Source organism: Cynocephalus volans, chromosome 4 (genome assembly GCF_027409185.1).
Source record: "Cynocephalus volans isolate mCynVol1 chromosome 4, mCynVol1.pri, whole genome shotgun sequence".
Classification (NCBI taxonomy): Eukaryota; Metazoa; Chordata; class Mammalia; order Dermoptera; family Cynocephalidae; genus Cynocephalus; species Cynocephalus volans.
This window is the reverse complement of record NC_084463.1, coordinates 117,224,210-117,345,606: the sequence shown is the minus strand read 5'-3', so window position 1 is coordinate 117,345,606 and position 121,397 is coordinate 117,224,210. Positions and strand designations below refer to the sequence as shown.

The 121,397-nt window shown below is 48.0% G+C and overlaps 2 protein-coding genes across 4 annotated transcripts; both read left to right on the top strand.

The window, feature by feature from the left end:
• The first annotated feature begins 8,449 nt into the window (after positions 1-8,449).
• On the top strand, positions 8,450-82,088 carry ABCC8 (ATP binding cassette subfamily C member 8). The gene is made up of 39 exons (XM_063093500.1): positions 8,450-8,671; positions 9,953-10,094; positions 13,992-14,113; positions 19,202-19,368; positions 21,004-21,246; positions 22,134-22,322; positions 29,856-30,020; positions 34,751-34,906; positions 37,310-37,444; positions 37,741-37,903; positions 47,000-47,040; positions 48,252-48,397; positions 49,757-49,862; positions 50,018-50,134; positions 50,507-50,582; positions 51,301-51,406; positions 59,933-59,968; positions 61,398-61,433; positions 62,085-62,183; positions 63,234-63,318; positions 63,987-64,067; positions 65,729-65,866; positions 67,337-67,462; positions 68,371-68,470; positions 68,693-68,934; positions 69,036-69,202; positions 70,285-70,354; positions 70,802-70,959; positions 72,676-72,768; positions 76,548-76,650; positions 77,240-77,353; positions 77,699-77,819; positions 77,958-78,088; positions 79,108-79,186; positions 79,391-79,499; positions 79,791-79,894; positions 80,626-80,759; positions 81,226-81,288; positions 81,848-82,088. The coding sequence occupies exons 1-39, from the start codon at positions 8,524-8,526 to the stop codon at positions 81,983-81,985; spliced, it is 4,749 nt and encodes a 1,582-aa protein (XP_062949570.1). The 5' UTR covers positions 8,450-8,523; the 3' UTR covers positions 81,986-82,088.
• A 3,312-nt stretch (positions 82,089-85,400) lies between these two features.
• Positions 85,401-88,666, top strand: KCNJ11 (potassium inwardly rectifying channel subfamily J member 11). Of its 3 annotated transcripts, none has more exons than XM_063092631.1 (2): positions 85,401-85,851; positions 86,777-88,666. In XM_063092631.1, exon 2 carries the CDS (start codon positions 86,793-86,795, stop codon positions 87,702-87,704), a length of 912 nt encoding a protein of 303 aa, XP_062948701.1. In that variant the 5' UTR covers positions 85,401-85,851; positions 86,777-86,792; the 3' UTR covers positions 87,705-88,666. The 3 variants fall into 3 exon arrangements, with proteins under 3 accessions (XP_062948701.1, XP_062948700.1, XP_062948699.1); XM_063092630.1 differs by lacking the exon at positions 85,401-85,851 and adding an exon at positions 85,899-86,101; XM_063092629.1 differs by lacking the exon at positions 85,401-85,851 and having other exon boundaries at positions 86,141-88,666.
• The last annotated feature ends 32,731 nt before the right edge of the window (positions 88,667-121,397 follow it).

Here is a 121,397-nt window from a genome sequence, read left to right as displayed (position 1 = left end):
AGCCACCCACCCAGCAGCCACCTCAGGCCCGCAATTCTTAACTCAGAGTCACGGATGGATTCAGGGATGGTTTATAAATCCCAGCATTTGGAGAAGTCCAAAGCTTTTTATCAGATTTTCAAAAGTGTCTCTAACCCAAAAGAAGGTTAAATCCACTCTGATAAAAGGGTGATGATTAAAACTAGCAAAAACCTTAATAGCAAGGTGTTAGGAACTCCCAAAAATCTAACAGTGAGCTCCTTAGTTGCAGGTCCTGCTTTCACTGCTGTCTCTAACAATTTGTAGCGTGCCTAACACAGAGTAGTTGCTCAAATAAATATATGTCAATAAATGAATAAAGAATGGTCTGTCAAAAACAGACAAAGAAAATGTATCTGTAACGATGTAAGTCAATGAAAAAGTAGAATCCAATTTATAGACATCAATTTTTCACTTAGCTAAGCACACAGCTGTTATGTCCATGGGTAAACACTGTTACTGACTGAGTCATTCATTCATTCTTCCACTCATTCATTCATCCATTTAACAAATGTTTGTTGAGATTATTTAACTCTGTGCCAGAGCCAAAGCTACAGAAAACTCAGTCTCAGTCCTCAGTCCGCTCCTGGCCCAGTGCAGCAGACAGACCCGTAAATGAGTCAATATAATTCTGAGTGGTAAAGGCAGTGACAGGGACTGGACACAGTGCTGGGGCACCCAGGGGAGGGACCTCGAAATCTGCCACTTTGGGAGAGGGTCAGGGAAGGCTTCACTAAGAAGTGACATTGAGCCCAGTGTTGAAAGCTGAGAAGCAGGATATCATCTGGCAGGGGGCATGGGGGGGCTGTTCCTGCAGAGGGAACAGCACAGCCTCTGGGAAGCCCTGTTTTTAGCTTCCATTGCTGGGTGCTGGGCACACATACCAGGTGCTTCCTAAACATGAATTGTCAAATGAATGGTGGCCGCCTGCAGGGGCGGAATCTATGTGGGGAACTCCTTAGCTGGCAATTGCAGAGCACTAGCAATCCAGCCCTCCCCTCCACACCTTATTTCCCATGACTCCCCTCAGTGTACCTCATCCCAGCAGGACTCATTAGTTCACTCACTGCATCTGGAAAATCCTATCCCAGCCTTCCTTACATGCTGGCATTCCCTTCCCCTTCTTCACCTGCACAGACTGGGCCAACCCTCAAGGCCACATTTTCTCCTAAAGCTCCCAGCGGCTACCTCTGCAAACCCAGTCAAACTTTTGTGGTTGTTGTTGATGTATGTTTATCTTGTTTTCCCAGCCAGAATGTAAGCCCCTGAGGGCAGGGAACAGCTTTTATTCTTTATCAGGAGACAACGTGGTACCTAGCCGTGGTTCTCAAATTTTAGCATATATCAGAACCACCTGGAGGACCTATAAAACAGATATGTGGACTCCACCTCCTTGAGTTTCAGATTTAATAGGTCTGGGGCTGGCCTAAGAATTTGCATTTCTAACGAATTCCCAGGTGATGCTGCTAGTCTGGAGGACCACACTTTGAGAACCACTGGTACCAAAAAGCACACAGGTTCCCAATCCATCTGAACTTGGATTCCAATCTAGCCTCTGCATCTTACTGGGCTGCTGGAGCTAGGGCAAGTCCCTTAGCCTCTCTGGGCCTCAGTTTCGTAAGAACACAATAATACTCACTTTGCAGTCACAGAGACACCCAGCTGACACACAGCAGGTGCTTAATAAATGCCTGTTAGTGATTACCTCAGTTACAGATCGAAGCACCCACTGGATCCCCCAAAGAGGGGACCAAATAACACCTCAACACCCTCTTTTCCCACCCTGTTCCACAAAGGGGCTGGTCTCTGGAACAGCAGAGGAATTTGGTATGATTTCTCCAGCTCCAGTGGAAAAGGTGATTATTCTCTTCAAACCACTGGCCTTGCTCTTCTTAACAAAGCTTCTCTGGGCTCTGTCCTCTGCCTAAGCTCCAGGGCACCCACGTCATTAAATAATAATCTACTCAAGGACACATGGCTACCAAATAAAACTTAAAATTGATTATATTCACCAATTTGAAAAAAAATTTTTTTTTGGCAGCTGGCCAGTACGAGGACCCAAACCCTTGACCTTCATATTATAACACCACACTCTAACCGGCTAAGCTAACCGGCCAGCCCCTTGAATTTTTAATGTACACATTTTAGCTAAAAATAGATTTTGGCTCTACATGGATCATGAGGAGGGCACTTCAGCAATGTTTCCTCAGAGCAGGTAAACATTAGGTAGCGTCTGTAAGTCTGTCTCAGTGTCTCTCTCCCACCTTTTCTCCCTCCCTCTCAGGTGTCTGCTTGCCTGAGTGGAGAGGCCTTCCTTTGACCAAGCACCAGAAAGAAGGGTCTGCCTTGCTCGTCCCCCATGGGATCACAGTCACAGGTGTGCCCACACTTACCACCCTGTATACACCATGTTTTCACCAGTGGACAGTGTCTTAGTCCATTCCAGCTGCTCTAACAAAAATGCCATAAACTGGGTGGTGTATAAACAACAGAAATTTATTTTTCACAGTTCTGGAGGCTTAGAGGTCTAAGATTGAGGCGCTGGCAAATTTCGTGTCTGGTGAGGGCCTGCTTCCCCATGGATGGCCATCATCTCACTGTAACCACACATGAAGGAAGGGGTGAGGGATCTCTCTGGGGCCTCTTTTCTAAGAATACTTAGAAAATACTTTGTTAGGTGAGGGTATTGGTTAGGATTTTGGGGATACATAAATGTTCAGTCCATTGCAACAAGGAAGTCAGCTATATACATTATGTATAGGCATAGAGTCAACCAGCCAAGTCTAAATAAGAACAGGGGGCTTGTTCTGCAGACAAGTACCCCCCACCCACCACATCACACCCCCTTCCAAATGGATAGCTCCCACTCCCCTTTTTGCTTCCTCATTTACCCTACCCCTACCCCAGCCCGTGCCTGGGGTCAAAAGGATGCCCCGAGTAGAAACCTAGATTCTGCCACTTACTTTGCCAGGTGACCTTGGGCAACTGAGTTTTCCTGCCTTATTCTCACCTGTGTAATGAAAATCATACCACCTGCCTTAAAGAGGGATGGTGATCAAGCCAGATAATGCAATAAAGGACTTGGCACTAGATAGAAACTCAATCAATTATAAAAAAAAAATCAGTGAGTGTCTTGGGATTTCAGGCAGGAAGTCCTCAGCTGATCTGAAAGTGGAAACTCTTGACCTCTAACTACCATGTGCCAGGCTTTCTCATAAGCATGATCCATGAAGGGGGAATTATTCCTATTTTACAGCTGAAGCTCAGAGAGATTGACTTGCTCAAGGTCACACTGCTAGTTAGGGGTGGAGCCAGGACCTGAACTTCCTGAGCACAGAGTTTGGGTCCAGGCAGGCTCTGCTCAGCGGACATGAGCTGAGGTCCCTCTGAGGGAAGGGCAGGAAGGTGCAGGGAAAGCAGGTGATCGAGCTGTGCAGCACCTCACCTGGCCTCATCCCCAGCTCTGGCAGGGCCCTACAGGCCCGGACAGCTGAGGCCATGCGATGCCTGCCAGAGGCACCCATCAGGGCCAGGCTGTGCCAGAGAGATTCTGCTGCAGTGTGGGTTTGGGCAGGGAGGGTGTCTAGCCAGTGCACTTTATGGGATCACCCAGAGCTGAGCCAGATCATGAGCTTTCCCTGTGTAGCTGATGTGCATCATTCCCTCTGTCACTAATGGCAGCTGCCTCCAAAACAAATCACTGTGGGGTCATTTGTGGCCTCCTTCACCCACAGGGTGAGGCCTCAGTCAGCAGGGCCCCCTCACAGTCAAATGCTCCCATTTGGCCTCCTGACTGATGCCAGTGACAGGACTAGGCCTTTCCTTGGATTCTAACACAGAGAAAAGGCAAAAGGCACAGGTGTGCAGGTTTCCCCAAAGCTCTGTTCTTTGGGGACTGCACTCCCTCCTGAGGAGCCAAAGTCTCAGAGGCAGAAAAATCCTCAGTACCTCCAGGACCCTTTGGGGAAGCAGATAACAGCACAGGCTTTGAAGCAGACCTAGGTGGATTTGGATCCTTTCTCTACCAATCGCCAGGTGTGCAACCTGGAGAAAGGGGCTTAACCTCTCTGAGCCCCAATTCTCCTCATAGTTGTAACTACCAGGCAGGGTCACTGTGAGATTCAAAACACATAGAGTGGTTGGCATACACTAAGCTCTCAACAAATGTTGGTGAAACAAAAGAGAGAAAACCTTTTCCCCCCATCCCCTCGATAATCCATCCAGGAAGAGAGCAGGGTTGGGGATGGTCAGCAGCTTGGGAAGAGCGAGGTGTGTTTGAGAAACTCTAAGTGGGCACATGAGCTGAAGGCAAATGCTGACCTGCTCTGGGGAATGACAGGCATGTTTTTAAAAAGAGGCTGTGTGGAAGAAAGGAAGTGGAGATATGAGATAACTCACAAGGGAGAAGACCATTGGGGGTAGAGGAGAGATGGGAGATTTCACTACGTTTCTGCTATGAGATGTGTAAATTACATCTTTCCATCTCCCTGTAAAGATTTCAATAAAGCCTTCATTTTTTAATCAGTGGACTGAGAGCTGGATCTTTTAGAGGATGCAATGAAAGAGGCTGAGTTTAACCTTAAGGGGCCTCCAGGGTGGACAGCCACCAGGCCATGCATGGGAATCGCTCTTCTGGGTTATGTTATTACAGTGAGGATGATCTTGGACAAAACCCTAAGTGGGCAAGAACTTTATCCGATTTCTGTATTAAGCCCCCATCCCACCAGACTGGCAGAAAACGTTAATTTGGGGCCTTCTTGGAGGTCCTTCCGCACCTCCCAGTTATGTGGTACCCAGAGAGTGGGGAGGGTCCATCCCGTTCCTGCATCACCCTCCCGTGCAAGTACGGCTGAGGGTCCCCTGCCTCTGTCCGTCTGGTGGCAAGGGAACTTTTCTTTAAAACAGTCCTTGTATAAATTTTCTGACATAATCTAAACACAGCCTTGCCCTTCCTGGGTGGCTGTCCCCCTGCCACCCCTACCACAGGCTGGCACGGAGGATGGGTGCAGGCTCCCTCTCTCCAGAACTTCTCTCTTCTTCCCTCCTCCCGACGCAGGGCAGGATGGAAGTGAAATCGCAAGGGAAATCACTTCTCCCTTCCAGGTTCCAGCCAGACTTTTTGTTTATACCTCAATCCTCTCTTACTTATTCTGCAGTCTTCTAAGTTTGCCTGTGGACGTAGGTTTTGAAACACCAGTGACCTGCTTTCCACCAGGACACAGCTTCGTAGCCATCTGCCTGAAAGTGGGGGGGGGGGAGAAGACATCTTTCCAAGTCAGTGCATACAGCTCTGCTTTTTTCTCTGAACTTGTTGTGCAGTATTCCATAGCATGGATAATACTGCAATTTTTGTTTATTTGTTTTTAACCAACCCACTATTGATTAATAACCCCCAATGGGCTTATTGAGAGGGTTCATTTCTTGAAATATCACCCCACTCCACTATGTCACCATTATCATCATGATGACCCCCTCTACCATGGTCACTGGCACACTCAGCCAGATAGAGACAGGGCACTAAGGCCTGAACAACATCAGAGCTGGAAGGGACTACCTTGAAGCTCCCAACCCTGCCTGAGTCACACCCACACCGTAGGCCTGTGAGAGGGAGAATCCAGTACCTGAAATCCAGCCTCGGTTTTCCGTTTTACTGGGAGGATCACTGAGAATTCAAAAAAGGGGTTACCCTTGCTCAGAGTAAGCGTTTAGTCCAGAGCAACTGTCTAGCCCCCTATAAGAGAAGCAGAAGGTCATCTCTGGAGGTGGGGAAGCCCCAGAAACCCAGCACCTCCCTTAGAGGCCTGTGTAGCTCTGTTACAGACATGAATGATTCCATGGAACACACGCTGCTCCATATCTGCTTTCCATGTCAGTATGCATAACCCTACTTGCCCCACAGTATCCCACATTATGGACAATACCATGTTCTTTTGTTCGTTTGTTTTAACCAGCTCCCTACTCATGAGCATTTGGGTTGATTCCCAGATTAAATCCCATGCTACAGAGGAAGTCCTTTCATGCCTCCTTATGCACCTGACTCCTCACTTGTCAAAGTAACTGTTGCGCCCACATGGTGGACAGTGTGGTGCATATCCCGACTGTAGAGCTAGGTGCAGGAAAGGGTGGAATTTGCCCACAGTCACACTGTAAGTTTGCGCTAGAGATGGCAAGCACAGGTTCCCAGGACTCCAGACCTAACACTCTCCTTGTCCCAGGTGATGCTACCTTAATAGTCCTTTATGCTGGTTCCAGCTTGGGTGGGACTGGACTTTTTGTTTATTTTAAATGGCCCAGAAAAGGCAAGTGTGTGGGTTGTGCCAGGCACTGTGTGGCACAGGAGAGATCGTTGACCAAAGGGCTGCCATGTGTGGTCATCCAGGGGATGAAGTAGCTTGGACCATCTCCTCAGCTTACAAAGCACATTCAGTTCATACCCATGATCTCATTTTAGTTTTCTGGTGTCCATATTACTACCTTTTCTCTTTAGAAATGAGGAAACAAGTGCAGAATGGTGACTTATCCAAAATCACACAACTGGTAGTGGTAGAGCTAGGAATGGGAAACCCGTTCTTTAAAAGTAAATATATTATTACTACTAAAAAGAAAGATAGCATTGCTGAAAGTGTGAAAAACTGAAATTATAACTACAAAAGCAAAATAACATTGCAGAAAGTATTGTTAAAAACTTGGAACAACAACAAAAAAAAACTAAAAGAAAAAATATTGCTGGGTGACTATGGGCATGTCCTCTCGTCTCTCTGAACCTCAGATACCTCATTTATAAAGAAAAGGAGTGATAAGAACAACCATGGCAACAGTGGCTAATAAATACCGAGCACCTCCCTAACCCATTTCCAAGTCTGAGCTTCTCCTACAGGCTTTCATTCAAACATACATATTTAAAATGACTATAATCATAGAAAACACACAATTTCACTTCCTGCTTTTCATCTGACATTATTTCATTAGCTTTGTCCATGTGGCTACATGGACTCAGCTATCACCATTCCAGTGGCGGCATTTTTCCAGGTTAATTAACTTCTGTCCCTGTTGCTGGACATTTACTGCCACCAAGTTTTTACTATTTTCACTGATGCTGCAGAAAACATCTTTCGACTTCAGAGAGATTTTCTGTTAGTCTGAGACAGTCTGAGGTGTTCGGGCCCTGAGCCCCAGCCCTCCCCAGGCCACCTGCTCTCTGCCCCAGAGCCTGCCCCACCCCACCCCCTCTCCCAGGGCCTGGGCAGAGTGGAGCTTTGCCTGACAAAATGCTGAAAAGGCTCAGGGGCCTCACAGCAGTCTCAGCACAGGCTCAGAGAAGCTTGTGGGGAAAAGGGATGGAGGGGTCTTCCCTGGGTATTCCCCTGACCCTCCCTTAGGACATGTGCGTTTATACTCCATACACCTAAGTCAGGAAGTTCTTCCGAAATCTAACCTAAAAAATCCCATTTTCTCTTCTTTCTATATATGATATAAGCTTTTGGGGGGCCATAGTCCCCTGAGAATCTCTCCAGAAAGTATAGGAAGATATAACATTGTCTTTACAATTTCACCATGTCCTTACCCATTAAGTATATCCCAGGTCAGGTTAAGAATTTCAGTCCCTCCTCACTGTTTTTCTCATCCCTCTGGCAGACACACTCCTAACGTGCCTCTTTTTCAGCCTGGGACTGGCCCCGACTCTCCCCACTGGCCTGCCACTGGCTGTAATGTATTAGAGGCATGTAAAGAAGTTGAGGGTGGGATGGGGGATCTGAGGAGCTGGGTTCAAGCTACACTTCCCCACTTGCTGGCAGTGAGACCTTGGGTCAGTCACATAACCTCCCGAAACATCGGTTTCTTCACCAAAAAACTGTTAGAGATTGTAACCTGTAATTAGCCGCAGTGTTGGGAGACCCCGGTGTGTGAAAGCGATGGAGAAGATGTACAGTACCTATTAGCTCCCCGCGCCTGGGACCACTTTGGAAAACTTCCAAACGCCCCCCAAGTTAACGTTCTCCACCGCTTTTGTCATTCACATGAGGTGGCCTTGCGCCCCTCTGCCCACACTGGGACCCTCCACTCACACTACATCCATCTGCGCCATGCCCAGCTGAGTTCACACTGGCGACCCCGAAGCCGCCCACGCTGGGCCTCCTCCCCTCCTCCGCGACGAAGGCCAGCCTGAGACCCAGACTCGGGCCCACCCACTCGTCCTGCTGTCCCCTCTCCCCCGGCGCACGCGCGCAGCCGGGCACTCACGAAGCGACCCCCGCACACACCTGGGCGCGCGGGCTGCCACCTCTGGAGCGCCGGCCCGGGCGCGGCCCGGCTGGTCGGGCTCCGGGCAGCGCCCCGGGCCCCGCAGGTAGTGGAGCAGGGCGGGTGCGGGAGACGGAGCGCTGGCGGGGCGGGGCCCGCCGGCCGGGGGGGCGGGGGCCTGACGGCCGGGCCGGGCGGCCGAGCCGCGAGGGACAGAGGCGCGGGAGGCGAGCGGAGCCAGCCGGAGCCGGAGCCCGCGCCGCCATGCCCCTGGCCTTCTGCGGCAGCGAGAACCACTCGGCCGCCTATCGGGTGGACCAGGGCGTCCTCAACAACGGCTGCTTCGTGGACGCGCTCAACGTGGTGCCGCATGTCTTCCTGCTCTTCATCACCTTCCCCATCCTCTTCATCGGTGAGCGCGCGCCCGAGCCGCGGGGGACGGGAGATGAGGCGGGGAAGGAGGAGCAGGAGGAGCAGGAGGCGCTGCGCCGCCGCACCGCTCGGCGTCCCCTTCCGGCCGCGCCACCGCCGCTCACCTCTCTCCCCAGGGCCCCTGCTCTGTGTTCCACCCGCCGGCCCCCGCACTCACGCTCGTCCCTTCGCTCCCGGGGTGCCCCCGAGCCCGCACCAAACACAGCGGACATTCCTGGCCCAAGGATCCCCGAGTTTTGCCTCTGCACGCGCTGAGAAGGTCCGGGGGTTCTGGCAGCACCCTCAGTGGCGCAGCGAAGGGATCGAGTCACCCCTCCCCCAAGGCACCCTTCCTGTCAACTGCAGCTGGGCCAGGCAGGAGGGCAGCTCGTGTTTCGGGGGTCGGGAGGGAGGCCCCGCGAACCCCTGCGCTTCCCCAGGGCTGAGCCGGGCAGCGGTCAGTAGCTTCTGACCGTCCTGCGCCGCGCGCGTTCTGGGCAAGGAGAGGCGAGAGCTAGAGACTTGGATTCCCTTCCCCCGCGACCTCACCGGGGCGGGAATCCGCGGAGCGCAACTTCCCCGGTTCTGTGCGGAGCACTTTCGACTCGCGGATGGAGCGAACCCGGCAGACCCCAGCTCCCCCACTTGAAAGTGGTCTGCAAAGTTGGGCGCCCCTGTCCCAACACTCGTGCGCCCCTTTTCACTCGGGCCTCCTCATCACCTACCAAGACCTTGAGTCTCCCAAGCAAGTCAGATCTGTCAACTCATAGTGTCCTCTGCCTCCCCAAAACGTGTTCATTCACCTTAATTTTTTAAAAAGCAAATCTTAAAATTTATATACAGCTTTGGGGAAGAAAGGAAAGATTGTCGTGAGACAATTAAAAAGAGGAGAGTGCTGCAGAGGCGGTGTTGCTAGTTACTAACCAAGACAATTAGAAATGGGAAGGGAGCATACGCAATACATGCTCATATGCGTATCAAAAATTTAAAGAACGGGATTTGCACTTCTGTTCTCAACCAAATGGTCTATGTATCTGATGACTCGTCACACAGGAGCTCAGCATATAAAATGGGTGCTCACGTAGGACCACGTGAGTCCAGGCTTCGTGCTTGGACGTTTAGTTCGTAGGTACCAGCCTTGGCGCCTCCCATGCACAGGTATAAAAATATGTGCTCTCCTCACCTACACTGTAGACCCAGTGCCCAAGCCCATGCACCTGGGGCCCACGCATCCTTCTGTAGGTGGACCAGGCTTCCCACCTCTTACTGTCTCTCCCTGCAGGATGGGGCAGTCAAAGCTCCAAGGTGCACATCCACCACAGCACATGGCTCCATTTCCCTGGGCACAACCTGCGCTGGATCTTGACCTTCATGCTGCTCTTTGTCCTGGTGTGTGAGATCGCAGAGGGCATTCTGTCTGATGGGTGAGTGACAGTCAGAGATTCAGGAGAGTGGATCTGCTCCAGGGTGCTTCCTGAAAGGCCCAGGGAGACTCCAGCTCACCTGCATTCCCTGAGCCACTATAAATAAACCCAGCACCTCTTTACTCTGTTCTGGGACAGGAGGAAGCACTAAGGCAACAGGAAGGAGGGCAGGTAGGGGTGGGGAATGATGGAGGCTGAGGCTTGGAGACCGGATTGGGGACATCTCAGGGAGGGCCTCAAACCCCAGACTGCATGTTTGGTTTGGATTTGGTCAGTAGTTTGGAACAGAAGAGAGCTGTCAGTGTAGCACTTTTAGGTGAGAACTTGAGGGTGTGTCCAGAACAGATTGCAGGCAGGGAGAGGTTGGAGGTAGAAACAGCATTTAGGAGGTGACTGCAGTAGATGAGAGATAACTGAAGCTGAAAATGGTGTGTCAGCAGTAGGGGACAGGAGAGGAGGTAGAGCGGCCATCTCACTAAGGAAGACTCAGCAAGGCTCAGTGACTGCCTGGGGGGGATGGGGGTGGAAGCAAGGGACATTTGGCTTAAGTATCTAAGGTCTAGCCCCTCTGAGCTGGAATCAGACTATTCCCAGACTCCCCTCCTGCCAGCCCTGCCTGGCTTCTGCAGCTGGATAGCAGGGTGATGGGATCCCTCATCCTCCCCCTATCCCCCCACAACCATTCTTACATCTGGCTTCAGCAGTGATCTCTGTGATAACTGCTTGCCTTGGGCAGCAGCTCCTCCTGATTATCAATGTCCCCAGACCAGCAAGAAGACCAGAGGGCATACTGCTACTTAACTAGCAGGTGACAAGTCTGCCTCCCAACCCCATCCCCAACACCCATTCCAAAGTAACACAAATGCTACAGAGGAGAGGGATACCTTGTGAGCCCTCAAACCAGAAATACTCACCAAGTTATAATTAGCAGGGGTGTCAGAGGAAAACACCCTGCCCGAGGAGAAGGTAGACCTGGGTCTTCAGCTAGCATTTCTGTTACATAGCAGCTATGGGAATTTGGGTAAGTCATCCAGCCTTTCTGGGCCTTGCTTTCTCTACCTGTGAAATGAGCATCATAGTCCCTGGCTGGTCTGCATCACGGACCATGGAGTATGACATTAGAGCACAGAGAGGGTGCAGAGCCCAGAGTGGCAGAGCCCTGGGCAGATGGTGTATTCCAAAAACATGGGAAACTGGAATGAATCAGTCCAGGGACTCCTTCCTGTTGGCTCTCAGCAGCCCCTCCTGTGTGTGGCTGCACCTGTGCCACAGCCTCTCCAGCTCAGTGCAAACAGCCATATCCTCCCCAGGGCGCAGGTCAACTCCTTAGCTGGGCACTTGTCATCCGGTTTTTGTGGGCCCACGCCCCTGGGCAGACAAGCATGGGGGGGGGGGACATTGGAAGAAGGCAGACAGGAGGAAAAGTCACAGAGCCTGCCCTGTGGCACCCACAGTCCACCCCAGCCTGGGTTTTCAGACCTGTCTGGAAGTTTAGGGGGCAAGTGGGAATGGGGCTGGTTAAGACAGTGGTCTTCAAACTCAAGTTTGGTTTAGGGTAGGACTCATATATTGACTAATTAGGGCATCTTACGCCCGTAAGTCTTCCTTTCTTCCTTGGAGTATTTCTCTGTGTGATGCTCTGAATTCAGAACAAACAAAGCAGAATAGGTTAGTGAGGAAGATTTTTCAAAATATGTATATAACCAGGATGTTTTCCCAGGCCACCATACACTGAATAAAACCTGTATGTAAAATTTTACCTAATTAAGTATATTATTCAGCAAAGCAGCTAAAACCTATTATAAGTCATGCCATCAATATTTATTCCAATTATGATTAACCCTCATCTTATTTCATCTTATAAATGTTAACATTTTACCTCCTATTGCCAAAAAATTAATTTATTCAAACATATGCTAAAACATTTTAGGTGTCCACTTAAAATGCATGAGAGGGTATAGAGTGAAAATTATTTCAAGGAATACAGAGGCAAGAGTTTTGAAGCCCCCTGGACAGGATGTCGGCTGTTTCCAGTGTTCCTGCTGGTGACTGGTTGCTCTCTGGCCTTGTCTCTCTTTCCTGTATTAGTTTGAAGTCCATTTTCTGAGAATATCCACTAACCAAGGCTTTAAAAAGTATCAACATTACAGTCTCATTGAACAAGAAATGTGGAGGTTGCCCTTTCTGGTTGGTTTGGTGGCTCCCTAATGTCTTCAGGAACCCAGCCTCTTCTATTTTTCTACACTGTCCTCTGTGTGTCAGCCATATCCTCCCCATGGTCACAGGGTGGCTGCCCAGCTCCGGGTATCACTTAGCAAGGGCAAAGAGGGCGCACTCCCAACATGCCTCTCCCTTATAAGGGAGATCATCCTCTGCAGACTTTCCTTTGCATCTCATTGGCCAGAATTGGGTCACATGGTCACCCTTAGACCAGCCACCGGCAGAAGAGTATGGAATTGCACCATCCATTCCTTGGGGCTGGACACATTGCTGCTGGAGCAAACCTGTGGTTCTTTTAGCAAAGAGTGAGAGGACGATGCTATTCGGTGCACAGCCCACACTGCCTCTTCATCTGGACCCCAGTCCCACCAGACCTCTTAAGGTCACAACATGGCTCTCCTCATGTCCCTCCTTCTCTGTTGGACTCTTACTCATCCTTCAAAGTCCAGCCTGGTGCCACCTCCTCTGTGAAGCTTTCCCTGGTTGCCCACCCTGTCCTTTTTGCTCCCTCAACCTTTGTCCACCTGCAGTATCACTTCTTAGATTGCCTAGTCAGACAGTTAGCTCTGGGCATGGTGGCCTACTTCCTGTGGTCAGCTTCTCGAAGGCAGGGACCTTTGGCACTCTGGATGGAAAGAGCAGCTCAGCAAGGGCAGCAGTGAGGTAAGAGCTATCGCAGGCCATCCAGGAATGCAGCGGGTCCCAACAGGGCTGGAGTAGAAAGAGCAGGCTGGGAAGTGCTAGGAAAAGAGCCTGGAGGCCACATTGCCTGAGCCTTTGGTGCTGGGCTGAGCAGTGTGGGTTTTGCTGTCTGCAGGAGGGAACAGAGGAAGCTCATGATCAGGACCAAGTAAGGTGACCCTCCTTACCAATCGTGGGGAAGACTGAGGTCTGGAAGAAAGTTCTGGCTCCCTGTGGGTCTCATCACCAGCCCAGAGCCCTCCCACCACAGAGGCCTTTGTGAGTTAAGTTGAGAAGGGTATGAGCTGGCATTGACTGGCCCTGCCCTCCATCCCCAGGGAGGAGACAAAAGCAGTGACCTCGGGCATGCCTCTCTTTGCCTCAGTTTCCCCAACCATAAAATGGGGAGACTAAGAGTACCCACTTCATGGGTCTTTATGAAGATTAAATGAGTTAATATACATCAAGTGCTTAAAAGAGTGCCTGGCACAAGGTAAATGCTCAATAAATACTGACTCTCATCTGCGTTGTTATGACAACACCTGGGGAGGAATGCCAACACTGACTTATTCTGTTTGTGTTAAATGGGGCTATCACTAAGTGTGTTGTAGTATACAGGCACCTGTACTGCTCAAGGGACCCCAACGACAAGGACCCAGCTGTGTTCACTACCAGAGACGTTCCAGGTTTTGCAGCTTCCTCAGCCAAAGCCAACTTTCTCATGCCAGGTTCTGCAAGCATAAACCCAGGGAAAGAAGGCCATGAATGCTAAAACCTGAACACAGGGTACTCACAGCATCACTGTCTGGACTCCTGGGCCCCTTAGTTAATGCGCATGTTTGGGGTATGGACTGGGCAGAGCTGTCAGTATATGGAGTGGCTCTGTGGATATGATCTGGAGGCCCTACTGTGTGTTGAATGCTAAGCACAAGGCCCAGGCTGCTCTATTGTGGTCCTTGGCACATCCGCATTCTCTCTCTCTCCCCCCCACCTCAGGGTGACTGAATCCCGCCATCTCCACCTATATATGCCAGCCGGGATGGCGTTCATGGCTGCCGTCACCTCCGTGGTCTACTATCACAACATCGAGACCTCCAACTTCCCCAAGCTGCTGATCGGTAGGGAAGGGGGCAGGGAAGGGAGGGGGCGGGGGAGGTACCTTCATTCATTCCCCCAGATAGTGTTTGTTGAGGACTTACTATGTGCCAGGCACTGTTCTAGGTGCTAGAGGTTCAGAAGTGAAGAAGAAAATAATCCCTGCCTTCATGGAGCTTTCAGTCTGGTGGAGGAGACAGATGGGCAAAGAGAGTAAATAAATAAACAGACACATGGGTGGCGGTGGTGATGCTGTGAAGGAAATCAAGCTGGGCAGGAGGTGGAAAGTGATGGCAATGTTGCTGTCTGCATGGGTGGTCAGGGGAGGTCTCTAACAAGAGTGGCATACAGATCTTTGGGGAAGGCATGTACCATGCACGGGAACAGCAAGTGCAAAGGCCTTCTGGGAACAAGATTTGGGCAAAGCCAAACGAGCAAGTGGAAGAGTGGTAGGAGAGAAGGGCAGGGGCCTGGAGAGGAGCAAGGAAGAGCCCCAGGCTTTGGGCCTGAGTGCCTGCATGAATGGTGGTATTGATAACTGATATGGCAAAGGAGCAGGAGTCGGGGTGGGGATCAAGTTTTCTATTTGAGCATGTTGAGTTTGAGAGGTTGCCAAGGCAGTGTCAAGTGGGTAGTTAGATGAACTGGCTTTCGTTGGGGGGGGGTCGGGGAAGGGGATATGCACTTTCAGCAGTTGTGGGCTTATAGATGGCAGCTAAAGCTTAATCCTAGATAGGTCACCTGGAGGGAGAAGAGAAAGGTTCCAGGACCAGAGCCTGAGATTGGCCAGCACTTAGAGAGACTCAGGAAGGAGTGCCTGCTTAGAGCTTCTGACACTGCATGGCTGGGTCCCAGGCAGAAACAACAGGGATGACTGCTGGTGTTTACTGAGCGTGTATCGTGGGCAAGGTTCGGCGCTTGGCTCCTCATGTGCATCATCTCACGCAATTCCCGCAACCTCCCTGTTGACACTGTTAGTATCCCCGTTTTACACATGTGGACGCTGAAACTCAGAGAGGTTAGAAATAATAACAGCAAGCCCTTATTTAGCACTTACTATATGCCAGACTCTGTTCTAAATGGTTTATTCCTTACAACAGCCCTATGAGGTAGGTACCATTATTATTTCCTCTTTACAGATCAGAAAACTGAGGCTCAGAAGTTAAGTGATTTGCACTTGTCGGGGCAGAGGCAGGAGTCTGGCATCCAAGCAGGCTCCTAACCATCTCTGAGACGACGTGTTTAAAAGTGCTCAGACTGTGCCCTTGGGGCCAAGATATAAGTCTGCAGGTCCACCTCTGTTTTTGCTCAGTCTTCGTGTCTAAGGCCAGGGCTATACATCTGGCAGTTAGGCTGTGTTCAGATTGTGTCATTAAATCAGACTGTAATTTCTAGGAGTCACGTTCCAGACATCCAGAGTCTGGAACACTGTGTGCTAAGCCAGTGACACTGCAGCGTTGTAAGAGGGGGGAGAGGGTGTTTCCTGAGCTGATCACATATCCACCTTCCTATATAAGGTGGGATTTGAGCTCCCTCAGGATCATCCAGATAATCCCCCCACCCCAGGGGTCCGCAAGTGAGTGTGGATGGGGTCAGAGGGCAGCAGGTTGAAGCCTTCAGAGAGCCTTCCTTTCTGAAGCAGCTCCTCCTCTGCAGAGAAGCCCTCATTAACCACCAGGGCCTGGCTGACCATTAACCCCTGGAAACACCCTGTCTGGACATCTGGTGAATTGATTTTCCCATTTTCTGGCAAGGATGTAATGTTCTCTCTATAAAGCACAAATTACCACCCATGGATGGATTAGTCCTTTTCCAAGGAACAAGCACTAACTCCTTCCATTCCCCTTGTTGGAGTTTTGGTCCTCCTGAGAGGAGTCCCCACAGATCCAGAAATTCTAGAACAGGGAAAAGTTGGGGGGATGCCCCTATGAGCTACAGGGATAGAGGGCAGTGGGCATTGGGAGAATATAGCCAGCTCTCTGAGGAGGCTGGTGTCTGATTGTAGGTCGGGAGTCCCACGGAAAGGTGTACCACAATAAGGTTCACATTGTCCCATAAAAGAACCGTGATCCTGGGGCCCAGATGAGGTCAAGGAAATGTCCTATGAAAGAGTCATGTTTGAGCTGAGAATTGAAGGAACTAACTAGGAGAAGGGAGAGAAGAGTGCTTCAGGCAGAAGAAATAGCATGTGCAAAGGCCCCATGTCAGGAGAAGCAAAACACATCAGGAATCTGGAAGGAAGGGTGGCTGCAGAGCAGAGAGTGGAAGGGAACTGGACCTGGAAGGCTGCAGCGGCAGGTGGGTCCTCCCCAGGCGGGGCCTTACAGGCCACACCACAAGCATTGGTCTTTATCCCAGAAACAAAGGGAAGTCAGGTGTTTGTTGTGGTAATGCATGCATAACATAACATTTACCATCTTAGCCATTTTTGAGCGTACAGTTCTGTGGCAGTAAGCGCGTTCACATTGCTGTGCAACCATCACCAACACCCATCTGCAGTACTTTCTCATCTTCCCAGACTGAAGCTGTGTACCTATTAAACAACAATTCCCTGTCCCTTCCTCCCCGCAGAACCCTGGCAGCCTCTGTTCTACTTCTGTCTCTGTGAATCTGACTACTCTAAGTACCTCATCTAAGTGGAATCCTACACTATTTGTCCTTTTGTGACTGGCTTATTTCACTTAGTATAAGTCCTTGTTTCATCCATGTTGTAGCACATGTTGGAATTTCCTTCCTTTTTAAGGCTGAGTAATATTCCATTGTATGGATATACCACATTTTGTTTATCCATTCATCCGTCAATGGACATTTGGGTTGCTTCCATCTATTGACTGTTGTGAGTAGTGCTGCTAGGAACATGCGTGCAGTGGGGGCTTTTAAACATAATCATATTTATGGCTTTATGGGGCCAAGTTGGAGGAGGGTGAGGGGAAGTGGGGGAACCAATGAGAAGGTTCTTAAGGTGGTCCTGGGAAGGCATGGTAATGGCCTGGACTGGGGATACAGAGAAGTGGATGGACTTGTAAGTGGTAAAATAGACAAAAGTTGGCTATGGGAGGGGTGTGGGGCTGTGGGAGAAGAAGTGAGGGAGGAGGAGGAAGATGGGAATTCAGAGCTTAGAACTCACCAGCAACCCGGTATCATACCTCTTTCTTGCCCCATTTTCCCTCTTCTCTCCACCAAGCATTAAACCTTTGCTGGATGCTGCTGTGTCCGGCAGCAGGCTGAGGGCTCAGCACTGCAGAATAGGGCTGTGGAAATAACCCCCAGGCTTAGTTCTGGGCCCACCACTAACTCCCTTTGTGAACTCGCTCAAGACACTCAGACTCTCTGAACCTCAGTTTCCCCATCTGGGCAGGAATAGTAAGTCCCTGCCTAAGACACAGGGTTATTATGAAGATTAAATCAAACCAAATCTGTTAAGTGTTAGGGGCAAGACCAGTGTGAAGCATATTTTCAAGTCCCCAGTAGGCAGCCCTCACTAAGGGCTAAAGAGGTTCTAATATCTGAGATAGCATCTATCTGGGAGGCTATAGTCATGGAGGCAGGGGGATAGCCTTCAGCTGCAGGATTCCTTATGACCTGGAGACCAAATGGAGTTGGGTCCCAGTCCTGAGGGCTGGGACTGGAAAGCAGACACTTCTGCCCCACTACCCTAATGCCCTCACCCAGGAGGGATATGGCATTACTCCCCCTGGTCAAGCTCAGCCCATGACATAGGGGGGTGCCCAACATCTCAACCTGCCACCCAGCCCAGAGCCAAGCTGTGCAGACCCCAGCTTTTGTCCCCAAGAGATTCTCTGGCAGCCGTGTCCAGGCCCACCTAGGGATGGAGGGCAGGGTGAATAAGAAGACATTCCCTCATGTGGGTCCTCTAGAGAGGAGTTCTGGGGAATGAGGCCGATCTCATCTGTCTGTGGCTCTAGCCATGAGGAGGGAAGGAGCTGCCAGTGCTCAATCGCCCCCAAAGGGGGACTGAACTAGTTGCTGCTGGTTTCTGTGGCTGCAGGCTGACGGTGGTTTATTGGCAGATTGCAGGGAGGGGTGGGAATTTAAGATAGAATCCTCTGATAGCTTCTGAGGCTTACCTGCTGCAGGTTTGAAATCCAGAGATAATAAAAATATTAACAGCTGATGTCCAAAGAGCACCCACTGCATGCCAGGCTCACCACGCTTAATGCTTTCCATACATTGCTCACAACAACCTTTGAGACTGTACTATTATTAGACCCATTTAATGGATGAGGAAACTGAGGTCTAGATGAGTTAAATGACTTATCCAAGGTCACAAAGCTATTATGTCACAGGATCATAGCCCAGGTGGGCCCTACCTCTAACCACTATACTACTCTGCCTCACAAGACTGTGTCCCCCAGGCTCCCTGAGGAGTATCATCATGCCGTGGTGGGCTCTGAACTGTAAGGACAGAGACCTAGGCCCTCCTTTCTTTCTGTCACTCTCTGGCAGGTGCCTTGAGCAGGTCACCTGGGCCTCTTCTCTGGGGCTTCTGTTCCTTGTCTGTAAAATGAAAGGGTTGGATTGAATGACCTTTCAGATCTCCCCAGCTTGGGAATGCCACGAGGAAGTCGTTATAGCATGAAGCTTACATGCGTGGGCTCTGTTGTTAGGCTAGCCCAGCTCGGCCACTTAATGGCTGTGTGACCTTGGATCAGTTACCTAACCTTTCTGAGCCTCAATTGCTTTGTCCGACAGATTGGGGGTGAAGGCAGCACTTCTCACAAGGTTATTGTAAGGAGTAAATGAGCTGATGTGTCTAAAGTGCTTACTTGGCACAGTGCCCGTAACTCAGTTAAATTCAAGAAATAATTTTCCTATTGTGATTATTACTTATCGTTAAGGGATGTTTATCTGACCAGTTTGATTTATGAGATTATGGGTGTTTTTGAACATGCCTATCACGAATGTTATCACGTATGTGCACATCAGTATATTCACACACGCACATCTCCTTACTCAGAAATGTGCGCACACCTTCTGCCTCCCTGACACACTCGTTCTCTTCTCCTCTCCACATACTTGCACACACGTGACTGCACACACACGTCAACGTGCACACACATCCCCCCTGCTCTCCCATTTCTCCTTGGCAGCCCTTCTAGCCTACTGGACCCTGGCCTTCATCACCAAGACCATCAAGTTTGTCAAGTTCTACGACCACGCCATCGGCTTCTCACAGCTGCGCTTCTGCCTCACGGGGCTGCTGGTCATCCTCTATGGGATGCTGCTCCTCGTGGAGCTCAACGTCATCAGGGTGAGGGTAAGCGGACCACCCACGACACACCTGGGCCACGGCGGGCAGGGCGTGGGGGTCCTTGCCACTGTCCTGCCCCTGGCTGTGGGTCCCCCCACCCCCCCGCTTCTCAGCCAAGTCCGACAAGGAGCCAGCTTCTTTAACCTGCCCCCAGAAAGGTGAGTGGAGGCCAGTGGGAGAAGTTTCAGGAGAGACATTCCATCCAGCCCTGCTGCCTCCCACTGCAGGCTCCCAGAGAGGGAGGAGGCGGTAGGATGTGTTAGTTAAGGTTTGCTCCCACAGAGAGGAAGAGAAAGCTTCAGGTACTGGCTTCTCCCCATTTCTTTTTGGGGAAAGGGGGACTTGTTTGTGCTTTAATGCATTCGTACAGTCAGACATGTACATGAATGACACTCGTGTCTTTTGTTTTGTTTTGTTATCCTGTTCATTTGCCCCCTTCCCTCTCTCTTCCCTGCCCCTTTCCCCCCACCTTCCCTGGTAACCAGATCAACAACCTAGTTTGTCCTTCCATATTGTGTTTTCATTAGTATAGTATCATACACATTTATCTAAACAAATATCTATTCAGGTTTTTTTTCCTCAACCCATGTAAATATATAGGGTATTTTCCCTCTCAATATTTGTTTTATAAAAATGGGGTCATCTTGTACATTATTTTCTGCATTGTGCTTTTCTCACTCAATGAGTATCTCTTAGGATATGGTATGGCTAATTCAGTTGTCTTAATGGCTACGTAATATTCCATCATATGGATGAGCCATAATTTATTTAGCTATTACCCTATCGATGGGCATTAACTTTGCTGCCAAGTTCTTGCCTTCACAAATAACTATGTATCGAACATACTTATATCTTTTTGTATTGCTGCTTTTATTTCCATGGGAGAGAGTCCAAGGGGTGGAGTTGCTGGGTCAAAGGTATTTAAAATCTGTGTGTTTTGAATCTTAATTGATGTTGCAGATCGCCTTCTAGAAAGGCTGTAATCTACCAGCAATGAATGAGAAAACCGTTCCCCCAGCTTCCAGCCAGTGATGGGGTTAAAGCTCTTTCTAATTTGGGCCAGTCTGAAGAGTGTGAAGTGCTACTTTATCCTGCATTTCTCTGACTCCTCTGCTTTTAGTTGGTGATCTGCAGGCTACAAAGCCCCTTACATTCCCCCCCTCAACTGACCCTTACAGCAACCCTGTCATGCAAGTACCACCTCTTTAATAAATGACGAAACATTTTATATGAGGCTTGTCCAAAAACACCTTGCTAGTGATTGGAGAAGACAGGATTCAAACCCAGGTCAGCATGACTTCAAGTTCAATGAACTGTACATGAAACATGGTGGTACCCTTAGATCTGTGGAGAAGAGGGTATATGGGGGACTCCTTCTCCTCCCCAAGCTAACTTAAACCCAACCCAACCCAGCCAGGGGGATTCAGAGTCAACCTCAATGAATAGTTACAAAGTCAGGAGGCCCAGGCATTGGTGACCAAGAGGTGTTGGGGATCCTTTTCCTGGGAATAATTATAGGCAGGAGATGGCCCCATCTGTTAGAGGTCAACAGATGTCACAACCCCATATCCCTGCTGGGGCAAAAGGGGGAGTGGGGAGAAGTTGCACCTACCCGTTCCCCACAACCCATGTGCCCCACAGAGATACATCTTCTTCAAGACACCAAGGGAGGTGAAACCCCCTGAGGACCTACAGGACCTGGGAGTGCGCTTCCTGCAGCCTTTCGTGAACCTGCTGTCCAAGGGCACCTACTGGTGGATGAACGCCTTCATCAAGACTGCACACAAGAAGCCAATCGACCTGCGAGCCATCGGGAAGCTGCCCATCGCCATGAGGGCCCTCACCAACTACCGGCGGCTCCGCGAGGCCTGCGATGCCCAGGCGGTCAGTGGGGGCATGGCCACACCATCCATTCCCTGCCCTCCGGTTTACAGTCACAGACCAGGACCTCAAAACCCTGGTGGGACAGGCAGGGAAACTGAGTGAAGGGAAGAGGTTTGTCCTAAGTCACACAGTGAACCAAGGACAAGTCCAGGTCTGCAGATTCATAGGACAGTCATAGTTGAAATGGCCCTTACAGTTTAGGTCATCTGGTCCAACATCCTCATAGTCCAGATGGAGAAAATGAGGCCCTGAAAAGGGAGGTGACTCCACTGGACTTCCCCCTGCTCCGTGTTCTTTTTTCTGAAGTTCGATGACTATAAAAGTGGGAATTTTCACCTGTTTTTGAAGGCAGGAGTGTTAGTGGCCTGATCCTTACAATAACTGTGAGTTGGACCAGGCAGGGATCTCCCCATAGTACTGAGGAGGAAACTGAGGCCCTGAGAAAGGCTGTGACCTGTCCAGAGCTGGGCCAGAGCTGGTAGGTGACAGAGCCAGTCTCCTGACTCCCAGTCCAGTGCTCTTTCACTGTCTCTGCTCTAGCACCTGGGTAGACACCAAGGCAGACATGGTGGCAGGTGGAAATGAGTAAGTGTGTCACACAGTGCCTCCTTGTTACGGTGCTGTGCTCATCACATAGTCCCGACCAGCTGTGTGACCTTGATAACCCCTCTGCCTCAGTTCCCCTTCTAGACCATGTTTGTGTTGATAGGACTCACCCAACCACGCACTTGGTGATTCCATGATTTCTTCCTGGAGTTCACTGTTGGCAGAGGACATGGCCACTGGGTTTCCCCAGGCAGCAGGAGCCAGGGGCATCCTGGGAGGCTGGGCCCTGCTATGAGTGAACCCTCGGCCCCTCTGACCTGGCCATGGGTCTCTCTGGGCAGCGGAAGGACATGCAGAGCACTCAGGGTGCCCGGGCCATCTGGCGGGCACTTGGCCATGCCTTTGGAAGACGCCTAGTCCTCAGCAGCACTTTCCGCATCTTGGCCGACCTGCTGGGCTTTGCTGGGCCACTGTGCATCTTCGGGATTGTGGACCACCTTGGGAAGGACAACCACGTCTTCCAGCCCAAGGTAGGCTGCCCTAGGGGTAAGGCAGGACACCCTCTGAAGGTTTTCAGTTGTGCATGAGAGTGCAATGTGCATGAGCTGAGGCCACACTGGTGTGGCTCTTTACACATGCACAGAGCCCTTGGCAATATCCCCCTCCAGAGGAGGCTCTGCATCTTATCAACAGAGATGTCAGAGAGCTTATGCCCCAGGAGTTTTGTGATGCCCCACTCTCCTCACCACACCATCACCACCGTAATGCCTCTTCCAGTTGTAACATCATTCAGAAAGTTGCAGGAAGTGCATTTGTTTTTCCCAGTGTCTAGAGCATCTACAATTTGCTAGATCTGTTGGCTCTGAGTTCATGTCATCTTAGTAGACTCTAAAGAGGTTTTCCGGGATCTGTCTTCTTCCTAGCACTCGAGGTTCTGCAGGGGCATCTTGGGGGCTGCTGTTAGGGGAGTGGGAAGCCTCAAGATGGTAAGGCTTTGTCTCTCTACACCCCAGATTTCATTCAAAGCTGCCCTAGCTTTATTCATATATTGGACTTTCCCATTAAAATTTTTTAAATTTTTAAAAAATTTTTATTGGTTATAAATATTCATGAAATACAAAGCTGATTGTCACTCCTCATGCCCAAGATGTGAAAGCCAGATCCATACTGGCAGCATGCTCATTACCACAAATGCGATTGTACCCCATGTCCCCCACCCAATTATCCCCAACCTCCCTCCCCCTCCCCCCTTCCCCCACTCCACTTTGTATCCCTAGGTATGTTCTCTGCCTCTGCAAGTCCAACACACCACTGTGGTCTTTCTTTCCTTCCTTCTTTCTCTCTTAGCTCCCACTTATGAGTGAGCACATGCGGTATTTATCCCTCTGTGCTTTGCTTATTTCACTCAACATAAGTTTCTCCAGGCTCATCTATGTTGTTGCAAATGGGAGAATTTCATTCTTTTTTATGGCAGAGTAGTATTCCATGGTGTATATTTACCACAGTTTCCTTATCCAATCATCCATCGATGGACATTTAGGTTGGTTCCATGTCTTGGCTATTGTAAACAGAGCTGCGATGAACATGGGAGTGCAGGTATCCCTTCAACATGATGATTTCCATTCCTCTGGGTGGGATCCCAGAGGTGGGATTGCTGGATTGTGTGGAAGATCTATCTGTAGTTGTCTGAGAAACCTCTATACTGTTTTCCATAGTGGTTGTACTAATTTACAGTCCCACCATCAGTGCGGGAGCATTCCCTTTTCTCCACACCCTCGCCAGCATTTGTTATTCTCCATCTTTTTTATTATAGCCAGTCTAACTGGGGCCCATTAAAATTTTTAAAAAAGGATTCCCTCTTACCAGCCAGCCAACAACAATAACAACAAAAGGGTTCCATGGCTTAAAAATACTTGAAGCTCATTGGACTAGAAGATATTCAGTTCTAAAGATGCTACAAACTGAAATTTGTTGAACAAAAGAGACAGAAAACCTTTTCTGGGAGGGTTATTTTCCCTGCTTGGGGTAGTAGCATCCACTTCAGGGATTGAGGGATACTTCATTCTTTTGTCTGTTTCTTTGTAGCCGCTTAGGTTTAGATGGCCACAAGATGGAAAACTTGTCGCCCCTAATAAGTCTCAAAGTTTTATTTTCTCAGTCATCATAACATTTTAACAGATAGTCCAAAAACAATGCAGAGAATAAGTAATTGGGGATCTTAATCATTTATGACACCCTTTGTGTAATGTTAATTCCTCTCATGACCTCTAAAATCACAGTTAGCAGTTAATCCTCAGAGGGTTTATATTAATTTTTCTGGAGATATAATTAGTCAGCTGAGCACTTTTGGTCAGGAATATGAGATACACCAGGTCTGTTTATCTGATTTATTCAGCAAACGTTTACTGAATCCTACTGTGTGCCAGACCTGGGTTGGGCTGTGGAAATGTGGGGGCACTGGTTATGACAAGATCTATTAACAATAATAATAGCCACTTATTGATCACTTAATATGTACAGGCTATGTGCAGGAGTTATTCATGTTTTATGTCATTTAATCCTGAGAAAAACCCTTTGGGGTGAGTATTTTTTTTGTAATAGCTTTATTGTGATGTAATTCACATACCATACAATTCATGAGATAGGTATTCTTCTTCCCATTTTACAGATGAGAAACTTGAGGCTCAGAGAGGTTAAGTAACTTTCCCCAGGGTTTCTCAGTTACTTAATAACAGAGTCAGGATTTGAGTCCAAGTCTCTTTCACTCCATAGTCTGGGCACTTACAACTGTGATGCTAAATTGACTGTTATCATCAGGCCTTCACCTCTGGCTCTGAGGATTGTGAAATCCAATGGGGAAGAGAAAAATCTGAATAAGACATTTTTATACAGTGTTTTACATATGACTGTTAGGAGGTATATACAGGGAACCATGGGAAGAGGGAGTGACTGACTCAGCTCATGGACATGAGCTGTCGTGGACAGCTTCATAGAGGAGGGGGTATTTGAATGGGGCCTTGACGAATGCATGGGAGTTGGCCAGGCTGAGATGGGCAGATTTCTTGTTCTAGCAAGAATGTGAGGAGTCTTTTTGCTTATTTATACTTCGATGGTTTGGGAGGCCTTCTCTGGCTTTTGAGTCTTTTGGCTTTTTTTGACCCAGAAAAAGAGAGGGAAAGTGACTGCTTCTCTTACCCACAGGAGTGTCACTTCCAGCTTTAGTCTATCCATAGGCAACCCCAGAGTACTCTACATTGACAACCCTGCAGCAACATGGAGGCAGGTGTTAATATTAGGGGGAAATGACACAGGCGAGAGCCCCTGGAGGAGAGAGCTCTGAGGCAGGCTGCGCCAGGGAGATGGCGAGAACAACACATAGCATTTTAGTTCATCCGAATGTTAACGTTGCCATCTTTCTTCTCTTTTCTATACACAAACCTGGGATTTATTGCTCTCATTGGAATGCTCTTGTCCCAGTTACTTATCAGCACACAAATCCCTGAGACAGATGGCCCTGCCTCAGTGGCAGCAGGCCTTATCAGATCTAGTATTTGTTCCCGGCAGCCCAAATACAATTAGCGAATTTCCAACATAGAAACGAGAGTTGAAAGTAAATATAATCTCCAGTGTCTGCAACAAAGAATTCTCAATTATGTGGTTGCCTGGGATATGCCTTAATTTTTATTAGGGCTTCTGAGCCCAGAAAATGGGGGAAAGGGGTCATTTACTGAGGTCATTTGGCTCATCTCCCTGCCTCCCAGCAGTCCTAATCTAGAGAGCCGTGTACTGTTCTGGTCTTTATGAAACGACAGAGAAGGAAGCTCCCTAGCTACATGTTGCAGTGATAACAACCTTCTGGGTGAGGAAGCTCTTCCTTCTGTCCTGCCGCGGTCTGCACAGCCGGACACCCCCTGTTCACTCATTATCAGCGGCTGCCCTGTCCCCTCTTCCCTTCCAGGACACACACAGTTGGCAAGAAACATGTTGCCCTGAAACATGTGGCTGTTGGCATCCGCGAGGATGAACATTTCTGATTTCTTCTTTTGTTACTGGAAGTGTCTATGACCTGCTAGATCTTTGATGCTCTTGTCCCCCCGCCACTTCCCAGGGAAAGCTGGGACCAGGCTGGGCTCTGCCCATGCTCTGTCTATTTCCAGCTTCCTCTCCTGCCCAACCCCCACTCCCAATCTGTCTCCTGCCTGCCGGGGATGCCACTGATCCAGCTGGAGGTTGAGGGAATTGGATTCATAAAGAACTACTGTTGTCTGAAACCTGCCAGCACTGCTCTGGGCTATCAGCTGAGCCAGAGAAAGAAAGATCAGTCTGGGTTTGATCTAAGGGCCAAAGCTTCCAACACCTCTAAACCTCAGTGGGAAAACGTGTAGGTTTGTGAGTTGTATGTGTTTGTTGCTGACTGAGTTCTCCTGGGAATTCCTATGATTCTATGTGTCCTTGTGTTTGTCCCTGTGTCCTGGTATGTCATTTTCTATGCATGTGTGTTCCCATTTGTGTGGCCATATTTGTGACCATCACTATGGGTGACTTAGTGAACTTAAATGCATTGGTGTTTCTGTGACTTTGTGGTATCAGTGTGTGGGTTGGCCTCTTCATGACAAGGTTCATGCAGCTGCTCTGACCTGGAGTGCCTGCCTTCCCTTCACTAACTCCTTCTCGGCGACCAAGACTCTGTTCAAATGTCACCTCCTCCAGGAAGCCTTCCCCTGGTTGAATGAGATGCCTCTCCACTGTACTCCCATAACATCCAAGAAAGCACCCCTTGTCTCTTTCCCTGACTTGACCGTGAGTCCCCCAAGACAGAAACTGTATTGTCTGACCTCTAGGTGCCTTGCACCCAGCTCCCTGCCTGACACCCAGGAGGTACAAGGAAAATGATTCTGCTATGAATAATGTTGATAGAAGTTACTGTATATTGAGTGCTCATGCTTACTAAATATCTTTACATGTTTTGTTACATTGAATCCTCACAACAACCCTCTAAGTAGAAACCCTTAATAGCTTCATTTTACAGGTGAGGAAACTGGGCTCAGAGAGGTTGAGGAACTTTCCTAAGGACACAATGGCTAACATATGATGTGTCAGGATTTGAATCAGATATGGCTAACCTCTAAGTCTAGGCTCTTAACCACCAAAATGGGAAGAAAGAACCCAAGTGATCTCCTCTCCTTTAAGCTCCAGAGAACAAAAGAAGGGGACCTTCCCAGTCACAACTCTATCCATGCAGGTACAATAGGGGTCAGAACTATACAGTCAGGAGTCCTGGGCTCCAGCCCTACTTTGCAACTAACTCTCTGCAACTTTGCTCCTCAGCAGTCACTTACATTCTGCAGCCCTCAACTGCAAACCATAGAAAGTACATGGGGCATGAAGGTTATATATGCTGATTAATTTTAAAACATATTTATTGAGCACTACTGGGGAAATCCCTGAAAACAACCACAATTTCTTCCCTGAGAACTTGTGGAAATGTACGACTAGGGTATATGATCTTCCAAAGCATTTATCTTCCACCAAATGTCAAGTTGTAGGTCCTTGGCCTTTCTCTCCTGCCGTGGTGCCTTCAGGGTACTGGCCAGTGCCCTTACACGCATTCCCAGTTTCCTAGGGCCCTCTTCTCACTAGACTTCACCAGGCCCTGCCTTCCTTGGGCAGCACCCCAGGCCTCTTGACTAGTCTGGTACCCACTTCTTAGTCAAAACTTAACTATCCAGATTCCATCCCTTTTAAACTATCTCTTTGAAGAGAGATCTAATAATGACCTTATGACATTTACCTGCAGAGAGATTTTCATTTTAGCAGGTCACAAAATACTCGATCCAAAGAAATATAGTTTTCTGACCTTAGGGTATGTGTGTTGGGGAGGAAGCAAGGGGTCAACGTTTTGACTTTAGAGCTAAAAAAGATAATTTGTTGCTTTGTTTAAAATGTACAAATATTGATGAGTGCATTTAACAAGTACCACCCATAGTCTAGCCAACGAATGTGATTAGTTGATTTTTGAAGCCCTTTTCTGCAGCCTGTGTGTTTTCTGATCACTATAGCACAACATGTGGCATTCCATGCTACTTGAGCACTTTCATGGTGACTGGTGGTCTCAGGTGCATAGTGTTCCCATAAGTATCATAATGTACCTAATCATTCCCTGAGATTGGACATTTCCATGAGTTTTTGCACTCTCCCCCTGTTCTAACTCAGAAATAAACATCTTAGCACATACAGCCATTTCCTTGTGTTAAATTATTTCCTTTGGGACAAATTCCCATGATGTGTTTTGCTGCTTTAAAATAATGGATTCCATTCTTCAGAGCTGGGTCTCTGCAGAGGTGGATCAGGAGAATCCCAGGCATGTTAAACAGAACCAAATTTTCCTAAGCCCACATGCCTATATTTTTGACCTAGAGCCAGCCACATGGGCATGTTTCCATCCCCCACAAGTCCCAAGCCTGTAACTGACTAAAGTACACCCAAAGTCAAACGGCTAGATGAGGCCTAGGCAGTGGGTCTCGGCTAATGTTTTGGAATCACCCAGGTTCATGTCCATGTGTTATTCCCTTGCCAGCATGTGGCCTTGGGCCAGCCACTTAAACATACTGAAATTCTATTTCCTCCCGTGTGAAAGAGGGCCAGTGACAGTACCCTTCTCGTTAGATATTGTTCGGTTGGCGTGCTCCTCCTGATAAATACTGTCTCCTATATCTTCCTCCCCTGTAAGGTCAGGTCTGTCCCCTGAAGCCTAATCTCAAGGTCCCTTGTGCTGTGTGCAGCTCTCAAGCAGCAAATGCCACACGTGTTTTGTGTTAGCCACCTTCTATCTCCTCCTCCTGCTCCCCTCTGCTACAAAGGTAAACGGGACAGGGAATCAGGGGCTCCAGCCCTCAGTGGGCCTTCCTCTCAGAGTCCTTCATGTATCCCTCAGTGGCTGCCCTGTGTCTTTTTCCTGCTGTCCCCAACAGAGGAGAAATTGCTGTCCCACAAGCAAGGGAGAGACTGTTGTAAGAGGACTAGACAGTTCCAGGGAGCAGCGAGGGCTGGTTCAGAGTCTCTGTTAAACCGCAAAGTGAAGTCTTTTCTACCATCCCAGATCCAGGAATTTCTGATTCTAGGAGGAAGTCCCACTGAGAGCCTTGCCCCGTCAGCCTGATCCTGGTTGTGGACATGCCCTTGGGCTCCTCTCGTCACTTTGTTCCCATCACTGTCTATCCTGCAGCAGCTCCCACACCCGTCCAAGTAGCGTGCAGAGTTCAGGGCAGAGCCTCAGGAAGGGGAGAGCTCTGTCTTCATAGAAATATTGATGTGGCTCTGCTGGGGAGCGATGGACTCATCAAGATCAAAGATTTCCTGGGAGGTATTGATGCTGAATTTGGAAACATATGCCGCTGTTACATGGTATCTTTAGCAACAAAGTCAAAATGTTTGTTTTTCTTCACTGGTTATCAACTGAGATCTTACTGGAAGCGCAACAAGAGAACATTAAATATAAAAAGAGGTCCTGCAAGGCCACTAGGCTGGGGACTTGGGTTTAAGATCTTTTTAGTCTATTGTAAGTGATGAGTTCCCATCTCTCCCCTGGGAGTGCCACAATGCCGTATTTTCCACTGGTCTTTTTTGCTCAGAAATCACTGCAGAGCAGGCTGTTGGCGGGTATAGGACAAGGCCTCTACTCATTCTGTTTCTGTAACAGAGAACACACATTGCGAGATTTACTGTAGCAGTTCTGGTTTTGGCTGCTCCATGATTTGCTCTATTTTTTCTTGTTCCAGAGTGAGCTCCCCTGGGCCTGCTGGCCACAGTACTGAGAGTCACATTTATGAGCCCCATTCTGTTCCACTAAGTGGGAAGATGAAGAGAGGGTATAGGCAACCCTCCCTGTAGTTAGAAGAAGTTGACTTGGATTTATTAGTCTAGTTTTTCACTCATAGGCAATTGTATAAGGCTTCACGAGCATGGAGGGTGCTGGAATGATCACGGCCATTGTGGCACAGTGGTATATACTAACAGTGGCCATGTGCTGGCAGTGACACCCTCTGAACTTCTCTTTCCAACAGACACAATTTCTCGGGGTTTACTTTGTCTCATCCCAAGAATTCCTTGCTAATGCCTACGTCCTAGCCGTGCTTCTGTTCCTTGCCCTTCTACTGCAAAGGACATTTCTGCAGGCATCCTACTATGTTGCCATCGAAACTGGAATTAACTTGAGAGGAGCAATACAGGTACTTGGATGATTTTTTTTTTTCACTTTACAATAAGAACCGCATTATTCATCCTCATGGACACTCAAAAATAACTCTGCTCGAATTTATTTTTTGTTTTAACAGTGCTTTGAAAATATAACTATGGCCAAGGCAGTGTGGGATAGTGGCAAGTGCCTTGGGTGGACTTGAGAAATGTAGTGGTTCTAGCTCAGGTTCTGCCTTGGACTGGATCTGAGATGTCCAGCGCTCAGCCCTTGGGCCTCGTCAGCCTTGAAAGTGGCAGGCATCACCAGCAGATCACAGCACTCTTCCTTGCCGAGTGCATATGCAACCTCAGAATCCTTCTCTATATACTGCTCCAGAGTTCTGCTACCAGACAGTCTACTTTGGGTGCAAAAAAGAAAAGAAAAAGAAATGTGTTTGACATACCACTTCTATATAGCCTTTAAGATCCGTTTGAGTTCTTCAATCTTGGGTCATTAATGAGATAGACTTTTCTGGTCTGATGGGTCACTTGGGTCTCGGCTCTTGGTCCTGCCTTCTGTGGCATCCTTCTTAGAGTCGGTTGGAAGGATGATCAAAGTCAGGGAGGACTCAGGGCCCCTTTGGAGAAGGTGGTGATGAGAGTTGTCCAAGCCCCAGTGTTTTCATTAGAATTTCAATTCAGCTATTGGAATAGGGAGATCCTGTATGAGAATAGTTCAAATAGGATAGAAATTTGTTGATTTTTCAGAATCAAGGCTGGTGTAGCAGCTACATGATCATCAGAGACCTGGGGTCCTTCTATAATGTTCCTGTGCCAGTCTTCTTAAGTGACTTTTGTCTCATGTCCAAGATGGCTATTGAAACTGCCACTGTCATGTCTACATTTAAACCAGCAAGAAGAAAGAAGGGACAAGAGGGGGGAATGCCACTTCCTTTTAAAATCATAATGCAGAAGTTGCACTACGTAACTTCAGGAGGCACCATTCAGATGGACTATACCCAGACAGCCAGAGTTCAGACCTTGACACTGTTCCCAGCCAAGGCTATATGGTACTTCTCCTCTCAGTCTCTTTTCTGCAAAGCCTCTGATCCTGGCTCTCATCCCACTGGTGAGAAATCGGCCAGATGACCATCCTAGAGAGGCTAGAAAGTATGATCTTTATTTTTTTTTTTTAGAAAAAAGAAAAGTTTTATTGACATTTTTGAAGATAATACAATTTCAATACTACTATTGAGGTTGTTCATAGTAAAGCAGGGAGCTTTATGTTACCATCTTGAATTATCCCCCACAATTCAATTTTTTTAATTTAATTTCATTTTATCAATATACAGTGTAGTTGATTTTCATGTCCCTTTACCAAATCCTCCCTCCCCCTCCCTCTCCCCGCTCCATCGACATCATATCTGTTTGCTTGTCTTAATAAGTTCAAGGAATTGTGATTTTTGTTTCTTCTTCCACACACCCTCCCCATTTGTTTTTGTATTTATTTATTTTTAGCTCCCACAAATAAGAACATGTGGTATTTCTCTTTCTGTGCCTGACTTACTTCACTTAATATAATTTTTTCTAAGTCCATCCACATTGCTGCGAATGGTACTATTTCATTCTTTTTTATAGCAGAGTAGTATTCCATTGTGTAGATATACCACATTTTCCATATCCACTCATCTGATTATGAACCTTTGGTCTGGTTCCAACTCTTCGCTATTGTAAATAGTGCTGCAATAAACATTGGCATACAGGTATCCCTTTGACATGATGATTTCCATTCCTCTGGGTATATTCCCAGCAGTGGAATAGCTTGGTCATATGGTAGATCTATCTGTAATTGTTTGAGGAATCTCCAAACCATTTTCCGTAAAGGCTGCACCATTTTGCAGTCCCACCAACAATGTAGGAGGGTTCCTTTTTCTCCACAACCTCGTCAGCATTTATCATTCACAGTCTTTTGGATATTAGCCATCCTAACTGGAGTGAGATGGTATCTCAGTGTGGTTTTGATTTGCACTTCCCGAATGCTGAGTGATGTTGAGCATTTTTTCATGTGTCTGTTGGCCATTCGTATATCTTCCTTTGAGAAATGCCTATTCAGCTCCTTTGCTCATTTTTTAATTGGGTTACTTGTTTTTTTGCTGTAAAGTTGCTTGATTTCCTTGTATATTCTGGATATTAATCCTTTGTCAGATGTATATTTTGCAAATATTCTCTCCCACTCTGTTGGTTGTCTTTTAACTCTGTTAATTGTTTCTTTTGCTGTGCAGAAGCTCTTTAGTTTGATATAATCCCATTTGTTTATTTTTCCTTTAGTTGCCCGTGCTTTTGGGGTCGTATTCATGAAGTCTGTGTCCAGTCCTATTTCCTGAAGTGTCTCTCCTATGTTTTCTTTAAGAAGTATATTTAATTCTTTAATCCATTTTGAGTTGACTTTAGTGTATGGTGAAAGGTGTGGGTCTAGTTTCATTCTCCTACATATTGATATCCAGTTCTCCCAGCACCATTTGCTAAAGAGGCAGTCTCTTCCCCAGTGTATAGGCTTGGTGCCTTTGTCAAAGATCAGATGGCAGTAAGTGTGTGGGTTGATTTCTGGATTATCTATTCTATTCCATTGATCACTGTGTCTGTTTTTATGCCAGTACCATACTGTTTTGGTTATTATAGCTTTGTAGTATAGCTTAAAGTCAGGTAGTGTTATGCCTCCAGTTTTTTTTTTTTTTTTTTTTTTGCTCATGACAGACATATATAGAAATTCTCCTTGGGCAAAGAGGAGAGTGGACATTGGGAGATAACTAGTAGATTCTTCCACACCCAGTAATTTCCATGAAATTGTGGCAAAAGCCCAAACTACCTTATTCTTCAAAATGTTCCTCAGAATCATTAATATTGACTGGCCCTGTGGGAGCCAGGGTCAGAGGCTTTGCAGAAAAGAGACTGAAAGGAGAATGGTATAGCTCAGGCTGGAAACAGTGTCAGGGTCCAAACTCTACCTGTCTTGGTTTAGTCCTATGTGAATTGTGCCCCCTGAAGGTGTGTAGTGCACAACTTGTGCAGCTGTACATGACAACGCTGCCCATCCCTAGTGGTTTTTCACTGGGACAGCAGAGTATTTCCTCAGGGATGTCATCATGTGAATATGGTGGAAAAAGCCCAGGAAAATACAAGACCCTCTAAGATTCATGGGGGCTCAGAGCTAGGAGGAACCAAACCGTTGCTCAGGTCAGAAAACCTCTTTGAAAATCCCAGTCTCTGCTCAGACCCCTCCAGTGACAGGCCAGTGTTGTGGTTAAACAGTTTTGTAATTAAATCTGCTTTTTATTTGTATGTCATAAATCACACCCCAGCTCAGTATTTTCCAATTACTCTAAAAGAGCCAAAAATGGCTTTTTAATGTATTAGCATGTAATTATTTTTCTCAAACTGTTTGAATCTTTTGCATTAATAAGATTAATTCATATGCCCCAGAAAGGAAATACTGGCATTAATTATGGAAACAAATTAGGGAGAAAAAAACCTCCCTTTCTGAGGTTTACAGAAAATTATTTACAGAAAATTTACCCTTATAGATAAGGTTCTGTGTCTTCATGAGCTTGAGAATAAACATGTTTTTTTGCATGAAAAGTTGTTAAGCAGAATTTCTGCAATTATATGTAGTTTTTTCAAAAAATATACTAGCTATCAGCTGATTGTGCATTACTACACATCTTCTTCTTTACTTAATAATGCTTCATTTCATAGATTACTCTGTGTCCCTACTTTGCTCAAACTAGGTGGTTATCTTTTGACACCTAATTTCACATAACCTAGGATGTGTGTAGATTTGTCAAAAATATTATTGCCATTATTTTAAACCTTACGCATGGTGTATATAAGCTCACAGAAAGACAGTATAGGTTTATGCTTTTAAAAAACCTGGCCTACAAAAAAGCCTGAGTTTACATAAAAGATGAATTAAGGGCCGGGAATCCTCCTTACAGCAGAATACACAATAGAATTTTATTCAAGAGCAGGCATCCGTAGGACATTTAAGACAGGAGTGCATTTTTCCTTGTTCAAGAGCACGTAGCCTAAACACTGCAATCTTTCTGGAAGGCACGATCACTGCATATAGAGCTTGTATGTTCAGAGCTCAGGGGGAGCCATTACCATGGCTGCCCTCCATCTGCCCTGTGGAGGTCCTTGGGGTAGCTGGACTCTAGGGATAGTGCTGGGGCTGCCCGACACTTGTGGTATCGGGCACAAGGTACTCAGACTTTCTGAGACTGAACCCTTGTTTCGTTCCAAGTCTCAGTTCTGACAGGACTTGGCCCCAGAACCCCCAGTTAGAGACGGCCACATTAAACCAGACTGATACTGCCACTTCATCATTTTCATGACTCTGAAGTGTATTCTCCACTGGCCTCTGGTAAATCAAGAATACAAATGGACATGAAAATCTGCTTTTAAGATTTAAGAGCTAATTGAGTCCTGTCCCCAAAGGAGAGGCCTTGCTTGCTGGGGAAGCAGCTTGCCATGCTGGTGTGGATTCCTCGCATGAATTCTGCCTCCCTGACTCACCTAATCTGTAGCAAAGCCCTTTACCTCCCTGAGCCTTCGTTCCCTCACTTGTAAAATTGGAACGATGGTACAGTGCCCCCTTACTGAGCTGCTCTGGGGCTCCCTGGGGGATGTCTGAGAAGCCCCTGGCACATTGTAGCCAGGTGACATCGGGGGTGGTGATTAGAATGATGATGATGAAAAATGTGATGAACTCTGTTCTCATTTCTAGACCAAGATTTACAATAAAATCATGCACCTGTCCACCTCCAACCTGTCCATGGGGGAAATGACTGCTGGGCAGATCTGTAACCTGGTTGCCATCGACACCAACCAGCTCATGTGGTTTTTCTTCTTGTGCCCAAACCTCTGGGCTATGCCAGTACAGGTATGGGACGTGTGTTGGGGGTGTGAGGGTGGCAGGACACAAAACCAGAATCTGCTGGTATGTGTCCAGTGACTGGGAGTTCACCGTCTTCCATTCCATGTTAGCATCTTCCACCCTTTCAGGGTCTCCTACCCCTGTCCTTATACTGTCCTATGCTCTGTAAGCACTCTAGCCATCTCTCTTGATGATCAGAGAAGGCAGTGTCATTAAGACTTTAAAAATGCAGCCAACCTTAAATAAACTATAATATAATCATATGTGGAACACTTTTGCAGACATTAAGAGTTATGTTGTAGCAAAGCACTTAATTACACTAAAAAGGGTTTATGATACATTTTTATACATTTTTAAACAACAAGACTAAGTTACAAAATGGTATATAAGTATGCTTCTTACTAAATTGGAACACCCTAGGGCTCTCCCTGGTTTGTAATCTTTTTTGGTCACATAACACTTTTTTTTTTAATAACAGCTTTATTGAGATATAATTCACCCATTTAAAGTGTACAATTTCAGGGGCTTCATATCCCCCCTGAAGTTTATCAAGGACACCAGGTTACGGAACTCAGCTATAGTGGAGACCTCTGTGTTTCCTAATCATCAGAGAGGCCCAGAGAGGGCAGAGACCTTACCCTGGGCCACACAGCAAACCAGTAGTAGCACAATACCAGGTATCTCCTTTCTGTAGTTCGCTCATGACAGTGTTCCCATGAGGCTTTTTTGTTTGTTGGTTGTTTTTAACAAGGAGCGTTAGCCACTTTGTACTGATCTCCAGCCAGGCACTATTCTAGGTACGTATCATAAGAGGTTCATTTAATCTTCACAACAGTCCTGCAAAGTGGGTGTGATAATTACCATTTTAAAGATGAAGAAGCTGAGACTCAGGGAGGTTAAGTAACTTGTCCAAGATCGCACAGCTGATAAGTGCTGGGGCTGCATTCAAACTCAGGGCTGCAGACTCCAGGAACTGTGATCTCCCCACTACATTAAATTGCTTTCTTAATCTGTGAATAAGAGACAAAATAACCCTTTTATTCCTCATATTTGCTTTGCACACTCAGAATCTCTGATTTTTGGTCTTCTCCCCTATGAGGGCCATTCAGACCCCTGTAGAAGACAGGAATGGGCCAAGGAGACTGGGGAGCATGGGGGAGGAGGGATAAGGGAAAAACACAAGGAGGAGCTGAGAGCAGTAGCAGCTGTGTCCCCAGCTCCTACCTTGGAGGTGGTGTGGATGCAGGGGCTGACCCCCAGCAGGTGCCCTGTTGGTGACACTCGGGTGCCCCGGGAGCTTTCTGGCACAACCCAAGCTGGCTGAAGAACCCTGCCTCACGCCCCCCACCCACCCACCCAATTGCCGCCATATGAGCGCAGCTAATGAAAGGACCAGGTGCCAGGAATAACTTTCCAGGAGGGTGATGGGAGCAGGCTGGCAGGAGCAGGAAGGTTCCTCATCTCCTAGCATGCTCCTCTGCCTATCCATGCCAGCATTTGAAGTCAGTTAAACACTGGGAGGCAGGTGGGGAACCAGTCACCTCCCAGCCTCTAAGATGCCTGCAGGAGGTAAAATGCAGGAGGCTTTCTGTGATTAATGGAAATTACAGCACCTTCCACCTACTCCTCTTTCCTTGACGTGGTGCATGGAGCTTAATGCCAATCTGGTGTAGGGCCAACCCAGGGGGCCTTTTATTCCCCCCCGCTTTTCTCAACTAAGGGAGCCAGCACATCTGTTCTTCTAGAATAAGCCCTGTATTTAGAGGTGTCTGCCCTTGAAGGCAACCTGAGAAACTGTCATCTTGGTGCTTTGGGGACTGGCAAGAGTGATTTACACTTCTCATACATATTCACAAGTAGACAATATTTACATAAAGCTAGAAACAGAATTGAATTCTCTTTTCAGAGAATATCTGCCAGAATCACTAAAAAATTAAAGACACCAGGCACATAAGAATGGAATGCAAACTCTCAGACCCTGGGCTGGTTCTGTCTGGCACAGATGCAGCAATTTTGCCCCTTTTTTCTTTTATCACTTTTTTCCAATAAGAATGAAACATCAGCCTTGACAGCCAGCAAACAGAACAACGGTGCTGTCACACTCATTGTGCAATCTCAGCTCTGTGACTTCCATCTGGAAGGTAGACATGGAGAAAGCTAATACTTCTGCCAGGCTAGCAGATAAATGCAGTTAGTGACCAGCCCAGAAAATCTCTGCTTCCATGAGAGCCCATCGTGCTAATCCCTTCCTCTGAAATTGCTTTGTCACACCTTCTCACCAAGATGATTTGGGAACCTGGGCATGAGGCATGCCCAACTCCAGGAGACTGGGGAGGGGGGGATTTTGCCAACACCCCCAGCAGGGCAGCCACCAAGTCAAAGGGAAATCACCCACTGACCCTTCCCCAGATCATCGTGGGTGTGATTCTCCTCTACTACATCCTCGGAGTCAGTGCCTTAATTGGAGCTGCTGTCATCATTCTGCTGGCTCCTGTCCAGTACTTTGTGGCCACCAAGCTCTCCCAGGCCCAGCGGAGCACACTGGTGAGTGTCCAAAGGTGTGCGTGTGTCCCTTTTCCCCACTCTTCCCCATGTCGCCTGCTCCCTTCCCCTCACATCAGTGGCTCTCCTCCCACACACCCACACTGTCGTTGACCTTGAGTAGGTCACGTCACCTATCCAGGCCTCAACTTCTTTGTGAAATGGAGTCCCTGGAGAGGGCGGAGAGCATCTCTGTGGGGACAGGAGCTGGGCGGGGTGGTGGGGCATCGACTCGGTGCCTTCCCTGTAGGTGGGATGAGGGCGGTGGAATGTCCTCTCTGACTCAGTGACCCCTGCAGGAGTATTCCAACGAGAGGCTGAAGCAGACCAACGAGATGCTCCGCGGGGTCAAGCTGCTCAAGCTGTACGCCTGGGAGAACATCTTCTGCACGCGGGTGGAGGTGACCCGCAGGAAGGAGATGACCAGCCTCAGGGCCTTTGCCATCTACACTTCCATCTCCAGTGAGTCCACCCCAACCAGCCAGCCCTGGTGCTGCTGCCCACGTGCAAGGATAGAGTGTCAGAGACTGGATGGGGAGGGTGTCAGTGACAGAAGCAAGGAGGTTTTGAGATTGGCTTCAATAGCTGAGCCCCAGAAATCACAGTGTTCTTCATTCATTTATCCAGCAAACATGTATTGAGAGCCTGCTGTGTGCTGGGCACTGTGCAGGCCCTCAAAATACAGAGGTGAGAAAGATAGACAAGGTCTCATTCCTCATGGAGCTGATATGGCATTGACAGGCAGCAGTAAGCAAATAAACAATAGCAGTTTCGTATTCTAAGTCTGAGGGGTTTTCAGTACGTCAGACTGAGCTGCTGCCAGCCTGGAGAAAGCTACAAGGAAGCTTTCATCTAGCTGGGCCATGCAGAAGAAAAACATTAGTTATCCTTAAAGATCAGAAGCCCAGGCTTCAGGTACTCACAGGTGGAGAGACTGAATTTATATTAACCAAGTGGTTTAGGACTCCCAAGCCAAGAAAAAAAAAGTCAGAACTGGTAAAACTCCTAACATTCCAACAGATACACATATTAAAACCATTTTACAGAGACAATGGGAATCCTATGGCAAACACTCCTGTTGAACAATGAGCTAATAATAAAGAAATAAAAATCCACAAGAGAAAAATGCACCACCAGAGAGTCAACAGATGCAAAAAAATAAAATTAGTCCCTCAATACTTGGAGATGATAGAATAATCTAAAAGAGATAATTAAACAATTTTCTTTAAAATAATTAAAGAGCTAAAAGAAGGTAAAACCCACAAGGCAACACAGGAAAGTGTCAGGGGTAAAGAATCCAAAGAACTTACTGAAATTAATTCAGTGAACAATGGTCTGTGGCCAGAGTGAGGGCTTCTGGAGTTCAGGTGATCAATAAATTCCGGCCCGAGTTTATCTCACAGTTGGTCTCCTGGCTCCATGAACCCACCCCATGGTGGTTACTTCCTAGTGCATAATTGGGATGTAGATATTTAGCAGCTGGCAGAGCTCACACTGGTTCCCAGACCTGTCCAGTTTAAGCCGTTATGATAAGAAAAGTAAAGTGGAAGCACCCAATGAGAAAAAACAAAAAAGAAACAAAAACCGACTTAGTGTACAGTTTAAATGAATTATCATAACGGAAGAGAGAATTTGAGAATTAAAAAACAGATCTCCGGGAAGTACACAGAATGTGGCAAGGAGAATACATGGAAACCGTTTTCTGCAAGTTGGGAAAACTGTTTTAGAGATGGGAAACTGAGGCCCAGAGGGCAGTCTGTTCCTGAGGTTAGTAGCATGGCTCAGACGAGAACGCTAAGTCCCTTAATTCCCAGCCTCTTGCTATTTTTCCGTGAAGAGTGGAGTGAAGAAGCCTTGGGACACCTTGGGGCACCACTGTGAGGCTATTTGCTCTTAAAAGGAAACACCTTAGCATGGGTTCTGACAGGAGCGGGAAGCAAGGAAGGAAATTAGTAGAGGTTTCTGATTGTTCCCCTGGCTGAAATTGATTCTTCCAGGTTGGGGGGGAAAGTAATGGAGGGTGTGCTGGAAATGTCTCCTGGATAGGCTCGTACAGTGAGCCTCATGGAGAATGCAAGGGTCGCTCAGGTCATCTGTGTGCTCCTGGCAATCGTGCTGCCTAGAGAGAGGGTCTGATGGGGCCAGGGGGCCACCATCCAACGTAAGTGTTCTCACAGGACACCCCAGCTAGACCATGGTGTCCTATGCCTCGGGCAGGGACCCCAGCCATCCACTATGCATGGCATAAGCAGAAAGTCCTGCTGAAATCTGATTTTCTCAGAATGGAGCTGTGAGCATGGCAGGCAGCTCACCAAGATACACCAAGTTCCTGGTGTCTCCCTTAATCCTCATCCCTGACCCTGTGGCACCCAGAGCCTCTGCGGACCATCAGGCTGAGCACTCCATAAGACAGAAGAAATTGGGAAGGAACATCTGGAGGGCTCAGAAAAGCCAGTGTCCCCAACGCCAGGCCCACTTCTGTCTCCTCTCTGTCTGCTCTGCCTGCCTGCCCTGTGGGGCTGGTGATGTGAACAGTATCCTTACACTTGTGCACAGCCCCTGAGTTGCAGGTTCCTGGCTCACCACAGTCCCCAGCAGCGAGAACAGCCGCTGAGGTAGGGGAGGGCTTCTCTGGTTAGCTAGAGGACTTCCTCTCCCAGCAACAACATGGCAGGGTGGGGTAGGGCAGGCTCACCGTTGCCGAGATAGAGAAAAGGGAAGCAGCAAGGAAAGTGGGGGCACTGGGTCCCCAAGATTCCTGGCACAGGGGGCAGCTGAGTGGGGGCAGCCTCAGGTCATGTAGTTGAGGGCAGGTGGCAGCTGCTTTGACTGCTCCTGGGAGATGTATGCTCATTTTCTGCATTCCGAACTGCAACCTGGGACATGTTTTCCTATGCAAACATCATAAGATGCCTAGGTTCTCAGGCTAGCCCACTGAAGCCTTTCTAGTAGGTGCTCTTTGTCCCATGGGGCCCTCAGAATACAAGCCATGGATTTGTGACAGGCCTAGGGCCAGGAGGACCTATGGAAAAGACACTTCAAGTTGTCAAGAGCTAAGATGACTCTGGAAGGAGTAAGGGGCTCTGGAGCCAAACAGGAGCCTGCCCAGGGCGCTCATGTCCAAGTGACCTAGAGGAATAAACAGAGCAGCCCTGGAAGAGGGGCGTGGGGAAGGGAAAGGGAAAGCTCAGGCAGAGCTTTGAAAGCCAAGAGCTGTTTGCTTAGTGTGTTTGTCCTTCCCGGCTGTGTTTCCTTTCGCTGGTCAGCAGTGAGAGCATCAGCAATGAGAGCGGGAGAGACGTGGTGGTAAGGTAGGGGCACCTCCCAGCTGCAGGCATATGCTGAGAGTGTTTTCATCCACCGCCTCCCGGACTTCCTGCCTTCTGTTACCAGGGATCAAGACACAGGTCATTAGGCTTGAGGTAATGGGGCATCTCTCGTTCTTGCCCCTGGTGCCAGTCATGAGATCTCCGGCGCCACAGAAGAGCCCAGAGTCTCATATCCTGATGGGGCCCCTGCAGTGATGCCTGCTGGGCGTTCAGTCTGTTGTCCCTACACCATGCCATGCACTCAGGCTGTCAGGCAGACAAGATTGCCTCTGGTACTCTATCTGATGGCCTTGCCATGTGTGTCACTGAGAGCTCCTGGGTGTGGAGCCCTGAGCTGGCATGGGGCAGTGCAGGGGGCTGAAAAGGGAACAGGTACAGTTTCCCTGACATAAAAATCCGGAATTGATATTTCCTCTAGAAGGAAAACAGATGTAAGTTACTCAGCAGGTGTCGAGGGAGCCCTGCTGTGCACTAAGAACCAGAAAGGATGCAAAGGATAAGATGTGCTTCCCGGTCTCGGTCTCGAGGAGTTTACGCTGTGCTGGGAAGTCAGAGCTAACATGCGTAGAACAGTGTGGCGTTGAGCGCAGGAGTGTGTGGCTGGCTCTGCACTGGCTGCCTAGCAAGCCTGATGCTCTTAATCCTCATAACTTTGTGAGTATGTTGCTCTGTTGTCCCACTTTACAGCAGGGAGGACTGAGGCTCAGTGAGGTGAAATGACTCACTGAGGTCCTCAGCCAGTAAATGGCAGAGCCGGAGAAGGAAGCCCATGTGGGCTGGGAGTTCACACAGTGCTTCATAGAGGGGAGATTTGGGCTGCATCTTGTACGATGAGTAGGACTTCAGAGAGTAGAAGAGAAGGCGGGAGAGAGCTGGAGGCAAGTGCTGTGGTCACTCCCTGCAGAAGTCAGTGCAATCTTTATTTCCTTGCAGATGCAGCATAACTTTAGGTGTTTCCTGTGTATTTGAGGACAAGCTTTGCAGAGGTGGCAAAGGGGTCCTAGGTTCTACCAGTCAACCAACTGATATGCTGCCAGTTTGTCCTGTCCTTTGTGCAGCTCCCATTCCAGAGCCTTCTCTCTGTGCCAGGCTTTCTTGAGGCCCTGGGCATTAAGGAGGAGGCAGACATGGTCCCGGCCCTCGCTGTCTTGTGGGAGATTGACCATGCCCATGAACAGTGGCTGTGCAGGTGGTCAGAGCCATGGGGTCTGTTCCAAATGCCCTGCTTTCTCTTTTGCATAACTCATCTGGCCCTGAGTCTTTTGCTTCTTTCATTCACTGATTTAACAAATATTAATGGAGTACCTACTGTGTGCCAGGCCCTGTGTTAGGCATTGGAGATGCAGTGGTAAGAGGACAGATGGGTCCCAGCCTGCAGGTTACTTACAGTGTACCAGGGAGGTGAGAAACACAGCAGTGTCATGAATGACAGGAACAGAAAGAGTCATAACAGTGATGAGTTTTACCTGACCTAGTCTCTGGGGCAGTGGGTGCCAGAGAAGGCTTGTCAGAGGTGAAGCCCATTGCTGATTCCCAAGGGATGATGACATGTTAGCCACATGAGGGGAGCAGTGCCCCAGGCACAGAGGACTAGGAGTCAGAAAGTTGATGGTGTAGTCAAGAGTCGAACATAATTGGGTGAGGAGAGGGGAACAAGACCAGCTCATGCAGGACCTGTGTGCTATGTTCAGGCCCCTGGGTTTTCTCCTGAGGCAGGGGGAGCCATGGAAGGAGTATGAGTAGAAGGAAATGTGTTTGTCATCTCTTTCAATGTCCTGTGCTCAGGGGTCTTACCTCTTCCCATTCGAGTCTGAACCAGTCAGGCGGGTCCTCCTTGGGTGAATGTGGCTGGCCTCATACCATGTCCTAAAATACAAAAAACAAAAAAACAAAAAACCCAACGCTGCCATGGCGGGGGAGGCAGGCAGGCTGGTGCTGGAGAACCCCCTCACCAGGCACGCAGCACAAGCCCCTCCCCACAACGCAGGGCCTGCCTATTCTTTGCAAGGCTTGCCCTCCCTCTGTCCTCCGTGGGACCTTGTGGCACAACAGCCAGCATAGGGAGACAAGGTGACCTTGAGACGAGGCCCACTTTCTTCTCCAGCTTCTCTGAAGTTCTTCAGTCTTTGCCCTTCCTTCCTCCAGTTGGCGCAGCCACAGTGCAGTTGCTTATGCACACCCCGGCCTGGTTTGCAGGGAGGAGGAGGCTGGTGGAGGGGGAGCCAGGGAGCTCATCAGTTAGGAAGCAGAAACCAGTCTGACTGCAGGGCCTCCTGCCATGCTTCCTCAGTGCCAGCAACAGACACATGGTTAACCTGCTTTCCTTCTCCCTCTGTTGACGTCCTGAGTGTCGGACTGAATGGGAAATAGCCCTGTGCACTTGAACACACATTTCCCCTCCTGCAGGTGCAACTTGCAATTAGGCTCAAGCTGTGAACCAGCAGCCTCCTCCACCAGCCCCTCCACGTGGAACAAAGCTGAAGTTGACCAGAGCCACCAATGGCTGGCTGTGCCTCCTTGACACATGGCTCTGAAATATTTATCGATGCTTTGGAAATGAAAAGCTTCTGGTATTGCAATGTCAGGCTGGCGCCCACAAAGCCAGACAACATTCTTTGGGCAAAGCCAGGGGGAGCAGATGATCTGTTTGGTTTCCACTGATTTGTTGTTTTGTTTTGTTGAAGGCAGGGTGTGAAAAGCTGACACAATTGTTCACTACTCTACCCCCAGAACCCAGCACAATCCCTGGGACAGGAAGACCCTCAAAAAATAATTTTTGAATGAATATCTTTTAAAGGATATTTTTGGAGGGGATTCAAAAATATCCGTATTTGTACACTATTACAGAAGGGCTTTCATTTTTGATGGTGGCCTTTCAGGCCTGCCTACATGCAGCTAAACTTTTCCATAACAGCATCACACTTACACATTGCTTTGTAATCTCCTGTTTCACTTGACCAGTATTTCTTGCTTCCTAACGTTCAAGATTTGAGCATAGTCATGTTCTTCATTTTTTATTTTTTGCTTTTGTTTTTTCTAAGTCAAATCAAGGTGAGTCAGCCCATCCCATGCCAAAGTTGGAGAGAAATCTATTCTTGGTCATATTTCCCACCCATTCAACACCTTAGAATTTATAGAGCTTTATGTGGTTCAGAAAAATGGGAGCAAGGCCTCAGGTCTTCAGCCCACGACAGCTGGATGCCCAGCTCCCTGCCCTCCCTGCTCACCCCCAGCTAGAGCACCAGGCTGTCTGCTGTGCTCAGAGAGGTGCCAGAGACTGTAGCACCCCCAGAACTCCCAGTCTCCCCCCACTGATGTCCCCAGGTCCAGCCAGGGAATCACCCCACCCCAAGGCCCCATGGGACGATCTTCAGAGAGGCCTTCCAAACACGAGCAGCTGGCAATTCCACTCCTCCAACCCCCACCCCAAAGGACACCCAAAACTCCCTACACAGATGCCCAGATGCCATCCTTCCAGGAGAGGGTGAGAGAAATGGAAAATCACATTTTCATTCTTTTGTGTCTCCATACAACAGCCAGCACAGGGCAGAAACTAATTCTATCATAAGTTTGCCCCATGTTGCTGCATCAGCTTTGGAATGTTCAGTTTTCAATTTATTTATAGCTTGTCTCATTCCTCAAAGGAGTTCAAGCAGCTGCAAGAATAAAGACAATAAAATAAAAAAATACAAAAAAAAAAATTATGACCAGGAAAAACACACAGTAGAATAAAAGGTCAATTATCAGACATCTTTTGAATGCAGAATCTACCCAAGCATTGATGCACCATTTACTAAAACAACCTCTCCTGTTGGATGTTTCCGTTCAATTTCCTTTGGGATGGTTTGTTGCTGTGGTTGTGGTTTTGTTTTGCCGTGACAGATAGTACTGCAGCTAACACCATCTTGCTGATGGCTTTGTGCTTCTCTTGAATGATTATTCAGGATGAATTCCCAGGAGACGGATTATAGGATCAGAAGGTCTGAACTTCTGTGTGACTCTATCTACAAAGCACCAGATTGATTTCTAAGCCAACTGTACCAATTTACAATCCTACTCCCAGCCGATTCTTTAGCTGGGAGTTGAGCCACAGAATGTGAGGGAGGGGTCTTGGCCTGGGGCAGAGGTCCCAGGGGTAGTCCACAGGTGCCTTCTGTAGCTTGAGCTCCTCCTCATTGGTAATTTATGGAGATGGGCAGGGGAGGAGCAGAAGAGAGACCCCCACTGGAAGAGAGCTCCTTGGAATAATTGGCCCTAGAGGGGAGGGGCAGGACCACCTCGTGTTAGAGGTATACAGTTGGTGATGGTCAAAGGCCCGGGCCTGATGGGCGTGCTCCGGGCAGGACCACCTCGTGTTAGAGGTATACAGTTGGTGATGGTCAAAGGCCCGGGCCTGATGGGCGTGCTCCTCTCTCTCCTTCTCCCCAGCCCATGATGGCTGTGCTATGTCCTATGTCCCAAATCTGGGTCCCTCATGCTGTGGGAAAAATCAATATTGCTTATACTGCCCCCTGTTGGGAACTATGAGGAAGTACTGTGGCATTGTGGTGGGCACCTGGAGACCATCGAGCTTTCAGCAGGAAGGACAGCTAAAGCACAGTCATTTATGATACTGATACTGAAAAAGACTTATGGCCAGAGAGGTTAGCAGTGCCCCAAGGCCTCCAGCCTTACATCTTCCATGAGTAGGAGCTCTCCAATGGCAGGGGCCTTATCTCCCGCATCAGATTAGGAAATCCCCAAAGACGTCTTTCCTATGTGCTTGGGAATTCCTATAGACATGTTCTCTGTCTATCCATCATATCAGGGGTTCCCTGGGTGCATAGTATCTGTCTCCTTCTGCAGACTGGGATCCCCCTAAGGGCAGGGGCCATGTGCTTCCACCCAGTTGGGGTTCCCTGAAGTTGGGGCCACATCTCCATTGTACACTTCATACGTACTAGCTGGTGCAGAGTTCTTGGAGTAAGTTGCCAGTCAGCTCTTTGGAATGGTGTTGACCATCTGGACTTCTTCAAAGTGTCAAAGACTTCATCATTTGTTAGACAGGGGCCATGTGCACTGGCTGAGCCCTTGACCTCTGGCACCTGGCTTCTGGTTCCCGGTCTTCGTGCTTTAATGTGGTGAATTACAGAACCAGACTCCTTTCTGGGCTGGCCTGGAAGAGGATCCTGGAAGGAAGGAGGATGCAATGGGAAGGTGGCAGCTGGAAGGGTTCCCTCTTACTCCAGGGAGGATGCTGTCTCTGGAATTTCAGGCCTGGGGTCAGGGCTGTCACGGGCATCCCACACCCCTGGCCAGAGGAGAGGTGACCTGTAGAAGAGGGCTAAGCTAGTAGCCCCTGAGGTGTGATATTCAGGCAGCACGTAAGGCTCACAGAGCCTGTCCCCTACATCATCTCCTCTGATCTTGAAAAGAGTGGGGTTGTATGAACAAGTGAGTACAAATTTACAAAAATCAGGTGAGGACACTGAGGCACAGTGAAGGTAAATGACAAGCCCAAGGTTGCACAGCTTATAAGCAACAGGGACCCTACCCTTCTTGGACTGTACTTCCAGCTCTCTTTGCCTTCTGGAGTTCCCATGAAGGATCCAAGGGTCACACTTTTAACAGAATAAGGAGGGGACCTCTGTTGCAGTAAACCAGTTGCCCCACCTGGGCTTGCACTGTAATCCTTAGACCTAAGGGAGACCCTGTTTTAAGCTGTCCTTAGTCACTAATACCTCAGTGTGAATGAGATTGAAATCCTGCCCAAGAGCCATGGGAGATGAGGAAATCTCTAAACCTCATATAGTTTGGCTTGGAGGGTGCAGGGGCCAAAGGCAGAGGAAGAAGTAGCAACTCGGTGCCTCCAGAAACACATGCTGCTGACCTCACAGGTGGGTGTGGGCAGCCAACACTCCATTCCTTCTCCCACCACTTTCCCCCGGAGCATCCTTCACCCTGTCTACATGGAGCAGAATAAGAGCATTTATACCTTTATTTAAAGCTTACATCTCAGAGACAGGAGCCAGGGTACAAAGGACAAGTACCCTGAGTACCAAGAGTCCTTGGGGAACAAGGTAAGGAGCAGAGGTGCCACAGGGCTAGGGTTCTACCCCGCCCCACCCCAGCTCCGCCCCGCAGGCTGAAGAGGTCTCGCTGGGCTGTGCTGCCTCCCAGCCATCCTGGGCATCTTCCTCTGTGGCTGTCCCAGTCCTCCCATTAACTCACCCTTGTGCTTCCTCTGCAGTTTTCATGAACACGGCCATCCCCATTGCAGCAGTCCTCATCGTAAGTGGATCCCTTTTGCATCTCCTGGGGGTGGGAGAGGGAAGGGCGTCTGTCGTGAGAGGCCGCCCAGGTTTGGCCTTTCTGCACAGGGATGTCAGAAGGTGGGCTCAGCAGCAGGACTGAAAATAGTGATGGATCGAAAGTCTATATACAATGCGGGTCCCTCCCCTACTCCAGACAGACAGGGGCCTCTGCTTCCAGGCCTGGAAGACCAGAGGCTTAGTATTAGAGAAATCTAACTTTCTTTTTTAAAAAAATAGCTATTAAATTTTTAAACTATAAAAGTGAACCATGTTTATTGTAAAAATGATGGGAAATTCAGAAAGGAAAGCACAAAGAGAATTAAAATCACCCGAAATCCCACTGGTAACATCTTTAATGTGTTTCTTTCCAGTCTTTTTTTAAAGCCTATGATATGTCTTTTCCACAAAAATAGGATTGTGCTACACATGCAGTTTTGTAACCTGCTTTTTTAAATTTAAGAATAAGCCACGCACAGTTCTCCCTGTCACTAAGTATCACGACAGTGGTTTTCTCCCATAATTCTGGCAGAAGCTGCGCTGAGCTAGGCGGCGGGGGCAGGCGGTGTGCTCCTACAGAAAGGCCCGAGCCCCGACGAGCCGGCAGCCCCTTACCAGCCTCCGTCCCCGGCTTCTGTGACAGCTGCAGTTCTTTAAAAAGATGTATTTATTTCCCCTGGGGCTGCCGTCCCGAGCTGTGCTGAGTTCACAGCCTGTCAGGCACGCTTGGGAATTCACTTTTGCAGTGATTTATTGGGCTGCTTCCTGGCCTGACTTTTTTGGGAACTGTGGGTAACATAGGCCATAGAGCCAGCCAGGTAGCTGGGGCAGGAGGAGGTGGTTCTGTAATTACTGTGCCCACATTTTCCCCAACTGAGGACTGGGAAGTGAGCCCTCGGGCTGCTGTCTGAGGAGGGGCAGTGCTGACCCAACTCGGGGCTCCTCTCTGCTCGTTCCTGGCAAGGAGGGGGCAGCATAGCAGAGCAGCCACTGCCTCTAGCCTGAAGTCTTGAACTTGCCGGGGACATTCCCATCAGACACCTGTGAGGTTGATGACGGCGTCTCTAACAGAGAGGTCCCCTTAGGTGCCCACTCCCGCCAGACCTCTTTTCCTTCCTGGTGTGGAGTGTTCCCAGTGTGGCAAGGCGCACGCCCTGACCGCCCCGGCCTCTTTTGTGTCTCTGTCTGCAGACCTTCGTGGGCCACGTCAGTTTCTTCAAAGAGGCCGACTTCTCACCCTCGGTGGCCTTTGCTTCCCTCTCCCTCTTCCACATCCTGGTCACGCCGCTGTTCCTGCTGTCCAGTGTGGTCAGATCTACAGTCAAAGCTCTGGTAAGGTAAGAGGAGGGTTGGGGCAAGGGCACTGGACAGGCCACTCAAGTGTCAGCCCAGGGCTTGCCTAGGGACCACTGGAACCACAGCTATTTGGTCCCAGGACACACCTCCCCATTGACCTGGGCCTTGCTGAGGCTGCTTGTGGTTGGTTAGAGAGACATAAGGCCATGAGTACCTTCCTAGGGATGGCACGCCATCCCTGAGAAAGGACTTGCTTACATACCTCTAAGGAAAGGGGACTCGCTGTCACCTCCACAACAACTCTATAAAAAAAAAAAAAAAAAATCGATGTTGAACCAAACTTGACATCCTCATAAATTCTACCACTGGTCCTAGTTCAGCCCCTGAGAGCCCCACAGAATGAACGCCATCCCTCCCCTGCATCAGAGCCCCACAGATATCAGAAGGTGTCCACAGAAGGTAAGAGCAGGACACGACATGAAGTGAAGCTTTACCCCAAGAGATGAGGGCCAGCTCCACCCTTCCCAGGCTCCTGCTGGGAGCGTGCTGGAGTAGAAGGACGGACAGGGGAAGCAGGGAGAGGCCTGGCTGTCTGCCCCTCCGAAGGGGTGGGTGCACAGAACAGAAGATCCCCAGGCTACAGCTCATTTACAACCCCAGACTGTTCTTGCCTTGAGGGTTAGAATAGCTTGTCTGGCCCTAGGCCTGTTGGACATTTAGCAAAAGGGAAGAAAGAGGGATGAAAACTATCCTCAAGCTTCCCCAGACAGCTCTCACACCTCCAGGGATGGGAGAAAATGAACTAGAAGAGTGAAGCATCTGGTGCCTCCTCCAGGTCCACAGGGAAATGCTAGGGGAGTGGGGGGAATAGCCTTCTCCTCCATGAGTAATAATCCCTCCCCCAGCAGCTCGTTATGGGGATTAGATTATATAATGCTTATAAAGCAATTAACACAGCATCTGACATACAATATGTGCTCACAAAGCATTAGCTGTTGTTAATAACCAATCCTAATCTTAACTAATCTTAACAATGACCAATTTTAACTCTAAGAGTAATTAATAAAGCCAAATACCAACCATCCTTCAGTCTAATAAACCAGACTAACCAACTTTAACATTAAACTAACCCTAAAACTAACCAATCACACCTTTAATCCAGATCCAACCTATTCCAGCTGACTGGTCAGCCCTAACAAACCCTGGGGGTAACACCTATTGCCCACCCCCACGAGGATGCCCATTGGGCTGTCCCCCTGCAGTGTGGGCTTTGTGGGGGCCACACATCAGGACCAGGAACCTTGTCAGAGCTGCTCTCTCAGGCTGCACCCTCCTCCTCTTCCCTCCCTTCTGCCTCTGGCAAGGGGCGGGGTGGGGGTGTCTCTGTGCTTCCTCTGCAGCGTGCAGAAGCTGAGCGAGTTCCTGTCCAGTGCAGAGATCCGCGAGGAGCAGTGTGCTCCCTGTGAGCCCACGCCCCAGGGCCAAGCCAGCAAATACCAGGGGGTGGTGAGTGCCTGGCCTCCCCTTGCCACTCCCAGAGTTTTCCTCTAAGGCCTAAAGCTCCTGTCCTGGTGCACTGGGCCTCCACCTTTCCTCCCAGGAAGAGGGGCTTCCTTCCCTGCCACCAGCCCTGTCGGCCCTCACCTCCTAACCAATCCCAGCCCCTCAAGGTTGTGAATCGAAAGCGTCCAGCCCGGGAGGACTGTTGGAGCCCCACGGGCCCACTGCAGAGGCTGGCCCCCAGCGTCGATGGGGATGCTGACAACTGCTGTGTCCAGGTGAGTCCTAGCTCCTGCACTCCCAGCCTGGCCACCTGGCACCATTTCCAGAGGGAGTTCAGCACCTGGAGGCCAGAGACCCAGGTGCTGAGTCCTCTGCACAGAAGTCACCTGCCTGCAGGAGCCCCCAAAACCAGGGACAATGCTTCCATTTCCACTGAGTGGGAGGACCCCCTGCCTTCCTCTTAGAAGGGTACCTCAGGCAAGGGTCAGCATGAGAAGGCCATCACCCCCACCCCACCCCTGTGATCTGGGGCCTGGAATCGGTGTCTTCTGGCTTTCATAGGGGAGGGGAGGTAAGGGGCTACATTCACACTGAGAACCCAGGTGCCTTTCTGTTCTCTTCTGGGCGGTGCGGTGCGGCCAATGAAGATCATCGGAGGCTACTTCACGTGGACCCCCAATGGAGTCCCCACACTGTCCAACATCACCATCCGTATCCCCCAAGGTACAGCCCAGCCTACCCCTCCAACATGCCCCCTCCTCATGTCCCACTGAATGACATGAGAGAAAAAGACAAATCAGCACATATTGAGTTCCTGATCTCTGCTTATTCTTTGTGGGCACCCTGCTGTGTGAACGCTGGAGAGGGGTGGGTTGTGTCCTTGGGGTGTCCATGTGCTAGATGGGCATGTGGCAGCAAGGACAGGGCGAGAGGCTGGGCCCTGCTGTCAAACCATCTGTTGCACACAGTGTGGGCAGTTCACATGAAGATCGGACTCCAGTAGACCAGAAAGGCACATGGAAGAGGTGGGGTTTCTGAGAACGAGAAGGTCCCTCGAATCATGGGACAGGAAGGACATTCTGGCAGAGACAGTGCCAAGAGCAAAGTATGGAAGTGGGTTGGGGGTAGGACCCAGGATGGCCTTTGTTGGTACCATGGGAGCTGGGCTCACACTGGGGAGAATTGGAAGGGCAAAGTGTGTGCTTGGCGGGGTGGGGAGTGGGAGAGGGTCAGAGGGGAGGAAGGACCTGGGGAGCCAGAGGAGGGTGTTGATTTCCAGAAAGAAAGGCTCAAAGGGGAAGAGGACTTCATAGGGATTCTAAGTAGGAAGAAAGAAAGCAGGGGCCCCAGGGCGGAGTGTATCTGTCTGTCTTTTTTCTGAGTGATGGTTGTTCAGACTCCCCCGGGCCCTACTCTCATCTGCCTCCCTCCCTCCCTGCAGGCCAGCTGACCATGATCGTGGGGCAGGTGGGCTGCGGCAAGTCCTCGCTCCTCCTAGCTGCACTGGGGGAGATGCAGAAGATCTCAGGAGCCGTCTTCTGGAACAGGTAATAAAGGCATCCCAGGGCTTAGTCAGTGGGGAGCCCTCCCTCCCACCCATCCTTCTCAGTGGAACATGCGTCGTGCATTTATTGAGTGCCCCCGGTGTGTTCATTGAGTACTCAATAAATGCTGTTAATTGTTATTAACATCATCATCATTAGCATTTATTCAACCCTAGCCATGTGCTGGGTTCTTTGCTGAGTCCTTTGCATTTGTTATTTCATTCAGTCCTTAGGGCCACCAGCAAAGTAAGTACTGTTACTAATTCTTGTTTCATAAATGAGAGTTAAACTATTTGCCCTTATTCACACAGCTTACGGTTAAGTGGCAGAGTGGGGTTGGAACTCAGTTCTGTTTGACTCCTAACCCTGTGCTCATTCAGCTGCCCTACCACCCCACCCCGTGCAGGAGATTGCAAACGCCAACACTGATTTCCGGTTTGGTCATCAGCAAAGATGACACAGACCACTCAGTGGGTGTTTTGAGGATATAAATAACCCAAAATGTTGGTTTGTGGACAAAGATCACTATCTTAATTAAGGAGCCAGAACCCCAGGCTGAGTCAATCAAGAACCTGTTATTTATACCCCCCTACTTCCAAAAAACACTTGAAACTAGTTGATAAAAGATGCATGTAAAATACAACCTTTTAAAAAAGTAAGAAAAAATGAGCCAAAAAATGAAGAGGGGTAAAACGTGTTCAGAAACCCAGGTGGAGGATAGCTCCAGCAATCAACACGAGACCTGGCTGTGAGCCCTCCAGTGGTCAAGGGAAGGGGCAGCTGCTTAGGGTTTGTAGCTCTTACTTAGGAATAAAAGTTATGGCCAATTCATCAGAAGGTAAGCTTTCCCTCCCAGTCATTTCTGGGGGGAAATGATCACTCAAGATAACAAGTTTTTCATAAGCATGAGTGCATAGCTGAGCAGAGAGAAAGACCCAGGGCCCAGTGTCTGAATGCCAGCATGCACCCATTTCCTGCTTTTCCAAAATGTCCCTGAGTGGTGCATCCAACAGATGCCAAGTTTCCCTCCTCAGTGGGGCTGTGGACTGGCAGAGGATCCTCTTGGGTTTCCTACGGCCTCACTCTCTTGAGACTTAAATCCATTAGAAACTGTGATAAGTTTGGGACAGAGGGATCTCACCTCCATTCTCCATCTTATTGTGGGAATTTCTCAACACAGCCTGACTGGGAAGGTCCAGGCATTGGATTTGAGGTCACTTTGCCAATTCCTTGTACCGACTGCCCTCAAGCCTTTGGAGTTAGGAGCGCTTGCCTGTTGGCTGCATGTCTGTGACAAGAAGACAGGAGCCCAGGTGAACTGTAAGCTGGAGAGGGCAACCAATATTGACTGGGCACCTGTTGTGGGCCAGGCCATTTGCCGAGTGCATTGAAGATCCCACTAAGCCTAGGAGGTGGGTGTTACTACTCCACTTCACAAAAGCAGGAACTGAGGCTCAGAGAGGTTGGGTGACTTACTGGTTAGCGTGGGGAGTAGTAACCCTATGCCCTGGTTCTTTCCCTCAAACCTGGACACTGCCTGGGTGCCCTGGGTCCTAGACCTAGTGGTTATTCTCCAAGTTCTATGCAGAGGGCAGGCTGGCACTGGGCCCTCCCCAAGGGCAGGCGTTTTCTAGAAGGGATTGCAGAGCTCAGAGACTTGAGTTGCCCCTGGATCCTCCATCTCTGTCCTGCTCAGCATGAAAGTCAAAACGCCCCAAACCTGGTCCCTTCGCCCTGCTTTCTTTGCCTCCTCCCCCACCACTCTTGCCCTCACGTGCCCTTGTGCGAGCATCAGCACCTCTCCTTGTCCTCTGCGGAGGCAGCAGGCATACAGGCTGAGCCCTGCCCTGCCTCGGCCCCCACCTCTTCTCCAAGCTGTGCCAACTCCAGGGTCTGACTGCTTCCCGCTCTCTCTCTGGAAACCTGTGCCCCAGCCCAGGGAACACAGGGGCCTCTCTAGGGCAGTTAACACTGAGCATCTCTTATGTTCCAGGCACTGTGCAAAACACCTCATTGACTAGTCAGTCTTCATCATACTGTGTACAGTAGGTGTTATTATTATCCCCATTTAACAGATGAGGAAACTGAGGTGAAGCAAGTTGCCCAATATGTTAGTCCATTTTCTGTCGCTTATAATAGAATACCTGAAACTGGGTAATTTATAAGAAAATAAAATTTATTTCTTACAGTTTTGGAGGCTGGGAAGTCTGAGGTCCAGGGCGCACAGCTGGTGAGGGCCTTCTTCTTGGTGGGGATCCTCTATAGAGTTCCGTGGTGATGCAGGATGTTACATGAAAAGGCTGAGCAAGAGCATTTCTATATGCTTATTTCTTCACCTTATAAAGCCCCCCCAATAATCCATTAAACCATTAACCCATTAATCCATTCATGAGGGCATAGTCCTTAGGATCCAATCACCTCTTAAAGACCCCACCTTTCAAATACCATATTGGGAAGTAACACAAGCTTTGGAGAGGACAAACATTCAAAGCATAGCACCCAAGGCCACCCAGCTTTTAAATGGCGAAAGTAGGATTTGCACCTAGGCGCTCTATTGCATGGGCTTTCCGCTGTGTGCTGAAAGAGAAGGGGCACGGGAGCATCATGAAGAAGTGACAGCTAGCCTGACAGCCTCTGTGGCTGTGACACACACACGCCTGCCTCCTCAGCAGAGCTACTGCGTGGGTCCTCATGGCTCTGTCTGCATCCACTCTTCCTCTCCTCAACAGGCAGCCCAGGCCACAGCCCCTGGCTCTGTTCAAGGCTGGGGACGGGGCCGGTAGTGAAAAGGTTCTCATTTCTCCCGGATCCACTTTGCTGTCCTCCGGGTCCAGCTTCCCTCCGAAGCATAGGGAGGTGCATCAGGTAGCTTGCAGCCAACCGTAGGAAGTCGTGAGAATTCATTCAATTCAATTTATGTTCCAGTTTCTCCACATTAATGTGTTCACTCCCAACGCTTATTGAGTGCCTACTGTGTGCCAGACCTCGAGCACAGCAACAAGAATGCGAAGATGTTTAAGACATGGCCCTGCTTTTAAGGGAGGGGAAAGGAGATCAGTGCTGTCATAGAGCACAGAGGAACAGCAGCAGACTCTGCGGTCAGGGACAGAAGGCTCATGGTGGATGCGGTATCTGAGCCTTGAAGGACGAGTGTGATATCATCAGATGGAGAGGAAGGCGTTCCAGCAGGGGTAACAATATGGGCAAAGGCTTGCTGATATTAAAGAACACGGTTCTGTGTGCCTGGAGTACTGGGTGTGTGGGGTGCCATGGTGGGAGGTGGGACCGAGGAAGTGAACTTGGCTTAGATCAATCAGATGTACCAGGCCTGGGAAATAAGATTTAGCCTGGGAAATAAGATTTAGCTCGAATCATGCTGGTGATAAAGAATGATAGATCATAGAGAGAGAAAGAAAGAGAGAGGCTGTAGGAGGGAGACCAGTTAGGAGCTCTGTGCAGTGGCTGGGAGAGATTGGAGTCTGGGCAGAAAGGACTCAGTTGGCTTCATCTGCTGTGTGTCTCTCAGAATCCTGGACGTGTGCACTGCTCTGTCTGGCCCCCCTATCCTGGGCAGTGAGTTAGGTTTGGGACTGTACGTTGGGGGCCCCCTCCATTTCTGGCAGGAACTTCAGCCTCAAATATTGGATCCCAGGGCTGCAAGGAGCTAATGTGCTTGCAAAGTGAGCCAAGGGCAAAATAGCTTTTGACCTGGCAGCCCCTCCCAAGAGTCTCTCTGCCTGCAGCTTGAGGCGAGGGTGAGGTCAGCAACTCCCATGTTTTTCACCCATACCAGGGTCAAGACCTGGTGACCATGCAGCCAGAAAGAGTTCCAGGAGCCACAAGGAGGGGAGTTGGGGGATTCAGAGGTGCAGAACAGAGAATGTTCTAGGAAGATGGGTGTTTGGTTTGTTTGTACAACTCTTCATTTATTCCTCCAATGGCTGAATGAGCACTATGACTGAGCCAATAGGGGCAAAGGCTCTGGAGCCAGACTGCCTGGGATCAAATATGGAATCAGTGCTTTGGAAAATTCCATAACCTTTCTGTACCAGTTTCCCCTTATTACCCATGGGGTTGATGTGAAGATTAACCTAGCATGTCAGTGCCCTATAAATATTATTATAAATATTATTATTCAACAGTGTACTTCCTTGCCAGGAATAAAATTCCCTTATTGCTCTTTAATTGTACTCCAGCCTAACTCCCAGGAGAGAATGTAATGAGCTCCCTGGGGACAGGGACTGTATCTTATTTGTCTCTCTGTGTCCATAGTTCCTCTGCTAAATGAATTGATTTGCTAAATGAATGAACCAGGGACAACTTAGGACCTTTAAGACACTGCCCTTATAAATGCATCTTGACATCTCTCTCCTCCTCCCCACATGCCTTTTCCCAAGCTGTCCCCTAACCCAGAATTCTGCCAAACGATTTCTCCATCAACATTTGGAACGAGCGAATTCTGTTAGCACATGCCTCCCCCTGTACTGGGTTGTGATTATTTGCAAGGTTGTCTGTCTCCCTTATGACACTGAGCTCTTTGAGGACAGGTCTGGGGGATGATACCATGTTATACCCTAGGTGTCCAGTGCAGGATGTGTATTTTGCAAACTGCTCTGTATAGGCTGCAGAGGAATAGGCCTGGCCCCAGCCCTCAGAGCTCACCAGTCCTGGTGGACAGAGGCGTGCAGACAGAGCCCTAGGGTGGGCATGGAAGGTCCATAAGCTGAGGTCCTGCAGACAGGGCTGGAGAGTTACTGTGGCAGCCCTGAACAGCCTGGCTCCCTGTCTCAGAGAGAACCATGTGGCTCCCAAACATTCACTTTAATAAGAGTCACCTGCCCCTGCCTGGCTGTCTGCCTTTCAATGAACTGCCAACCTGAGAATCTGCAAATTCCCTCTTTAAGAGGAAAACATTTTGCTAAAAAGTCAATATTAGCAGATACACTCCAGTGAAATTCTTTCTCTGGAAATAAAGAATAGGGCCATTAATATCCCCAGTAGAATGACTTTAAATGCCCCCAGGGAGCCAGCAGGAAATAGGGCCCTGAGGAAAGTGTTGGGGTGGGGGAGGTGAACCCACCTCCCTCCTGAGGAACTGCAAACCCAGTCTCACTGGAGCTGCCCCTGCTCCTGCCTCTGCCCCCTCCACTTGCTGAGCTTTCCACCTATGAACTGTTTGTTATGTCTGTCTGTGCCCACTTAGGAGGCCTGGGCCCTCCTTGCCCTGGGCCTGCTGGTGTGAAAGCTGCCTGCCAAAACCCCTGATTCCAGGAGGTGAGACAAAGGCTCCTCTCAGGACTACCCTGTAGTCTGATCTGCCCATAGAGTTCCCTAAGCCTTTGGCGAGTTGGGATTAGGGGCTCAGGTGCACCCAGGTTTCCTGGAGGCTAGACAGTCAGCAGTCAGAAGGGGAACCATGTGAAAGGGGTGAGCCAGGCTTGGGACCAGATGGCCTCTGGTTGTAGTCCTGACTTTGCCGCTTGCTAGCTCTGTGACCTTGGGCAGGTTCTTCACCTCTCTGAGATTCAGTTTCCTCATCTAGACAATAAGAAAAACCCTGCCTTTCCTCTCTCAGAGATTTGGCATAGGCACCCAATGACATTAATTGGAGAGGGCGTTGGGGTAAAGGTGACATTTCAGGACAGCAACAGGCCTGTCTGGTCAGGACAAATGGACTGTGGAGACCCAAAAGTCCTAATTTACTCTTCCAATTTCAGTGTCTACTTCTTCCCTTTTTATTTATTGCTGGGGTTTTAAATGAGTATTGGGGGCATTCGATTCCTCCTCTGCCTGCACTTTGGGGACCAAGCACCGAGCTGGAAGGACAAATCCCTCTAGTGATACAACCCCACGTCCTTCCCTCCAACCAGCTAGGAGCTGTATTTATAATACTTTCTCTCAGTGTCATTGTGAGGTCTGTACCTTCACCCCATTTTATAGAGAAGGAAACAGAGGCTTCTCTAGGTAAAGGGGCTTTCAGATTTCATACCCAGCAAATAGAAAGCTGCCTGGGATTCGAGCTTTAGAGCCCATATTCTTTCCACAGGCTATGTCCTCCTCCTCCCTCCACCTCTGCTGTCTCAGCCCTTCCCACCCTTCGAGATTTGGCTCAGCTGTGACTTCTTCTATGAGACTTTCCTCATTTTCACAGATTTCTTCCTCCTCCAAACTACTTTTTAAAAATTGCATGTTTCTCTGATTCTAAAAGAATGTATATTAAATTAGAAAAGATACACAAGTATGAAGAAGATAAAAACCACATAATATCCCATCACCAGAAGTTTCCAGTTTTATGCATTTGCGTGTGTATTTGTGTTCTCTAACACTTTGTTGGTCCTAATTTTCTTTTGGCCCTAATAACTTCCTGACTTCTGTACCTGTCTGATTCTCCTACCAGGCTGTGAGCCCTGGAGGGCAGGCTCTGGGCCCTGATTCAGGTTGGTGCACATGTGCCCAGCTCCTAGCTGGCTGCAGGGAAGGAGGTAGGTTGGGAGAACTGGGGGAATCATCCTTTCAGCTCAGTGCTTGGTCCCCAAAGTGCAGGCAGAAGAGGAATCAAATGCCCCCAGTACTCATTTATGACTCTAGCAATCAGTGAGACAAAGTGCATGGCAGATGTACCATCCTTTACTTTTCAGATTAAAAAAGATACACACAAAGGCTTGGAGAGGCTCATTCTAGGAGGCTGGAGGCCACACTGTAAAAAGGAGATGAACCTGGATCCATACCCTACCTTCTCTTCCTGGCTATGTCATGTTGGGCATGTTATGCAAACTCTGAGCCTCAGTTTCCCCATCTGTAAAATGGGCATAGGGTTTACAGGACTGTTGTAAGGATGAGATGGTGAGTGCAAACAACTTCGTGCAGTGCATGAAGACGGCCTGCAATGAGTGCTAGTCCCCTCCCTTCCTTCTTCCCAAATGATTAATATGTTGGTTAACAACCTCCAGTTATTACAGATCTGTCATGTGCTAAGCACCGTGGGGGCTGAAAAAGATGCTCTTCCAGTCTTAAAATCCCACTGGGGATGAAAGCCTTACTCAGGAGCTGATTAGAGAGTTAGGCAGTCCATTATGAAGGTGAATGGAGCAGGCTGACAATGAAGCAAAGGGAGTTAGGACTGGAAGAGCTTGCTGTGTGCTGGAGTCCTCAGGGGTGATGCAGGTGCATGGTAACAGCCTGGGCTCGCAGGAAGCAGTCAAGGCAGGAAGACTCCAGAGAAAAGCTAATCTGGACTGAGGCCTCAGAGTTGGAATTTGTAAGCTTCGGCTTTTATATGTCTCACACTACCAGTTTGTCTGTAAATTGTAAATTACAGAAATCTGGTGGTTGGGGAATGTGAGGTTTTATTGGGTTGGGAGAAAAAAACAAGATCACAAAGATCAGAGAACAGGAACAGAGGGTACTGGTGATTATATATCCATTAGAGTCTCCATTCAGTCCTGCCCCTCAGCAAGAGGGAGATTTCATCAGGCATCTTTCCTTCCTTCCTGTTTTTGTCAATCATGGTTTTCCTTATGAGAAGTCATTTATCAGAGAGATGGCATGGGAAATTGCAGTGAAGTAATGTAGCATGAACGTTTAGAGCATGAACCTGTGGCGTCAGATCTAATATCTCTGCTACTTGCTGGCTGTGTGACTTTAGCAAGTTACTTGACCTCTCTGAGCCTCACTTTCTTTATCTGTAAAGTAGAGACAATCAAAATAAACTTTCTCCTTGTGGTTATTTTGAGCTTTAAAAGAGTAATAATATTACAGTGCTTATCACATACTTATAAAAGTTCAACCAATTTTAGCTGTTTTTAGTATTACTAAAGTGAGGTCTATACAAAAACAGAACAGGTTGTTTTTTCCCAAATGTACATCTCAGAAGTACACTTTCATTGGCAGGAGGCTGCCTTCTGGAAGACTGAGAGGTGGCCTGGAGCAGAGGAAAGAGCGTTGGCAAAGTTAGCACCACAGTTCAGGTCACCTCACTCAGTGTTTTTCAAAAAAATTTTTTTACAATAATCCACAGTATGAAATGCATTTTACATCACAGTTTGTTGCGTTCATGCATTGATACATAAGAAGAAAAAAATTACAAAACAGAGATCTTGACTACATGCAGTGTACATGATGTTCTCTATTTTCTTTTCCTTTAATGCAGCTGCAGCCTACTTATTTCTGACCCAATTATTGGGTCCCCATCCACAGTTTGAAAAACACTATTTGAAATGATTGTGACCTTGGGAAAGTCATTTTCCCTCTCTGACCTTTAGTTTTCCCAACTGTAAAATGATCTTGGTGCCCAGCCAGCCTCACTGCTGCTCTGTGTCAATGCCAGGAACAGTGATATCACCCATGCTATTTGGAGAGTACCCAACCAGTGCTGTGGGAAGGACAGAAATTGAGAAGAGCCATTTCTTCCCCAAGAAGGCCTTTTGGGGATCCTGGGGGTGGGTGGGGATTGCTTCTCCGTGAAGCCGCAGCGTGATGGGAAGGCAGTGTGGTGGGAAATGACTGATGTTCTTCCCGTTCGTGCCCCAGCTGCCTTCCTGACAGCGAGACTGGAGAGGACCTCAGGTACAGCCTTGCGACTGATTTGGAAGGGAAAGGACAGGGCGGGGGTGGCAGGCTTGAGGGAGGGGAATGCTGAATATGGATTCAAGGGTGGGCAGTCTACCTACTTTCAGAAGCATGAGGCTAAGGCATGCATTCTCATCGAGGGCAAAATTTCATTCTTAGCAGGAGACAAAACTTAGATATTACAATGCTTTGTTGTTGTCCAAAGGGCCATAATACATAAACAGGTATCAATATATCTGTGGTACTAAAACGTCATGGTGGATAGAGTCAGAAAGTAGATTAGTAGTTTCCAGGGGCTGGTGGAAGAGAGAGGGAAGAAAGAGTGACTGCTGATGCATATGGGGTTTCTTTTTGGGGTGATGGAAATGTTCTGGAATTACATAGTGGTGATGGTTGCACGACCCTGTGAATGTACTAAAACCCACTGAATTAAAAAAGAAAATGTGGCAGGGAAAAGGCAACTAGAAAAATATGTCTAAAAAGGCTATAGGAGTGATAATGAAGAAAATAAGGTTGAGAAACAAGACTGCAAGAAGAGGAGGTGGGTGTCCCTCAGGCCAGACAGAAAATTCAATCCTGTTGCTTTAAGTTCAATGTACAATTCTAAAATCCCAATAAAATAGACTAATAAGGCTCTGAGACCCTCAAAACCCTCCCTGCTCTCACCCCTCCCAAGAACATTCAAGACATTTGAGGTGGTGTGAAGTTGGGACTGGGAAGGTTGGCTCAACTTTGCAAATAAGTTGAAGCCTCTGGCCTTTGCTCAGAACACCAGAGAGGCTTCACTTCCCCGTATTTTCTCTGCACTTTCTCTCACCTTGTCCCCAAGTGCCAGGGTGTGATGACAGGCCCTGCCTCTCTAACCATGGTGACTATAGTTCTTGAGCCAAAAACACAGACCTCATGGCATGTGACAAGTATGAGTGTGTGGATGAGAACAAAGTGACAGAATATATGACAACAGAACAGCTCAGAGCAGTCCAGGGCACGTGGCACTGTAGCTGACGTGACTCCCCTGGCAGATCCCCCAGATTCTGTGGCTGTCTTCTGACAGGACCACATAGGGCTGCAAATCATGCCTGGAGCCTTCTCAGCTCCATGAGCTGTAGGTTCCCACCCACAAAGCGCAGGTGCTGGCCTGGGAAGTTTCCCCAAGAGCCTGCACCAATGGTGCCTTTCCCCATCCTCGCTCCTAACCTGGTCCCGGGGTACTCCTCACACACCCACATGGTCAGGCAGTGGAGGCTCCCCTTGGATGGCCATGCCCCACTCCCCACACCTCTCTGTGCAGCATATGTGGTGGTAGACTTGGCCCTGGGGATTATAAAGCCACACTCATAGTGTGTTTGAGGGAGCTCAAAATCTTTACGTAGGACTCAGTCCACTCATGCAATGTCTGAGGTGTGTCTTTCCTCCCCTGCTGCAGCCCAGAGCGGGAGACAGCGGCCGACCCGGACGACAGGTACCAGCTCCTGGGAACACTTGCCCTCCAGGGCAGGCTCTCCTAGGGGGCTCTCAGGCCTGAGGGAGCCATGTCACCCTCAGAGTGACAGAGGGCACCACCTAGGTCCCTGCCCAGCTGCTGGGGGATGCCGGGGAGGGGCTCTGTGCTCCCCCAGCTGGTTTTGGGAGCTGCGGCTGCTTCTGTGCATCAAGCTGCTGACTCCCTTCACACTAGATCGTTTTCATCTAATGGTCACTGGTAGTCATCTTTTCCTTTTTGTTTTTGTTTTCAAAAACCACATCACACTAAATGTGGGTTATTCCATTTGGAGAATTACCTGCTGACTTCAAAGTCCAGCGGTTCAAGGGCTACTCAGGGAGGGAGGGAATCAGGGGCTGAGTGCTTACTTGGTCTGGTCACACTTCAGGCTCCTCCCTGGCTCTGGGTAGAGATTCAGGAAGGAGAACGGACTGCAGGGCTGGGGCCAGCTGGTGGAGGGCAGGGAGGGGCCAAGGCCAGGTAAAGCACATTTCTGCCCACTGCCCCTCCCCACCTTAGTGCTGCTCTACCCTCTTGCCCCCGTCTAAGCCATCAGCTTGACAACTGCCTCTGAGAATGAGCCCCTGAGAATGCCCCTCCAGACCCCCAATCTCACCCTGCTTTTTCTAGGAAGAGAGGTCCTGTAGCCTATGCTTCTCAGAAACCATGGCTGCTAAATGCCACTGTGGAGGAGAACATCACCTTTGAGAGTCCCTTCAACAAACAACGGTAGAAGCCTCTGGGAGGGAGGCAGGCTGGGGGAGGGGAGGAATTGGTCTCTGGCAGCATTGACCAGCCTGCCCCAGGCCCCAGCAAGGTGGCCTGCCCCTCCATTGATCACCACACCCGGCCGTCCTGCTCTCCAGGCCGCTTATCTGGACTCCAGCCTGCTCCATATGGTCCATCTGGAAAGGATCCAGATGTGCCCAGGCACTGGGGAAGTCCAGCTCCTGTGAGTGAGAGGGTGGGGAGGGAGCCCTGCTGCCTCCTCTTGAGGCTGGCAGGAGGGCTGACCAGCTCTCCATGAGTCTCCATTCTCGTGATTCCTCACCCCCAGCTTAGAGGCTCATGACTGTTTTCCCTCTAATAATAATAATTCTCGATTGAGCTCTTACCAGGTGCAGTGCCAAACTCTTTATATATGTGACTGCCTCTAATGCTCCCAACAACCTCAGTAGGCAGGTGCTATTATGATACCCATTTTACAGAAGAGGAAACGAAGTCTCAGAAAGGTTAAGTAACTTGCCCAAGGCTACCCAGCCAGTAAGTGACTGAAATGGGTCTCAAATCTAAGGCAGCCTGGCACCTAAATACATGCTTGTCACCAAACACTCTGATGCCTTTGTGAACCCTGGCTGGCACCTGCTCAGGCTAAGAGCATGCCAGGAAAGGATGGGAGGAGGAGACTGGGCAAATATTTGACCAGCCATCATCATTACTGCCTAAGCCAACCAGCAGTAGTAATTGTCCTCAGCAGTGGCCTGAACATGGGCTCTGACTGAAGCTTTTCTCACTGCACAGGGACAAAGGGCCCCCTCTCATCATTTACTTGGCATATTTGCTCCCATCCAATTTCATCCTTCAAATATTTAACCTGCCCCAAGGCTATGTGAGGTGCTGACCTCAGCTCTTTTGATGTTTGCACCCAAGTGAGAGGCCCATTAAAGCCATTGCTCACCCTGGACACAGCTACCTAGAGACTAATGACCCTCTGCAAGTGCTCAGGCCCAACTCTGGCCAGGATGATCAGCTGCATTGCCCGCCCCCACCCCACTCCAGGTACAAGATGGTCATGGAAGCCTGCTCCCTGCAGCCAGATATTGACATCCTGCCCCATGGAGACCAAACCCAGATTGGGGAACGGGTTAGTAGGAGCCTCCAAGGGGTTTTCACAAAGCCGGGACCTCCAACCTCCCCTGCTCCCCACCCACCACCCCCACTATGCCCTGAGATCCTTCTCAGGGACAGTGAGTAACTGGGAAATAGGAGAGGGGTGGAGGCTGAAGAGTTGCCTGTAGTGGGGTCAAACATGATTTCCTTGGTGATGTTTGTCCTTGACAGGTTTTTAGTCCTGCTTGGTGAGCAAGGTCAGCTCAGTCCTTGCCAGACTGGGGATGACCTGACACCTTCACTCATGCCCGAAGTATATACCGAGAGCCCACATGACACTACACTAGGCCCAGCATTGTTTTGTTCCTGTTTATTCCCCAGGTGGGGCCCCTCCTCCATGAGCTTAGATAAATAGGCCTCTCCCATGGCCACCTTCTCTGTGTGTGATTTAAATCTCTACTTCCTCTGTCTTGGTTTGCAGTGGTCAAATGGTCCCTAGCATCTACCTAATGAATCTTCAAAGACTTGGTGGTCATGCTCCCCACTTCTGAACAAATTCAGTAAACATTACAAGTTCCTTCTCTTTGCAAGATAAGGAGGGGGCAAAGATGTAGGTAAAGCCAGGCTTCTGTCCCAGTAGGGGCCAGGACAGTCTCTCCTGAATGGCTAAAGGCATAATATGTTCCTCCCCTCCGGTGACAGGGTATCAACCTGTCTGGTGGTCAGCGCCAGCGAATCAGTGTGGCCCGAGCCCTCTACCAGCACACCAACGTCGTCTTCTTGGTGAGTGCACCAGCTACACTTACCTTGGGGCCCTTTTCTCTGACTGCCTCCCTGTCTTCCTGCCTATACACATACACACACACACACACACACACACACACCATCACCCAACAACCTCTCTCTTTAGGAGAAAACCTCTCCTGCCAGAGATATTGCCTATTCATCTTACTGATAGGTAAACTGAGGCAAGCAAGGACAACACAAATGACCCATTGCAGATTTCACAGTGAGCTCTGCAGTAGCCATAACGGGAAGCAAGTTATAGTTATAGGCTGTTGCAGGACAGCCCCAACCTATCAACTCCTCTGCAGCCTGACTATAAAAATGGCAAATACATGGAATGTGTGCTGCCACTTCCTGTCTTATGCGCAGAGCAGACATTGTTAATTGATCACAGAATTATTTCCCATGGAACTTAAGTTAGCCTCAGAATCCTTCTCAACACAGCACTCCAAGTAAGCAGTAGCACTCAAACATGAGATAATACTTATTAGCTATCCCTGCCCTACTTCATGCCAACCTCTATGCTGGGTGCCCTAGTTGATACTGGAGAATTCTAAGACCCAGCCCTTGATCTCAAAGATTCAGAGTCTGATTAGTGAGACAGAGCTCACCCACACTCAGGAGGCACAGCACAGTTCAAAGGCAAACTGTATGTCACAGGCCTGGTCCAGGGAGACAACGATAAGGGCTGGAGTAATCAGGGAGGGCTTCCTGAAGGAGAGTTGAGGAGTGAGTCAGTAAAACAGACGGAAGGAGGAAGGCCATTTGGACAAGGAGTTAGAATGGACAAGGAGGAACCTTGGGTCTCTAATTCCAGCTTTCTTCCTTCCCCTCTCCCCACAACACATGCACAAGCACTCCTCACTAAAGACGCTTCATAATATAAAGATCCGTAGTCTTTGTTAGCATCTGACACATGCACAGCATTTTACAAAGTGCTAGCTCATTCATGATCCCACAAGACTTAAACAACCCTGCTAGAGAGAAGTGAAGTGGATATTTTATTTTATTTCCACAAACTTTTATTAAGTTTCTTCTCCATACGAGGCACAGGCACAAGGGATCTTCAGTTCACAGGGGCCTCACAGTCAGGAGTGGACAAATAACTACTGGATCTGGCTCTGTGCAGGGTACCAATGGAATGAAGAGGAGGGAAGGGTGGGCGTGGGGGTTAGGACTGGGCACAGGAAGGACTAGTGCTTGGGCGAGTGAAGGATGAATAGGAGTTCACCAGGCAGAGCAGCACTCCAGGCAGAGCAAACAGCATGGGCAAAGGCCTGGAATGGCAAGCTCCCTGGAAACCTGGAGTGTAGGGAGCTCGGACAGGACAGATGTGAAGTGGGTCTAGACAGGAAGACTGAGCAGACTGTAAAGGGCCTGGAATACCATGCTAAGAAGTTTAGACTTTGTAGATGGTAGGGAGCCGTTGAAGGTTTAGAGTCAGAAAGTGAAGTGATTAGATCTGTTTGAGAATGATGACTGATAACAGTCACATTTTAAGATGAGACAATCCAGGCCCAGAGAGGGTAGGTGAGTTGTCCAAGGCCACAGAGCTAACTAGCATCAGTCTCTAGAACAGACTTGATATAATTCTGGAGGTTTTTATACTCACTGTGACCTCCCCCCACACCTGCCACACATTCTCCCCCTTTGCCCAGGATGATCCCTTCTCAGCTCTGGATGTCCATCTAAGTGACCACTTGATGCAGGCCGGGATTCTTGAGCTACTCCGGGATGACAAGAGGACAGTGGTCCTAGTGACCCACAAGCTACAGTACCTGCCCCATGCAGATTGGGTAAGGGGGCCACAAGGGAGTCAGGCTGTGGAGGGCTGGGGTGGGGAGGCAATCAGGCATCTTTGAAGAAGTCAATCAAGTGTCTCAGCAGCAATTGCTGAAGACCACAAAGCATAAGAGACCAGCACTGGGTGGCTTCATTGTGGGCCAAGCAGCTCAGGAAGACCCCGCACACACCAGGGCTTTGGTATCAGACCCGCAGACATTCTTCATCCTGGCACAGGGCCCCCGGGGTTACACACAAGGCTAGCACCGAGAAGCCTCAGAGAGAAGCAGAGCCTCAATTCCCACCTCCTGGTTCTTACCTAGTTTGATGACCCACCCCCTGGCCCTGGGGAGTGCCCACCTGGTGAGCCATCATCCCTCCTTCCAGCCTTTCAGGGATAATGAATTCAAGTTCGGATCAGATGGAAAATATGGAAGCAAACAATAGTGATGATAAAACTTCAATATTATCAATAGAACGCAACATCGTGAAACCCCATATTAACTAAATTCCCATACTCTTCAGTAGGTAGACAATGGTTACTTTTCAATTAATTGGAAAGGACTTAATTTTTAAGATGGAGATCATGTGACTTTTGAAATCTGGGCATTGACTGACTCCTCTATAAATTTATCCCTGAACAGCAGCCAAAATTCGAGGCTCTCCCTGAGCTCCAGGCCTATGTCAAATGGCCCTGCTAATTTCCCCCCAAATAAATTTTCCTTCCACATGTGATGGGATCCTCCTCCCACTATGAAAAAGACTCAAAAATGTCCTGATTTTTTTTTTTTTGAAAAGCTATTAAAACAGGTGCAGAAGGTTTGTTTCCAAATTTCTGTGGTGATCCTGGCAAGGTAGTTCAGGACAATCCTGAGTCCAAAGAAGTCAAACACAGAGGTGCCTGGTTCCTTGAGGTATCAGTGAAGAGGACTCCTCCCTACATCCCAGCATGGGGTGGGTGGGGTGAGGGAGTAGGGGTGGGCATCTGAGTTAATGGGAAGTGTACATGATGGCATCACTGAGTGTTTCAAAGAAAAAGTTCTATTGATTTCAAAGAGGCGTGGCCACACACACTTAGACCAACACTGATGAAACCTATTAGATCTTCCATCGGGAGGAGCTAAGGGTAATCACTGTGCCCAGACATGTGGACTGTGCAATTAGCCAGACAAGTATATGAAAACAGCTGCCACTGATGGAGTCCTTGTGGGTAACCAGCCAACTCGACCAGGAAGCATTAGTTTGCTCTGCAAACCCAACCATTAAGCATTACCCCCCAGAAGTACTGAACTCTGTGTCCTCAAAATACTTTGGTAAGGGTAGGTTATCACTACCAGCCCACTGCGGTGGATGAGCCAGAGGCCATTTGTAGTGGGGAAGGGGTATGTGCACCTTCTTCTCAGACTCCACGGTCAGGCAGGAGTGTAACTGTCACTGCCTCTCGCTAGCCAGCCCCTGGGCCAGGTTTCTTTCTGCCTTTCCAGATCATCGCCATGAAGGATGGCACCATCCAGAGGGAGGGCACACTAAAGGACTTCCAGAGATCTGAGTGCCAGCTCTTTGAGCACTGGAAGACCCTCATGAACCGGCAGGACCAAGAGCTGGAGAAGGTGGGTACAACCCAGGGCTAAGCAGTCACCACTGGAGAGGAAGGTTCTCTTAGAACCTGAACTCATAAAGGCTTTCCCCCCTCACTGTCCCAGGTAGCCCCCCAAGGGACAGGTGTGGGAGCTGAGCAGAGTTAATACCTGTGCCAGCTGCCCAGGGAAGAATTATGTGGGCACCTTCCCCTTATCCGGAGATAGTCAGATACCAGTTGGTTGCAGAGTTTGAAAAAAATCGACTCAGACTGGCTAAGCAAAGAAAGAAGGGAAGTTAAGGATTTACTGGCTTGTAAAACCAAAAAGTCCAGGGGTATCATAGCTTCAGGTGTAGCTGGATCCAGGTGGTCAAACAATATCATCAGAAACCTGTTTCTCCCCGTTTCTCAGCTCTGCTCCCCTGCAATTGGCTTCATTCCCATGGCAGCAGCAAGAGCCATCAGCAGTCTCTGGCTTACACCCTCTCAGCTCAATAACTCTGCCAAAAAGAGAGTGCTTTTTTCATGATAGTTCAGCAAAAGTCCCATGGCTGACTCTCATGGGTCCAGTTTGGTCATGTGCCTACCCCTGAACAAATCACTGTGCTCAGGCATGTGGCATGTGAGGATTGGCCAGTTCTGGGTCACACGCCCATGCCTGGAGCCAGAGAGAGTGGTCAGCCCGACCTGAATCACAGAAACTAAGAATAGGGGAGCTAACAGCACCCCAATTTCCCACAGGGATAATGGGGTGCTGTTAGCTGATGAAGGAGAAGGAGTAAATCTTGGCAAAGTGAACATGTGTCCATCTGAACCCACTCCCAGGCAGGGACAACCTGGAAACCTGACACTGGTCATCACCAGGGTGGGTGCCCCCTGCCTTCATACCTCCTTCCTGCACACCCTGAGGACATTGGCCAGGCCCCATCTGTCTTTCAGGAGACTGTCATGGAGAGAAAAGTCACAGAGCCACCCCAGGGCCTGCCCCACGCCTTGTCCTCAAGCAATGGCCTTCTGCAGGATGAGGAGGAGGAGGAAGGTACAAACAATAGGACTGGAAGTGAAATAATGGCCCCTGGTCTGATGGGGAGACTAAGGTTTGGGGTTCTGCGTGTGGTGAGATAGTGTGCCTTTGATTAAATTTTTCCCGTCTGTGTGAGCCTCAGTTTTCCCATATGTAAGTGGGGATAAAATACCCACTGGTTTACCCTCAGAGGGATGTGAAGGGGGCAGCCACAGGGTGGGTTCTTGTGGCCTGCAGAGGAGGCAGCCGAGAGCGAAGAGGATGACAACCTGTCGTCAGTGCTGCACCAGCGAGCCAAGATCCCATGGCGGGCCTGCGCCAAGTACCTGTCCTCTGCCGGCATCCTGCTGCTGTCTCTGCTTGTCCTCTCCCAGCTGCTCAAGCACATGGTCTTGGTAGCCATCGACTACTGGCTTGCCAAGTGGACTGACAGCGCTCTGACCCTGAGCCCCTTGGCCAAGAACTGCTCTCTCAGCCAGGTGTGGCCAGCAGCCCGACAGCAAGGACCAGGGTGGGGGTGGGGATGAGGGCTGAGCCCGAGAACACCCCCAGGGCCCCATCTCACCCTCTGCCCATCCAGGAGTGTACCCTCGACCAGACTGTCTACGCCATGGTGTTCACGGTGCTCTGCAGCCTGGGCATCGTGCTGTGCCTCGTCACCTCTGTCACTGTGGAGTGGACAGGGCTGAAGGTGGCCAAGAGGCTGCATCGCAGCCTGCTGAACCGGATCATCCTGGCCCCCATGAGGTACCCCTCTTCCCTGCCATGCCAGGGCTGTGGGCAAGTCACTGTGCTGAGCCTCAGTTCTCCCATCTGTAAAATGAGGATATATGGCCTCTATCACAGGCTTGTGGGGGTGACTCAAGGAGACAATGTTTGTAAAAGTGTCCTCTTCGTGCAAAAAGCAGGGAGAAACTGGCATTTACTCAGCCAGACATCATGGTAGGCATTTTACATGGTAGCTCATCTGATCGTTGCAACAGCCTTTCAAAGTGAATGTCTATAGGTCTGGGAAAAGGTTAGTTTCTCTTCCCTAGGCAGGTACCATCTACCCATCTCCACTCACCAATTCAGTTCCTTCCTCTCCCACCTCTCCCTCTTCCCTCAGCCAGCCTGCAGGTTCCCAACACACATTGGGTAGCCGTTCTGATCTCCCATAAGGGGATATGAAAAAGGTTTGAAGTTGTCACTGCCTAATTGGTGGGCAGGCCCACTCAGTTTAAAAACACAACAGGCAAATAGGTTATCTGGTCCTTTGTTGATGTCAGACCTCACCATCTGACTACACTTTTTACTTTTCAGCCTTGTGAGCTCTCCGTGGCCCACAGACATGGCCTCCAAGTTCACTTACCCTCTATTTGCCCCAGATCTGTGGTTCTGAAATTCTCTGGTTGGGGTTGGGCTGACTCCAGGTCACAGCCAGAGTGCTGACAGCCAGAGGGGCCTCGCAGGGTCGGCCAGCCAACAGGCCATCCCCAAGGCCCTGTTCCCCCCCAGCAGCTTGTTCCTCTGGAAAGGACTCTGTGTCCCAGGAGGACAGCTGCTGAGTGAGTCAGGCCAAGTGAGCAGCTGAGAACGGTGGCAGTGGTCACGCGTGAGCTTGAGAGTCAGAGGAACTAAGGAGAGGCCAGCACCCCTTTGGGCCATTGAAGGATTTCTCAGGGACACAGGCCAGATGCCTGCAGACCCGCAAAGGTGACCGCTCCCAGGAAGCCAGACGCGTAGATGACTCAAGAGACACTTAAATGAAATAAATAGCTACCCTCATTCAATAAACAGGAAGTAAATCAATAAATGAATGAGTAACTGTTCTTCTGGTTGCCTCTTAGGTTTTTTGAGACTACACCCCTTGGGAGCATCCTAAACAGATTCTCATCTGACTGTAACACCATCGACCAGGTACAGAGGACTGTGACACATTGCCCCCAGTCCAGAGAGCAGCCAGGCCCCATCTGATGCTGGGTTCCTCAGATCAAGTGATCAAAGCCCCGTGGGAGGGATCCAGTCTCCCCTGGCTGATTACAACCAGCTGCCTCAGGGCCTGGGGTGTCCCCCGGGGAGACCCTCATAATAAGGCTGAGGGAAACCAGATCCCCACTGGCTCATTCTAGTAAGTTTCCAGCAGATTCTGAACCAAGGTGGTTGACTGTGTGGTGATTATTCATTTTGACTCAGCTTGTGTTCTTTATTTGCCATTGTGTGGTGAGAAAACAAAGTCCCGATTGCTGCCCTCAGGGAGCTTTCGGTGTCACTGGAGAGATAGGGTGTGTGCCTGTTCTAAAGTGAGAGAGCAGAACACCCTGAGCATAATCAAATACCAAAACCCACCTCACCCTCGCCCCTCAGCACATCCCATCCACGCTGGAGTGCCTCAGCCGCTCTACCCTGCTCTGTGTCTCAGCCCTGGCCGTCATCTCCTACGTCACGCCTGTGTTCCTCGTGGCCCTCCTGCCCTTGGCCGTTGTGTGCTACTTCATCCAGAAGTACTTCCGGGTGGCATCCAGGTGACGCAGCCTGTGCCAGCCTCAGGGGCGTGGGGTGGGGAGGTGCTTTGCCGTGGCCATATGGTACACTGACTAGAATCATCATGAAAGTAGTAGACTCATGTTCCCCCAAAAAGGAAAATAGAAATGAAAAAACAGAAATGAAGGGAATAGAAATATCCATATTCCACGCTCCGAATACAACCATCTGTCAGCTTACAAACACTGCAGTTAATATCTGAATTATTTTCGTGGGTGATGTGGTCAGGAATGGAATCGCTAGGCCCAGGTGTACACATGATTATGCCCTTCATTCTTTTTGCCAAAATGCTTCCCAGGAGGGTTGGATGATTCAGGCCGACTGCTGATGCGTGAAATCAGAAGGCACCTGATGTGAGGGGTGTTACAGCCATCACTCCCCTCAGCCCACGTGTGTCCAGTGTGTGGCTGGCAGCCTTGACCTGAGGGAGCCTCTCCCAGCTGTTCTCATGGATCCCATTTGCCCTCGTGAGCCTTGGAGCTATGCACACCTCTCTCCTACTCAAAATTTTCTAAGAAAATTCTCTAGAAAGTTCTTTCTGAAAGTGATCCTATTAAACTCATAGATTCAAAGAATTGTAGGGAAATCTTTAAAGAACCAGTGTTTCTCAAACTGTGTTTCTCAAACTGCCGATTATACCCATGGAACATGAAACATGAACATGAAATCAATATTGTGGATCACATCCAGCTTTTTAAACAAAAAAATAGAACAGGAAATACCAGCCTCTATTCGTATAGTAACAACAGCTTTGCTTCATGAAACTTTTAGTTTGGTCATGTACATGTATATACTGATTTATGGTATAAAATATATTTATTACTGTGAATATGGTCAGAAAGGTTAAGTACCTTTCCCAAGTACACATAGTTGGTTAGAAAATAGAGTCAAAATACTGATTAGTAATAATAATAATTACATTTAGCTGCAATTTGGCCATAAATACCTGCCCAAAAGGATGAATATTTGTATAATTGACTTTTGCTTGGATCATCCAGTCTTCCCTGGTACCCACAAGGAACATAGCATGTTGATGGTCAAAAAATTACAGTGGCTTTTTAGACACTGTACAAGCTGTTCTACAAAGTTCATTTCTTCTGCCAGAGAGACTGCCCTGTGCCTCTGGCACTCACTCTGGCCCTGGAGACAGTTTGTCCAGGAAAGATACCTCCTACATCCCCACCCTCCTGCCTTCTGGCCACCAACACCCTTGTCAAGGTGTAGCTGTGGGGAGCAGGGGGTACTTCTGTTGCTATGGAGACCTCTGGCCTTTTCCCCTTAAGGAGTACTTTAGATCCAGGCCTATGGTGTGCCAAAACTGTGGTCATTGGGGAAGGAGTTTGATCTTTCCATTCCTCTGGCCAGTGATCTCAAGGTTCAGGCTGTTGACCTGTAAGATGGAACTAACTCTGCCCACCCCACCTTGCCTCAGTGCCAGGCTGACACAGTGATGCCTGGGAAGGCAGCACCTATGCCCAGCAGGCTCTGTTTAGGAATTTCACATAAATGATCTTGCTTAGTGCTCACAACAGCTCAATGGGGTGGTACCATTGTCTTCCCTCTTTACAGGTGAGAAACTGAAGCCTAGAGAGGTGGAGCCTTTTGCCCACACTATAGTAGTGGGTGGAGCAAAGATTCAGACCCAGGCTGAGCCCTGAGCTGCCCTCTCAACACTCTGTTCTATCCCCCTGGCACAGGGACCTGCAGCAGCTGGACGACACCACCCAGCTCCCTCTGCTCTCGCACTTTGCTGAAACTGTGGAAGGCCTCACCACCATCCGGGCCTTCAGGTACGAGTTCAGATTTCCCCCCAGGTAGGAGTGGAGTGCAAGTGGGGCCAGGGTCACAAGTCGTGAGATTCAATTCTCAGCGTCCACTTAAGAAGGCCCAGGACACACCTCTCTCAACCCTTCCTCAGGCCCCAAGGCGGGGGATGTGCACCACAGGAGACAGGCCGGGTGGGCTCTAGCTCTATGATCACGGAGGAAAAGTCCAGCCCTGCAGACAAGCTCAGGGCCTTTGTGAACCAAGGCAGAACGTGAAAAGAAACAAGGCTGAGACAAGTCTTCATGTGTCAGTGCTAGCAAGGGGCTCAGATCATGTGGGCCAGCCCAGAGGCCTTCTTTTACCAAGAATCTCCTGTGTGCCAAACACTAGGCTGAGTCCTCTGCATTCCAATCTTGTTTGTCCAACACTGCAACCCTAGGTCATGAACACGATCATTCCCATTGCACAGATAAGGAAACTGAGGCACAGAGAGGTTATATAACTTTTCTGTGTAAGGTTTCCCAAAGCCCAGACTTGAACCTACTTGTTCATTCAACAAACATTTGCTGAGTACCCACCATGTGCTTAGCCCTACGTCAGGCACTAAAAAGAAGAGTTACAGATGAGCTGCTGCCCTGGACAAACCCATGTGACAGGTAGTCTAAAGAATGGGGACAAAGGCATGGGAGCACGGAAGGGAGGCAGTCATGAAAGCTTTCCTAGAGGAGGTGTCATCGGAGCTAGGACTCAAAGGATGGGTAGGACTTCAGCAGGCTGGAGGAATTCCTGAACACTTCAGTGACCCATCATCCTGTCACTACCCTGAGTGGTGACGTCAGGCTGGACGGGAGCATCTGAGGCTGCCTGGGGACAGGAGGGAGCTGTTGCTCCCCACCCCCCAAATCTCCTTCTGATCTATTAGGGCAACTCTCCTCCAGCCAGAGAGGCCGGAGACCCCTGACCTAGATAGTTGGGCTTTTGTCTCTAAGCCTCACCCAGACAGTAATAATAGGTTATTTTTAGGATGGCACAGCTGTGACAGTACCATGCGACACTGAGCCCTGTGTCCAGGAGTAACCCTAGGGCTCAAGGACCAGGTGAGGGTCCAGAGTGGCTTGCACCTTCTGCCCAAGCCCCGAAGTCCAGCTTCAGCCCAGGAGAGGTGCCCAGCCCCTCGTGCAGCACTGCAGCCTCTGTTCACTCCCTGGCATACCTGGGCCAGTGGGAGGTCACCTCCTTGGGGTCTCGCCTGAGTAAAGCAGAGCAAAGTGGAGCTCCCCCAACCTTGGCTCTGCTCCCTGGGCACCCCTGCCCCTGTACAAGCCTACGATTTCTTCTACACAGAAGATCTGTGGAGGCTCCCCGCCTTCTTCTCTCCTCAAGCCTGAACTTCCCCAGTTCTTTCAACTTCCATGTCCCTCAGCATCCCTGGGCTTAGCCTCTGTTCTAAGTTTGGCAATGTCCCTCTTAATAGTTGGTGTTGCAGAGGACCCCAGGCTGGGCCTGGGATGGAGAGAGATTGTGACTTCCCTAAAGTGGGCCAGACCCTCTTGTGAGAGGATTCTAGCATCCTGTACCCTGGCTCAGGCCAAACCCATGGTCAGCCAGAGGCACTGCTGCCCAGTGAGATCTCCCACACCCCTGCACTTGTGTGACAAATTAGCTTTAAATTTGAGTGGAAGACTTTATTCATCCTGTATGTGTTGAATTCATTGGCTTTAGCCCAGCAGCCTGCCCTGTTGAGAGCTAACCAGCATGTGTGGATTGTGCATGCACCATGTGCCAGGCACTATGCTAAGTGTTAAATGGACCTGATTGCACATGATCCTCACAAGAGCCTCATGATGCAGATATGAGTAGCCATGTTCTACAGATGCAGAACGAGACCCAGAGAGGTGGGGTAACCAATCCAAGGTCACACAGACTGTGACAGCTGGTGCCGGGCTTGGAACCTAGGCCTGTCTGACCTTCTAAAAGACTTTACCAAGAGACCCTGTTTTTTTCAATAAAAGTTTCAAGAGTGCCCAGCATTGGGCTCAGAGGTTGTTAGTCCATGTAGGAACTATTACTATCCCCGTTTTACTGATGAGGAAACTGAGTCTCGATCCTGACACACAGCAAGTAAGTCATGACATTAGGACTCCAATCTGCCGGGCTCTTTCCCAGTGCTCAGACACACTGTTACACACCCATGGCAGGCACTCCCATCTCACACATGCCTGCCCTCAGACCCTCCTGTCACTCACACATGGCCCTCAGACCCATGTACAACTGGGCGCCTCAGACTCCTGTCACGCATAGGTGCACCCGTGCTCACACACAGCTCCAACGTGCACTTATACTCCTCAGACGCGTGGTTTCACACTTGCCGCAGACATGTCAGCCGCCGCACACACAACTGCTTGGCTGAGGAATTGCATGTTCTCTCACACGTCAGAGATGCACTGCACTCTCCTCAGACACATGCCCTCCACCCAGAAACAATCAAAGCTGAACAAGCACTTGCAAGCAGAGAAAAGCAAATGCCCAGCAAGGCACATCTTGGCTCCTTTTGAGTACCCTGAGTTTGGTCTTTATCAGACCAGTTGTGCTGACACAGCTTTTCATTCATTCCTTCATTCATCATCATCAAACAAGTGCTGTTGCACCTCCTCTGGGCCCAGCCCACTCCAGCAAATTCTGAGGGACGTGGCCAAGGCTGATCAGAAGCCCAGGCTGATCAGAAAGCAGAGGCAGGTGCATGCACAGTAACTCAGGAAGAACATGATGGGAAAATGGAGGGCTGGAAAGAAAGGTCTTTGCACAGAGAGAGCCCCTCTACCTTAAAGAGTCAAGGAAGGCTCCATTCATTCATTCAGCAAATATTTATTGACAGTGCACAGGTGCTGAGATACGTTGGTGAACAAAACAGACATGGTCCCCATCCTCATGGAATTTAGAGGGAGATGGATCATAAACAGCTAGAGACATGAATGTACAAGCAGATACTGTGAGGCAAACAGGCCACAGAGATAGAGAATAGCAGGGGAAACCTACATTAGGTAAGACAGAAGAAAGGCCTGAAGGTTGAGAAGGAGTCAGCCTTGTGAAAAGTAAGGGAGAAAGCATTCCCAGCAACGGGAACAGCATGTGCAAAGGCCCTGGGGTAGGAATAACTTGGTATTGTCACAAAACTTTAAAAAAACCTAACTCTTGCTGCAGCAAGGGGGTCTGTGGCAAAGGATGAAGTTGGCAGGAGCTGGCTCACACAGCAATGGGAGGTCATTGATATTCTAAGCAGACAAGAGATAGGATGCAGTTTGTGATTTAGAAAGATTATGTTGGCTGCTATGTGGTACATGGACAGTAGGGAGACAGCAGGTAGACCTATTAAGAAGCGATGCAGTAATCCAGGTGAGTGTTTGCAGCGGGCAGGAGGCAGGAGAGAGGTGGAGAGAGGCAAGGACTATTTTGGAGGTAGACATAAGAAGACTTGCTGAGGGTTTGGATGTGAATCCAAATAATTTCTGGGTTTATGGCCTGAGCAACTGGGTGTCTGGAGGTGCCCTTTCTTGTAATGGGGAAGACCTGAAGAGAACAGGTCTTGGGGTAATAATGAGCTTGAAGGAGGTGGGACCCTTGACAATTTCGAGTAAGTAGAAAGGAATTGGGAGGGCATTTCAGAGAGGGCAGCATACATAAGGTGCCAGAGAGGGCATGTCTGGGGTCTGTTGAGGCCCAGGTGGCCCCCTCTGTAGGTAGGAGTCCCAGGAGCTATGCAGACCAAAATTATTCCCTCAGACCCTCTTTGTCCTTCCTCCAGGTATGAGTCCCGGTTCCAGCAGAAGCTTCTCGAATACACGGACTCCAACAACATCGCCTCCCTCTTCCTCACGGCTGCCAACAGATGGCTAGAAGTCCGCATGGCAAGTGCCACCCACCCCTACCTCCAGCCCCAGGACAGGGGGTTCTGATAGGGGTGTGGAGCCAGAGCAAGGGCCAAACATGGACCTGGGTGGGAAGAGGACAGGATGCCAGATTGTGTGGACACTGGGCCCCCTGGTCTCCCAGCCCTGGTGGTCCTCCCAGCGTCTAACCTGCACCCCTTTTCCCCACACCTCTGCCTGGGGACTTGTGGATCTGTAGTGTGTGCCAATAGCAAGAATAGTTGTGAGTGTAACTGATGAGTGTGTGTCTGAAGGAAGTCATATGACACACATATGTGTTGTGTGCATGTGTGGGCCGTGGTGAGGCATGGGTGTTCAGGTGCGTGGGTGACTGGGGAATAGGGGAGCATAGCTTGTGGCAACATGTCATCCTCTGGGCCCAACCTTCACAGGCCCCACATCTGGCAGACGCTGTGTACATGAACTGTGGGGCTGGGGTCGAGGCTTGGCTGAGCTCCTGTCTGCCCTGGAAGGGAGTGAGGTGGGCTGGGGGACACGTGGCTCCAATCCCCCTGCCCCGCTCCACCCCACCCACCAAGGGCCCAGGCCAGCTGCTCTCTCTCCACAGGAGTATATCGGTGCCTGTGTGGTGCTCATCGCAGCCGTGACTTCCATCTCCAACTCCCTGCATAGGGAGCTCTCTGCTGGCTTGGTGGGCCTGGGCCTCACCTACGCCCTAATGGTGAGTGGTGGTGGGCTGGGGCAGGGGAAGGGTCAGACATGGCACTCGAGGAATTCCAGGGCTCCTCCCCCAACTGAGACATGAATCACCCCCCAGGCCTTACCCCAAGCTAATTAGAGTCTAATGCCAGAGGGACTGCCAGGGCCAGGGCCTCAGCCCCAGACAGGGGGTGGGTGAGGAGCCACCTCCTCCAGAGAGAGCCAGTCAGTCTGAATAGCAGCTGGTGGGCAGCAAAAGACATCTGGGGGCCTCTGGCCCCTCCTCAGCTGTAAGAAGGGCCATCCTGGTAGCCAAGGACAGAACTAAGGGATCACTGAGTGTCTATGACGAGCTTACTCCCTGCAGGTCTCCAACTACCTCAACTGGATGGTGAGGAACCTGGCGGACATGGAGATCCAGTTGGGGGCTGTGAAACGGATCCACGGGCTACTGAAAACTGAGGCAGAGAGCTATGAGGGGCTGCTGGGTGAGGGGCACAGGAAGAGGACTCCTGGGGGAAGGGCCCAGAGGAGGGGTGTGTTTGGGTTGGGGGAACCACGAGGAGTCTGGGGAGGGGCTCCAGCTGTGGCCCATGCCTGGTGACTGACCCCAGCCTGGCCCCCAGCACCATCGCTGATCCCGAAGAACTGGCCGGACCAAGGGAAGATCCAGATCCAGAACCTGAGCGTGCGCTACGACAGCTCCCTGAAGCCCGTGCTAAAGCACGTCAACGCCCTCATCTCCCCGGGACAGAAGGTCAGACAGCAGGGCCGACCGCGCCCCCAACTCTGCAGTAAGGGCAGTGAGCAGGGGCCAGGAGGCATGGAGCTGGACAGCTCCACAGAGTCACCGCAGCTGCCCCACAGCCCCTCCAGGCCTCTCACCCATTCAGACCCGCAGCCTCAGGCCACAGGTCCATCAGGGCGTTCAGCCCACCTTTCCTCTCTCCCTCCCCAACCCCCTGCTGCCCTCAGCCCATCTCCTCAGTCGTCCGCCAAGGAAAAGGACACCTGGACTCCGCTGGCTTAGAGGACTTTGTCAGGGCTCCCTCCCCACAGGTGGTCAGGGGCTCTCCCCACCCCCCTGAGCTTTAGAGCAGGGGCCTAGGGGCAGAGAGCGAGCCACCCTTGTCCTGGGAGGGAGAGCCACTGTCTGGCGCTCTCACTCAACTCTGTCCTCACATCCCTCTTCACTCCCCTCTGTCTCTCTCGCGAGTCATGGTCTGTGGCTGTCCGTCTCACTATCTCTGACCTTTGGCTGTTTCTCTGTCCCTGCCTGTGTCTTCTCCTATCTGTCCCTTCCTCTCTTGTCCTTCTATGTCACTATCCCTGTCTCCGTATTAGTCCCTTATTGTAATTTCTCTTGGTACCCAAGGGCCAGGAAATGGCTCCAGTTTAAGATGGGGCACACAGCCACATCCTTGCACACCACACTCAGCCACCCCCGTGTCCTTCTGCCACACCCACGCACGTAGAGACACACCAGTGCCCACAACTCCCCTGTAGCCAAGTACTGGGCACACCCAGACCCACACCACAGTCCAGGCAAATGGACATCTACTCCTTACACTTTGCTCGTGAGTCCCCCTCTCGGCCCCCTGCAGGAAACAAGCCCAAGCCTGTGGCCCAGCACTGGCCAAAGAGAAGCTTGTCAGAAAGCCAGGGCAAGAAGAGATGCCGTGACCTCTGACACCTGCATACACCCCCAGCACTGGCACTAGGGGCTACTCCCAGCGTCCCTGAGCCTCAGCGACATACCTGCTTTTCTCTTTCCAGATTGGGATCTGCGGCCGCACAGGCAGTGGGAAGTCCTCCTTCTCGCTCGCCTTCTTCCGCATGGTGGACACGTTCGAGGGTGAGTCGGATGATGGGCACCCCACGTGTATCCACAGCCACCAGATGGGACCTCAGTCCTGGAGTATGGTCAGATGTCACAGGAGGCCCTGCAGTCACTGCCTTCCCCTGCATCCTCATGGGGACCCACGTCCCAGGCTGAACCCATCCCCAGCACCAGCCCCAGCCGCAGTGGCACCCCGCCTGTGACATCATGTCCATGCAGGGCGCATCATCATTGACGGCATCGACATTGCCAAACTGCCGCTGCACACCCTGCGCTCGCGCCTCTCCATCATCCTGCAGGACCCTGTCCTTTTCAGCGGCACCATCCGGTGAGCCCCTGCCACCCCACCAGGACTGCCCCAGCTCGAGGCCAGCTCTGCTGCATAAGAAGGGGGTGTGGGAGAGGCCAGGATCTTCAGAGGAGTTTCACATTCGTGCCCTTCTCCTTCCCATTAGGCCTAGGCAGGCACTGGTAGGGACCCTGCCCACAGGCCTGAGAGGCTGTCCTCCCCCCACTGCCCCCACGTCCTCTTCACCTGCCTCGCCCTCTGTGAGGCTCCTGGGGATGGAGGCAGGACCCTGCTCCCCTCTCAACTGGGGCTTTCTGTGTCACTCTCCAGATTTAACCTGGACCCCGAGAAGAAGTGCTCTGACAGCATGCTGTGGGAGGCCCTGGAGATAGCCCAGCTGAAGCCGGTGGTGAAGGCACTTCCGGGAGGCCTCGGTAACTCCTCCTGCTCCTGCTTGGAAACTAAAGGACCCTGTAAGGACTGGGGAGAGAAGCCTCACACCTGAGTTTGGAGTCCGGGATTTAGCAGGACCCCAGAGACCATTTGGTCCTACCTCTCTCCAGAGAGGTCAGGTCACTTGCCCCAGGTCACACAACTGGTCAGGGCACATGAGCGACAGTCAGGGTCATTGCAAGTCACCATACCCTGGTGTATCTTCAGCCCTGCCCAACCCCATCCAGCTGCCTTCCCAGCTCTAGCCTGGAGGAGGAGAAGACAGACTGGGAAATCCTAGGCATGGGTCACTCATCCAGGCTACGGGGAAGACTCCGCCCCCACCCCAGGGGTCAGCAATGCCTTGGTGTACTTGTGGCAGCTCCTGGAGCAGTGGGAGCTTGCCGGGCCTTGGCTTCAATGAATCATTTCACCAAAGCCCACATACATGCAGCACACACACACTCAGTGCACATGCTCCCCTCCAGGAACTGCCCAAGGCCACAGCAGTGCACAACCCCAGGGGGTGCCCTTCACATTGCAGTTCATGCAGATGGCATCTGTGTTGTGTGTCAGGTGAGTCAATCCTGCACACACCTGTGTTCACTGATACACACCCACATATCTGCCCCCATACACACGTTTCCCGACAGCCCCCCAAGCCATCCCATCTGCTCCACTCCCAGCACAGGATGAACTCAGCCCAGCTCCCCCTCCCCGGGGCTGTTTTCAGATGCCATCATCACAGAAGGCGGGGAGAATTTCAGCCAGGGCCAGAGGCAGCTATTCTGCCTGGCTCGGGCCTTCGTGAGGAAGACCAGCATCTTCATCATGGACGAGGCCACAGCTTCCATCGACATGGCCACGGTCAGTCCTGGGCATATCCACGGAATGGAAATCTTGCAGAGGGTTTTAGTGGGGTGCTAGGGAGAAATTTGCACAAACCAGTGCTGGGGCTCAAGCTGCATTAAACATCAAGGGCTATGTGTGGCAGAAAAGGCAAAGGACTGGGGGACGCTGACTCCATCTAGTCTTAGGAAATATTCATACACACACACACAGAGGCTGCACACAGACCCATGCACCCATCGCCCACCACACAGCACACATACATACATACACAGACTGAGATCCCAACAGGCTGAGTCCAGCCCCCAAAAGCTAAGAACCTGACTAGTCCTGTGGGGACCTGGGCCAGAGAGAGGGTGGAGGTGGGGCTAGGATTGGGGTCAGATGGGAGCTGGGCCGCAAACCTGGGCCCCACATCCCCAAAGCCAGGTCAGACCCCATCCACTGGACAGGTGAGCCAACAGCTGCTGCTCCTACCTGGCAGGAAAACATCCTTCAGAAGGTGGTGATGACGGCCTTTGCAGACCGCACTGTGGTCACCATCGCGGTAAGGGCCCACTAATAGGGTGCTGGGGGGACATCCAGAGAGAGGGCTGGCCTCCTAGGGCTGTCATCAGTGGGCAGCCCCTAGGCTTGCCTGGTCCTGATAATCAAGAACGGACACTGGAGCAGTACAGGGCAAGGAGTCTGGAGGACTTGCAGGGAGTCTGAGTTGCAGGATTTGGTGGGGGAGGGGTTTGCACCTGCACTTCTCTCAGACCTCCCTTCTCTTTCTCCAGGTTCCAAGGTCCACCCCTGTCCTACAGTCCTGTGAGCAAGGCTGGGGTTACTTTTCCATAGGAAGTGGGTGGTAAAGGGGTGGGAAGGGGGTCTCCAAGTCTCAAACCCTGGAAGTAGAAGCAGAGCTGAGATTTGGTGAGGAGAGAAGGGCAGTATTAGAGGACAGAGGGCTTGGAGTCACAGTCACCCTAAGGAAAAGATGATCACCAGAGATAGGCCATTCTGACCACATACCTCCTCCTCCTCCAAGCTGCAGGAGGGACTCCCTCAGCTTCCCCACCCCTTCCCCACCCACCTCCCTGACCAGCCCCTTCCACCCCGCCTAGCATCGTGTGCACACCATCCTGAGTGCAGACCTGGTGATTGTCCTGAAGCGAGGTGCCATCCTTGAGTTTGACAAGCCAGAGAAGCTGCTCAGCCAGAAGGACAGTGTCTTCGCCTCCTTCGTCCATGCAGACAAGTGACCTACCAGAGCCCAAGTGCCATCCCATATCCCCACTGGCTCCTACCCCTGCCTGGGTTTTCTAACTGTAAATCACTTGTAAATAAAGAGATTATTTCCTACCAGAGGGCCTGGGTCTGGTGGGCAGGGGCTGGCAGTGGACTGTGGGTGCAGTGGCGCCAGCTTGTCCTTGGCATTGGGCATTCCTGAAGAAGCTGTGTGAGCGTGGGCAAAAGCATGTTCCTTGTCCATGAAATGAAGGCCGTAGTGGTCAGCTTGGGCTGCCATAACAAAATACCACAGACTGGGAGGCTTTAACAACAGACATTTATTACTCACAGTTCTGGAGGCTTGGAGTCCAAGCTTAAGGTGTTAGCAAGATTGGTTTCTCCTGAGGCCTCTCTCCTCAGCTTATAGACAACTACCTTCTCACTGTGTCCTCACATGGTCTTCCCTCCATGCACATGAATCCCTGGTGTCCCCCCACACTCTTATAAGAACACCAGTATATTGGATTAGAGCTCCACCTCATACCTTCACTGAGCTTTAATTACCTCCTCACAGGCCCTATCTCCAAATGCAGTTACATTGGGGGTTAGGGCTTCAGCATGTGAATGGGGGGGGGGAGACACACAAGTCAGTCCATAACAAGGGTGATAGTGCTTTCATGATGACCTCATCAGATAAGATCTCCATACAACCTGGTCCTCTTCCTTCTCACTTTAATTCTTGATTTAAATTGTGGGGCCTAGATACTCTTGATTAGCACTATTGCTGTTGCAAATGACAGGAACCCAACTCGAAGTGGTTTAAACCAAAACTTTAATTTATTGTGGTATGTGACTAAAAAGGCCAGAAGTATACTACTTCAAGCATGGCTGGATCCAGGTGTTTGACATCAGGGAAGGGTCTCCATTTCTGGGTTCCATTTTCCTCTCTTCCTGATGACAGATGGCCAATAGCAGCTCCAGCTTACATCCTGCCCCAGGGCAACCCAAGAGGAAAAAGAGATGCTCCTGACCAATAGTTTCAGCAAAAATCTCAGGAGCAAATCTCCATGGAGCAACCTGGATCACTTCTCCACCCCGACCCAATCACTGTAGTCAGAGGGCTGGAATGTACTGAGTGGCTATGCCTGGACCACATGTCACCATCTCTGTCCCCCAAGCAGAGGCATTTAGAAGTGGGAGAAGCGTGGTCCTTCAGAGAGAAAGCACAGTGCATGTGCCACAAGTCAGGCAGGTGGTGGCTGGGAGATGATGGGGCCAGACACCAGGGTGATCAAAACAACAGCTGTCCTGACTCCATCTGCATCACAAAACAGGAGTACACACTTGCTATCAGCCAAGAAATGGCAGGTGCTCATTTACATGTCATTTTATTATCATTTACATATTGCTTGCAGTACTGGCTGTACCAGGCCCTATGGTGCAAACTAGGAGTCTGGGGCCTCAGTTACTCTTGGCTGCAAGGGGGTCAGAGCCACACAACATAAGGGAAACTCACCAGTAATTGGAGGGGAGCCCAGCACAGACCCTTCTGGATGTTCCAGGAGCCAGAGAAACTCATAAAGGGAGAGCTCTGTGAAGTTGGGCAGGCTGCCTGGGAAAGGCAGGATTTGAGCTGGGCATGGGAGGGGTAGGAATTGAACAGGCAGGGAGTTAGAGAAAAAGGTGCGGTGAGGGGGCAGTGGGAGCTAAAAAGTGATAGTGGAAGTGAGTTAGGAGTGTTGGTTGGTCAGGGAGGGGGAGGGAGATGAGGGCAGCAAGGAGGGTATCAGATCAGAGAGCCTCAAACACCAGGACAAGGAGTGTGGGATAAGCCTATGGGTAAAAGGAAAGTGGAGAAGCTTTTTGAGCAAGAAAGAGACCTGACAATGCAGTGTTTGGGAGACATGAGTATAAGCAAGTACAGGATAGAGCCGAGCAAGAGGCTGAGACGTTTGGGTAGGGTATTCATGCTCCTGGAAGGGAGGGGCAGGGTATAACTAAGGCAGAGACTGGCCTTTCCAGCTCTGAGATGCCTCTGGAGGTCCAGCATCTCTCTCCACTGTGGAGTCTCCCAGGAGCAGAGCCAGGGGTGAGAGAAGAGGACTCTACCCCCCCACACACACCCTCCACAAGCCCACCACACTCCAAGAGATTGAAGGGAAGCAGAAGGGGCAGGGCAGGGCCTACAGTGAAGTCTTGCAGGGATGCCCAAGGCCATCCTGGCCCAAATCCCTCTATAGCATCCCTGATGGTCCACCAACCCTGACCGGACTTGGATACCACACAGATGTGGGTCATTTCAGGTTATTGTTACCAGAACTGACTCTCATATGTGAAATCAAAGCCTGCCTCTGTTCTCAGTGTCCTGGTTCTAGCCTTTGGGCTATGCAAAACTACTTGTCCATCCTCCTTCATCCCCAGGGGTTTCTGCAATGGTACCCAAATTTTCTGGGGGTTCTTCAAGCGTCCTTTTCTGATGGCTGAACAGCTGTAGTTGCCTCAGAGGTTTCCCATGAAATCCCGTCTTCCTGAGCTTCCCACTCTAGTCATCCTGTTTTCCCCGCCCCACCATAGGCACCGTACCTCTGTTAATATGGCCCAAGATCACACGTACCCTTTGTAGCAGTGTTCACTCAGCCTACAGGTGGTTATGCGAGAGAAAGAGGAAAACTCAATATGGAATTCATGCCCCGCCCCACTGTGGCCTACATCCCCACTGATCCTATCTTTCCAGTCCCTTCCTCAAGCCCCCAGTCCAACAAATGGCCACATATGGATCAGGGGTTCCTCCATAAGGATCTGAGCCCCAGAGAAGGGGTGAAGCCATTCCTGTTCCAATAACAGAGACCTAGCAGGCTTTCCATCCCAGCTGAGAACTTGGGGGCCAAGCAACACAGCAACCCTAGTTTGATGCCTACAACAGAAACACCACCCATATCCAGGCCAAGAGCCTGACTCTCCCAGTGTCCAAACCAGCCCTAACACAGCCACTCAGACCCAGATACCTCCCATTACCTGAGGTGGAAGAAATCAGGCTACAGGTGTGAGGAAGTGTAAAGCAGGTGCCAGGAGCTCAGCCCCTCTTTAAAATGCAGAGGTGGGGCTGAGGGTGGTCATGACCGAGTAGATGGAGCTGCCCAGGCTTCTGGGCTGCAGCACCCAACATTCTCTGCAGTAGATGTTAAACTGTGCTCCTACACCTACTACGGTACTTAAAAAAAAAAAAAATAGGAAAGAAGTCTGAGCTTTCAGCATATTCTCAAAGGATCCAAGACTGAGAAAGGACTAAGAGCATCCCCCAAAGGGAAGAAGCGGTCAGCTGAGAAGTCCTCGGGCCACCTAATCTCCCCTAACCCTCGGATTGGTGGCGGCGCCTCTTGGTGCCTCCTTTCCCTGGGAACCCGCAAATCCCAGTGCTGCTCGAGAGGCTAATATTGCCCCAACTGCGGATGGGAAAAATGGAGGAGGGGATGCAGGGCGACAGGGGATTCGGTCCCTTTGACTGGGAGGGCAGGTCCCGGCTCCCTCCCCCCGTCCCAATTTCAGAGTGAGCACAGAAGGAACCTCTTTGAGTCCATCGGATTGGACAACCCACCAAGGCCAGACTCTGAGTCCCAAGCAGGAAAGGGGGAGCCGAGAAGAGACGGCGAGGGGCGGGGTTTGCGCCTGTGCCCTCCCCCGTCCTGCTCAGGAACAGGTCGGGCTCCCCCTGGCGGCCCCGGGCCCCCACTCCGCTCCTCGGGCGCCCCCCGCTCGCAGTCTTCTACCCCCACCTTGCACCGGTCGGTCTCCGCGGACCCTCAGTCCGACGGACGGACCGGAGGACCGCCAGCCGCGAGCAGCCGGGCGGCAGGAGGGGGCGGGGAGGCGACGGCTGCGGCTTGAGGAGCAGGAGCAGGTGCAGCAGCGACGAGCGGGAGGGGCAGGGACGGAGCGGCGGGCGGGGGCCTTGGCGCCGGGGCGCGTGCGGCCGGCGCGGAGCCGGGAGGCCGAGACTGGAGCGAGCCCGGCCAGGTCGCGCGGGGGGCAAGGGGATTCGGAGTTGAGCCGGGTGGGTTGGTGACTCCGGAGGGCGCAGGATCCCAAGGAGACAGAGAGGACGAGAGCTGGAGAGGGATCCGAAGAGCGGCGGGGACGCTACTGGCCGGGTGGGGTAACAGATAGGGGGCATACCTGGAGGGGAGGCTGGGAATGGTCAGGACGTGAAGCTGGAGCTTGGAGGGGAGCTGGGGGCCGAAAAGGGTGAGGCGGGAGACACGGGGGGAGGTTGTGTGAGGTCTGGATAGTTCTGGGGTGGGTTGAGAAGGAAGGCTGTGTGGAGAGAACAGGTCTTAGAGGGAGGCCCAGGGGTGGTCAGCTGGTGGAGGACAGCAAGGCTGGGACCCAGAGCCAGGTGGAGAGCAGGCAGGGTCGGGGGCTGGCCAAGCAATGGGCAGGTGGGCTGAAGTGTGAGGCAGCTGATATAAGCAGGATCCAGGTGGAGGTGAGGAGAAGGCTGGTGGGGGCGGCCCAGGGTGAGAGGCCAGCTTAGGGGGTGCCCCGCATGGGGGAAGCCCCTCCCTGGGGGTCTCCGGAGCCATGCTGTCCCGCAAGGGCATCATCCCTGAGGAGTACGTGCTGACACGGCTGGCAGAGGACCCTGCAGAGCCCAGGTACCGTGCCCGTGAGCGGAGGGCCCGCTTTGTGTCCAAGAAAGGCAACTGCAACGTGGCCCACAAGAACATCCGGGAGCAGGGCCGCTTCCTGCAGGACGTGTTCACCACGCTGGTGGACCTCAAGTGGCCACACACACTGCTCATCTTCACCATGTCCTTCCTGTGCAGCTGGCTCCTCTTCGCCATGGCCTGGTGGCTTATCGCCTTTGCCCACGGAGACCTGGCCCCCGGGGAGAGTGACATTGTGCCCTGCATCACCAGCATCCACTCCTTTTCATCTGCCTTCCTTTTCTCCATCGAGGTCCAGGTGACCATTGGTTTTGGTGGGCGAATGGTGACGGAGGAGTGCCCCCTGGCCATCCTGGTCCTCATTGTGCAGAACATCGTAGGGCTCATGGTCAACGCCATCATGCTGGGCTGCATCTTCATGAAGACCGCCCAGGCCCACCGGCGGGCGGAGACTCTCATCTTCAGCAAGCACGCTGTCATTGCCTTGCGCCACGGCCGCCTTTGCTTCATGCTGCGCGTGGGCGACCTCCGCAAGAGCATGATCATCAGCGCCACCATCCACATGCAGGTGGTGCGCAAGACCACCAGCCCTGAAGGCGAGGTGGTGCCCCTCCACCAGGTGGACATCCCCATGGAGAATGGCGTGGGTGGCAACAGCATCTTCCTGGTGGCCCCCCTCATCATCTACCATGTCATCGACACCAACAGCCCACTCTACGACCTGGCACCCAGCGACCTGCACCACCACCAGGACCTCGAGATCATTGTCATTCTGGAAGGTGTGGTAGAAACCACAGGCATCACTACCCAGGCCCGCACCTCCTACCTGGCCGACGAGATCCTGTGGGGTCAGCGCTTTGTCCCTATTGTGACTGAGGAGGATGGACGCTACTCCGTGGACTACTCCAAGTTTGGTAACACCGTTAAAGTGCCCACACCACTCTGCACAGCCCGCCAGCTTGATGAGGACCGCAGCCTGCTGGATGCTCTGACCCTTGCCTCAGCCCGTGGGCCCCTGCGCAAACGCAGCGTGGCCATGGCCAAGGCCAAGGCCAAGTTTAGCATCTCTCCAGATTCCCTGTCCTAAGCCATGGTCCCTCAGGGCCCCCACACGTGCTGTGTGCACACCAGCAGTGTGCTATGGTATGTAGGGTGTGTGCTCCTCGGCTGGCCAGAGTCTGGTGTGAGGCTGGACCCTCCTCAGCTCAGCTCCCCACTGCTGCTCACCCAGGGAGTTACAAGGCACTTGTCACTACGCTATTTCTGGCCTCGGCAGGAGCATGTACCAGGTTATTTTTGTCCCTCCTCCTCCCAGCCCCGTCTCAGGACTGGCTCGCCCATCTCCCTCCCCAACACCCCCATCCAAGGCAGGTGAGGCTGTGGTAAGTGCCGAGCCCTAAACCTGGGTCTCCAGCCAGTCCTGGGCTCCATGATTGACCGGCCACAAGCTGGGCAGGTGGCCAGGGAAGAATAATCCCCAAGTTGGGGGTCTGCTGCTCTGTTTCTGTGGCCCGAAGAAATGCCTGTGGTCAGGCCCCAGCCCCCCTTGCTCCCTGAAAAAGTGATGGGCTAAGGGGAGGGCCTGGCCAGCCAGGGAGGGCAGTTGATGAGAAAGCATATTCCAGCTGGAGGATTGGAGCTGCAGGCTCCCCTTCGCAGGGCAGGCTCAGGCCAGGGAAGCGGAGGGGGGCTGGGGTGGGCTGGGGCAGACACTGACATGCCAGGCAGAGAGAGGCTGAGGAGAGGGGTCCTATGGCCACCACACATGATGGACCTGAGACCAAACTCTGGTCTGGGCTCCTCACCGGTGGCTACCACTCACTTTGTCCAAAATGTGGCTGTGGGGGATGGAAGGACAGTCTTTGGGTTGCTGGAAAAAGAGGTATTGGAAAGTTCAGGATGGTGGGGGTGGGTAAGGTCCCTGAAGTGAAGAAGCCCTTTGTCCTGACAGCTTGACTCGAGCCTGGACTCCTGGAGTGGTGCTGCGTGTACATGCCCAGAATTCTGCCTTCTCCGTTGTCAATAAAACCTCCCCCTTCACGACCTAAACTCTGGGCTGTTTTTGCTGGGGAGGCAGCGAGCGCGCTGGTGGAAAGGAAGGGCAGGGGCCGGCAGCTGCCACCCCACGTTCAGGAGGTGCCATGGACCCTAGCAGGGAGGCCAGGAAAGGGACCTGCTGTTGGCTCCTTCTCCCCAGCTCAGCGCCACCTGCTGGCCACTTCCCCTTCTGCCTCAGGTGGCCCAACACTGCCAGCATCTGTAGCCATCTCAACTTTTGGGCACCCAGCAGGCTTTACAGCCCTGCGCCCTGCCTCCATTCCTGGGGCTCTGCTGGAAAGCTGGGAGCTCAGGGAGAGGGGCAAGGCTGTCGTAGGCATTAGTGTAGGGATTGGGGCATGAGCTCTCAAGCCAAATGCCTGGGCTTAAATCTTGGCTCTAGCTATAGGACAATACGGTCAGGTAACAAGCTATGTCTTGGCTGCCTCATCTATAAAATGAGGGCATTAATAGTACCTACCTCATAGAATTGTTGTGGGAGTAAGTGAAAAACATGAAAAATGCTTAAGTGCCCGGTCTGTAATAAGTGCTCAATAAATGTTAACTATTGTGATTGCTGTTGAATTAGCCACATGAAAAAACTGACCAAGCAAACATTGAGAGAAGGTGCTTTTACATTTCCCCTCGGTGATGTGTTTCTTCACCTGGCCTTTCTTACTTCACAGTGTCCGTCCCAGCTCAGACCATGATTACAGGGGCTGTGGTGACACCTGTTACCTGGTCTGCTTGCCTCCATGTCACCTCCTGCAGTCCCTCTGTCACGCAGCCACCAGAGTGGTCTTAGAGGGGTTGGAATTCTCCTCCTTTGTGAAATACCTTCAGTAGTTTCCCATCAGCTTCGGGGGCAAGGCTGGACTTCTTAGCCAGCCACTTCAGGCTTTGGCTGCCTCTCCAGCCTTACAGTCCTCAGTTCTCTTGCCAGGACTCAGTACACCCACCCACCTGCTTCCCTGGCTGCCTCACTATCCCTTCCTTGCCCATAACATTGATCTCCCTACCTCCAAGCCTTTGCTTATGTTATTCCCTTTGCCTGGACTGGCCAGGCCTCATTGACATCTGTTTGAAATCCATAAAAGTTCAGGCCAAATGATGCCTCATTGAAGGCTTCTCTGATTTTTCTGGAAGGAGATGGTCCCTTCCCTCCTCTATGCTATGGGCATTCTCTTTTTGCCTATGTTTATGGGTCTGTCTCCCCATCCCCAAGCCTGTGGCTTCTTGAGATCAGGAGGACTGTGTCTGACTCAGCACTGTGCTTGGCACTGAGTAGGTGCTGAATGAATGAACAAACGAATGATGGACAGATGGATGAAGTATGGTACAACAAGGCAGGGCTATCGCTACATGTATGAGGCCTGCAGACAGGACTTAAGCCAGACCAATGAGGGTCTGTTGCAGGCTGCTCCAGAGGCAGGGCCTTCAGGGCCAGGGAGTTGCTGCTGCTGGTCTGAGCTCTAAGCTGCCCTCTCCCTGCACCCACGCAGTCTCCCAGCACTGATTCCCTTCCTTACAGAGCTGACCCACTTCTGGTTTAGAGAGAGAAGAGTAAAGAGCTACTCAGAGTCAGCCCAGGGTTTTAGGGGCCTGGTTCTTGGGACTCAGCTTGGCTGTCCTTAAGGCCAAGGGGAGAGGCCAGACTCACTCATGAGGTGCCTCTGGGCAGCACCACCCTTGGGGCCCCGTCCAGAGTAACCTTCCAGCCCTCACTGACTTTAAGCTGCTGGGGACAGTGAGCCTGGAGACTGTAGAACTGGGGCTCAGCGCCACCTGCTGGCCACAGAGAAGTACCTGATCCCAGAAAATTGGGCTACTGGTCCTAGGCTTTCCTCCATCTCTAAGAGAGACCCCCACCCAGTCTTAAGGCTTAACTTAGGGAGGAGCTAGAATGTTCCAGCCATGGAGGGGCAGCTAGACAAAGCCCTCCGTGCCACTACACCCCATGCGTTTCTTCCCACTGATGATGCTACCTCCACTTGGGGGCACCCTTTCTTTAAGGCACAGGCCTAAACTGGGGAACGACACTCCCCTGAGCTCTACTCGGCCCAGCTGAAACTTCTATGAAATTTTGTTTCTGTTGTTCTCCCTTCAGGACTTCATTAGTCGTCATATGAGAGCAGATGAAGCAGTCCGAGCCAGTCTACACCCTGTGCGCAGAGCTGGCTCTACTTCCGGCCCCCTGGAAAGGGGAAGGGAAGTACCATGTGTCGCCTGTGGTCCACCAGTACTGCAGGAGAAGTGCTGGTCTCCAAGATCACAGATGAGGGAACAGAATAAGAAGTGGAGGTGTCTTAGTCCATTATAACAAAATACCATAAACTGAGTGGCTTATAAGTAACAAAAATTTATTTCTCGCAGTTTGGGAGGCTGGTGGGGAGTCCAAGATCAAGGTACCAGTAGATTCAGTGTCTGGGCGAGGGCCTGCTTCTTAGATGACTGCCTTTTCACTGTAATTTCATGTGGCAAAAGGTGCGAGGGATCTCTGTGGGGTCTTTTTTATAAGGGCACTAATCCAATTTATCAGGGCTCAGCCCTCATGACCTAATCACCTCCCAAAGGCCCCGATTCCAAATACCATCACCTTGGGCATTAGGATTTAACATACGAATTTTAGGGGGACACAAATAGTCTATAGCAGGAGGTAATCTGCTAAGATCTCATAACAGGAGGTGATTTGCTAAGATCTCACAGCTAATAGGTGGCAGGCCCAAGGTTTGGACCTGAGTGTGTCTAATGCCCAAGCCTAGCTCCTTCCCCCTGCCACACAGTCCCAGCGACCTGAGCTCCAGCTTTTAGTAGGACTACACAATGCTCTAAGTATCAAATTCACCACAAAGAGGTAGTTGCTGCCAGACCAAGAACAGTAGGGAAAGTGTAACCCAGGAAGCCCCTGGGCCTCCCTGAGGTCCCAGATTCGAGACTGACAGTGGGCTCAGCTGTTTTAAGTGACAACCTAGATTATGGCCAAAACACCATGGAGTCAGAGGGACCTCACTGGCACTTCTCTGACCTTATACATGGTGAGCCTTCCATCATGCCCCTTCTTGCAGGAAGACTGGGTCCTTACATTCAAGGCTATTCTTCCCGCCAAACAGTCAGGTGGCAATGCAGCCTGATGGGGCTCATGTGCCATCCCTCTGTCCCCAGCTCATATCAATGGTGTGATATGTGTCCTGAGCTCTATAGGAGAGGAAAGCCAGGCCACCCTTTTCCAGTAGTGAAACTATTTGCTAGTCTGGAAATAACTAGCCCACTAGCCATACTGGATACATGCCCAGGTCTAACGCCTTTGGATTTGACATCTCCAGCCACATCAGACCCACTAACATGCACCTCTGGCCTTTCTGCTGAAGAGGACTCACCTACAGCGCCTATAGGACCCACTGTCTCTCCACAGGTGGCATCCTTCCAGCTCTGTCCCTCACTTGAGCTCCTCCCTGACATCTTTTTCTAGGGAGAACTTTCCTAGGGAGCTTGCTATCACAGGAGAGTATCCCTGGCTCCCCACAGGTTTCCGGGCTCCCCATGCCCAGATATCAGACACTCGGTGTTATGTGATGACATGCAGAAGACTTTGGAAAAGAAGACATGAATTCTGCACATCAAAGTCATGTTGACCCCAAACTGGGGCAGGTCTGAAGAAAACAGATCTACTGCAACTTGAAAAGATCTGGGGAAAGGAAGAACAGTGGGAGGATTAAAGTCAGAACTGGGACTAGAGGTAGGTTTCGTTGCACTAGAATCTAGGTTACTGCCAGCCTCTCTGCCAGGCCCATCTGCACAGGGTGTTGTCTATCTGCATGGAAAGGGAAGCAGGTGTAACCTACACCCTATTCTATTTCTACTCTGGCCAGGCCCAACTCTGGAGTGACATGAAGGGCAGACTTCCTAGACTGGCCAACCTGGGTATGGTAGTGTGAACTTTGGCCTTTCCCCTGACCTCAGTTCCTTCGGGGCACTGATGCCAATGAGTGGAACGGGTGATACAAAGTGCATTTGCAACTCCACAATTCATTTCCTTTACTGGGAGAAGTGACAGTGTGCGTGTGTATAGCACAGGTCAGCACTACTCAGAAGTTTTCTTCAGCTCACAGGCTCAAGTTAACCTTTTTCTGTTAGTTGTATACTTCCCTTTCATGAAATATTTTTCTTTGCAGCACAAATATGCCCCAAACTCCTCCTCCCCAGACCATCAGCACTCAAGCTGAAGCAAACCAGACTTTGGGTAGCCCTGCCTCTGTTCACTCCTTACTTTCACCGGATCAAGTCCAGCTTTTCTCATAATTCCATCATTACTGGGGAGGAGGTATAACTTCAGGGTAACCCAGAGAGAAGTAAATGCAATACTGTTCTGACTGTGACTTTCGTTTTTATTAAATTCCTACTGTGTCCTTGGTTTCCCATCCATCCTGGAAGTAGAATGAAAATCACTCTTCCTCAAGGAAGGCAGCTTGAACAGTCGGCTCTTGAGCAGGGTCATGAGGAAAAGTCATTCCACCTGCTTATCCATTCTCCGAGAAACCTTGTGGTCTCTGTGTAAGAACTGCCAATGTCCTTCGGGTGGTTCCTCCATCTTGAATAAGCCAGGAATGCATCATCTTCCTCATAATAATTCTTCAGTCCCTCCTTGCGTTGGTTTGGGTCTTCTGCAAAGCAGCTTTCTAGATGAAGTTAGAATGACAAGAGTTATTAGAGGTCATTCCTGTGCAAGATAAAGGGGAGAGGAAGTAGGAGGGGAGAGCCTTGTGACCACAATGCAGGCTGACTGTGAAGGGAGAGGCAGGAGGAATGAGGCAGGATTGAGTAGGAGAAGCCTCAGGCTACAGTACAACTCTGAGAAAGTCTCAGTCACCCCAACAGGGAGCTCCTGCCTTGCTCAGTCATTGGCTGAAGCTGTCCAGGGAGACCCTGGCCTCAGCTCAAACATGACAGCAGACCCCTGAGAAGCCGCATCTGGGGCACGTCAGCTGACTGCACTCCCCATGCAGGCTCTCGTGGAGGGTCTCAGCAGCACATGTCCACAGCTACCGCACTCCTGCTCGTTGAGGTGCACCTTCTGAGAAGCTATATCAGTAGGGCTTTGCTGTGTAAAAGCCAGCCTAATGGTGGCTTTTTAAAAATAAACATCTCTCTCGAATTTGAGAATTGGCTCTGTCAGCTCTGCTGATCTCAGCTAGATTTGCTCATGTGGAAGTGAGTGACTGTCATCTGATCTAGGCTGGCCTCCACTAGAGCCACTAGGATGACTTGGCTCTGCTTCCTGTCTCTCATCCTCCAGCAGGCTCCCTGGATGTGTCCTTCTCTCAGTAATGTCAGAAGCACAGAGAAAGCAAATGAAAACTCACAAGGCTTTTTAAGGCTTAGGCTAGGAAGTGGCATGCCTCCACTTCCATCTCATTATATTGGCTGAAGCAAGTCACATGACTGAGCCCAATGTCAAGGGACAGTCCATGACCAAAGGGCACTTGAAAGTGATGTGGCAACAGACATGGACACAGAAGGGTCAAGAATTGGAGCCACCTTTGCAAACTACAACAGAATCCAGGCTAATCATAAAGGCTTTGGTTTCTTTTTCAATAAGTATTATTGTTGGATATTGGGTTATCATGTTAGCAACTGGATACCAGAGCCAGAGAAAGGCAAGAAATATGATTAATATCACAAGAAACATTTGAAAACCAGTTTACATCCAGTGTTCTCATTGGCCTAGACCCAACCAGGAAAGTAAGACACATGAATTACTTAGATGAATTTGGATAAAAAGCCTTTTTTCTTGACTAATTGATTATTCTACTTTTCCCACAGCATTTACAATGAGATGTATTAGCTATTGCACAGATTTCACTTTGGCAGGCCCATAAATAATTGAGGGCAATTTTATTATCTAGGGCCATTTTAACCAACACATTTACGCTGGTCTCTTGGGCTTCTAAAGCTTGAACTGTTTCATTTGCTATTTGGACCAAAGTCAGGGACAAACATGTTTTAGTTTAGAAATATCTAGTGAAGGTTATAAATTCTTGGTTGAACCAGTGAAATCTGGTGGTAAGTTACTCTACCAAGGTATTAACAAAATATGAGCAATTGGGGGAACAAATTCCCCTCTCTGAGCCATGGTTTCTATGTCTGTGAGAACAACAAATCAGCTCACACACAGTTCAAAGGCCTGGTCTGAACTAATAAGGTCAGATTCAATTCACAGTGTGACTTATACAGTATGGAGAATCTTTGCATACATCTTCCCAGAGTCACAAACCACCACATGAAAATCAGATGGGAAAGTTCTTCCCCAACACAATACCAGAAAAAGCCACACACCACAAACACACACCACACTTACAATAACCCAGCATCAATCCTGAGAACTCTCAACAGCATCCACTGGCTATGATATCTGAACTCCTGGAGCCAACTCCAAGACACAGGGCTAAACATTGCTTTGGAGCCCCTTACCTTTTCCAAAGAAGAAAAACAATAAAATCAGTCCAAAACCGATGAGTAAAAAATAAATCCATGAGAAATCTGTTTTCTCAGGTTCTGCAGAGAAAAAGAGAAGAATGTTAAGAGGAAACCTACCAACAAGGGCCTGAGAGACCACACAACTGCTGCTAGGATCTGTGTGGTTTTGTGTCATCATCCCTGTCAGACATCTAACTACCAAACCTCGGCCACATGTCTTAGCATTTCCATTTCTACCTCACACATCTCCACACATCAAATAGTGTGCTTAGCACTTGCCAGAAAAAAGATCAAACACCACATACCACATACATATGACACACACATCCTCAAAGCTCCCAAACTACTCCACCATCTTATATCAATTCTGTACATACCATCCAGACAAACCCCTCATACCATGCACACAAGCATATTTCATACTCCCCATGCCCCACACATAACCTGCACGCACCCCTGCACACACCACCCATACACACCCCTTGACCTTACTTCCAAGAACAATTCCGCTCTCCCTCCAGGACCATCCCAGGACCTATCTGGCATGCCCAGGCCAAATTCCTAAGGCCCATTGGTCAGTCCTTGCCATCCTTACTCCTCTTAGCTCCAGGAAGATGCATTTTGCCAGCAGGGTCATCCCCACCCAAGAACAGAGCCATGACCAGGGCAACCAGGATATGAGTTAAAAAAAAAAAAAAAACCCACCCCACCAGCAGGAGAGGTTCTGCAGTGAGTTGTGTTGTCCTGAGGATCCTGTGTGCCTGGGAAAGCCCTGGGCATCTGCAGGACCACCCTACTATGGCCTCCTCATCTTGGGACACAGCCCGTAAGACAGGACTACTGATTCAGTCTCCACCGGTTAACATTTACAGTGGACCTGGAGCCTGACTAGAAGGGCTGCTGGCAGGGCTGATACCCTCAGAGGATGTGGACGTGATCCTGTCCCCATTCCCTTAGCAGCTGGCAATCTTCCCTCTCTGTGTCATATGGACCATCCAGAACCCAAAGCTTCCATGAGCTGACAGGTAGCTCTGTTTCCACCTGACGACTACTACCACCACTCTCTACCTACCAGACCATCTGCCCTGGTGCAGGGACCTCATCTAGACTGCTGACTCTGGGACTAAGCCAGAACACACCACAGCTTGGCCCCTCCAGTCTAAGCTTTCTCTCCTTCCCCAGCGAAGACCCTGGACTGCCTGGGAACCAAATTCTCATGTTACATGTCCTCAAGGTGAAGAGTAGGGGAAATGTCCAGAAAGACTCTTACCTCTCACAGTCAGGGTGCAGGTGAACCTCAGGGAGGTGGACAAGGATATGTGCCGTACCACACACTGGTAGGTGGCCCCACTGTCGTCCAGAGAAGGCTTCAGCTTCAAGGAGCCAGTGACATTAAACATGTCATCCTCATTCTTGTTGGTAGGATCAGTGATGACGCCCTCAGAAATTTTTAGGTAATGAGGAATCTTCAGTGTCCATTTTCCCACATTATGTTAATGGCTTCTGGGTAGAACCCACTTGACTTACACATAATATGTCTTTCTTCGTTAACTTTCACCATGGCTTGCTCTGGAAACAATCTGCCAGCTGGGTAAGCTGCCAGGGAAAAGAAGTCATACAGAGTTGGGCTCAGCACACAACCACCCTTCTTTCTCCTAGAGCTTATACTACCTGGCTTCTCCCAAACTACAAACCGATGCATCCCTGCTACTGTGGCCAAACAAGACAAAAAACACAGGATGCCCACTTCTTTAAAAGATGGGGACTCTGGGGTATAGGTAATGCTGCAACTATGCCCAGCCATGAGCTAGAGACCTGCTGATTTATAATACCAGACTGGGAACTCCTTGAGGGTAGGGAATAGCTTATCAGCCTGATGTCTGACACATGACAAGCCTTCAGGAAGGGTTAGTGCACTGAATGGGATTCTGATGAGGCTAAATATTCTGGGTATGCTGGTGCCAGTGCCATCAAGGTGCTGATATGCTATGACCCTGACTCTCAAAGCAATTTTGTAAAGCAGAGTTTCTTTAACTATTTTGTGTCATAGACACCTTTCAGAACCTGAGAAAATCCTTGGAACACTGTTGTGGTAGAGACTGTTAATTGCTACCCAATTTCCATTCTACACCTTTTTGGTTGGTCATGACATAGGTTGAAGCTACACTGCCCAACCTCCACAGCAGCCAGGCGTAGCACGTGAACTTAGGATCTAGTAGTTCTAAATATAATCAAAAGTGGCAAGAGCAACTTTCAGGAAGTATCCTTAAATAAAAAGGGTGTCTTAAAGAAAACAACTGTGTCCTTCTCTCCAGATCCCCTTTATACTTTCTGCAGAATGGCTGAAATACCACATGATGGTTGGAGATGGAGAAGCCATTTCCAAACATAAGGTGGACGCTACATATTGAAGACAGCAGAGTGACAAGATAAAAGGATCCTGGGTCCCAGATGATCTCAGAATTGCCATACCTGCCCTGGGCTGGCTACATTTGGGTAAAAGAAAAATAAACCGCCTTTTTCAAAAGCCACTGTTGACTTCCAGTTCCCCTCTGACACATAAAGACCTTGGAAGTCATCACTCCCATCTTCATAACAAGAATAAAAGCTGAACAAACTGAAATTCCACAACTTTTCTAAGAAACTGAGGTGACAAAGCAAATTGCCACACTGAAAAGTGGAGAGACAGAAAGATTCAGAGAATCACAGTCAAGGCCAAATTACCCTAAGCTCAAGCTGCTATCACATAAACTGGTAGAAGCACTTAAACAGCAACTTTGACAAATTGCTAAAGGATGAGTGTGGACTAGCTTGAGTAGAAAACTCCTCGGGGCCCTGTCTTAGGGAAGCTACCACACTTTCATGGGTTTTACCTCCAGGAACCCCACAAGGATCTCACACTGAAAATCCAAGAAAAATTCCCTCCTCTTTTGGCAGGGGGAGGGGGAAAGTAATCATTTAAAAATATACCCAGAACATTCTCCAAACATAGAATACTCCTTAGGAAAAAGACTTTGCCAGAGCCTTATCCTACCTGGGAGAAGGACAATTAGCCAACTCTAGCCCCCTCTAGCCTTCCTGTCTCACCTAAGAAGAGGGGGGAAAAAAAGGCTAGAAACACTTCTGAAGGTCATGGCCCAGGGCTCCAGTATAATAACAGGAGTATACAACTGAGAGAGCTGTAAGTCACTGACTCTGTTTTAAAAGGGAAACTCGAAGACGCTGCGGAAGGGGGTAAAAGACCACTGGAGAACTGAAGCCTCTGGCACCTACAGCTACAGCAAACATTAATTACAGCCCAGATCCTAGCCAAGTTAACATAAAACCTCACATTAAAAGCCTGATACATAATATCTGGCTTTCAACAAAAATTACAAGGCATGCTGAAAAATATGAAAAGATGAAACAAGCATCAGAACCAGACTCAGGTATGATACAGATTTTGCAATTAGCAGATAGTTAATTTTGGGGAAAATTAAGATTTATAGTCAGGCTTCAGAGGCATTGCTAGGCCTCTGACCAAAGAATGACCCTGCATAGGCTATGTGCCAGACTCTCAGCAACTGTGTGCAGACCTAAAGGATAAGTGCTTGGTAAGCATCAGATAAGAAGGAAAGTAAGTCCTGGAGCTTCTTGGACCTTGAGAACCTGGCCAGTTCCCAGGGCCAAAGAATATCCTGAAGACTTGTGAGAAAAGATCCAAGTGTTAATAAAATAACCACAGCTGCATGTTTGCATGCAGATTAATATTATCAGTCTGCGGCTGGGTGATATAAGCAGGATTTCCCCAAACCACTCTCTGAAGTCTCACCGGCGGAGTGGACACACTGCCCGGGACAATCCCAACTGGGACGCCAGATCGCTGTTCATGGGACTTCCCAGCACTGCTTAGATCTGGATGTAAGTGTTGCCCCAATTTGGTGATGTAAACACTGTTTAATTCTTTTTTCTTCTTTTTTAAAAATATGCCTGCATAATCTTGCTTTCTTTGCTTACTTGCTTATTGCTGTATCTTAATAAATACCATAAACTGGTTTATTAATGTGATGAGTGGTTTCTTTTACCAATGAATCCTTTGAACCTAAACAAAAATTTACAATGAAACAGAAATTTTAAATAACTATGTTAAAATGTTAAGAGCACTAATGGAAAAAGCATATAACATGCATGAACAGATGGGTAATATAAGCAGAGAGATGGAAACTCTAAGAAAGAATCAAAAGGAAATGGTAGAAATCAAAACACCATAAAATAAATGAAGAATGCCTTAGATGGATTCATCAGTAGACTTGACATTGACAAGGAAAGAATCAGTGAGCTTGAAGATGTCAGTAGAAACTTCCCAAACTGAAATGCAAAGAGAAAATAATAAATTTGTTTAAAAGAACAGAATATCCACAAACTGTAGGATAATTGCAAGAGGTGTAACATACATGTAATGAGAATATCAAAAGGAAAGAAAAAGGAGCAGAAGAAATATTTTGAAAAAATAATGGCTGAGAATTTTCCAATACTAATGATAGACACCAAGCTACAGATGCAGGAAATGTGCAGAATACCAAGAAGGATAAATACCAAAAAATCTATACCTAGAGATATCATATTCAAACTTCAGAAAGACAAAGACAAAAAAAGATCCCGAAAGAAGCCACAGGGGGTGGGGGAGAAACACCTTACCTATAGAGGAACAAGGATAAGAGTGACATTGGACTTCTTGTCAGAAGCAATGCAAGCAAGAAGAAAGTGGAGTGAAATAGTTTAAATTTTTTTTAAAAGCCACCAACCTAGAATCCCATATCCAGAAAAATTTTCCTTCAAAAGTGAAATATTAATAAAGCCTTTCTCAAACAAACAAAAACTGAAGGAATTTGTCACCAGTAAACCTGCCTTGCAAGAAATGTTAAAAGAAGTTCTTCAGACAGAAGGAAAATGATATTGGTCAGAAACTAGAATCTACACAAAGGAAGGGAGAGTGGCAGAGAAGTAATAAATAAAGGCAAAATAAAACTATTATTTTTCTTATTCTTAATTGATTTAATAAATAACTGCTCAAAATAATGGCAACAATGTATTGGGTGATTATAGTATGTGGATAAGTGAAATAAATGACAACAGTGTTACAGGGATGGGAGGGGAAAATGGGGAATACTCTTTTACAAGGTACCTGCACTATCTATGAAGCAGTAGAGAGTTATTTTAAAATGGAATTATACTGGTTGTAAATGTACATCACAAATTCTAGGGCAACTACTAAAAAAAATGTTTAAGTATAATTGATACGCAAAGATAGGAGAGAAAATGGAATCATAAAATGCTGAAATAAAACCAGAGATGGTATAAAAAGAGGCAGAGATAAAAAAAAAAGAAAGGACAAATACATCACATAGAAAACATAGAAACATGATACATATTAATTCAACTATATACACAGTCATGTTAAATGTGAGCAGTCTAAGTGCACCAATTAAAAGGCAGTGACTGTAGGACTGGATTTTTAAAAAAGACGCAAAACCCCAATATATGTTTTCTACAAGAAACCCACTTTATATATGAAGACCCAAATAGATAAAAGCAAAGGGACTGAGAAAGATACATCATGCTAACACTAATCCAAAGAAAACTAGAGTAGCTTCATCAACTTCAGACAAAGTAGCCTTCAGAACAATGAAAATTATCAGGGATAAAGAAGGACATTACTTAATAATAAAGGAATCAATTCACCAAGAAGACACAACTATCCTTAATGTGTACACAAAACAGACTGTCAAAATACATGAGACAAAACTGACAGAACTGCAAGATAAACAGACAAATCCACTACAATAGTTGGAGACTTCAACCCTGTGTTTCATTAACTGGTAAATCCAGTAGGCAGAAAAGCAATAAGAATATAGTTGAACTGAAGAGCACCACCAATCAACTGGATCTAACTGATATTAATAGACTACTTTATTCAACAACAGAATGCACATTCTTTTCAAGCTCACACAGAACATTCACGAAGACAGGTCACATTCTGAGTCATAAAATACATCTTAACATATTTAAAAGAATAGAAATCATGCGAAGTATGTTCTCAGGCCACAATGGAATTAACCCAGAGTTCAATAAGCAGAAAGATAGCCAGAAAATCCCAAATTACCTGAAGAATAAGCCACACACTTTGAAATAATACATGGATCAAAGAAGTCTCAAGAGAAATTTTAAAATATTGTGAATGAAATGAAAATACAAGTCCTCAAAATTCTGGGATGTAGCAAAAGCAAAGCTTTGAGGGGAATTTATAGCATTTAATATATATATTAGAAAAGAGGAAAGATGTAAGAGGAAAGATGAGGTTAAATGAACAATATTAAATAACAAGCTTCTACTTTAGGAAGCTAGAGAAAGAAGATAAATTTAAGCCTAAAGCAAATAAAAGGAAAGAAACAAAAATTAAACCAGAAATCAGTGAAATCAAAAACTGGTTCTTTGAAAAAAACCAATAAATTTAATTAGCTTCTAGGTAAGTTAATCATGAAAGAGAAAGAGAGAGAGAGAAAGAGAAGATAAATTACTAATATCAGAAATGAAAGAGGGATCACAACTAATCCTGTGGACATTAAAAAGGTAATAAAGGAATACTATGAACAACTCTATGCTCACAAATTTGATCACTTAAAAGAAATGGACAAATTCCTGAAATACACAAACTACCAAAACTCACACAAGAAGAAACAGATAATTTGAACAGGGCTACATACAATTAATAATTGAATCAATAACTAACAACCTTAAAAAAAAAAAAAAAAAGAAAGAAAGAAAGAAAGCACCAGACTCAACTGGTTTCACTGGCGAATTCCACCAAACATTTAGGGAAGAAATGATACCAGTTTTTTACAATTCCTTCCAGAAAGTAGAAGCAGAGGGGACAGATCCTAACTCATTCTATGAGCCCAGTATTACCCTACTATCAAAACCACATAAAAATATTATAAGAAAGGATAACCACAGACCAATATCTCTCATTAAAATAGATGCAAAAATCCTCAACAAAATATTAGTAAATCTAATCCAGTTATGTATAAAAAGAATTATACACCACAACAAAGCTGGATTTATTCCACGTATGTAAGGCTGGTTCATCATTCAAAAATCAATTAACATAATCCATCACATCAACAAGCTAAAGAAGAAAATTATATGATCATATCGACTAATGCATAAAAAGCATTTGACAAAATCTAACACCCATTTGTATTAAAACTCTCAGCAAACTAGGAATAAAGGGGAACATTCTCAACTTGATAAAGAAATCTACAAAAAAAGCCTACAGCTAATGTCATACTTAATGGTGAGAAAGTGAGATCAGGAACAGGGAAGATGTCCCCTCTATCTATTCCTATTCAACATTGCAACACAAGTGCTAGCTAGTATATCAGAGCAAGAAAAGGAAATAAAAGATATACATATTTGGAAGGAAGAAATAAAACTATCTGTTCACATGATTTATGTAGAAAAATCCCAAAAACTTGACCCCCCCCAAAAAAGCCTCCTAGAATTAATAAGTGATTATAGCAAGTTGCAACATACAAAGTTAATATACAAAACTCAATTACTTGCCTACATACCAGCAATGAACAACTGGAATTTGAAATAAAAATACAATACCGTTTATATTAGCACACTCCTCCCCGCAAAAAAGAAATATGTACATATAAGTTGATCAAAGTATGTACAGGATCTATATGAGGAAAACTATGAAACTCTGAAGAAAGAAATTAAAGAGCATCTAAATAAATGAAGAGATATTTTGTGTTCATGGATATAATGACTCAATATTGTTAAGATGTCAATTCTTCCCAAGTTGATCTATAGATTCAACACAATCCAAATCACAATATACAAAGGACTCTTAAACCTCAACAATAAGAAAACAATGAACCCAATTTTTTAAATGGGCAAAAGATCTGAATATACATCTCACCAAAGAAGACATACAGATGGCAAATAAGCATATAAAAGATGCTCAACATAGTATATCATTAGGGAATTGCAAATTAAAATAACAAATGAGGGGCTGGCCAGTTAGCTCAGTTGGATCAAGGTCAAGGGTTGGATCCTTGCTCTGGCCAGCCACCAAAATAATAATAATAATAATAAAACAACAAATGAGATCCATTATATGAGTATCCTTCAAAAAGTTTGTGGAAATATAGAATTAAAAGAAAATACAAGTCTTCCCATGAACTTTTTGCAGTACCCTTATACACTTATTAGAGTAGCTAAAATCCCCAAAATTAACTATACCAAATATTGACAAGGATGCAGAACAACAAGAACTCTCATTCATTGCTGGTAGAAATACAAAATGATATAGCCACTTTGGAAGACAGTTGGCAGTTTCTTACAAAGCTAATCACATTCTTACCATATAATTCAGCAATCACACTCCTAGGTATTTATCCAATTAAGTTGAAAACTTACGTCCACACAAAAACTAGAACATGAATGTTTATAGCAGCTTTATTCATGATCGCCAAAAGTTGGAAGCAATCAAGATGTCCTTCAATAGGTGAATGGATAAACAAACTGTGGTATATCTACACAACGGAATACTACTGAGCAATAAAAAGAAATGAGATATGAAGCCAAGAAAATACATGAAGAAACCTTAAATGTACATTGCTAAGTGAAAGAAGCCAGCCTGAAAAGGCTAACATACTAGATGATTCCAATTATATAACATTCTGGAAAAGGCCAAAGTACAGAGATAATAAAAAGATCAGTGGTGTGAGGGGTTCAATGGGAAGGACAAGTAGGTGAAGCACAGCAATTTTAGGACAGTGAAACTATTCCCTGTGATACTGTAATGATGGATGCACGACATTACACATTTGTCAAAACCCATAGAACTGTACAACACAGAATGAACCTTAAGGTATGCACATTTTCAAAAAATCATTTAGGAGTTGGAGAAATCCCAAGAAAGAATACAGATTGTAACAAGCGAACCTAACTATATTACAAATGTATCAAACAATCTCACCACAGGAGATGGGGGCTGGGAAGGTGCTGTCCAAAGTTACTTTGCAAGGGGCTGGCTGGTTAGCTCAGTTGGTTAGAGTGTGGTGGTGTAACACCTGGGTCCAGGGTTCGGATCCCTGTACTGGCCAGCCACCAAAAACAAAACAAAACGAAAAAGTAAGTAACTCTGCAAACGAATGGAGTCTAAAAGACTAAAGGCAAAAGGGATTGCAAATTAGCACTGTACTGTAGTTAGTGAAACTGTTTCTCACAGGGGAAACAGGTTAACAATGGTGATACCGCTACATATGTATACTGGAATTAAACAATTAAGTAAATAGATGGAGGATGGTGGAGCCAGGTTTCTCACCTGTGGAATGGGCGTTTACAGACAAGCAAGGGGAAGGAGACTAGAACGATCCATGTGGTAATGAATTAAAGCTGCAGACAGCAAGAACTGATGTTTAATTGAATATAGATACAAATAGTTACACATAGCAATATTTATGGATATGTACTTAAGGATATATACACAGGTTAGTATACGTACATACATTTCTTTGCGGTGTCAGCTTAGAGGGCCTAGAAGCAATGACACCCCAGTAGCAACAACACACCTAGTACTGAGATCTTGGTTTCAAATATTTTCCAGTAAAAGGAATCAAGGTTCCTTGGAGGATTGGCTGATTCTAGGACTGGAGCAGGAACTATACAAGATGAACCTGGAACATCTTATGAGGGTACTTCAAAAAGTTCATGGAAAGATTCATATTATATTTTAATCCGATCTTTCCATGAACTTTTTGAAGTACCCTCGTAGTGCCAGAAAGTAAAAAGTATGTAAAACAAATAAAACAAAACCCCACAATGATTGGAGTATGTCAAAGAGACAGAAGAGCCGATTTTAAGAGCTCCCAATGGCCAAACAATTTGAGCAACAAAATAAACTGGTATTAGAATATAACCCAAAGTAGAAAATAAATATCCTTGAGTCCTTATTGATATAAATAATTGAATAAATTAATAAATGGGAGCAAAGAGAAAAATGTCCTGTGCAGAAGAATTCCAAGTAAATTTTGCAGATGCTCCACCCAAAGAATAAGGAGCATGACTTCCCACCCCTTAAGTGTGGGATGCACAAAGTGACTTCCTTTCAAAGAGTACAGTATGGAGTAGGGGTGAAGAGTAACTTTACAGTGGAGAAACCAGACAAACACTACTTTACCTAGGTGATCAAGGTCAACATCAACAATTTGATGTGATGTGACGAAAATGCACTTTACCTCTGTGATTGTGCTCTGACAACCCATGACCCCAGTCTAATTACGAGAAAAACAGTAGACAAATTCCAATAGAGTGTCACCCTACAATATATCTGACTAGTACTCCTTCAAACTCTCAAAAACATCAAAAACAAGGAACGTCTGAGAAACTGTCACAGCCAAGAAGAGCCTAAGGACACATAACAATTAAATATAATGTGGAATTCTAGATGGGATCCTGGAACAGAAAGAGGTTATTTAAGGAATAAACAATGGACTTTAATTAATTGTAATATATTAATATTAGTTCATTAATTATACCAAATGTACCATACTAATGCAAGATGTTAATAATAGGGGAAATGGTGTGCAGGAGTAGGAGCAACATGGGAACTCTCTTTACAATTTTTCCATAAATATAAAACTGTCCTAAAAAATAAAGAGTAGTAATTGTTTTTAAAGCCACAGTTCTTCCAGGTTTTCTGTTAGTTGCAGAGGAAATTAATCCTAACTAATAAATCTTCCCACTATCAAAATTAATAGGTACAAAACATTCAAAGTCTTATGTGAAATTATGGAGGGCTCATTGACACTGCTCCCCTGTTATGAGCTGAATTGTGTCCCCCTAAAATTCAGATGTCCCCCCCAAAATTCCCAGCATCTCTGAATATGTGACCATATTTGGAGATAAAGTCTTTAAAGAGATTATTGAGTTAAATTGAGGTCGAATGGGACTGGTGTTCCTAAAGAAGAGGAAATTAGGACATAGACATATGCACAGAAGAAAGATCATGTGAAGACACAGGGAGAGGGTGGCCAAAGCAAAGAGGTCTCAGAGGAAGCCAACCCTGCTGACGCCTTGATCTCAGACTTCTAGCCTCCAGGATTGTAAGACAATAAATGTCTGTTAAGCCACCAGATCAGTGGTATTGTGTTATGGCAGCCCTAGCAAACTAATATATCCGCCAAGCTCATCCACATGTTACCAGACCATTTCATCATAGAGGAAAGTGGAGCTCCAAGATATGTTTGGGGGGTGGGTGTTGTTACAAATCTCGACTGAGAATCTACCTACATCATAACAGGCACTTAGCTGGGCATTTTAACACATCTTATTATGAGACAGGTCAGAGCTCTCACCCCATTTTGTACATAGGAATATTCAGGTCCAAATACATTAAGTGGTTGGCCCAATCATTCAATTTGGAAGCAGCAAAGCTGGAATAGGATTCAGATCTGTGGAGCTGGAGCCCAGCATCTCCTTTCTCAGTTGCCTTTCAGAGGTGCCTCTTCAGTGAAGACTGACTGTCCACATAATAGGTGGATTATATAATAATTACTATGGATATATTTTACTGAGCACTTACAATGGACCAAACACTTACAATGGACCAAGCACTATGCTAAGCATTTCACCTACATTTTTCATAGAATCTTCCCTACAATGCTCTTATGCAGGCACTGTTACCTTTGTTTAGAGGGAAGAGCATTGAGGTTCAGAGTGATTACTAACTTGCCTAAGGCTGTCCAACTGTCTGTGGAGGGCTGTCTGACATGGGCTGTCAAACCCATGTCTGTCTGTCTGTCTGTCTGTCTATCTGTGTCTGACTCCTAGGCCCATGCTCCTGGTAGCGCATCTACATCTGCACCCCAAGTCCTAACACATGGCAACTTAAGGGCACTGCCCTCAGGCACTCACCCACAACTTCTAGCCAGACCTTTCCCTCTGCCTTCTAAGGGATGACCACCACCTCACATGGATATTCTCCTGCTTCCTCCAGCTGGACCCCACGCAGTTGCAGTGAGGCGTCCCCCCTCTCCAGCCTCCATGGAGACACAAAGGCTCCATGTTGGAATGCCAGTTGGTGATCTCCAAAAAACTCAAACAGCTTGATCTCTATTCCAGTCACCTGGCTTTTCTGAAACCAGGTGATACCCATAATCTTGATGCCCAGGAGTGGGGTACCAGAGATACTGCAGAAGATGGTGACATTGTCATTCAGGGTCACAATCTGAGTCCTCCTTGCCATATGCACTTCCTGAAAACCTGTGGCAATACAAGAACTCAGTTATGGGAGATCCTTGGAAAAAGCTTAGGCCTGGTACTCCCAAACACTACCATCTAATTGGAAACAAACACCTTTTGGCAGGAGGGGGAAGGGCTCAGTACAGAGGCCCTTAGTTTATGGCCCCTCATTAATTCACATAAGATTCCTCCATCCCATTTCTTCTTTATCAAAATTATTTTGGCTATTACGGGTCTCTTGCAGTTCCATATAAATTATAGAATCAACTTATCAACATCTACAAAGAAGTTAGATCAGATTCTGACAGGAATTGCATTGAATCTGTTCCATTTGGGGAGTGCTGCCATCTTAACAATGTTAAGTTTTCCAACCCATGAACATGTTTCTGGGATGTGCTATGGACTGAATGTTTGTGTCTTCCCAAAATTCATATGTTGAGGCCTAATTCCCAATGCGATTGTACTAGATATAGGGCCGTTGGAAGGTGATTAGGTCATCAGAGTGGAGCCCTCACAACGGGATTAGAGTCCTTGTAAGGAAAGACAAAGGGGCTGGCTGGTTAGCTCAGTTGGCTAGAGCACTGTGCTGATAATACCAAGGTTCAGGGTTTGATCCTTGTACCAGTCAGCTGCCCAAAAAAATTTTTAAAGATGAGCTATCTCTCTCTCTCTCTCTCTCTCTCTCTCTCTCTCTCTCTCTTTTTCTCCCCCTGCCATGTGAAGATACAGCAAGAAGGTGTCCTTCTGCAAACAGGCATAGGCCCTCACCAGAAATGGAATTAGCTGCTAGATTTCCCAGCCTCCAGAACTGTGAGAAATAAATTTCTGTTTAAGCCACCCAGTCTACGGTGTTTGTTTTGGCAGTCCAGCAAGACCAAGACAAGATTTTTCCATTTCAATTATTTAGATCTTTCTAAATTTCTTTCAACAATGTTTTATAGTTTTCAGAGTATATGTTTTGTGTTTCTTTTGTTAGAGTTATTGGTAAGTATTTATTCCTTTTTATACTATTGTAAATGGAATTTTCTTAATTTTATTTTTAGATTGCTCATTGCAAATGTTTAGAATTACTATTTATTCTTTTTTATTTCCATTTCCCTCTCCTATCAGGCAAGCATTCTGAGGTATTTATTTTTTATTTTTATTTTTTCCAAAGTCTGTAGCATTTATTATGAAATGCACAGCCATGCTAACTTCACCACACAAACCATCATCCCACACCTATGAAACAAAAATAGAAACAGTGGCAGTTGATTATCTTATACAAATTTAACCACATGGCAACCATGCCAAAGGAATTAAAACATTTTGAAGACATATGTACAGACTGCACATTCCAAAAACAATTAAACAATAAAAATGAACAATCTGAGCATCATGTATCAAACTCAACAATTGGGTGAAAACATCAATGCAATAAATGGGATTACAAAGGCGATTCCCTACACAAAAGAGGAAATGAAAACACAGCCTACAGAGAGCCTGAAGAGTGTGTAACTACAGCACAATCTCAACTTGGGCTGGGGGGAAGCAGATTTAATCAAATATGTACAAGATTCAATGTGATCCTCCTTTTCAAAAAATTTTCACATAGTTGCATCTCTTTTATGTTGTTTTTCTTGGCTGTCTCATTCTATACTTTGGCTCCTTCCATGATCATGTTTGTCTGACTGGTCCTTACTATCACCATGATCTCATTTGTGGGAATATTCTTTGCTTCCACTACGCTTCCATTCCTTCATCAAGGTCATCTTTTCTGTTGGCTAAGTAAACTGAGGCCAGAATCAGTTTCGCTGGCTGCGGCTCTGATAATGACTGCAGTTAGTGAATGCGGGAGGGCAGCGCATGGGTCCGGGGCGACCAGCTCTTACCATTGCGTGGTAAATTTATATTACTGAAAAAAATTTTTTTAATTACTTAACCGAAAGATAAATCTCCAGGACGCTTTAATGTCTGAAGGTGGCCCTTATTTTCCCATCCCCTTAACTAACCGGAAAGTGGTTTGTGACTTCTAGAACAAATCCTGAAGTGCTCCTTCAGTGATTGATTATGTTTTATTACCTCCAGACCAGTTTGAAAATCTATTTAACTGCAGAGGTCAGAACACAAGGAATTAACCCAGAAGTTTTATCATCAGTTATGAAGGAGCTTTACAAGGCTACAACAGAAGACTTACAACTGCTGAAAATATGACAAGCTGACTTTCTGAAGAAATTTTGATGAGATGTATTAAGCTCTGCAAGAGGATTGAAGATTGCATTGTGGTCGAGAATGTACAATGAAATTAGGGCATACAGCAGTGTAGAAAAAATTTTCTTTTTAAAAGAATCATAAAACCATGGCTTTGTAAAACCATGGCTTTTTTTGACAGTGGCTTACAGAGAGAACTGTCGAATGTGCTTACATCGCATCTCATCCACTTATTTTTTTAACGGCCCTAATGCTTTGGCATTGCCGTGTTCATATTTATGTATTCCTTATTTATAGCTCTGACAGCTTTAATTTTCTAAGCAGTCCACCTATCAGTTGTACGCATCTGCTGTGCCTGGGTGAAGTATAACGGAACCTATCAGTAGCGACGTGCAGTAGTTATGACTGACATTTTTCTTATAAAATTTAATTTTGAATTGTTGATGCATAATAACTATGGATTTATGTTGTACGGGGCTGAAAGTTGAAAGGATTTCAGCTATCATTTGTGAATTTTGATTTAGGCTCATTGTTCATATCAGAATCTCATTTTTTAAAATAAAAGCATGGAAGGGGCTGGCTGGTTGGTTCACTTGATACTGGCCAGCCGCCAAGAAAAACAACAAAAAACATAAGAGCATGCAAAACATTTCTTGTAATCTGCTATTTAACAAAGAATATTTAGGTTTTTAAACAGCTTGTTTTAAAGTGAATAGTGTGAACCAAATCGTTTTTGTATTGATTGAAAAATAAAACTTTTAGAAACATTTCAAGGACAGTGCTTAGCTTAGTATTATTTGTAGTTTGCATCAAGTTACATCTAATGAGAATGTTAGTTGAGAATATTTTTTTTTCTAAGTTTTATACCCTATAAATAGAGACCTAAAAAAAATGTATAAAATGAAACATAACCAACATGAAAAATTCCTTTTTACTTTTATTGCATAAAAGTAATTTGAGTGCTTACTTAATAAATCTTGAGTATTTATTTAATAAATCATTAGACAGATAGTGTGTTGCAATGGATATTTATCATTTTCTGAAGAAGTCAGGATTTCTAGTTATTAAACAAAAACTAAATAATCAAATGTTCTGTATCAAGAATTGTAAGTATGATTTTGCCCCCGGCAGGAGAGGCTGCCTCATTTACAGGCAACAGCTTTGAAGTGTGGAGCAGGAAAAGAACTGTTTCTTAGCTGCAAAAGCGAGTCTTGAAACAGGGAACACGGCGCCAGGGCTACTGTGGATGCAGACAGGATCCCGGAGGCCGGGGCTGCGCTGAAGGCGGCCAGCTGCCCTATTCAGGATTCGAGGTTTCAGGCCGGCATTAAAGAAGATTCCTGGGAGCGCCCGAGCCGCGCCGCGACTGAACAGCCCGAGGCGGCAGCGCGGAGAACACGGAAGGCGACAAACCAGAGACAGAGAGCGAACACCCGACCTGGCACAACCCTGTGAGTGACCCTTGGCCCAGTTCTGTTCGGGGGGGGGGGCGGATGCCCACCCGGCTCCTGCCTGCACCACCAGGCCACTCACCGCCCGGGTGCTGCCTCCATTTTCCCAGGTGCGGGCAGCCCCGCCCTGCTCGGCCATCACTGAGCCTTCCCACTTGCTTGGCCTGGCGCGGGGCTTTCCGGAGCGTGCAGACCGGCCTCCGCTTCCATCCCCTCCGCGGTTCTCTGGCGGGGCTGGTGGCGTGGGGCGTCCCCGGCCAGTGTTGGGAGGGCAAGGAAGTACGGGCGGGCCGACTGTCACTCCACCACACCCTGGACTCCGGCCCGGTAAACTTCCTGTTACTGGGAGGCAGATACCATCTCTGCGGCCACCAGTTTGGAAAAAAGCCTAACGAATTTCTGGTTGGGAATAGTGTGGTAGGAGAGTTCCCAGGTCCGCTTGAACCTGCCAGAGAGCAGGCTGCAGGCAGGCGCTAGACTCGGTTTATACCGGGGGTATACAAAGGTGAACAAGACCCGAGAAAGATCTACACAGTGCTACAAAGGCACCCAGAGAGACCGGTCGTCTGTGCCTAGCAGAAACCTGGTAGACTTCCTGGGCGAGGCGGTGCCGAGCAGGGTCTTGAAGGCCCAGCTGATAGACGAGGGGTGCAGAAGACATGCCCCAGCCCAGCACAGTGCTCACAGAGGGGGGAAACGTGCGGCCAGGGAGGCGGAGACTCGACAGAAACCACACACCCGGTGGGGTCGCCACTGCACGATCTAACAGCCTGGGCCAGAGCCCACGGAACGGGAAGAAGTCCTGCACAGGAAGTGAAAGCTCAACAGAGATCACACACCCTGTGGTATGTGATCCACCAGCCCAGCAGAGTCCAACCTGACCAGAAAGGTGGATCCCCGGAGAAGCCCAAGACCCGAGGCAACCACACACACAAGACACTAGAGGCCAACTGAGCAGTCACGGAGGGAGCCATACCAAATTGGCAACCACAGCAACATCCTAGTTAGTCATTAGTCTCAAACCGGTGGACTGTGAAACCCCCTGCCACAATGAATAAACACCAAAAAAAGATACCAGAAATACAAAAAATCAAGAAAGTACACCACCAAAAGTTAAGAATTGTAAGTATGACTTTCTAAAATAACTTTGTGTGTCATTAATTTTTACTATTTTTTTGGAGGGGGTGGCTGGCTGGTACAGGGATCGAACATTGGACCTTGGTGTTGTATGTCTTTATTTTTACCCTTAAAGTTTTAACCCAACAATGGATGATTCAAAAATGAATTTTAGAAAATTTAGGATAGCACTGATTCTGTTCCTGTAACAGATCCTCAGTGGAATTTTTTTGCAAGACTAATATGGACTGAATCTGATTTTATTCCTTAAATTTTAGATTTTGTTAGATACTGTACAATTTAAATGATGGTACAAGCATTAACTCATTAGCAGAATTTTTTGTTTTTCAGGCAAGCTGAGGTGATTTTAAAAAGACTTAGCAATATTTTTATAGCAATCTTCCCTGCTGTTTTTTTGTTTGTTTGTTTTTTGTTTTTTAAATCTAGGCTTTTCACCATTTTGATTTTTTAAATGCCTGGCATCTTTATCAAGTGCACGGGAAGGTTATTTATTGGCAGAACAGTTTGGTAGACAATAAGAACTTGTGATAAAGTCATTTGATTGATAATAAACACTGCAAATACTGCATGTTGTTATTTATAAAATCATAAAGAGAACAGTTATCAAATTCAAAAATTTGTATATACTTCTAGGCCATAAGAGTTGATATTTTATTTATGATTTTATAGATTAAGTTATTTATGTATGAAACAATGCAGGAAAATATGTTGAGAAAAGATTATGTTTACAGAGGACTTCTTTAATGTGTCACACTTCTTAAATGTAAACATATATTTTTAATGCATACTTAAGTAGTGGTACAAAAAAGGCAAAAACAAAAAAATGTCAATGTCATGAAAGACAAAAAAAGTCTCTCATCTCCACCATCCACCATGTGAGCCCCTGAGTCACTGTGTAGGGTCACTACTCACAAGATATGTTCCCTGGACTTTGAACATCCCAGCTCCCAAAACTCTTCTAGAGGCCGCCTCAATTGCTTGGTTCATGGCCCCCTCCTCCTTCTTCAATGACAGCTCTGTGCCTCTCTCTGACCCTGCTTCTGACATCACATCTCTTTCTCTGGCTCTCCTTTGCTGATCACCACAATTTCTCCTAGGCTGGAAGCAAAGTAAAAGTGTAGAGTCCCAGGTTATGAGCATCCCTGGCCCTACCCTGACCTCCAGAGAAGTGGTGAAGAGGCCCTGAGTTTTGAAATAGAACTGTCTACAGCGTAAGAGTCATCTAGCTGCTAGCCTAAGGGAACTCTGAATGTTTGGGCCTCTTTGGGATTTGAGCACCTGAGGCATCAGCTCTCCAAGACTTCTGATGGGATTGATGATGATAAAAGGAACAAAGTGGGAGTGAGCAATCCTGTCTTCATGTCACCTTCTGCAAGCAGTGGCAGTGGGCTTGCCTGGATGCCTCTATATCCAATTACCAATTTACAGGAAATACAACGGACAGAGGAATGTATTAAACACCACCACAGGAATGCAGTCAGCAGAATCTAGACTGTGGGAAACTCTGCAGGAAAACGTGGTTTCTTTGAAAAAAAAAATTTTTTTTTCAAGGAACAACAAAAAAAGGAAAAAAGTGAGAAATTCAGGAAAAACCTGTAGATTAAAAGAGACTTCAGGAACATGTCAAGCAATCACAATAAGTGGAACATATTTGGACCCTGACTCAAACAAACAAACCAAAAAGGAAAGACAAGAAAACTGAAAAGAGTTGTAATCTGGAGGTAATTGGAAATTTGAACACAAATTGGCTATTTAAGGATATTAAGGAATTATTGCTAAATCTCTTTTTAGGAATGGTAATGGCATTATGGTTTAGAAATATTTACCAGTCAAATGACATAGTGATAATTATTTGCCTCAAAATAACATGAGTAGGGTTGGCAGGAGTGGGGAACGTTGGTCATAAGGTACAAAACCAGGTGTCACAAACTTTTTCTATAAAGGGTGTTTTAGTCCATTTTGTGTTGCTGTAACAGAAATACCTGAGACTGGGTAATTTATAAAGAAAAGAGGTTTATTTGGCTTACAATTCTGGGACAGCTGCATCTGGCGCAGGCCTTAGGCTGCTTCTACTCATGGCAGAAAGTGGCAGTAGCCGGCAGGTCCAAGCAGATCATGTGGTGAGAGGAAGCTAGCAAGTGAGAGGAGATGCTAGGGTCTTTTAAACAACCAGCTCTTGCAGAAACTAATGGGGCGAGATCTCACTCATTAATCCCTCCTCCCCTGAGGAGAGCATTAATTCATTCATGAGGTATCCACCCCCATGACTCAAACAGCTTCCAGCACTGCCACATTGGGGATCAGATTTCCACATGAGTTTTGGTGGGCATGACACATTCAAACTTTATCAAAGGGCCAGATAGTAACTGTGAACCAAGGTCTTTGTGGCCACTACTCAACTCTGCCACTGTAATGCAAAAGCAGTCACAGACAAAATATAAAGAAATTATAAGCTTGCCAGTTAGCTCAGTTAGCTCCATTGGTTAGAAAGGAGTGTGATAACACCAAGGTCAAGGGTTTGGATCCCTGTACAGGCCAGCTACCAAAAAAAGTGTCCAATAAAATCTTATTTACAAAAATAGGCAGCGGGCTGGACTTGGCCTTTAGACCATAATTTGCTCACCTCTGGTAAAATGATAATTATTATAGCTGAATCATGGGTACATGGGAGTTTATTTTCCTGTCTGCTTTTGCATACACAAAAAGTTTTATGTTTTCCATAATAAAATATTTTTTTAAAAAAAGATAAAGACTGAGGAGCTATTCCAGATTAAAGGAATTAAAGAGACATGACAACTAAACGCAAAGAATGATCCTGGATTAAATCCTGGATCATGAAAAAATTTACTATAAAGGACAGTATTGAGACAATGGTGAAATTTGAATATCGATCATACATTAGAACAATAATATTGTAATAATGTTAAATTTCTTAAATTTGATAATTATATGTTGGTTATTACAAAAGAATGTCCTTGTTCTAAAGAGATGTTCACTCACATATTTGGGGTAAAGGATCACAATGTCTGCAACTTAATTCTGAAAAGCTTCAGCAAAAAAAAAAAAAAAAAATTGTATGGAGAGAGAGGGAGAACAGGGCATACTAGAATTCATTGTACTATTTTTGCAACTTTTTTGGATAGATTTGATTTTTTTTTTTCAAATTAACACACACATACACAACTAAATGCAATGTGGGATCCCAGATTGGATCTAGCCCAGAAAAAGTGGGATAACTGGCAAAATATGCAGATTAGTTCACAGAATTGTACCAATGTTAATTTCCTGATTTTAATAATTTTTACCATAGTTATATAAGATGATAATATTTGTGGAAGTTAGGTGAAGGGCACATGAGAATTCTTTGTACTATTTCTGCAAGTTTTTTGTAAGTCTGAAATTATTTAAAATTGAAAAATTAAAAATTTTAATCCTTCACAGTCTAGAACTTCTAAACTTTTTCCTTCAGACTCTAAAGGGGGAAAAAAAATCAGAGAGTAACATAGCTAGGGTCCTGACACCAGTCCAGTACTTCCCTCTCTAACATCATCATGGACTCTCTGACTATAGAGAGTATCTTCTTGGATATCTTCTTGGTATCTTCTTGGAATTAAGTGGATTCTAGTAGGAGAAGGGGTTCTTTCATTGGTAGATGATCTATAAGACCCTTAGGCTCTATGACTCTGTAATGTTAGCATTTTGCAAATGATCCATTTTTTCAAAGTTGTCAAATGTCTTTTTCCCCAGAAAATTACAATAAATATTACACATTTTCTTATTTTACATTTAATATAATTAGAAATGAACCTATACAAACAATGACTAGAATAAAATTTTCCAACAATATTGCATTGGGTGAATTTTTACAATATATATTCATAAAACAAATTCAAATATAACAAAAATTGTACAGTCTTTGTGTCTTTCTGATTCTCTAACAAATTAAATTCCAATTATTTGTTTGTAGTTTTAAAAATAGCCCAAATATCTAAATAAGCCAAGAATTAAATTTAAGTAATCTTCAGGCTAGTATATTTTTTTTCAAAATTTAAAATTAACAGAACATTTTCAGCCACATATTTTTAAAAGGTTACATTTTAAATTCAACATTTCAATTGAAAAATTTTCAAAATTCTCCCCCAAATTAGTAATAACAAATAAAATAAAAGGCCTTTAAAATCTTGATTTTAGGGATGTACATCATTAAATGGTTTCTAAAACATAATAAATGTTGATAAAATAATTAATTATGCAGCACGGGTTTCCTTTATTAAAAGGAAAAGCAATAATGAAAAAAATGTTTTTCATACTTTAATTCCAGAAGACAATTCTTTCAGAAGACACTGGATGGTCTTCCAGCCAGACCGATTTGAGGCACAAGCTTACACATAAACACACACACATATTCCATCCAAAAATATGATCTTTCAATTAGAGGCTATATAAATTGGTACATAGATAGCATTTGCCACATTGATACAACTTTTAAAGTTGCAAGGGCTTATAACTTTGATGTTAAATTTGACTCATAGACTAACAACCTCAGGAAAAGAAATGCCTTCACTGAGCCTCCAGAGCTCTTCCAGTATTGGGCCCTGCAACTGGATAGAGAGGTACAAACAGAGCTATCAGGAAGTCACCAGAGCCATCACATAAGAAGGAAACAGTCACTAAGCATTAACTGGCTTCAAATTGTTGTCCTTAAAATGCTTAGTCTCTGTTTTATCTTTTATGTAAATCTTTTAGAAAATAACCCTACTTTAATAAAGTCACCTCGTCTTAATTAGTAATAAGAGGGATAGCTTGGGATTGTGAGGGAAGTAACGGATTTATTTGAAAGGCCTGATAATAAGTCCCATGAAGCTGGTGGCTATGAAACTTTAAGACTGAAAATCCTCTATCATCCTACATCACTCAAAGCTTTCCCCAATGATTAAAGAGGTGTGTTAGAAATAAAAGAGAAAAAGTCAATACAAAAGTGGGAAAATGGGAGAGTGCACAGAGAGGAAAGAAACTTGGTTAAAATTCAGATCATCCAGACAGAAGTAATGAAGAAACAATAAACTATGCTATTTCTCTTCTAATCACAGATTGACGAATTCATGTCCTGGTCTGTCTATACCAAACAATATTTTTTCCCTTATTAAATGTAAGATGGAAAATGTCTGCTGGGATATGGGGTTCAGCTTATTTTTTAAATTATTATTATTATTTAAGGAGAGTATGAAAAAGGCATAGAATTGAACAAAGAACATTCATCACGGTCTGACCGCTGTGTATTTGCCCTATAAGCTGGTTCATTCTATCAAAGGGAAGGAATCAAGAGTCAGGGGTCATGAAACTCTTCAGGATTAGTTGCCCTCTCCACAGTGCCCAGAAAACCACTCTAGAAATGACTGCCTGCTTGCCTGAGTAGCTCTAGAAAAGCTGATTTTTCTGCAAAAGTGCTTTTCTTTTCCCCAAAATCAAACTTAAATCTCAATAAAACGTACTATTATTATCAAAAAAAAATAAAAATACACACATCAAGAGAATTAAGAAATACATACAGGATCAGAACTGAGATTTAGTCAGAAAAAAAACTGAGACAAATTCTAAGATATATTACTCAATGCTGTAGAACAAGAAGGAATCACTACACAAATATGATAGAGGTTTTAAATGGTCACATTTGACAAAATGCTTCAATATTACCATTATCATGTCTAAAACATTAGAGGACATGGTAAATATGTTCTAAAAAGGAAATAACCTATACATCATTACTCTGATAAAGAAATATTTAGAAAATAGTAACACCAAGAAGAGAAAGTGTAAAATTCTAAAGTAAAACAAACCCAAATCACTTTAACAACTGAAGGGCCATAGTGGGCAGCAAAATAGGTAAAACAAAACAGTATTAACCAACACAGCATGGCACAGGCTGTGTATGTGTTTTATACCCCATACGTAGGGAATCTAAAGCAAGGGCAGGGATTTAATTAAATGACACATATGCTGACATCACTAAAAATAAACATTTAAAATACACTAAAATTAAACAAAAATAACATGTTTTATACAATGATTCATGGTAGATGGCAAAGAGAAATAGGTAGAATTTTATTTTTTCTCTATCACTTTTAAATCACTCAGACAAGTCATAACTTTAAAATCTTGTGGAAAATAAACCATTACTCACTTTAAAATTCCACGGAGTAGCAAAATTATAAGAATTATAAAATAAACACTTGAACACTTTAATTTTGAGATATATATTGCCAAATCTGGAAAGTAGACTTACCACTGAAGATAAAATAAAAGGAGATAAGTAAATTTGCACAGCAAAAGTCAAGTCTACAGCTTGCAAAAGATTATAAACAAATTATAAACAAAACAAACTTGTTTACAGAGGCATGCAGAGCTTAGAGGGCAATAGGAAGGGTGAGCATGGATGGAGAAGTACATGGTCAGGGGCTGGCTGATAGCCAAGCTAATACACAACATTCATTATCATCAAGAGCATGACTGACATCAATTAAAGTACGCACTAAAAGCTCTGCAGTGAAAACTGTAAACATCCATAAACATGAAATGTAGTTGTTTTTCTACATAATTCTTTAGGCAATACTTGAAAAAATTTAAATTCCTAAAAGGAAGTCAAAAGTTTCACTGGTTTTGCTTTTCTTTGTTTTTGTCTCAATAAGCAGGTTGGTAATGCTGGAAACCATAAATACAAATTTTTCAATTTGGTGTCTTTACCATTTGCTGCTGCTACTGCTTGTTCTGGCTCAATTCTTGGATTCTCTAAAAAACGGTTACTAATTCATAGCTAGCTACTCATTTAAAAACTAAATTAAAAAGTGGGTAGGGAAGAAAGATTAGAATCTTGCCAATAATATTGTGTTTTTTAAAAAGCAAGGAAATAGTCTGATTTCCTTCAAATTTCACACCTGGAAACAGGTTGTCATTATAGTCTTCTCTTTATATCAACCATAAGGAATGAAAAAGTAAACTTTGGGAGTTCTGGTAAAGAAGGTGGAATAGACAGTTCCCAGCGTCACTCTCTCCCACAAATCAACCAGTTTACAACTATTAAAATGTAACATCAGCCAAGCTGGGGCCACGGGAGTTCAGGGGAAGAGGAGGAGAGACCTACGGAGTTTATGAAGGTAGGAGAAACCACGATGAGAGAAAGAAAAAGCTGCTCTGAGCACTTCAGGCCACAGCTGCTTTAATGCTGGAGCTGCTGAGCACAGGGAGCAGGAGCCGGCAGAAGCCACAGCTGTGCCCTTCAGATGAAGTTACTTGGAGGCAGCAGGAGAGAAGAGGGCCTTGGCGGCCCCCAGGACAGCAAGACCACTAATAGGGTTCACATGGACCCACGCAGGAGCAAGGAGCCAGAACAACTGAAAAAAGGGGAGCCATTCAGAGGCTGGTGAGTGATTGCAAGGGATGGCACCAGGCTGGTCCCATGGGAAGTGTTTGGAGCATGGGCGGTGGGCGAGATGGGAACACCAGGAGAACACTGGGACACAGCAAGGACAGCTGATCTGACCCCAATCAACACAGGACCACTCAGAGGAGACTGGTCAGGAATACAGAATTGCATGGGGTGCAGTTTGATGAAAAAACTCAGGCCCAGATCAGAGATTCCACAGAACACAGATCCACTTGTCTCTGGAGAGCCAGAAGTACCTATAAGATCAACCATTAAACCCTGAGATGCACAAAAAGCCTTCCCTAGGGAAACAGCAGCAAAGCAGCAATTTAACTCAACCGCACACTCAAGTACTGGTTCCCACAGGAAGTTCCCCCATGTTAGAAGTAAGCAAGGACAAAAAATTAGTTCCAGCCTAGGCACACCACCAGCACCTTGGGGCCTGCCTGGGAAATGGAGGCTTGGATCCGGGGACTGGACCCCATTCCCACTTCCACGCAAACTGAACCAGTGCCTCGGGGCCTGCCCGGGGATCCAAAGCATGGAGAAGGAGACCAGACCTCCCTCCCACAACCAGGCACACCAAGCCAGCACCTCGGATCCCACCCCGGGACCCGAGGTATGGAGCCAGGGACCTGAGGCATGGAACTAGGGACCGGACCCTCCTCCCACAACCAGGTACACCACACCAGCACCTCGGGGCCCACCCAGGGACCCGAGGCATGGAAAAGGAACCAGACCCCCTCCCCAAACCAGGTACACCACACCAGCACCTCGGAGCCTGCCCAGGGAACCGAGGCATGGAGAAAGGGACCAGACCGCCCTCCCTCAACCAGACACACTATGCCAGTGCCACAAGGCCCACCTGGGGACCCAATGCTTGGAGAAGGGGACAGGACCACTCTCCCACAACCAGGCACAATGCTCCAGCGCCTTGGGGCCTGCCCAGGGACCTGAGGTATGGAGAAGGGGACCGGACCTCCCTCCCACAACAAGGCACACCAAGCCAGTGCTTTGGGTCCCTCCTAGTGACCTGAGGCATGGAGCCAGAGACCGGACCCTCCTCCCACAACCATGCACACCACGCCAGTGCCTTGGGGTCCAGCCAGTGACCCAAGGCATGGAGAAGGGGACCAGACCTCTCTCCCACTACCAGGCACACTGTGCCAGCACCTTGGGGCCCACCTGGGGACCCAAGGCATGGAGAAGAGGACTGGACCTCTCTCCCACAACCAGGCACACCGCACCAGCGGACCTCTCTCCCACAACCAGGCACACCGCACCAGCGGACCTCTCTCCCACAACCAGGCACACCACACCAGTGCCTCAGGGCCTGCCCAAAAACCTAAGATATAGAGAAGGGGAATGGACCCCCCCTCCCACAACCATGCACACCGAGCCAGCACCTCGGGGCCCACCTGAGGACCTGGGACATGGAGAAGGGGACCAGACCATCCTCCCACAACCTGGAACACCAAGCCAGCACCTTGGGGCCCACCTGGGGACCCGGGGCATGGAGAAGGGGACTGGACCCTCCTCCCACAACCAGGCACATGGAGCCAGCGCCTCAGGGCCCACCCAGGGACCAGAGGCATGGAGAAGGGGACCAGACACACCCCACAACCAGGCACACTGCCAGTGCCAAGGAGCACACCAAAAACTTCACCTCCATGTGGGTGGCCCACCACAGCCACCACAATAACCATGGCTACCGTGAAAGCAGCTAGACGCCACAACCACCACACAGATGGTCTGCCAGCCACTGGAGTGCATTGAC

What these genes read in the sequence shown, in the direction of transcription:
- ABCC8 (XM_063093500.1), top strand. Translation starts at nt 8,524, where the DNA reads ATGCCCCTGGCCTTCTGCGGCAGCGAGAACCACTCGGCCGCCTATCGG. An exon ending in CCATTGCAGCAGTCCTCATC is followed by an intron (nt 47,041 to 48,251) that starts GTAAGTGGATCC and finishes CTCTGTCTGCAG; the next exon opens with ACCTTCGTGGGCCACGTCAG. An exon ending in GATGGCTAGAAGTCCGCATG is followed by an intron (nt 76,651 to 77,239) that starts GCAAGTGCCACC and finishes CTCTCTCCACAG; the next exon opens with GAGTATATCGGTGCCTGTGT.
- KCNJ11 (XM_063092629.1), top strand. Translation starts at nt 86,532, where the DNA reads ATGCTGTCCCGCAAGGGCATCATCCCTGAGGAGTACGTGCTGACACGG.